Raw genomic sequence first — 104,844 nt, 5'->3', positions numbered from 1 at the left:
GACGGGGTCCTGGGGGATATTCTCTCGGACCTGTATCAGGGCATCATTGAGTTCCTGGACAGTCTGTGGCGCTACTTAGTGACACTGGATGCTCCCAGAGGTTTCCGACTGGATAGGGAACGTGGGAGCCAGTCGATGGCATCAATGTCTTTGTCATCCATGAACTGCCTACATACTCTGGCCACCTGAGGCTGGGCGTTGTCCTGTGACTGGAGGAATCCAGGGCCCACTGCACCAGTGTAATGTCTGACAATTATGTTGTATCACAAACTAGAATAAATGTCATTTAGATAGAGGTTTTCATTTTGGTTAGCTGCCTGGGGGAACTACGTTTTTTTTTTCGGTTTGGTATGGACAATGAAATGATTTTTATTGACATGAGTGGAACCTAAATTCAAAAGTAAATGTTCTACATGGAAAACATTTTGCTGATTGTGACTGCGACTTGGTTATGGCTTATGCTGGTTACAGTCAATTATAATCGCCAGTTCTAGAATTTTAGTTTCCTAATTAATTTCTCCACCACTGGAGAAAAGAATAGTTGATAAGACCAAGACTGTCAGCACTGCTCAGTTATACCGAACTTGTGTATGTTGCTGGAAACACGTCCAACGAACTAACTGATTTAAGACGACATCATCTGAGTGCACGTGCCAGACAGAAACAGCCTCTGCAAGTTCTTGTCCTTGTGGTATTTAAGGCTTAAACCCACACAATTGTGTGCAGTAGACAATGAAAGTTTAAATCTTTTAAGTTAGTCTACTAATGTCTTGTGTGTATAATTACAGGGAGATAATAATTTTTGTGATCTTAGTACTGGAGTAATGTGTTCTCTTGTCTTTATTTTGGTGAGAAAAAAATTGTCAATTTTAGTAGTCTTTTTGAGCAGGCTTGAGTAAAGAGAATTGTAGAAAATTTTTTATATAAAAATGTTAAAAATAAAGGCATGGATAAGTTTCCCCAAGAACTGCATATGCGCAGAAAAGCTCGATTGCACGTTCGATAGGTAGCTCAACTCTTCAGAATGCCAGAGGCCGCAGCCAGTAGCAAGTAGTGATGGGAATTCCGGCTCTTTTGAGAGAGCCGGCTCTTATGGCTCCCAAGTGGCTCTTCAGATTTTTTTTGGTGCTTTAACTTATTACCATAAATAATGTAAAATTATTAGTGAAATGAATTACTATGGTTGGAAATCACATGCAATCATTTTAGCCAATTCCTCATCAATTGTGTTCTGTTTGCACAAACTGTCTCATAGAGCTCTAGGTTGTAGGTCTAGGTGGTTGTGGTGCTGTACTGGATGACGGTGTAGACATTGACAAACTGGCACTTTCAACAGTTGCAGAAGACAAACTGTGACTTTCATTAGTAGCAGGTTCACTTGCTTCCCATTTTTCTTCCCACTGCACTGATGGATGTACAGTTCTCATGTGCCAATGCAGGTTGTTTGTAGAACCTGTTCAATATGAGATTTTAACCTTGCAAGCTCTACACTCTGCCTTAGTATTACCAATGCAATTGAAATGTATCCAAATTTTACTCCGTTTCCTGCAGTCACTCATTTTGTCGCGCACATCTCCTTCCTTCATGTTTCTCTCTCTGTGCGTGTGATTGCTGTATTTGTCTATGGGTGCGTTCGACTTCCCGCAGCCATTTGCATCGCTGGCTTAAAGCAGCATTCTAGTAGCATTCTAGTCCCAACGCAATGCATCATGTTTAGATATTTTTGTCCGACTTCAGCCGGCGCTGCAAAACGTTACCATCCGTGACCATGTCACATGGTACAAAAACATCACGAGAGCAAGACGACTTAAGACTTAAAGCCCAAGTCGAACGCACCCTGTAGCACCGCCCCCTCCTGCTCAGCGCAGACACGCATCGGGTGGGAAAAAAAGCGGCTCTGACTCCGGCTCACAGGCAGGAGCCGGCTCCGATCGTTCACTTCAAAGAGCCGGCTCCGAGAGCCGTTTCGTTCGCGACCGACACATCACTACCGTCTGTTCTGCGTATCTAAAGCTATACTAAATAATCGTACAACTATATTAAATATTGGTAAATATCATGAAGGAAATCATATTGACTTTTCTCTCTGTTTTAACCTCACGTTTTTGTGCTTCTTTCACGGATTACGAACCCAGACTCATCTTGCATCAAGGTATGTAGTAAATTGCAAGCATATCTGACGTTTAAGGCTGTCGGATATTTGTCAGTAGTTTTAAAAACTAATCCGGTTATCTTTATTAGTTTTCTAACCAGCTTAATTATCTCATTGTAAATATATCCTTCATCTACGTATTATACAGAACTATGTTATTTAAGACATGCCGTTTTTGAGTTTGACCGGGGAATATATTTTAAGTAAAGAATATTTTAAAAAGAACATTTAATTTTACCATAAGCAGATCTCGAAATACGCCACAGATATGGCTGGCACCTCCTGTAGTGAAGACCATGTACAGTAAAATATGAATTTTAAAAATTGACGTGATAGAAATTATGGATGTTTTCTTTCTACAGCCAGTGCTGACAGACTGCAATACCATGGAACACAGAACAACACAGTATTATTTCATAAGGAGGGACGTGATGATATATATATCGGAGTAAAGGATGCGGTTTTAAGGATAAGCTTAGAGCAGAAGCGCATTATGCAGGTGATTATTACGACAGTTTCTTATAACAGTTTCTTAGGTAATCACCGACGCTGATATTTAAATGATCTTCATATAATTTTTTCCTGACCAAATGCACAATTACTACCAAGACAAATTGTCGTAAACACTTTCTTTGACTCTCTTTTTGTTGTGGGGCCACAGGAAAATATGCATTTATTGGACCTGTTTACCTAACAATGAAGTTTTTTTTCCATCCACTCCATTGTGTTGCTAGAGTCTCATTTAGAATCACTCAGCACCACGGCAACAGGTGTGATACCCGAGCTTTATAAATGTTTCAGACAGATGTTTTCATTGACGTACAAACCTGCAACCGCAGTAGCTGGCAAATGCAATGTCCTTGCGTGGCATCTCTGCGCAATAAGATATTTATAAATACTTTAAAGATGCATGTATGTTCTGTTTTGTTAATCCGGTTTATGTTACTTCTACAGTCCTTTTCACTTTGCCCAAGGAAAGGACAAAATTGGAATGAGGTACGATTTTCCTGCAGTATTGCTGTGTGATAAGGAGTAAGAGTAAAACAGCCAAATGAAACTGTTTTCTCGATATTCCAGAAATGCATCTGACTGAAATGATGACTTACTACTTTCTTCCAGACTTCTTGCGGCTACATAACTACCGTAATCCAGCAGTTCGAGGATAGCCTGTTTGTATGTGGCACTGATGGACACAAGCCTCAATGTTGGAAGCTGGTTAGTCAAGATATTTTCAGTGTGGGCTACTAACTGTGTTTACTTGAAGTAATCAATAGTTGTGTCGGGTCTTAAGACACACTTTAATAACGACAAAGTGCGCAGCTGAAAGTCATCCATAAAAGAACTATATTTTTGCAGTTTCTTTTTTATTATTAAGTTGCATTTTTCACCACAGACATCATATTTAAAAACGTGGGCTACATGGTTTTTACCACGGACACATTTGTCCATGTATGGAGAGGTTAACCTTCTCATGGCGTTTGGGTCGACACCGACCCGTTTTTAAGTTTAAAATGCATAAAAGCACCACATAAATTTGTGTATTGCATCAAGGCTTTTTTATTTTGTCAGGAATCTCTATTTAAACAAAATTAAATAAAACAAAATCAAGGCAAGGCATGCATGTAAAGCAAGATAAGACCAACTCGGTTTATTTATATAATTCTCTTGAGGTTTATTTTACCATAATTTTTTTATTGAAAACGAGAGGTCTAACAAGGTAACGAAGAGGTAAGAAACAAACTAGATGACAAATAATTGTTTTGAGGGTATTTTATGACGGATTTAAGACATAAGGGACAGGAACAGAAAACTAACACAATCTGAAGGTAACTATTAACACTTTGTTTTGTTTGTTAGTTGCACTGTTGTTTGACTCTTTGGCAAGTGCTTTGGGCTAGTGATCTTGGGAAGACACATTATTAAAATAATAATTAATTATGATTATTAAAATAGATACATTATATCGTAAAAGTGTGTTTTTAAACTTTCAAAATGTGTCCAACACTATAATTGATCAAATATGCTTCTTTGTTAACATGTAAGTTTCTGTTTGGCTTTTTTTCAGTACCTTCCTGCAGAAAATCAAACTAGCGGTATTTCTGCGAGTTTCAGTGGCAGAGGGATTTCACCATATTCCGGGTCTCAAAACTTCCTAACACTCGTAGTCGGTATGTCACCCAAGGGTAGCATACATCCCATCCATCCATTTTACAAACCGCTTATCCTACTGGGTCGCGGGGGGTCCGGAGCCTATCCCGGAAGCAATGGGCACGAGGCAGGGAACAACCCAGGATGGGGGGCCAGCCCATCGCAGGGCACACTCACACACCATGCACTCTCACGGGCAATTCAGCAACTCCAATTAGCCTCAGCATGTTTTTGGACTGTGGGGGGAAACCGGAGTATCCGGAGGAAACCCCACGACAACATGGGGAGAACATGCAAACTCCACGCACATGTGACCCAGGCGGAGGCTCGAACCCGGGTCCCAGAGGTGTGAGGCAACAGTGCTAACCACTACACCACCATACCGCCCCAGGGTAGCATACATTGCTACAGTTTACAATATCATTGTCAAAAAAACTTCCCTACTTTACTGCTGATTGAGACATTCTATCAAAACCTTCTTTACCAGATGGTGACCTGTATGCTGCAGCACCTCTGAACAGGGATGGCAGCCTCTTACAGTTCCGTAGAAACCGTGGAAAAAGGAAAAACACCTGGATGCATGACAAATGGGTGCTGGGTGAGTTAAAACCTAAACCCCCCATTCCCAAAGAGATGTCTTGTTTTGTCTGGGACATCGTGCGGTTTAAATATATTCTGTTTCATTACTGAAACCAAGGTTGTTTTGCAGAGATACCAAATTTGCCTGCATTTTCATCATTTTTTTTTACTGAGTGCACGCTTCTCTGATTGCTAAGCAGAATTTAAGGTCTGCTGAACGTGGCATGTTAGAAACGCTGATGTGTAAGGGCAGCAGAAAGTCTGAATCGGCTGATTCATCGGCGTGGTTTTGCAACACAGCTACCCCACATAATTTCTCTGGAACAGGGTTGACAGTAGGAGAAAAGTCTGTTCATTCACCTCGGCCTAAACATAAATAATATAAAAGAGACTTTCTTGTCTCTCAGCCTCACACTGCCTGCTCTTCCTGTTTCTACTATCTGATCCATGAACCTAAATTAACTCCCCATCCCATCCTTCCAGTCCATTTCCACCTGTGTCTGTTTTCCCTCTTTACTGCATCAAGTAAAGATTAACGTCATATGCACTTAAGTACAATTATCCTTCCGTAAACTGGAAGAAAAATGTAAAAGATTTTTTTAATAATGATGACAAATGACCTAAGAAACAGGTTAAAAAAGTGAGATACATTCAGGTCTGTACTGAGGAACACTTTTGTTGCATATGTGACTAAACAATCAATGTGTGTACATCACAGTAATTTTTAGGCAGGTTAAAACTAGTATTCCCAGCAAGCACCAATCTGCTAAATGACCCAGTAGTGAGTGTTCAAAACAAGGTAAGTAACTGGTGCTCATGTTCACCGTAACTACCGCAGTGACATAAACACTGCGTAATGTTTTCCTGAACATTTAAATGGCTGAAGTCTACCAGTAACCGCATATTGACAGTAGGTAACGAAAAATAAAACTGATTACTCATTGGGGCTGGACAATATCTATTTTAATTTACGAACTTGAGGATAAACGATAATATGCTAATATACCATCATCTACTCCACCCCACCCCAAAACGCAATATGATAAATGATTGTTTTAGATCAGTAGTCACAGCTCTATACTAAATTAGGCATTTCCATTTTTTTTATATCCGAACAAAATGTACAAATGTGATGAATTGGGAAGGTGTACAAAAATACAGGACAAATCGTGTATTTTTGTGTATCGAACATTTAAAAATAGTTCTTCTAAATATTGCCAGTGTTGTTTTTTTTATCTCAGGTTTTGGCGTTAGTCTGTGAAGGCCACCCCCTCCTACTAACGAAAGAACCCTTCAAGGCTGTCAGCAGTATCCTTATCTTATAGGGAATTAACAATGAAGAGCTCTTCTCTTGTTCGACCTTCCACATAAGTCAACAACCTTGAAATTCCCACCAGGAAGTTGCTCTTGAACACCTGTCATTCCAGCGGCTATTTTTTTTTGGTTCCCATGCACAAGTGGAAATTCACTTCATCATCCCAGTCCCCAAAAAGCCATTGATTTACAGTCTAAATGACTGTAGACCAGTTGCCCTCATACCCATTGTCACCAAGTGCCTCGAGAGACTGGTCTTGAGGCACATCAAAAATAGCCTCTCTTCTACTTTTGACGACCATCAATTTGCTTACAAGGAGAACAGGTCCAGGGAGGATGCCATCATTATTGCATTACATACTGCACTGCAGCATCTGGAGCAGAGAGGGTCCTGTGTGCGGATGCTATTTGTGGATTACAGCTCCACTTAACAGTTTAATAACAGCCACTCTCATTGGAAAGCTGCTGGAGGTAGATCTCTCCTCTCACCTCCACCTGGATCACAGACTTCCTCTCCAATTGCTCCCAGGCTGTCGCACTGGGCTCCCACATCTCCTCCATTGTCGTACTCATCTCCGGTTCACCTCAGGGCTGTGTGCTGAGCCCCCTCTTCTACTCACTATATAGCCATGACTGTTCACCAGTATTTCCCAGTAACCGCATCACTAAGTAGGCTGGTGACGTCACTGTGGGACTTATCTCAGCTGAAGACTACAGGGAGGAGGTGTGGAAAATGTCAGAGTGGTGTTCAGTTACAACCTGATACTGAACACCACAAAAACAAATCTCATTATAGATTTCCGAAAACATAGTGCTTGCTGCCAAATGTTTTTGTGTACCTCACACTTTTAACTTAATAGCACGTGTACTACTTGTTAAAATGGCAGAACCTGGGACACATTATCATGACCGCCGAAGTCAAATTCTCTGATAATGCTTGTTTCATTTCTCATTTCTTTACTTAGCCTTTGGCTTCTGGCTTTTCTTTACTTAGCCTTAGCCGTGAGATACATCTGCATTCTTGAAACATGGACAGCATGGTGAAATCGTACAGGGAGCAATGTCCGCCCTTAGTAAAGTGGGGGTGGGGTCAGTAAGGGGTTCATCCATCCATATTGCGCTGGACAAGCATGTAAACTCAGGCACTAAGCCTGGAGCAAGGACTACGGCGCTAAACACTGAACCTCCATGCCACTCAGAAAAGTGGTGTCATACTTAACACAGTTCATTTCAACTTTTCCAAATACACAGTACCAGCACCTGCTTCTCTAACAGTCCTGACAGAGTTTGCACATGGTTTGGGCACAGGTTGGCTACCTTGCTATTACTCTTACCCAAATCATCCCAAACCAGCTGTATAGGGTTGTTGTCGGAGGAATTGTGGGCCATGTCCCTCAGCATTCCATCTCTGTCCTTGTTCACAAGATAATACAGTCTGTACATAACCTGAAACTTCAGTAAGTGCGTCCTGACTTTGACTGGTATTGTATTTCCATTTCATTTTCATTTTAGAACCTACTTTTATATCTGCTGCCTGGATTAAGCGCAAGGATGACCCAGAAAATGAGAAGATATACATTTTCTTCCGTGAGAAGAACTCTGACAGCAACCCAGAAGCTGACCCATGGATCTCGAGAATTGCTCAAGTGTGCAAGGTAACTAAGTAAGACATTTGCGGCATTTCCAGTCTATCATGGAGAGACAAACAGGCTTTTAGTTTTGTGTACTTTAGTTTTGTAGTATAACCTCCCTGATCTCCTAAGCCCAGCTACCATTTCTCCTTCCTCCCTTATACTTTCACTTTCCACATATTGTTTGTTCTAAAAAAAAAGTTATATAGACACACAAAATACTGGGGCTACAGCAAATGTTGATCTCTGATGATGGAAAGTGCAAGATAATTCCACCCACTGTTGGTTACATTTACATTGTATTTAGCAGGCACTTCACCTCACTGCAACAATCAATAGATATTCAATGTTTCAAACTTGATTTGTTTTTAACTAATATTACAGTGACACTTCGGCAGTCATTAACTAATATCTTTATATTGTATATAGTATTCTCATTAGTACTTGAAGTGATAAAGTAACAAATGAGTATCTTGACTCTGCACTCTTTGTTAGGCTTCATTGAGTTAAAGACTCTTCCTGGGACAGAATTTTTTGACTGAATCCAAGCTGTTAATTTAATTTTATACCCATGAACACCTCTTATTGGCCTGGGAGGCTTTCATGGGTATTACCCAGCAATAGGTCTTGACGATGTTTTTATTCACAAATGGCTTAGCGTTAAATATCTGTTGGTCTTCCTCAAAAGGTGGATGAAGGTGGGCCAAAGAGGTTCTTTCAGAACACTTGGACATCATTCCTTAAGGCCCGGCTCATCTGTGGGATCCCAGAGGAATCACTGTATTTCAACCGTCTGCAGGACATTTTTCTACAAGAGGCTGATGACTGGAGGGACAGCAGGGTTTTTGTACTGTTCACAAGCAGTTGGTGAGAGAACAGTGTGGTGCAAGTCAGTGCAGGATTGATGCATAACTGTTTTGAATGTTCGTTGTGGCCTGTTCATGATGTTGATGGCATTCAACCTTGCTGTTTGCTAGAGCCATTTAAGTCATTTGATCGGTGTGCATCATTCTGTTGTAGGAACTCCTCTGCTGTTTGTATATATTCACTATTTGACATCGCCAGAGTCTTTCAGAATTCCAGTTTCAAAGACTTTCATGAAAACATTCCGAATCCAAGACCAGGAATGGTAAAGAAATATGAATGTTTCACTACTACTACTCTTAAAACAATCTACTCATTCATCTATATTCAGATTATCAGTTTCATGTTTTGTTCAGATTATTCACTGCTAGCCAGGATCTTTTTTAGAATATTTGTAGGCAAACCAGTGACAGCAACTTTTTGTATCTCTTGCTGCCAGTGTGTGGCAGACAGCAGGCAGCTTCCAGGGGAAACCCTCAGTGTTGTTAAAAATCATGCGGAGATGGATGAGTGGATCCAGCCAATCAACAAGCAAAGGCCCTTTTACATCAGCAGCCTGAAGTATATAAAGATTGCTGTAGACAGAGTCATGGGGGCAAACAGTGAACTGTACAACGTGCTGTTCCTCGTCACTGGTGGGTTTATCTTGTTATGGGTGCAGTGCATGCAACGCAACATGCATGATTAGCATCTTCTCTTTATCTTAGAAGAAACCATAAACCGCTAAGAATGTTTCAAAATAAAAACATGCCTGGTTGCCACTCCCCCCGCCCCCCCGCCATACTGTTTAGTTTAATAGAGCAAGAAAATTAGGAAACCTGATGGAAACAGATGATTTAATGGTCTTGCAGTTTGTTCGGGTTTGCATTGGGTAAACCTGTTGTCCTTACATAAAATATTCTGGTCTTAAAATACTCGTGGATTGGATTGTCAGTTAGTTCATCCATTAATGTTCTAGCTGTATATACACTATAGGGTTTCACAGTGGCTAGGGTCTAATTGTATGTATGTCGATAAAAATTAGTTTATATGATGCTTTATTAATGTTATCTCCAAGAGAAGCAGTATTAGGTTTCAGGGGCTTTTCAAGAAGTGTTCTATCATAAACAAAAGTCCCAAAAGTTCTAACAGATACATTCTTTTCCCTGCAGAAAACAGTATTCGGAAAGTCTTAGAGCATAACTCCAAACCCTTTATAATCTCAGAAACTTTTCTTCCAAACCACGTGGGACATATTCAGACTATACAACTTGATTCTAAGAAGGTTAGTTCTACCTTTTTGTTTTACTTGCTGTCACGCCGGATGGGTAGAGATGACAGGAGACCCAAATGCAGGAGACCAGGGCGTTTGTTAGGGAGCTCAGGCAAACAGAAACAGAATTAACAGTGAATTAAGTTTTGATGAAAGTGGAACTTCACCCCTAAGAATCCATGCTTTTCTTTTGCACATATGTGTCTCGCTGCCATTTTTATAAAACAGAACATGTTAAAAGTTAACCTGAATGTGTCTGCATGCGCTGGAGTCTAACTGGGACGTATGTGGTTATCCAGAGGAAACTCTTGGTAGGGGTACTGGACGAGCTGGTGCTGGTGGACCTGCAGAGTTGTCAGAATTACAACCAGTCTTGTGAAGACTGTGTTTTGGCTCGGGACCCGTACTGCGCATGGACGAAGGCTGGGTGCATTCCTGTAGACAACACTGAACGGTAAGGGGGGGCGGCGGATGCACATGCAGGCTGCTGATATACCTGTGCACATTAACTGTAATAAAATGAGGATTAGGCTCCTTTAAGGGTACAAATTGCTAACTAAAAACGTTGAAACACAAGATATTTAAAGACGATTCCAGTTCAGGCCCCTGTGCCTGTCACACACCTTGGCACTATCACGCTGAATATTTCCTAACCCCTTCACTTTCCATTTTTTTTGTAGGGGAAACATTCAGGATGTTGCTGGTGGTATAACAGAAATCTGTCACAGTAAAGGTAAGTCTGGCTGAGAGCTTTCAGTTTAATGAAACGAATTGTTTGGATAAACATTTTGGAGGCTCCGTGTAATATTAATACGTATTTTTTTTCAGGTTCAAAGACACATCGAAAGAAACGTGACACGCTGGAGATGCCATCGTGTGACGTACCCCAGGCCACTTACGCCGTTCCGCTGCATTTGCCCTTTTACCTCTCCTGCCCCATACACTCTCATCATGCTACATACATCTGGGAGCACAACAACCAGAGCGGCCAGTGCCAACAGGCTCAGTCTGCCTGCTTGCAGCTTATTGCCGCTGTGAAGGAAGATAGTTATGGAACATATGAGTGTTATTCTAAGGAACGGGATTATACCCGATGTGTAAAAGCCTATAAGTTAGTCCCCAAATTAGACAACACAGCCACGTCCGTTTCAGCACAGGGGGCTGCCATGACTTTCACTGTTTCATTAATTTTTGCGCTCTGCCTCTAAAGATGATTTCTTATCACGGTTAGATGCAACCCCAGGCAAATTGCAAGCATCTCCTCCCTTGTTCCTAAGACTTTTTACTCAGGTCATGTTCTAGTCTCAAACAGCAAAACCGTGGGTGATTAAGCATTAATTCCACAGGCCTTGGCTTGGCTGTGAACCATATTATCACTCAAACTGATAAGAACTCTCAAACCATACAGCTAACCCACTTTCTTTACTTCTGTGCTGTGCCTATTGATAATGATCGATATTATTATTCCAGCGGCGCATGTCCGCTTCTTAAAAGGCGCATATCAGTGACTGAACTGGGGAGCTCAAGACAGGGAGGCACTATCGCTGATGAGGGAGAGGACAAGAGGTAACTGGGGTGATCTACACAAGGGATGTAACGAGAGGCAAGATTAAACAAGTAAACAGGTGTGGCTCATTAGCACCACACAATGGAGGGAACAAGGGGGAAGGAATGCAGGGTTTGACAGTACCCCCTCAATGCATGCACTGTGGGCATGCTAGGCAGATCGGAGAGGGGGCCTCCAGGGACCGAGCAGATCAAGGGACCGAAGGGTCCCAGCACCAAGGTAAACGACAGATAAAGCACTATAACACCAAACATGATAGGGGTAGAGACCCAGGGACCGACATGTGATGAAATAGGACCCAGGACAGACAAGACAAGACCACAAAGGAGTAGGAGAACAGGTCACAATTGGGTAAGGGAGAACAAGGACCGGGACTAAAACACAACTGAACACCATTGAGACACACAGGGCACATACCAGGGCAAACATGACACTCAGACAGTAAAAGTACTGTCAGGCACAAACAAGAACCAAACACGGGCAAGAAACCAGACAAGATGGGGAACGCGGGACATGACTGACACACAAACCAACACAGGGCAGTCAAGTAAAGGGTCACCAGAGCCAGGGACAGACCAACAAGGGGGAACCATGAGCTCGGGAGGAGACAAGGCAGGATAGGGGACTGAGGCAGGAACTGAGGCAGGGCAGGGCGAGGGAATCAACACGGGGAACTAATAATGGGAATGGGCCTTGGGAGAATAAAGGCAGGACAGGACCTTAGGGCAAAAACTTAACCGAAGCGTAAGGGGACAGGACTGAGCTAGCGGTTCAACCCAGGGCTGGCAGAGATTGGCAGGCGCATCTCTGGAGACGGGTGGAGATCGGACAGGGCCTCAGGAGGAAGAGAGGGCTTGGAAAGGATCTGGGGAGGCAGGCCAAGCTCAGACACCTCAGGAGTCAGGCAGAGCTCTACCACCTCTGGGCACAGGCAGGGAACTTCGGGGAACTGGTGGAGAATTTCAGGAGATGGATGAAGTTTCAATCCCTCATGAGACAGGTGGAGCTCAGGCACCTCAGGACATGGACTGGGAACCGTAGGAAAAAAGCAAGGCTCAACTGGGTCTCCTGGGCAGGGCACCGGCTCCGCTCTTGTCCTCAGTCTCCACTTTCTGTGACGGCATCTAACAGAGGACTTCGGAGAACCAACAGGCAGATTGGCGGCCAGCCACGGAGACAAGGGGAACTCAGCATGCACCTCAGGGGACAGGCAGAGCTCCTCAGTGAACTGGTGGAGCTCAAACACCTCAGGGGACAGGCAGAGCGACTCTGGAGGAACGTAGGACACGGTGGGGATTTCAGGAGAAAGGTGGAGCTCCCACGCCCCTGGAGTTGGGCGGAGCTCATTGCGGCTCTCAGACGGGCGAGGGCAAGGAGTCAGCATCCAGGAGGTCTGTGCTGGTCAGCAGAGCCGGGGATTTGGCAGCGGGGATACCACTCAGAACGGGAATGTTAGGCTCAGCAACTGTTTGTAGTACTTCTCTGCCAGGGTCTGCGAGGACAAAACAGTACTGTTGGAGGAGTAGCATGCCACAGTCCTCGAACCCCGGTCTTCAGTAGGCATATCCAATACGGGCAGGAATCACACAATGCGAAGTTATCCAGGATCAGATGGCGAATGAAGGCAGGGGCATCCAGTGGGCTGGGGAGCTGCCAGGGCTTTGTTTGCAGAGTCCAGTCATCCTGTCACGTCACAGGTATGGATGGAAGCAGAGGAAGGCGCGGGGAAATCCAAAAAAAATAACTAATACAGTCAGGACAAAAGGAATCAAAACATGGTAGGGAGGATACACCAAGAACACGGGGCACACTGGGGAACGCATGCAGGCAGCAACATAAGTGACTGGACTGGGGAGTTTAAGACAGGGAGCCACTATATACAGAACTGATAAGGGAGCAGACGAGAGGCACCTGGGGTGATCCACACAAGGGCTGTATGTTATGGGTATGTCGGCTCATTAGAGCTGCACAATGGAGAGAACGAAGGGGAGGGGATGCAGGGTGTGACAGTATAATGGCTCTGAATAGGCACTGAAGGAAGTCATGTACAGAATGCTGCTCAAGAAGAGCTTTGCCTGCATATATAGCCACAAAATTAACCTAAACATATTGCTTTGTGGTGGTCTTCTTAATAGGCCTATATGCAAACAGCATGAAAACAATGCAGTAGTCCAATGAATGATGTTTATGAGGAAATTCCATCAGCACAGAGCTTTAACCCCATGAAACAGTTATAAACAGGATAAGGTGGGATTTTCCCTAAGGAAGCCTGTTACTAATTTAGTTTTTCATCTCACCGAAAATAAGTTGTTCCTAAGAATTTCAAACAGAGGCGAACTTATCTTAAGGCAAGTGTAGCAGCGATTATGTAGCTAAGCGCCAAGTTGCTGCTCGTCCCATTGGTGGCAACGCAAGGGTGTGACGATTCTAGGATGCCAAATAGTGGTGGCAAGTAGATTAGCAAAAGGGACAGAGCTAATCATGAAAGCAAAGCAGAGACTGGACGGAGAAGATGTATTACAGGGATCGATTCCCTGTCTTGAAAGAATATGAGGCAGGCAGAATAAGGACGGTGGATATAAAAAGTGTGCCGTTCACCCCGTGTTAAAATGCCAGATTTTTGTTGAAGCACCTTTTGATTTAATTACAGCATTCGGCCTTTTTGAGTAGGAGTCTATCAGCTTGCCACATCTTGAATTTATTTGCCCACTCTTCCTTGTAAACGTGCTCCAAGTACCTCAGATTGCGAGGGCATCTCTTCTGCAGAGCTCTCTTTAGCTCACCCCAAAGATTTCTGCATTGTATCTATTTTATATTTTTCCCTCTGTGGTCTATACTTTTTTCACATCACATATACCTGGTATTTTAACAGGGGCTGTATTATAGCATATTATAATATAGGGGATATATACTTATTTATATATGCTTTACTTTTGATTATTGATTACTTCTGTTTTGAAAGGTTTTGGAGAAGAGGGAGCTGAGCCGGAAGGCAAAGCTATCGGTCTATGTTCCTACCCACGCCTGCAGTCTCGAGCTCTGGGTAGTGACCGAAAGAATGTTATTGCAGATACAAGCGGCCTAAAATGGCCTTCCTGTGCAGGGTGGCTGGGCTGACTGGAAAATGGATGGATATTTTTTATTAAGTATTTATTATTTTAAATGTATCTTTTTAAAAAATAAATTAATTTAGATTTTATCTGCTTACTCAGGTTCCTTTCCACAGTTGTAAAATATAATAAAAAATATATATATATGTAAATATATATGTAAATAAAAATATATTTGTGTGTGTGTGTGTGTGTGTGTGTGTGTGTGTGTGTGTTCTGTGACACTCTGGCTTCCCTGCGCCCTGCATTTTTTCTGCAGTGGATCGGCAATTAATATGTACATGTATGCAAAGTATCTGTCTATAATAAAATAAACATTGTGAACATTCACAAAGTTAGGATGCGATTCTCGTCTTATGTGCTAATAGTCAGATGATGTTTTAAATTCTTTTGATCAGCTCTTCAGAAAAAAAATATGCGTTTGACATCACAAATGGGATATCAACTTGCCGGTAGGATCGCCATAGGTAGTTATGTAGTTATGTGTGACCAGTGTCAGTCAATTAAAATGCAAACAAATAACACTGACATGTATGAAAAAGACAATTTCGTGTAACAAAAGTTACTTGCTGGGACAGCATTGCAAGCGCAGCACCACACAATTATTATTATTGTTAATAATACAAAAGAGGAAAGGTGCATAATTCATTGCAGGTGGAGGACTGAAATAATGAGTGATTGTGCCCTACAAGCTGTGTGGGGCTGTGATGTGGAGAACAGAAAGACTGAACCAGTGACTGGCGGCAGGGAAGATCTGAAGCTGCGCATTGTGAGGAGATTTGCCTGCAGTTCAAAGTGTTATTCAGCTCTATCATTAAGGGGATGATGGTGAAAACTCACAGCTTGGTACAAACCTTGGTTTGGGATCATGGCTCAGTACAATCATCATAATATCACAAATGTAACAATCCATAATGAAGTAAACGCTACGTTCTCTATCACTCAGCATGGTCATATATCTCACGCGATAAATAATAAAGCAAAAAGCCCCTATAGCTGTAAAGAATTTGCTTTTGGCCTGGTCTGCATTTCCAGGGCATAAGCACCTTAAATGACAGGGGGCGACTAATTTGCAAAGGATGTTTCTGTTATAAAAATAGTTACTTCCTTCATCCCCATGGGCCGATTCCCTTTGTACCTCCTACAACTTGCGCTCTGTAAGAATGAGCAAGCTGAGTATAAATAACTAACAAAGGCTAAATGCGAGGAAACACAGGAAACACAAGCAAGACACAACAAAACTGGTCAACATCTGTAGACTCTACAATGCACAGTGATCAAGAGAGGAACTTGGTAAGGGCAGGTATATATATCCTCAAGTAACGAGGCGTCACGATCAAGCGCGAGCAAAGCGGTGATCGTGAGGGTAGGCGAGCAACGAACAGGCAAACAGGTCAAAGTCGGGGCAAAACTTTATGTTTTAATGGGATCAGGGAGCAGGAAACACTAGATGGGAGATACAGACACCTAGCCACAGAAGATCCACAATGACGGACCAGGGGAACAGGTCAGATCAGGACTTAAATACACAAAGACTAATCAAAGTAAGCGGACAAAGCTGGAGACGATCAGGGAAGCACACGTGGGTAATCAGGGGGCGTGGCACACACGAGGAGCGGACGAGCCGGGCATGACACAAGGACTAGACAAAGAACAGGTATTGGGCCGTTAATTAACCAAACATTAGGAACTAGGAGTAACGAGAAACTGATGAGGGTAACTAAAAATTATTGCATACTGTAACACTAGAAGAGGTTGCAAAGAAGGGTTGCAGAAAATTATTACAAACTTTCCAATTACAACCCCAAATCAGAAAAAGTTGGGACAGGGTGGAAAATGTGAATAAAAAAATAAAGCAGTAATTCACAAATGTCCCTTAACTTTTATTTCATTGCAGACAGTATGAACACAAGATAACCAAAAAATACATGAATTAACTTCATTTGATTTGTAAATAAACATCCATTCTTGCCATTCAGGCTTGCAACACATTCCAAAAAAAGTTGGGACAGTACAGCATTTACCACTTTGTACAGTTCCCCTGTCTTTTAACAACACTTAAAAGACGTTTAGGCATTGAAGAAATCAAGTGACTAAGTGTTGCAGGTGTTAGTTTGTCCCATTCTTCCTGCAAACAATGTTTTAGGTGCGCAACAATACGGGGTCTTTGACGCAATTTTCGTTTCAAAATGCGCCAAACATTCTCTATTGGAAACAAATCAGGGCTGCAGGCCGGCCAGTCAAGCATCCGCACCCTCTTCTTACGCAGCCATGCCTTTGTTATGCGCGCAGTATGTGGTTTGGCATTGTCTTGCTGAAATAAGCATGGGCGTCCCTGGAAAAGACGTCGTCTTGAAGGCAGCATTTGTTCCTCCAAAACTGAGATATACTTCTCAGCATTGATGGTGCCATCGCAGAAGTGCAAGTTACCTTTGCTGAAGGCACTGACACAACCCCATACCATGACAGATCCTGGCTTTTGGACTTGTATCTGGTAACAGTCTGGATGGTCCTTTTCCTCTTTGGTCCGCAGCACACGGCGTCCATTTCTTCCAAAAAAGATGTGAAAAACCGATTCGTCTGACCACAATACACGTTTCCACTGCACAATGGACCATCCCAGATGCCTTCGAACCCAGAGAAGTCGACGGCGCTTCTGGATGCTATTTATGTAGGGCTTCCTTTTGGCACAGTACAGTTTTAGCTGGCATTTCCTAATGTAGCTACGTACTGTAGTGCTTGAGAGTGACTTCCTGAAGTAGTCCTGAGCCCACGCAGTTATCATCGATATCATTTATTGATGAATGACGGTTTTTAATGCAGTGCCGTCTGAGGGCTCGGAGATCACGGCCATTCAGTTTAGGCTTGCACCCTTGGCCTTTGCGCACGGTGATTTCTCCAGATTCCCTGATTCTTTTCACTATGTTATGCACTGTAGAGGGAGGAATGCCCAAATCTCTTCCTATCTTTCTTTGAGAAATGTTTTTCTTCATCATTTCAAAGATTTTTGCCTTCACTTGATGGCAAACTGGCGATCCTCTGCCCATCTTTGCACCTGAAGGAGTAGGCCTTTACTTGATGCTGCTATTGTACCGAATCATGATTGCAATCACCTGTTAACATCACCAGTTTCAAATCACATCATTATTTAGTTATTATGCCTCATTACTACCCCTGAATTGTCCCCGTCCCAACTTTTTTTGGAATGTGTTGCAAGCCTGAATGGCAAGAATGGATGTTTATTTACAAATCAGATGATGTTGACCAAAAAATACATGAATTATCTTGTGTTCATACTGTCTGCAATGAAATAAAAGTTAAGGGACATTTGTGAATTACTGCTTTATTTTTTTATTCACATTTTCCACCCTGTCCCAACTTTTTCTGATTTGGGGTTGTAATTCTGAAAAACACTATATAAACTTCATCCATGTTTTCTGGGTACTAGCTTAGTTTGGTTTGGTTTAGTCTGAGGGTGGTACATATTTCATATTTCTAAGCGGGTCAAATCACTTTCACTCGGTCAGTGTTTAGTTTGCATGTACTCCCCAAGTTGCACAAAAGTACTAGTAAAAGTACTAAAAGAATTGTTAAAGTAACAATGAAAATATTGATGATAAATAACAATTAGTATATTGAAAAACTAATGTAGAACAATTTCTTCAGTGTTATGTTCCACTGTATAGTACTTCTTGCTCTGGAATTTCACTCGGGATCCTTTTCATCAGTTCAGCTTCATATCCTACAGTATGCAGGCATTCATTTGTCCATCATCCAACTATTTACTGCTGTGTGGATGCCAGTCCATCACGGAGAAAACACACAAACTCACATATAATTCGCAGTCTGGATAATGCAAGGGGTAATAACAAAGAAATTGTTACATTCAATGTATTTACCTAATAGTGTAAAACTGAAATGTGATCAAGTGCTTGCAAAACTTGCAAAAAAGGAAAGCTAATGCTACTGTTGCAGGAGCACGTAAATCTGGAAAAAATGTTTGTGGGAGATATCAATATATATATTGAGTCTAGAAAACTTGATCAGCAAGTCTTAGATTGGCTGCAACAAAATGAGGAAATGAAGGGCGCACCCTTTCACGCAAGCGGAGCAGGACCTCGTGATAGAAGGATGTGAAGAATTTCAAGAACAAATATGCACAAGGGGTAACACGGCAAAAGCAGCCCAAACCAGAAAAGGCGGCTGGCAAGAAGTTACTGAATATCAATTTTCAAATCCGCACGACCGATGGTACTTAAAACTCTACTTTCGCCATGATTTTCTCGCCATCTTGTGGAAAAATTACGGAAATGCAGGTTAAATAAATATTTGTATTTTCTATCCAAAACAGCTACATTTTGATTTGGCTTGGATCAGAAGATATTTTTATGCACAGGAAATTATGGGAAAGCGCGAAAAGGATACTGAAAAACACTAATATATCAGTAAATATAGAAGAAATAAAATGATTTTCTCTCTCCAAAAGGACATAATTAGTTTTTCACAGTGCTTAACAACGAAAACGTCACTACGGTCACATTGACTATAGAAATGAAGCTGAAAGATGACGTTCAGCATCTGCATTTAAAGCTTGGGTTAAATTGGCCATTGTAGTTCTGGGCAATGAATTTACTTAATCAGTGAACTCAGGTTCCACTCAGATGGCCTGGAAAAGTAATAGAGCCACTGAAGATACATTTGGCTGAATAGGTAAGTGTCCAGCCACCCTAGATTCACTACGATAGCATTGTAGGGATGCTGGTCTGGGGCTAGCAGACCATAAACCAAGCCTAGTCTTCTAGAGATAATTAGTATCGGCCACACACAGCACCATACAGACAGCACACTCTACAAATCCCCACCAACATCTGCATTAGCATGGCCCAACATGCCATTGATGGTACTGAAGCCCAAGTTAGCACTAGCATGCTAATTTTTGTTAGCATGTTTGGATTGGGCTCAAACTTTTTCAACTGGAAGTCGATTTTGCTGGTATCTCAAAATTTGCATTTTAGCATATGTTAGTATTTAAATTCAGATGTTAGCTTTATCTTGACCTAGGAAGGTCATTGAGACTCGGACAAAGTCACACAGATTTCAAATGGGCACGTTCAAAAAAAGTTTTTCTTTTTTAATATTTCAAATGGAAAGTATGAAAGTGTGAATATAGAGGCCACACCCAGGCCGGGCCAAGGGGAGCAAACCCGCCCCTACCCCCCAGTGCAAGGCTACCCTAACCCTAATATAAATCAGAGTAAATGTAAATTCCGCTACATGTTCTTAATATGATCCAAAGCAACATGATATGAATTTAAGTATGTGGAAAAAGTCAAAGCAAAAGAAAACTCAATAACTTCTAACAAACTGTGACGTTTTAAATTCTGCAGGAAGTAAGCAATTCCACAAATTCAAATTAAAGAAAATGCACAAATTGTTAGACAAAATCTTTTATCATAGATGTTGAGGTAAGTAATCAGCAAGTATAGAGGCTTCAAATGAACCTTTTGTTTTGTAAAGTTATATTTTGCACCTGTCCTTCGAGTACTAGTACGTGATTTATTCTACTCGACTCCTTGATTTAGGAACTTACACTTAAGTGTCCGTCAGGATGAAAAGATAAGGGTAGTTTGTTTATTTGCATATCAAAAATACAATGAGGAAAGAATCACCGTTTGTTTTCTTGGGAGCCGAGTGAAAAAAAGTGAGTGAGACTAAACTCACTGTCCCTTATTTACTGACAAGCGTGTTCAGCACTCGGAGGTCATGATATTATTCCACCATGGTCTTTGTGAAGGATGACGCCTCACCAAGTGTCACCTGCTCTTTAGTGGAGCTGTTAATAGAATCTTAGCAGGGTTGTGGTACCTAATTACAGAAGCTGAAGCACATTATCTCTGCAAGATCAGGCCTCGCTTCGATGAAGGAAGCAAACAGGGCTTCATGTTGCTTGCTGTTCAGTTGCATGTGGTCGTTGATGTTCCGGTATGAATATGAACAGACAAGGATTCATCTTTCTGTTTTGCATTTTATTGATACACTACCAGTTAAGAGCCTAAACTGCAATTTTTTCTTTCAACGTTTCTGAATGACACAGCATTACAAAACATTAAAATACATAAATGCACATAATACAAGGCCTTGTAAACATTAAACCTGTGTTTCCCTTTAATTTATTTTTTTTTTAACAAAGTTTCTTATTTTCCTTAAATCTTTAGGAATGACATCCATCTAGAGTATCAAAAATAGTCCAGAGTTTGTTTGACCAGTAAGTAGTGTGAATAGACCGTTCCATCTTTGGTTCAGGACAAAAACAGCAGCGACACACAGTAAGCTGCTCGTGTTGTCTGCACAGGTCTGAATACATCCAAACCAGCATCTGCAGCACTGCCTTGCCCTTTGTGCTTTCTGAAGCATTCTGCTATACAATGAGCACTCCGAATGAAGTCAAATGAAGTCTTAGAGTACCGAAGAGTGCTGTTAAAATTTCACAAACTGGAGTTTGAAACTAGTCCAACGGATCAATCACATATTCAACCTTATTGTGCGTTAAACTACTAAAATCATCTTTGTACATTTTAATGGAGTGAATTTTATGTTGTTTTACAATCTTAGCTTGCATAATAATCATCTATTGATGTTTTCTTTATCGAAATACAAAAATACTAACAGTCTTAAACCCACCCCACCAGAATAAGACCCATATAACTGAATCCTTTTTGAAAGCAACATAAACCAAAACAAACGAAAAACATTTTAATTGTTCACAGGGAATCAAGTCTCCTACTTATCAGAAAATTCATTAAAGCATCTAGAAATGGTCTTATTCAGGCATCTAAGTTTGTTTGAAAGGCATCAGACAGGATTTAGTGCATAGCAGGTTGTGTCTTAATTGCAGTTCTGCACAACATCCGCACACCTCTACAGTGCTGTGTCAAAAGTCTCAAAAGTTCCACCAAATGCATCCCTAAAAGAGATGCACTAGGTTTTAAATACAATTATACACATGCAAGAATATTACTATCACATCAGGTAAGAATCTTAAGGCAAAGAGTATATGAAATGGTGCATAGATGCATTTATGCAGTATCCCCTGAACACATGTGGCATGAAACTAACAGGAAAGCTACACACAATTCTGCAATAAAGGGTCACTCGTGTCAAGCTGCATGCAAATCTTTCAGAAAATGGTTCCAGCAAACGTTCCACTATTCGCCCTCATTGGCTTTTAATTAGCTTTTTCCTTTTTTTATTATTAAATTGCTTTTCCTCAAAGGTACTATTCTACTAACATTGAAATAAAAATACAACACGGCAAAATTAAATAGGATTCAGTAAGATCTGACATGAATTTAAAGTTTCATCATTTATCGATCTCTGTTACACCACGATCTACATTATCATGGTCAAATTTTTATGCAAATTTAATCAGAGTTTAATTGCTTTCAAAGAAATCATGCGGAATGGAAAGGCGGCTTGGCTAATTCAGTAGGAAACATGAGCAAATTTGTTCTGTGCTGCTACGGGTCCATAACCCACAGTGTGCGGCTCTGTGGGTCCAGACTCGGTGCCCATGATCAGAAGGTGGTCGCTTTAAATCCTGCGGCTGGCAGAGTGATGTTAACATCGGGCCTTTGAGACAGACCCTTATCCCCTATTCTCCAGGGACACTAGCTGTACTTTGGACAAAAGTGCCTCTTAAATAAGTAAATTTAACTTTTTCCCATCAGAAATCAATCATTTTCAGAATTCAAGTCTGTGATGTTTCGAAATTATAATAAATGCATCATACATTCTAGCTGTTGTAATTTGTGTCTCTCCATAGATTCACCTGGAAGGCACGCAGGAGCAGTCCTGCAAAAGAAATATTGCCTAGGTAAGCTGTAATGCTTATCAGCAACCAGCAGAGGGCTCTGTCTCACCAATTTTCCCCCCAATTTCCAGCTTTGTCAAATCGACCAATACTCACAGCCACATGTTGACATTCTATTTCAAACGGCTCTTTAAAAATTCAGCAAATATCCATAAAAAAAGCAAGTAACACCAAACGTGGTGAGCACTACAAAGCCTCCACAATATTTACAAATAGCTTAAAATATTTTAAATATCTTTTTTTATAACGTTTACAATAACTTTCAGAGTCAACTATATAAAATTTTTTTACAATTAAAAGCTTTTAACATCTTTCAAAGCAACAAAATGTTTATAAGGCAATTGTGCAACCTGAAGTGAGGAAAAAATATGAAGTCATCCATTTTAAAGTTCAAAAAAAGGATGGAATGTTGCATATTATAAACCCACTAGGAACTCCAAGGTGGAATGATTCACGATTGACCTTTGTCTTCTAGAACCAGTGCTGGTTGTAAAATTCCACTAGCTAGACGAGCCGTCTTTGCTCCAGGGGTGCAGCAGTACGTGTGGCCTGATGGGGGCGCTGTTCTGTAAGTCCTTGGCTTCTCTGGAGAGAGTCCCACAGCAGAAGTCGTGTGTTCCCAGTGGAGAGGATCCCTGTTCCAGGTGCGGCACTAGCTACGACTGGCTGTGACTTGCAGCTGGAGCCTGTGACATGTCACGGCCAATGATCTCATTCACTACAGGAGAAGGACAGAGACAATCAGTACAGATTCACCTATGAAGTGGAAGGTGTACTACTTTTGATGGCTATTCCGCATATAAAGGAGAATCAATCAATCAATCTGTCCGTCCGTCCATCCATTTATGCATCCATCCATCCATTTTCTGTAACCTCTTGTCCTATTCAGGGTCACTGGGGTCTGGAGCCTATCTTGGAGGCTACGGGCACAAGGCAGGGAACAACTCAGGATGGGGCACCAACCCATCACAGGGCACACTCACCATTCCCCAACACGTGCACACCTATGGGCAACTTGGCAACTCCAATTAACCTCAGGATGTTTTTGGACACTGCGCCACCATGCTGCCCCTTACAAAGGGACATTCAAAGGCTAATGCTGCATTCCGTTTACCTTGGAGGTCGGAAGTCAGAGCTGGGAATGACGTCGCACTCAAGTTAACTTTGTTTTACTAAAACAAGTCAGAAAGCCAGTTAGCAATAGCAGGGCACTGTTTTAAAATGCTGGATTTCCTGCTTAGCCGGATAACTGGTCAGGTTTAAGGTACTCCAATTTAAGTGGCCTTAAATCTGATGATTTATCCAGCTAAGTAAGAAATCCTGCTTTCTGAAACAGGCCCCAGTTTTAGCTTGGTTCATTATTAGCCGTTGTTAGCAATTTCAGTTGATAATGCATTACAGGGTTTATTCTGTACATACAAACACCATAGTAACACATCCACAGATAACGATCGGACTGTACTGTACTGTGTGCAAGCCACAAATAAGGCATACATGGTAATAAACAGTAACGAACTACAGCGTTAATTTCTGTCGATGAAGGCACAACCATTTTGAATTCTGAAATTGTGGTTGCAAAGGTTCTTCTGACTTTCCGAGTTGGAATCCTGACTTCAGGGGGTGTTCCAGCTGAGATTTCAGCTGGGGCACAGCATAAGCTCTTCTCGCCATGGCCCTTTTTAACCCCTCTGGGGTCATATCACAACACTAGCCGTGGAGACAGACGCTCCAGATTTTGCGCTCTATTCATTCTCATACTCAATAAGCAAGGAAGACAGAGACCTTAATGTGGAAATGTGCCTAACTTACAAGATCAGCTGTAGCAACAAGTGGAAAAAAAGTGTTCTGCTGTGCAGTGTGGGTCTGCAGTGTGGGTCTGCGGTCACAGAGCTTTCCTGGTAAGATGTGACCTTCGATAGCTTCCCGCACATTATGCCGGTGAGGACGCAATGGAGATCTTTCAGTCACTGCAAGTGGTCCATGACTCAGGCAGATGAAAACATGAGGATCATGGCAAGATTTAACAGAATAAGAACACACTGAACTGATCTTCTTGTCAGAAAATTGTTTTAAAATGTTTGAAAAAGCACTGAGTAAATCTACTGTATGATAACATTCATAACTATAACAATATTAACAACAATAATAATAATCTGTGAGCACTGTATACTGTTTGGTGACCAGGATAACTGAAGACATCTCTCATCTATTGTATGCTATTCACAGAAACACCAGACCATAGACGCACAGAGATATGCAGACACGCAAAGTAGGGCATGGACACGCTGTGTTTATATTTTACAACAAAAGTAAAAACTAAATTCAGGCTTCACTTATACATATATAGTATTTAGCAATAGCTCCAAATGTATCTCAACTACAATATGAAGGAGGACTCAGTAATCAGACTTACGTTTGCAGAGAAATGGTGACCAGGTAACCATATCTTCTGAACGTATGAGCTTTAATTTGTTTGTTTCTTCCATAAAATATGAGAGATCTTTAGTCACACGTGACCTCCATCGTTCTGATGACAGCAACAGGCATCGGCACGTGTTGCAACTGAAAGAGCCGCATCAACTTTCTACACCAGAAATTTACTACAACTGTTGAATGTCAATGACTCTTTTTTTGTAGTCTCTTTGCGGCTATATTAGTTACACAGCATAAGTACGCAGAGACTGTTAAGTTTGTAAGAAACTGATATATTTCTACTAATTGAAAGCTAGAGATGTTATAAATGGAACGCAACTGCATTAAATTACTCATCATTTTGTTCATTTTCATTAATGTTTTCCCCTCATGGTTTGCCGTCTTCATTAAGCAAGTCAACACTGACACTGTCCAGAATGGTACCAACCACTCGTATAAAGCCCAAAATGTGGGATGGAAGGCAGTTAAATGCAGTTCTGTCACTTTAAGCCAGTAACATCTGCCTGCTGAGTTGATCACTTCCTGTTCATTCCTGGTCTCTCGTCGTGCTCGTGTATTGCTCAGTAGGCCAATGGGCCTGATATGTAGGAGACATTTGATCAGACAGACTCACTGCCAGTCATGTGATGAAACCTGAACCCAAATGAAGAGCGCCAGTATACTGTTGCCGCTTTGTTTACATAAGCTGGGGAGGGGAAAGGTGTGGGGGTTGAGCTGGCACAGCTGGTGTGCATCAAAACAATATTAAGTCAGGAAGCTCACTGGAAGACCTGCCTCGTGTCAAAGATCAGTAAGTATTAGTTGGTATGTGAGACATCGAATGACCCGACACCAAAGGGGTTAAAGCAAATGAGTTACTTGTGAATTTATTCCAAAGTGAATAAAAAACAAAATGCAGAAAACAAGAGAGGATTCATGGACACGATTCATGGGAACAGAATTAATGTTGTGCTGCTGCCTCATTCTGACATATGGCTGCTGGGGTAGAAATGAACCACCTTTAGTGCTGCTGGCGGCGGAGCGCCCCCTGGGGGCGGCCCCTCCCCTAGCGCGACTCAGCTAATCACCACGGAGACCATACTGTTTGCGTGGAGTGCTGCGTGTGACAGAGCACAGAAGGCCCGCTCTATTATTAACCCTGGCCAGTGCTGCAGCTCACGGCTGGAGAACCAACCAAAACAGGGGCATATGGCAGATGCACGCGGGATGCGGCCTGCGCAGACATATGCAGACAGCGCAGACGCGCCGTCCTGTACAAGGTGATTCATTAAAAGACCCAAGAAGCCTGTGATCATTTACGGCTGCGACGGGTGTAATTATCTTGACGAGAGCGTGACTGCGGCCCCTGGTGACATTTAGAGACGCCCCGAGTGCAGAAGCAGCTGGGCCCACAGGAGCGTGGATCAGCACACACTGTCACACTGCTGATGTCACACTGCGTTACTGAGCCTGGGGGCCACTGCTATGGATTTGCACCTCATACATCACAGCACAAGGCACTGCTGCCACTTCTTGTTCAGTGTATGCAAACTATAACATACAAAACATCGCAGAAGTTCTGTGGTTTGATTAGAAACAGCAGTTTAAAAAAAAAAGGCATAATCCAAAACAGTCAAATTAGAGGCCAAACGTACCAGAGAACCTATGTATTTTAATGCTGAGGATAGCACAGAATTAGAAATAGTTCACCAGTTAATTACAATAAGCCACGCTTTACTCAACAGAACATTTCTAGTAGCTATGCTACCAGGCACCACATTGTCGAGCCTGGCTTCCATCCATGCGGCCATCACTGACCTGCTAAAAATAAACGAATCTACCTCTTTATGCTGAGATGCCTGACAGGATGCCCACGGAGCCAGAATGTTACAGTTACTATTTATACGCCGGCACTTTGGGGAGTTTAATCCCACACGCGACATCCAAGCCAAAGTCCAAAATTCCCGTCCGCAAAGAGCTATGCCGCGGCAGCACTGACGAGCACGCTCCGGCCTCTGCCACATGGTGGCGCCGCAGGGATCCTGAGCCTTGCAGGTGACAGTGCCCTGCACGCCTGTCACACCTGAACCCGGCTCATTTCTGCTTACAGACGCATTTCATGAAAAGCCGCCTGTTTATGGCAACCAGGGCCAGAGCCTAGAAGCTCCCCAGGCCAAAATCACATAAGCAAAGTCCTTAATGTGCTTTATAAATGGACTAAACATTAAAATAAACACCTGAAAACAACTATAGCATTAACGATCATACAGACAAAACAGATCGGAGTGCTGTGTCACTCTGCAAGTTAGAACTTTGAGCCTCTGATCGTAAGGTTGCCGGTTTGAATCCCAGGGCCAGCGGACTCCTGCCACCATTGGCCCCTTAGGGCTCGTTCCCACTATACGACTTGCGTTGCGCTTTTCATCAACGCGCGTGTTCTGCAATTTTGAAAATGCACTGTTGCATGCATTCTCCTGCACTGCGCACTCCCATTGATGACAGTGAAAAATGGATACAAATGTATTTCAAAGTGTTTGTATGCGTTCTCTCCCCCCCCCCACCCCAAACACCAGGGACAATCATATACAATCATAGAAATGACTAATACAATGCAACGTTAAAAATCTATAAAGACGCAAAAGAACGTGGACAAACGCAGGATGAAACGCATTAGAACACATGCGGAAATTTTTTTTAAACACACAGTACGAGGCCATGTGCTTTTTATTGCGCTTTCTGGCTTCGCTACTGTTAACATACCCTGAACCGCAACTGCTGGAAGATTGCTAGTCACCAGCCAACCCCGTGCTGTGACCCTCGTGTCGATCTCATCTGTACGTGTTTCATGTAGAGCAAAGATGACACAGGCAAAGACAATTTCCCCAGGGGAAAGAGAAAAGTGCTGCGATTCTACACACTGACCTAATACACCATATAGGCCAGTATAGGCAATATATTAAAGTGACATAATACCATTTCGTGCCAAACTACTAGTAAATTTTCCAAGCCATGGAAAATTCGTAAGTTTAAACAACTACAAGAGAAACACGTACGTGCACGATAGGCTCAGTGTCCAGGATTTCCCGCAGGCATGCATGTCATATGTATATTACACGCAATTCCTCTACAGATTCAGACAAAATCAGCCGTGAGTGCATATTAAGGCTACACGATATTAGAAATATTTCAAATATTGCAAAGTGATTTTATTTTTATTGTGATATTTATAAAGAGAAAATAGAAGAGACAAATAGAACTTAGTCAGTCAAAGAAGTGTCGCAGTGAACTGTGCTGAGTTGTGCTCAATAGCATGTAATATATGTACATACGATGGGCGGCTAATGTCTTTGGGTGGGCAGATATTGTTCATTTTTCTTCTCCTTACTCGTTTTTGTTATATTTCTCACAAAGGAATCACACAGTCTATGAGTGAGTCTGACAGCAAGGGCTAAAAGCTGCTATGACTGGCCAGGAAAGCGTGATGATTAAAATTGCAAAGCTTGCTAAGTTTTGTTTCCTATGGCAGAATACAAATGTTTTAGCGAAACATATTGATGATCTATTAGGCGGATCTTACTGTGGAATTCCACCCACCTCACCCAATGAATTTTATTGCCAAGATATCAAAATACCGGAACCGTACTGCAAAATAATGTCACTTCTGAAAATACAAGTAAACCACGTTATGAAAAATTAGATACCTCCCAAACCTAATCTGAACCCAGCTGATCATCGCAATCTTTGTGACGTGACAATTGAATGTGCATAACATGCAATGTCGATATTAACGTTGCACATCGCCCAGCCCTAGGACATAGATAAACTGTTTGCTGGCCATATCATCTGCCAGACGTGAAAGATGCAGAAAATTTAACTAATTTTTAAAAGGAAAAATGCATTAACATGACATTTTATATGATCCCTCACCATCATCCAGCGTAATGTCCTGCAAGCCGATAGCATTGAAGGCGAGTTCCTTGTCCTCGGGCTCTTGCTTGATGTTCATCCTCTCCCCCTGGGGGGCCAGGGAGCACAACTGTCTTCCTACAATGGGACTGGCTGCTTGAGCCGGGGGTTGGCCTGAATGCCGAAAGTGCATCAGGGGGCTGCCGGAGGTAGGTGAAGGGGAGGACGCCGAGCCGGGGGTGGGGGATTGATATGGGAGCGACTGGAGCTGGGGTGAAGATGGCCCCGAGTGAGGCGAGGACCCCATGGATAGGGGGGCCGTGTTGGAAGAGGGGAACGAAGCAGAGCCCTGGCTGGGCGGGCAGTAGCCCAAGGGGTGCTGCAGCTGCAACGGAGGCGGCTCAACCGGGAGTGGAGGGGAAGACACCGGCGCTGGGGTGGGGCAGGGAAAGCCCAGAGAATTAAACTGTGAGGAGGCAGGGATCGGGGGCGGCCCGGGAGCCGAAGGCGAAGCAGGGATCAGGGGCCGGCCGGGGACTGAAGGGGAAGCAGGGATCAGGGGCCGGCCGGGGACTGAAGGGGAAGCAGGGATCAGGGGCCGGCCAGGGACTGTAGGGGAAGTGGAGCCGGAAATCGTGGCTGAGGAGGTGAAGCCTGTGCCAAGTGCCAGGGGCTGAGAGGCCGAAGACTCGGTTTGTAAGGAGTGCTGCTGGAAGGCCGGGGCAGGGGCTGTGCTCAGGGGAACACTGGGCTGACAGCTATTCATCAGGCTGTGTGGGAGGGCCTGGTATGGAGGCCTCTGCTGTGGCCCTGGGGGAGCCGGGAACGCCAAGGGCGGTCTGATCAGTGGACAGTCAGGACCTGGGGGAAGCCCACGGCATGGCGGCTGAGCCAGGAGCTGGAATGAGCAAGAGCTCATCTGAGAGTACAGAGCCTGGAGGGAGGGCTTGCCAGGCAGCAGGCCCCGGGGTAGGCCGCCATGCTGGGGCACCGGGTCTGGTGGCAGCAGAAGAGTCCTGGCTGGGTGGAGCCCGGGAACGCTGGTGGGCTGGGCCAGGGACAAGGAGGTAGACGGCAAATCCGCTTCATCTTTATGTTCCTGTTTCACTGACACTAAGCAGGAGAGAGACAGATGAAGGTCATCATCCTGTCACCGTGTCATTCTGCATTTGCTAAAGACACATATTCCGAAGACAAATGCACAAAAATGGAGTGAAGGCGTGCGCCGAAGAACGCGAGACAGAGACAATGACAGCGATGATTTTTAGGGATCGGCAGCAGTAAGTTATCACTGCAAAACTGTCAGACAGGAATCGCACAGCGACGGATTCCTTCTGCAGGTGCTCAGCTGCGTTCTGGTCCCTTCAGGGATCCAGCTGCTTTCTACAGTCAGGGGCATCGTATTGCACACTGGCATCATCAAATTGCCCATAGTCTATGTGCCTTGTAATGAACTGGCATCCTGTCAGGCTGTTCCCCTGCCCTGTGCCCTATAATACTGGATGGAATGGTACTGAATAAGCTGTTGGAAAATGCCTGAATTTCTTTATATCCATCTATCCATTTCTTGTACCCGCTTGTCCTATTCAGAGTTGCAGAGGTCCAAAGCCTATTCCAGAAGATACGGGAACACAGGGAATATCCCACCGCAAGGCACAGGATTTTTTTTCCCCCTCTTATATAAATGGTTATTACAGAATGCATTGTGTTTATCGTATAACAACTTCTGATGAATTCCACGTTATTCCAATTTATTGAATAATAAAGTAATACTAAGTCTCAGTGGCTGAAAGGTGCCATAATCTCCCCATAAGCCCTTCACACATAGCTGCAGAGCTGAAGGGAACGTGCTGCAGGAGGAGAGAGGAGGCGAGAGGAGGCGTGGGCAGACCGAGGGCGCTGCCGGGGCGGGCGGTACCTGGCAGGTAGGTGAAGCGCTGAGTCTGGCTCCGCTTTCGCTTCCCATTGCAGGCGTAGAACTGCACCTGAACGGCGGAGGTGGCAGCCTTGCTGTGGTACGGGGGAACCTCCACCACAATGTTACACTACAGACGAAGCAGGAATTCAGTCCATTCCAGTGCATTAAAGCGGCTCGTTTAAACAGAAAGGATTTCACATCTCCGATTATGTTCGTACCAGATGGAGCATTCCATCGTCTAATGCTACGCGACATTATTTAATGCATTGACACACATACACTTGAGTGTTTTTTTCCCCTCACCCCTTGACTTCTCTCTCGTATCACTCTTGCTTCAACTTCCCACTGAGCACGTCCATCTGTAAGAGGGGAGAAAGGAGCAATATGCTTTACGCCCAGCAGAGTGGACCAATGAAACACATGACTTGTGAATTATTATAAACACATTATAAATACTATTAGATCTGACACAGGAATCTTTTGAGCATCACTGATACACCACTTCGCAGAGGGAGTCTGTCTTTTGTCTGTTTTTTTCATGCACAACCTATACAGGACTAACTGTGGAAATTGGACTTTAATATTCCCCTTAAGCGAAATAAAAATAATTTTGGGACCGGTCTGCTGCTACTGATAGCACAATAACTCAAAAGGAATTTGCCAGACATTTTTCAAACTTTGCAGACACAATGGGTGAAGATCTGTAACTTAAAGTATTTGATAGATCTTATTACTAAAATGGAAATTTATATTTGATTTAATTTAGGGACACTTTAAGAGAACCAGCACAACTGACAAACGTTAACATTTCCTAAAAAAAAAAAAATGAGAGGGAGAGCAAAAGATCAGGATAGAGAAACATCACCTGGCCCCTTCTCCAGGAAGATGACTTTGGTCTCTGGAAAGAAGTTGGAGCCGGTGATGAGCATCTCCTCCCCTCCGTCAACAGAGCAGCTGTTCGGGCTGCTCTTCTCCACATGGGGTAGTTCCTGTGCAGAGCGCTGGGCTACAGCACAAGCCAGTTACACGGGACACCAGACATGAGATGAGGGATTTAAACAGGCATAGAGGGACACGAGGAGATGGAGAGATGAGGGATTTAAACAGGCATAGAGGGACACGACGACATGGAGAGATGAGGGATTTAAACAGGCATAGAGGGACACGAGGAGATGGAGAGATGAGGGATTTAAACAGGCACAGAGGGACACGAGGAGATGGAGAGATGAGGGATTTAAACAGGCATAGAGGGACACGAGGAGATGGAGAGATGAGGGATTTAAACAGGCATAGAGGTACACGACGAGATGGAGAGATGAGGGATTTAAACAGGCATAGAGGGACACGACGAGATGGAGAGATGAGGGATTTAAACCAGAATTTTGTATTATTGGGAAAAATTTGTATGCAGTGTTGCATGTGAAAGGGAGAATCTCCAATAAAACTAGAGATGTACATACTTATTTAATTTTAAAAAGTGCTTATTTCATGTGCTTGACATTTCCAGACTGAAATCTCAATTCATTACATAAAATCTGGGCAGCTCTATACAGGAACATTTATCAACAAATCTGCAAAAGCAGATGAGAACCATTTACCATCGTCACACCTTTCATTGCAGGAACACATGTACCCAGGCAATCAAAAGAACATGCATTTGTTAACACAACCAGAGACACCAGTGACCCATTTCTGTGTATAACAAACATATCTGCAGTTTAATTCAATAGAGCACCTGCATTTTGGAGATTCAAGGATGGAGGCATCAATCAATTGATACAGTGGCATTGTTATGTGGTCTTATCTGGTGTATCAGTATCGGCGGATGAATGGTGCACCTGGATGTCTGCAATTGTATGCACAGCTTCTGCAGTTCTATTGTCTTGACAGCATGCGTCACACAGATGAGAATGAGGCTACTGGTCTGACCCTAATGTCACTGCTCTGTTGACCACAGGATTTAAAACAGTGACTTTCATAACCCAAAGTGCGACACACGGCGCCTGGCATACTGGTGTGTGCGCGTGTACGGACTGGGGGGCGGCTTCAGGACACTCTCAGCACTCGACGGGGACAGAGGCGGCCTGGCATACTGGTGTGTGTGCGTGTGTACGGACTGGGGGGCGGCTTCAGGACACTCACAGCACTCGACGGGGACAGAGGCGGCCTGCAAAGACAGCACTTTTCCTGCTGGCTGCGGGATATGAACCCGGAACACCACCCGGACTCGCGTGTTCTTACGCCCGATGTCGGTCTCCCCCTTCCTCAGCTCGATGTCGGAATTGCGCAGCTTCAAAATCCCAGCACAGTCAATGCTGTGGTAGGAAGGGCACACAGGGCGCAGAAATCAACATTAAGGAAAACACACTCAGCACTGCACAGGTCGTGAATGTAAAATGAAATGAAGGGAAATTATGCTTTGGACTCGGGGACCCAACAGTGAAAATAAGTATTCAATTAACGAAGGAAGATACATTTATACTAGGAATGTAACTGAACACGTACTTGTACCGAACATTTTCGGTTTAGTACATGCATGGACCGAATAAATGCAGCGTGTGTGTGTGTGTTTCCCAGGAGGATGCAGCATGATGCATGCGCGACTACGTCCTAATGTGAAGCTGGAAGCTGTTAATGTAAATACAAGTACAGCACAGGTATTGTTTTAAATGCTGCACCATAATATTTTTGTTATGCTTTGTGTTTTCTGAGACATATTCGTGTTGTATAGTTTAAATACGAAGCTGAAAGCTGCTAATGTGAATGCAGTACAGATCAGGTACAGTTCAGTTCTAAATATGCACTGTAATGTATACTTTATTTTTATCTACTTGAATGCATATTTATTTTGATTTACTCTTAAATACATTTCAGTTTTGTATTAGTAGGTTGCATCAGTATTGACAGATACTTTTATTTAAGACAGTCATGCTTTGTTCAGTAAACTACTGTTTAATAAAGAAAAAAATAAGCAATTTATGTTTTGTTTTACCCCCTCTGCACCGGAAATGTACTGAAGCGTGACTTCAAAACCGAGGTACGTGCTGAACTGCGATTTCTGTGTACGACACAAGCCTAATTTACACATACATTTATAATTAATGGTTTGGGCAGCTGTTTTATACCATCACCGTGCGCACTGACATTCTGGCAAATACCTGGCTGACATATTATTTTCTGGAAGCAGAGGGATTTCGAGAACTTTAGTGCTGGAGATGATGATCTCCTGGCTTGCGGTGGCGACCGTCTTCCCGGTGATTCTGTGCACCTGATAGAAGGCATGCGGTCGAAGGTAACGGTCGTCAGCCGTGCCGATGAACATTTGCAGACTGACTGGCTTTTCATTGTAGCCCATAAGCTGCAACAGAAAAAGAGGATGAAGATCAGTGCGAGCGGCATCCATCCACGTCCACCTGCAGGCCACCTTAACCGTGCAAGAACCTAGCTGTACGTAAAGCACTGTGAGACAATGTAATGTTCTGAAAATGCGCTACACAAAATAAAACTGACAGATGGATTGATTGCTGCAGAGCTGAGACGGTTCATTAAAAAAGTACAAGTTAACAATATACCATTAAACCAAACACCTGGGACAAAATGGAGACAGAACATTATGCATGAACAATTAGATGTAGTACATCATATGCTACAGGCTCAAAGACAACACTACTCATTTACATTCATTTAGAAGAGACTTTTGTTTAAAGAAAAGTACAAGCAAGGCAGACAGTACATTATAATCACACATTATTCCAGCGACAGCACAATACTCAATACATTGCAGCCAGATGTTCTAACTGTGTATCAAGACAGAAGCCAGGCCCAGAACTGCACATGTGAGGTGAAAGGGGGAGAGTAGCAGGCCTTCACTGCCACGACCACCCCGAAAACTGCTGCTGTTGCAAATGAGAAAACACGACCCCCGTCGACTGGAACCTGGCATACAGAGCAGTAAGTTGTACTAACAGCACATGCTGCCAGATTTCTCCACTGGTGGCACAGTGTTACAGACAGAGCCCAGGCCCAGCACAGCCTTCGAAGGCTCACAGCTCGCAGGCCTGCATTCTGTGTCGCAGGATAATGAGACAGTGAGACTCTGTCATTTACCTACTGGGCCGAGGTCTGAGCATGTATGTAATTTTTTTCCAAGATTCGCAAATTTGACATTTGTGGCTTCGGTTATTCGAGAGTTGGCCGTGAACAATTAAATGAGAGTATTTTTGGAGCGTGCCGAAAGATTACGGCTATAAAAAGATGACCCGTAAGCCCAGAAATAGCTAGGCTGGACCCACAATACTGAAAATGATTTGGATCACATAATATAAATACTAACATTATTTAACATCTGTCAGTGCAAGTGCATACTATAAGTCATTTATAGTATCTTTATCTTGGCAACCAGCCTCCCTCACGTTTTAGCTGTGTCTGTGACTGCGGACTCTCACAGCTCTTACTTTTCAGAGTCGTTAATTTTGCCTTTTTTCACGATGGACCGAAAAAACTATTCTCAAATTTTCACATTCGACGGGATCTTACTCCCCTACATATGCGGCTGAGTGTACAGCTAAATTGGAAAGAGAAATGTTCCACGCTTATTTCAGTTTACTGAAAGATCTTTAGCGTAAAGGCAATGTTACCTGGCAAAAGAGATTATTGCCACATGAGTTTCAGATGAAACTATCACGCAAGACCATATCTAGCTGGGACAGAACTGCTTCCATCAGCGAGGAAATCATACGGATTTCCATCTAAATGGAAATGGGAATGAGAGGAAGGGGAAAATAATAAAACAATGACCGTAAATTAGACAGTGCCACAACGTCAGCACTGCCCAAGCCAACTCTGCAGTGTCTCCCAAGTCAGCAGTGGCCCCTCTTCGCATCTCCCAGAAACAGAACATGCACCATTCTCATTTCATGGAATTGTGAAGCTAATGTTTCAAAGGTATATGGAAATTTTTTAATACAGTAAAATCCATTTATAACGGACTTCCGTTATATCCAGAGTTGCTGTATGGCCAGAACACAACTACAGGACACCATTTACTCATGCCACACCCCAGCAGACACACCTGTGGTATAGATTATTATATTGTACATGTAGTAATCCAACTTCACCTGAGCAGATGCGATGACTATTAATTATCCCGACTCCATATCTGCGTTGGATATCACCGGCACGCCACACGCTTGTAGGCGGAGCCTGCATGTCCGTTATAGCCGAACAAAACTACAGCTAAAAGCGACCCTGGGGACCAAATTGTTTGTCCGCTTTAAGCGAAATTCCATTATATGCCAGTCCGCTATATTCGATACTTTTTCTGCATGTTCGTAACGGTGCACGGCCGGGAACAGCATCCACTATATAATCCACCATAACGGAATTTCACTGTAGATTATGTACAAAAAAGCAGGTGAAAATATGAGTGACCTCTGGAGGGAAGGTTAGGGTCAGGAGGTACGTTTTCATAATAAGGAAATGGTGTCACAGCCTTGATATTGCAGGCAGCGTGAGCCCAGAGGCAGAGGGGCACTACAGCAAAACCACTTTCAGATAAAACCTGATGCAAATAAGCACAAAAAATGCATAAAGAAAATAAAGCATGTCTAGTTGGAAGACGTAATGATACAATCACACCAGACTTATTCTATCACAAACAGAAACCCAGAATGCAATCCAGATAACACCTAAAACCAGTTATTAAAAACGTAGCATAATTATTCATAACTTAGCATAATTATTCATAAAGGATGCAACTAAACTGAGAGGGTACATTCAGAGAATTTAGCAGTGCAAACTTAGCTTCAATATTGGGAGTAAAATTCACAAGCATTATGAAGGGTGTCACTGAAAAATCTCAACATATCTGAAACCTCATTAAAACTGGGTCATATTATTATTTCACTTCCCAGTCGCCCAGAAGAGGCAAAATAAAAGCTTAATGTGACAGCGACTGAACCCAGGGGCCCTGGGGCCTCACAGTGGGGCCTCACAGTGTCCATGAATGGCCAGGGCACTGAGCACAGTAACAGCCTCATTATTTTGACACTTGAGGGCACTGGTAGCTGGCTTCTCATTGGCTCTAGCAGTGAAACAGCTGAGGAGCATTTTCAGTGACTGACAGAGAGACTCTTCATACTGAGGAGGCTGCAGGGGGCGCCACACACAGGAGAGTCCAAAAACGAAACTACAGCCTGATACGTACTGCAGCAATGCTAAGTCAGGGCGCACAGTTCAAGGCTTGTGACAGATGCAAATACTCCAGGCATAACCCCATCGATATGGCTGTGCAGGCTGTGTAATTTGGACCTTACTGGCAAGTAAATCTTAATTTAACACGTTAAAGACAGTGACCAAAAACCATGGCAACTCTATATATTTGTGGCTAGAACATAAATATTTGATATATATTAGATTGATTTTTGACAAATATACCCATCCTGTCTCAAGTAGGACAAGTGGGAGAATTGGAAAGACCTGGTAGCTACTCCCACGTGTCGAACAATCCATTACACATATCGTATGTACATAAACACTTGAGAATAATAATATTGCTGCAACACTGACAGTAACCGCAAGCAAAATGATAACGTGATGGATCTAAGACAGAAATAGGTCTGCAACAGCTAATCAATAACGCAGATGGTCATGGTCGGCACATGCGTGCATGATTTACCCCTTGGGCAGCGTAGCCGTAATACCATATACCTCGGTAATTTGAAATCAAAATAAGCTGGAAATCCTGGGGCTCGGTGAATTTCAATCGGCAAGACTGCAGAAATACTGAAATAACGTTGCTTTTGAAAATACCATCAAAATACAGTATTCCGCAGTATGAAGCGCTATCACTGGAAAACTAAATATGGCAGACAAAACAGATCTTTGTTTCTACGCTACTTTTGTCACTTTAATCAAAGATGATTTTCTATACAAAGTAAAGCTTTCCTTAAAACTGACATACACCTAAATGAAGCTTTTCCACTTGCCTTTAAACCCTGTGTTTTGGCCCAACTAATTGATTGGTTGATAACTTTTTTGCAGCCCTAGATGGAAGACCAAGCAAACAAATAAGAGACAAAGGGAACTGATCACGGCAGAGCATAGAGGAGAAACACCTGTCACCAGTATATTAGGACAGTAGATGGAGTCATCATTGCCTTTTAAAATGCTTTGAAAACATGATCGCAGCAGATGGAGGGGAAGAGCTGATGAATCTGCAGTTATATTAAACTGGTGACATTAATACCAGTCAGGCAAAACAGTTGCATGGCCTAAAGGCTAGAATAGTAAACTCAAACTAAAATAAAAGTGTTGGATAATATTACATATGTGGCTCTATATAAAGCCGGCTTGCATCTGTCGCACAGAGCCAGAAATAGGCCTAAGTGACTCACTGAAGAATAGCAGTGATTTCAATGTCTGATGTTTACTGAATAAGAACAAAGGCCCCAAATGCAAGCTCCCCAACCTAACCCCCCCCCAACCCCTCCACACCAGAACACAGCACAGGGCTAGCATGTGCATTGTCAGAGCATGTGCTAACCATTCCCCTTTACTCACAGGCACATGGTGATTGACGCAGGAAACCTGCCTGGCTGTGTCTGTGTTTTGCCACTGTTGCCATGGCGAGGGTCAGTGCATGCGCAAGTGAAAATTCCAGCCACTGGGCCAGAGACTCAAGGTCACGGGCAAATGCAGCTGCTTTCCTGGGCCCCTGCACTCCCAGGTACCATTACTGCATGTCAGCGGTGCAGTATTTTAACTGGAAGGAGGTTTGAACAAGGTCAACACAGAGGAGCGCAAGGATCTGCGGTCAAACTCATCAGGGTGCAGGGCTTCTTCGCAGGAAAAGGCTGCCTCGCCTCCGAAGCTGACATGCCCTTTAAAGACATATCAGTTTTATGTTTGATTCCAGCAAATCATAACTTGATTATATAAGGAATGATAAAGTAAGATCCATAACCTCAAAATGACCTCAAACATGAACACGAACTTCGCAAACATTTAAACTGAGAAGCATGCAACTGCCGAACAGCAGCGGATTTTTAGATGAACAACAGTGATAAAAAGACTAGCTGTTATGAGAACTCACTCAGGACTAATATTCACTGTTGCATTATGTTCTATTTTAGGATTTAAATATTGTCATCGTCTTCTATTCATATGCTCTATTCTATTTACATACATTTTGTTTATTATGCTGCCTTGCGAAAGTGGCAGAAACAAAATTGTTGTTTAATTACAATATCCATCCATCCATCCATCCATCCATCCCATTCGATCCCATCAAAGGATGTGTAAAGATGCATTGATACAACATGATGAACCGATTATTAAAATAGCGATTCATTACGTCAATATGATATGGTCAAAGCAGATTTTTTTTTGGGGAATAACAAAGGATACGTTCACGTGCTGTGGGTAGATGCACAGAGTAGCAGTGCAGGCCCACAAATTTCCAAAACATAAAGTACGCACTGCCTGATGATCTTAGTGCTAAGACATTGTTGGGAAAATCCCCTGATTTGTAGCACAGAACACTTTCTCTAATGGTAATCTTTGCACTACAATACTTTTCAGGAAGCACCAGTGTTTTGTAGTGTAGGCCAAAATATATTTATAATTAATTATAAATCTGGCAACAGATTTTTTGTTTTTCACAGAATAAAAAATGACATCATTCATCATCATGACATCCTCCAATCAGTATAGTAGATGGGCTTTGTTTTAAACTGGCATGTGACCCCTGTTTAATGTTAACAATAAATAGACAGATAAAATAAATAGATTCTACTTTCTAAGCATTGCATTAACGGTAATTCCCATAGTAACGTTAATAATTTTTTTCAGTGAAATTATTAAGATTTGAATTTAGGTTATCAAAACTGAATATTCGGTGGAATTGAATCATGACAGAAATTAAAAGATATATTCCCAAATTTGTTCCCTCAATAATCGTGATTAATTGGAACTGCCTTGGGGTTGGCGATTCACACCCATAATACGTACCGATTATTAGATTGTACAGGAAACGGCTCGCGTTTAAAGTCTTAAGCGTGACATGACGCAGTGCGGACAGCCCACATGACAGACGGGGGACACATGATACCGGTGTGTTAGCGGGTGGGACGGCACCAGATGCTACACGCTCCACAGACATGAAGGGATCATACTTACAGAAAAAAAAAAAAACATATTAATTACGCCAAAAGGATACTCCTGCTAGACAGGACATGGGCTTACAAGTCTTCTAGTCACAGATGTGACGCAAGAGGCTGTCCTGTGTATATTCACCCGAGTCTGGCTCTCCAGTTTGCTCTGAGCAACATTCTGCATGTGACCTACAAGCAGGACGCGGCAAATGTATGCAGCTGTAGAGCTTGTGTCCACCGACTGACTTCCTGGTATGGCTTTAATAAGATGGATATAAACTGTACATCTGCAAACTACACTTCTTTATGATCCTTATGATTATGGTTTTAACACAGATCACACAAGACTTGCATTGTAAGACGAAGGTCAATGCTGAAGGGGGCATATGTATTGTATAACTCACCATATATCACTGACAACCAAGTAAGATGAGATGAATGTGTATGGAGCACTAAGAGAATTCAAGGAGTTCTCTTTTCCAGGTAAGCTTCTTCATCTTAAAACTTTAAGTGTTCTATATCATTTCAGGCTTTCCAGGTCAAAACTACTAAAGAAACACACGTGTACTGTAGGCAACATCAGACTGGAAAGCATCTCACTCTGAGACTGGCCTCAACCCCCATATCAGTGTGAGGACGTCGGCCAAACACCGGCAGCACCTTTGAGCGACAGGCGCTCACTCAGACACGGGCCTTCATGCAGCAGCAGCTGAAATGATAAGCAAAGGAACTCCTGCCCAAGTACACTGCAGCAACAACGGGACAAAGAGCGGAGCGCACGGCATCAATAATGCACTTCACCCACCCACGGGGGTGTCTTACACTTTCATCGGGACAACAGCACCCTTCCAAATTTCAGCTTCAGCGGGATTCAACCAATAACAGCAACACGCCAACCTGCATGCTGTTCACCCGATACCAAGGCCGAACACAGGCCAGCCCGAGAGAGTGACATCACACATGTGATACCTCAGGCTTGCCAGCGTGGGACACCGAAGAGGACAAACAGACTGCTATGGCTTTTGGGATATCTGTACATCACAGAATAACCATCCCAGACCTGTGATAAAACAGCCACATTATACAGGAGGGGAGATCCACCAAAGTTAGAGTGTCTCAATGTGCATGAAGCTCACGTGTGATCATGCAGGACTTTGTCCCACAGTGTTCAGACTACGTGCACACAGTTACGCCCAAGACTAAAACATCCAACTGGCTCTCCAAGCCTGAGCAGACCGCACCAGGAGGTGGTCCAGAGCCGCTCACCTTGACCACTGGGTGCCCCCCCGTAGCTGCCTTGACGGCTCCCCGGCTCCCCTCCGTTTCATAGTGGGCCCTGTGGTGGGCCTTGGGGTGCACCTCGATCTTCAGCTCATACTGGCCAAACTGGCTGGGTAGGGGCCAATCCAGGGGGGGCAGCGAGGACGCCCTGTAAGGGAAACACACAGTCGCTGGCTCAGGGGATTCAAAGTGCAATACCGAGGAGTGGTGTGCAAAATCCAGTGTGTAAAACACCGCTAAATACCTCGCTGACGCCTACAGTGCATGCTCTCTATAAGCACTACCACTCACGTTAACTAGCCACTTTACAGGACAGAACATTAGCACAGTGTGCTATCGGGGTCTGACCCCCACATGCACTGCTGCAGTAAAAAGGTAGGGAGAGACTCCCAGCTGGGTCTGGCACCGTTGCCACGCAGGTGTGTTCCTGGTCTATTTACAGCCCGGAACAGCCGCTTCCCGTCACGCTGCAGCAGCAATATGGCACAGGAACATAATGGCTATTACACAAAGCCTGCCGACACATCCAGCTTGGTCCGCAAGCAAACAAAAATCTGTTTAAAGAGGAAAATGCCACAACTGCTTGGTTGGTTTTGTTTACAGTTTTTCAATGATTGCAAGTTAATAATAATAATAATAATAATAATAATAAACGATACTTTATTGATCCCCGTAGGGAAATTGTCTTTACGCCTCCCACAACTTGCTCTTTTTCATAGAGTAAGTTGTCTGTGAAGGGCTGCCACCAGTAGCGGCGCCCAGGGAGCTGGGGGTTAAGGGCCTCGCTCAAGGACCCACAGGATGAGGCTGGGTTTGAACCTGCGACCTTCTGATTACAGGCACACAGGCTTAGCCCACAGAGCCACACGCTGCCCCCCAATGTAAAATAATAAAATAAAAATGCCCTGCTCCCATTTAAGGAGATATGGCTTCTACTGTGATCTATCAGGCTTATCGTCCAGACCCTTGTGTGTTTAAAGACCACCAGACTGAATAGCATTTTTTACACAGAAACACATATATAGTTTGTCACTGGATTTCTAGAGCCGAAAATCTCATCAACCACAGCAAAGCTGCCAGGCAGACTGCCCCGGGACAAACAGGAGTCCGAACCTGTTATTAGACGCGGGACGGCTGAGAAAAGTGTACAGACAGCAGTTACGGATTTTCAGGTGGGAGAAGCGGTATTCGGAATGCTACTCTTTCGATTGTACTAATTTTTTAGGGACTGAAACTTTGGCAAGCTGGAGAAAAGTCTGAACTTCAATTTCCACAGAGAGACAATCTGCATTTTCGCAGCTAAAGAAAATGTTAATTATAAATATACCTGCTAACGAAAATCCTATCAACGTCCCAAAGAAACCAAAAATGGGAGATGCTGGTGGAGACCTTGGGCCAGGACGTTTCCTCACAGGTTCTCCAGCCCAAGAAACGTGTTTCAGATTTTGGGCCGGACTGTGTCATTGAAATGTTTGTTTCTGCTGCTTATTTGAGATATAAATGTTTGTTAACACGATGATGTCACCACCATGAAGTGAAGGTTTGATTAATACCATAAGTTAAATATAAATAAAAAAATATATTTATCAACCTATGAAATATAAGAAGTTCCAGCACAAACCTATTTTGCACATTTTAATGAAAGCAGTAACAAGTAGTTAAGTGAAATACATAGACAAAATATATACATGTAGCTGTGGTCATTTCCGTTTTAATCAAGACAAGTGTGCCCCCACAAAACACGTTGCAAAAAGTTTTTTTAAGTAATAAAATGATGATAGTAGTAACAAAAAAAATGGACAAATGACAGGCTATACTTAAAATGCAAATGGGTGATGGCAGCTGGGAATTCGAATTTCCTGAGCGCAATCCTAAAATGGGGTATCGGCTCGGGGCTGAATGGGTCCATAGCATTGTCAAGAAGGCATCGGACATTCCACCTTTTGTTCATGCGAGGAGTGCATGAGCACTACGCAACGATCTTTTGATGGCATAAACCAAAAGGCAAAACTCAAATTACAAGCACAAACATTTATAAGCGGCACAAACGCAGCACAAACGATAGAGACCCGTTTAGCCCAAACCGGAAACTGACGTGGCGCCAACTCGTGATGGTGACATCATCATGTAAACAAAAATGAAAAATCTCAGAAATTAAAGCAGCACAAATGAAAATTTCAATGGATCATAGCACAAATGTTTGGGAGCCGTTCGGTTCAAATTGAACAGAGATTGGGGGAGGGGGGGCAGATTCACAGTAGTATGATGTAACCATGTAAACAAACATTTGTATCTCAGAAATGGAAGCAGCACAAATGAAAATCTGAACGGAACAAACATACCACAAACGATTGGGACTAGTCTGGTTCAAATCAGACACAAGTAGGGGGGGCAATTTCAGGGTGGATTGGAGGTCACACGTGTCATGAGAGCAGACAGATTTAATGGTGCCTGATGTCTGATTATGGCTGATATGCGTGCACATGCTCACGAGGAGCACAGTTCATCATGACATCATCAATGACGTGCCTGATGAGCACATGCTCAGAGAGAGCACTGCACATAATGACGTGATCAAAGACGTAGGGTACCTGAAGATGGGAGTGTGGCCTGGCTTGGGTTTGCTCCATGTGAAATGTGAGGGGACAGACAGGAAGTGCTCCCCGGAGACATCCTTCTTCAAGCCATGAATTACATCCTCAACTGGCGAATCCAGCGAGGGGGACACACAGCAGGCGTCCTCTAGGCCTGAGTCAGCGAGCAGCGCTGTCTGGTCCTGGGATGTTTTTCTCGTCTTGGAAGGAATATCTAGTTCAGAAGGGCAGCACTGGAAAGGGGAGCCCCCTAGCGAGGTAGAGCCAGCCCAGGTATCCTCCGTCACACTGCCCCTGGGGGAGTGGCCAGGTGTCGGGGTGGGTGAGTGGTGAGGAGAGGCAGAACCGGGATAACAGATGTCAGCGCTGGAGTGGCGCCTCTTTCCGCAGGGGGACGTGGGCCGGGAGGAGGGCCGGGAGGATGGCCGCGGGCTTAGCCAGTTCTCATCTGTCACGCTGGTGCGGGGAGAGTGGCAGGGGGACTGGCGGGGCGACGGTGGGGGGGGGAAGCTGGCAAGGTGCAGCTGCCAGGGCTCCTCTGCCGGGCCGGCCTGCGGGGAGCAGCGGGGGGAGGCGAGCGGCGAGGCAAGGGGGGAGCCCAGTGTGAAGCGAGCCGTCGCCTCATTGAGCTCAGAGTCTACGTCATCGTAGACGTGGGAGAAGGATTCGCAGGAGGAGGCGTCGGAAAACCAGCTCCGGGAGGAGATGCTGCTGCAGGGGCTGGGGCTCAGGGAGGTGTCCCGGTACGAGTGCTCGACGGGCAGGTATAGCTGGTCCCGGCCCGAGGGACCGTCGCGGCAGCCAGCCTTTGGCCCTTTGACCTGCAGGCCATCATCATTAGCCTCGAAGTCCTGTTGGAAGTTGGGGGAGATGGACGTGATCTGGATGCTGGGGCACTCAAAGGCCTTGGGGCTCGTGGCTGAGCTGTACTTGCAGGTCTGGACTCCATAGCCAAGGTCACAGGTCCTGGGCCCATGTAGTTGAGGAGCTGCAGAAGCGACTGGCAAGGACGTCTGTGCACCTTGGCATGCAATTCCAGGGGGCAGGTTGCCCGCAGAAGTCGGATGGCCAACGCTGAGGATGTAGAAAGGGGTGCTGTCATCAGGTTCAAGATCTGGGGGACAAAAAAAATATGTTCAGTACGAAGTATATTATACATTGTTTGCCTCACACAGACCCAATTAATTTATGTACACTACACTGACTACTGTGAGCTGCCACTAAAAGGCTGAGAGGAAAACTTATGGGCGATCGATACAAAGGCCACTTTATTAGGCACCTCTGCCTCACGTGATGCAAGTAGTATTGTGGTGCTTGTGTCTCAGGGGCAACCAGGCACCTGGAAATCACAAACTGCAGCATACAGAGATTATGAAAAGGGGGTATGAGAAACTAAAATCCAAAAAGGCTGTCGTTCTGAAGTTACAATCAGGATTACATTAAGTAAGAGGAAAACAGCCATACTCTGTAATGCTAACAGGAAGGGCACAGGTGCAAAGGCTTACATGACAGATCCGTACAGCCATGAGGCACAGAAAATCTGCAAACACACAAGCTGACCAACTCCCAATTGATTCTGGGGTCACCAAACAAGAAAACACACAGGAAAAGGCAACCACAAAAAAACGCTTATGGCCCCTCCAGGGCTCAGGGTACAGACTCCAGGTCCTCTTTATCTCAAACATCCACTTCAAGGCACAAAGACTCACCTGGAAATGTCTGCATTTACTTACCCACTTATAATATTAATGCAGGAGGAAGTTTCTAAGTTTCTGTGATTACTCAAGGGAAATTACAGATCAAGTTCGGGCACATTGATTCATTAAACCCCCTTAATTATACTGAGTGAATAAATTTCAGCGACTGAAAATGTCCATGTTGTGTCTGAGCATAGGATCACAGGTCATTCAGAGCTCTCTGGTGCATTTTATTTGTCAGGTTATAAGCCTTTGCTCTAGGGCCCAACAGCAAAGTGACTATTCTGCAAAATGCCTTTAAACGGTGCCGGAAATCAGGCAATTCAGATTCCGGGTATTGAGTGGCTCGGTGGATGTGATCGGAAACTGACAGGTTCAAATCCCAAGGATGGCCGGCCATACCTTGTCCTTGTGAAAGGCCCTTAATCCCTTAAAAAAAATGTTTAAATGTTGGCGCTGGATGAATGGCTGACCCTGCACTCGGATCCCAAGCTTCACTCTCACTTCTATACGAGTGTGTCTTTAAAAAAGGGAAAAAAAAAAAAAAGTAAAGATACTTGGGCTGTGCTACCACATTCCAGTGCAGCTGTACTCATACTTTTATAAATTGCAAACAAAAGCAGAAACAGGCCTAAGCCTCCTCTCTGTTCTGCTTGTAACATCATGACTGACACTCTTATGCGCATACCTCTAGCACTGTTTAAAAAGCAAAGTGTTGTGTTTTAATAATTATTGAATAATGTTTATTAGTGTAAATGTTATGACTTGTTAACTTTGGATGTCAAAGGAGAGTACTGCGGTGGGGGGGAGGGGGTGTACCCCAAGGAATATATGTTGCATCTCTCTAAAGCCAGATTAGCCTGATATTTGAGATCAGCGCTGCGCCAAGTGGGAAAGCACCCTGTCACAGCCAGAGCAAGAGCACCTGTTCCAAGGGGTCAGAGGCGCGTGTGGGCCGGCCGTCGCGGGCCCTCAGTCACAGTTCCGAGAGGTCAAGGGCCGACCCTCAGTCACAGTTCCGAGAGGTCAAGGGCCGACCCTCAGTCACAGTTCCGAGAGGTCTAGGCGATACCAATCATTTATTTCACACCTGACTTCACATTTACATTTCACAGGGTGAAGATCCTAAAATCCAAATTTAACAGCATTTCTAACAGCTCAGTAGTTTGAGGACTGGTCTAATAAACTGGGGTTTGTGTGTTCAGTCCCCCCTGGGGCCTACAAGGCATGCATTTGGACCATAATTTGTGATCGGAAAGTCAATATGTGGCGGCGCAGTGGTGCAGTGGTTAGCCCTGCTGCCTCACAGCAAGAAGGTCCTGGGTTCGGTCCTGGGTCTTTTCTGTGTGGAGCTCGCATGCTCTCCCTGTGTCCGCATGGGTTTTCACTGGGGGCTTTCAGTGGTTGATTGGCCTGTCTAAATTAGCCCTGTAGTTGTGCGGGTGCGTGTGAGTGAGTGCGACTGCCCAGGATTGGTTCCCGCCTGCGCCCACTGTTCCCAGGATAGGCTCCGGTCCCCCCCGCGACCCCAGTAGGGATTGAGCGGTTTCAGAAAATGGATGGATGGTTTCCGAAAACAGCAGAAGACACTTTGCTGTTGGGCCCTTGATCAATAGGCACATAACCTGACAAAAAAATGGACCAGGGTGCTGGTCATGTGCTCAGACTCAGTTGAAGCAGGATGGGATATGAGAAAGCAGCATGTTAACATACCTTTTCTAAAAATAGGGGTTAAAAAAAAAATAATTGCGATATGAACCAATAGTTCCGAAAAATAAGGATTTCCTAAAACATCATGGGGGGGGGGGGGGGGATCAGCAACAACAGGAGGAAAGACTTAATGCATAATCACTGCAAAACCTGGCCAGACTATCATTTGGTATTGAAAGGCAAGCTCAGTGAAGCCATCCAGTTAGAGGGCTGCCTGTAAGAGGCTCTCCCATCCACAGGCTAATAATAACCACACACCGTCTGAGGATTCCAGTGCTCATGGATAGAAGCCTGTTTGAATCACAGCCTGGGGAAATCAACCCCCACACGGGGATTCCAACGACATCAGGGCTGGGAATTAGCCCCGACTTTACAATTCAATCTGACTTCAATTCATAAGTGCCCGATTTAATTTCATTTTGCCAAGTCTTTCTCATTAGAACAATTCTTTGAGAATAAGTTCATTGCGTAAAATAATGTCAATCATTAACAATTATTTTTATTTAACTAACAAACAAAATAGCGTCCTGTAGCTATCATATTATGTCCATGAGTAAAGTAAAACAATTAACCAGACAAGGCTGTGGGTTGAACTTTTTCTTAATATCTTTGAAATGTTAAGGCGCTTTGATTAAGACAACCTTAAAACTATGTGATGGATTTTTTTCAAATGTTGAATAGGCATTATATGGTTGACAAACTGGTTACATTTTTTCAAATGAGAAATTCATTAATTAACAAAAAAAAAACTACCCAATATGAAAATATGTAATATTTAATGTAATAAAAACACAACAGTGTAGAAGAGAATGAATTTGAAATGAGACATATTACCCATGCAATTTGATAAAGATATGGGCTCAGAGATGCATGCATAAATGGGCTTTACTAAGCACACCATTAAGATTTACATTATGACACCAAATATCTGCTATTGAGCCTTTGTTTGGACAAGTGCCAGGTGTAGCAGAATATGACCAATTTAGACTGACAGACATTGTGCATTATTTCGAAGATTTGTAAATTTAATACCATTGAGCCCATAGTATTTACACACTTCACTCCAGCTTCTGACTTGACTAAAAGTAAATGTGACCGCCAAGAACATAAAATCATTCTGTAGCATTTAATTAAACTAAAAATGAATTCAAGAGCTCCAAATTGAGAGTACAAAAAGTTAAATTGTGAGCACATTTTATCGGTTACATGAGCTAAATTTTATATTAAAAAACTGTTCATAACCCCTCCAGGGCTCTGTGTGTAGACTTCAGATCCTTTTAATTATTTTTGAAAGTTTTTAAATCCAAAAAGCTCTCATACATCCACCTGAAGGCCTAAAAGTTCTGCTTTCAGGGAGCTACCTTCCACCATTGTTGTTAAGAAAGAGTGGCTGACTTTAAGGTATTTATCTTAGTTAGGAAAACAGTACAAACTATAAGGCTGACAGAAAATGGCACCGCCTATATGGGAAGAGGACCAATACAAGTAAAATGTTGTTTTCACAGGTACGGGAAAACTGCATATTTTAACAAGACTGATCTTGGGATTTTGTGAGCTGATATTGAACAGTCAAAATTGAAATTGATCATAAAATTGAGATTTTTCCCCCACCTCTAATGGGTGTGACAGGCCTGTGTCCCCAGTGGTGTCACACTCTCAACCAAAGCACCTGGAAGACTCACATCACCTTATATAGCCTGTTATAACTGACACATATACGCACAAATCTGCTCACAGCATAAACAAGGACAGAATCAAAGGCTCAGGCTGATCTACTGTCGAAATGGGGCAGCGCACACTGCGGCTGATTGAGACACATCTCTGACCATAGACAAATATCCTTCTGACAACGAAATGACATTCTATTGCAGATAAAGCAAAATATACCGAATGCTGCCTTTTTGAAATACTTCAATTATTATGAAACACATAACAGGGTATTGTTAGCAAGGGTCTGCCTGGTGAGGAACGGGATGCTGCCGGGGGGGGATATAGTGCCGGACAGAACCTGACACTGCGGGAAACTCTGAAGGCTTTATGAAGCGCACATGCTGGGTGACATTTAGACAATCTGTCGCAGCCTAATGAACAGCTCCGATACAGGGCAGGAAATGAGCAGGGCAAGAGCAGCCTGCGAGATGCAAAAATTACGATGAAGTAACCGAGGGTAATATTTACTACTGTTGTACAGTAAGTGGACACCGTGTGCCACGGTGTAGATGGACAATCTTAGATCTTAATTAAGACGGAAGCATGAAGTGTTTTAAAAAGCCACGTCTATGGTTTACTGCAGAAAAGACTAACGTAAAATCCCACACTGAAAGGCATTTGAAAAGTGAGTTTAAAAGTGGCCAGTCAAGAGACGAGTCCCGTGTTGTGAACTCATAGACCTGCTACCTCAAAGTGCTAAAAAATGAAAGCCAAATTTTCAGGCAACAGTAGTTACTTTCCTACAGATTTCAGACTACCTAGCAGGCCTGCACGGTTTGCAGCATTTGCATCGATTCTTTATGTTACGCGCATGCAGTTGTCAAATCACAAGTACCGTTAACATCAGCTGGACTGAGATTAAACGTGGGTGGTGTCTAATTTTTCATGCCGCCCAGATCTTATACTGTAGTAAACAGTATTTTGATGGTATTTCAAAAATAACACAATTCCGGTATTTTGAAATCTAAAATTAGCTGGGGTTCCCCCACAATAAAATACAGCCAAGCCATAGTCTACCCAGAATACCGCACTTTACCATATTAACATAATACCACCCAAGCCTGAGATCAGTTTTGCCAAAACATTTTTACTGTCATAGAAAATGAAACTTAGCAAGCATTGCAATTTTAAAGACGGTTTCAAGATTAAGTAGTATATGTTTAATCAAAAAATCAGGGTAAAGTTGACTGCCACTGCATGAACTCTGCATGAGCTCGCCAAGCCAATCAATCTATTTTGTCCTTGCTTTCTGACTCGCTCAATGTGGTGCAGTAATGCAAAAATTTAACAAAATGATTAAGGAGGAGAAAAGTGAGCAAGAAATGTCAGCAATACTCTTTAGCCTTTTTCTGTGTGGAAATGTCTTGGATTCCAGAGACAATATTGGCAAAAGCAAGTGACTTGTCAGCACTATGGCAACAATACCAATGTATCTGTTAAATGGTCACAGACAATGGACAATTCTCAATATTTTACAAATGTAGGAATACAACAACGCGTATGAAATAATAATGATCTAGCTCAACAATCTGAACCTATGCGGAACCTTCAAAAGGCTAATTCTAAAGCACTCTCTCTCACTTTAGGGTCACGAAACGATTTTCACAGTCTCCACGCCCTTTGGGTCGTGACGTACCGACCAAGGAATAGTATAGACCCTGACTGCTCATTAAAATGTATCTAATATGGTACACAGAAGAAAGCATAAGGATGCCCTCTTCTGAAGGGAGGTGCGTCCTACTGGAAGCCCACAGCTGGTCTGTGACCCATCACATCAAGCAGGGCAGCATCCTCCCAGAGAAAAGAAGGGTAAAGGCAAATGGAACCTCCACAGAGCACCTGAGGTCGTGCTGTCCAGTCATTTGCCAGCCTTATGATGTAGCACAGCTAACAGTGGTTTCAATTACCCTAAATTTAAACTAGATAAATGCCAGACATAGCTGTGTGTCCTCCAGCCAGCTAACCAATGCTCTATTACTCTCTCGTGCCGGGTGAAGCACAAGAGCTGCCTTCTTCCTGAACAGCGCAGTGCCCAGAGGAGAGGCAGTTAACTCAAAGAGCAATGAGCGTACAGTTTCATAAATGAGAAAAACTAAATTCATGGACAGGAGGCAAAGCACCGGATAAGAACCCAGCTTTTCAAAGGCATTCATGGTCAAGTCCCAAGAGGCACCAGCAGACCTGCTTCAGAAAACACCCACCTATTCAAAGCTAAACAACTTGGCTGAAAGGAGTGTGTCTGCAACAATGAATATTAAAATAAAATTAGCCTGGACACAGAATCAGCCTAAATATTCAATCACTGATGCGGGGAGCCTGACGATTTTCAGTTCTCTGCTATACAGCCACACGGCCTGACTGGGTTAATAATTAATAGAATACAAGAGCACCAACTTCACTACCAAGCAAGTGAGAGGTCCGCTCAGTGCATGGGAGTGAAAAATCGGCAACACCAGAACCGCTGAGGGAACCGAGCATTTCCCTTTACAAAATATTTTATTGAAGCAATGAAGACCCATTTAAACTGTGCATTTTAACTGCTTTGCAACTGGCCCAGCTATACAGATATAAAGTGCATAAAGACAAAGATCAAAGCCCAAGTTGGTGTTTTTGAGCTGAGGGAGGGAGAGGTGAGACAGAGGAGGAGGAGGGCAGCACTCACCTGCTGATGTGGCACAAAGCATTCTGCAACCTCTTCTGTTAACAGCTTCCTCAACAACGAATCGCGAGGAACTCCAGAACTCCTTTTCTGACAAAAGCGTAAAAGTTGCCGTCTCCCTTATGGTACTCTAGCTAAGAGCTCAAAATAGTTCACCATGAGAGCGATGTAATTTCAGTCTTTCCCATGACTGGCGAGCAAAGAAATGGACAGTCAGGTGTCCAGACACACACACTTCACTGAAAGTCAAGGACTTGCTCCAAAGTTCGTTTCCCTCACTTTTATTAAATATGATCGATTACTATGCATAAAACTAATTTCCTTAGCCAAAAGTAACCTATGAGTAACTAACAAAAAATTTAAAAAAAATCTTACACTGAAGAATTTGTTTAAGCTTGATCAGTCTACCTTGCGTAAAAATGAGTCTTTCACATTCCAGACAGTGAAAAAGGAACCTCGTGTCTCTAAACTACAGCTATGGCTCACACATGATCAGACAGGTTGCAGAAGGCAGACAGGCAAATGTGAGTGAAAAGCGCTGGAGGAAAGTAGAGGGTGTGAATGGGGGAGAGAGAGAGAGAGTGAGCGAGAGAGAGAGAGTGAGCGAGAGAGAGAGAGTGAGCGAGAGAGAGCCAGAGAGAGAGAGAGAGAGTGCACACTCCAGCATTTCTCCTGCTCCAGCACCACAGGAGAAGAGCCACCAACTCCCAACTGCCTAAATTCCAGCAGGATCCGAGTGGTACATGACGTGCCCGAGCAAATCTAACTGCGAGAATGTTATTTAGCAGCTGAGTCTCTGACCCAGGTAGTGCTGCTTACCATGGCTGGACCTAGCAGGACCACGTTCCTGAACATTCCTCCCTTACAATGCACCCCAGGCCTGAACGTGAAACCTACAACTTCCAGAGGGTAACATGCAGACCCGATCTACCAAAAAATCTCAAAGGCCACATTAATTCAAACAGGCACATTTTTTTCACATTATGACATTTCGATCCATTTCTTAAAGCATAGTAAAGAAAAACTAAATGTATAGAGTCAATACTTTAAGATGATCCTTTACATACAACTCATTTACCTGACAGTTTTATCCGGTAGCAATTAACATTAGGAGAGGTTACCGTTCTTTAAAAACATTTTTGCTACCTAGGATACGAGCTCACAGCCTTCATATTGTTAGTGCAACATTCTACTAGTTGAGCTACTTCAACCTTACTCCTGCTCATACTAAAAAACCTGCTGGGTTTACCCCATTTTTCAATCAGCAGGTTACAGTCGGAGGCAAAGATTACCTTGAAATGACTTACTATCATGATAAGCATGCGATTCACAGCTATATAAATGGAGCACTGGATAAATGAAATTACCCTTTATCTGCAATTTTTACAAGTACAGGTACGCTGGAATGAAAATTGACGTTAACTTAATGGAATACTGCTAAACTAGAGGATAATGTGAGAACATTTGAAGTTATGCCTTCATATTAAGCAACCAGACATTTTATACAGTGTATCTTAATAAATCAGATAAAAACATACAACCAAAGACAGTTAATACAGTAGATTGTTTGGATAAACTGTTTATCGGGCTCTTGCAGGGTGATGCTTTGGTTAGTGGTCAATTATCCCAGTTGAAACACATGCAAGTAACACAGATGGTTTAATTATGAACCAATACACCTGCATAATTTGTACGTAGCTTATGGTACAAAAACTACAGTATTCAAATAAAATTACCAGAAGCCAAGCAATAACAAAACATAATTCTTGATTTTGTGCCATTTCTTCCAGATCAACAATCAATCAGGAAATCTATCAATCTCCACCCCCCACCCCTATCTTCAGTAAAGCATTTAGGTACACCTTTTATAAGTATCCCCATATCAGGGATGGATTACCCACCCAGGGCATGAGGGAGATGTGTTGCTAAGGTAACTGCTGATAAATTTAGAGGTTATTGGCTAGAGGAGAATAGAATTTTTGTCAACTCAGAAGAATCAACATATCATCATTAAACGTAGAATATAATAGGTTCAACTTCACTGTCATTGAACAAAGTACAAGTACGATTACATTACAAGTATGTTCTGAGTGATAACCAGACATAAGCTCAGCATTCATCACCACTATACTTCATATGGCTTTTCCTAATGAGGGTTGAAGCAGCACGGTGAGCAGCTCAGGCCAGACTTCTTTCTCCATGACTACAGATTACTGCTCATCCCAGGAGATCCCAAGTTCCCAAGTTTCCTGGGGTCCTCCACCGATGGCTGACCTGCTAGCGTCCTTATAAAATGCCCTGACCTCCTCCTCTGATTCCTCTCGACCTGAAGCATCTTCACTGTGTCTTTTTTTTCTGGGCATCTGTACATTCGAACCTGTCATGTTACATAGTACCTAACTTCCTGCAACCCAAACCCTAAACATAATGAAGTACTGCTACTCATGTCAATCACCTTGAAAAGTTACCTTAAAACACAGGATGACGAGCGTTTGGAAGATATTCATCCCCTCAAAAATATGTATGCACATCATATGGGGTCGTTTATAAACAAGAACTAATATAACAAGCAGAAAAGGGCTTTCAATTAACATGCGTTAATTACGACGTAATAATTCATTTGCGAAATATTTACTTTTTTATAATTAACCCTTCGGCTACAAATCCCAACATTATCCAGACACAAAAACAAGATTTTACTGAGCCCGCAAGTATGAAACCAGCAAATTAACAACATGAATGCATTGTGCAACCTAGATTGATCCAAGCTGCTCAAAAGAGATTAAATCTCACCGTGCTACCGATGAGTGACAAGGCCGAGCAGACTTTTTTTAACTTCCCAGCCCTTGGCGGCACAAGGACCGGGACGGCGAACACCAGAGTACCGGAACAGGGACACCTCCTACCGCGAAATCGGGACACTGACCTGCGGGGCGCAGCGTCTGCTGCTGGCCGTCATCCCCGAAGAGCAGCCTGAAGTCCAGGTCCTCGCCAGCGCGACAGTCGGCGGCGGTCATCGGCCCGGATACCCGGGCTCAGCCCGTCACTCAGCGGCAACGGCGGCTCCGGGAAACACGCCTCTACATTCAGCTTTAAAGCTCCACTTTCTGCTTATATCGTGGCGGTATGTCAAAGAGCCAGTCCACAACCGAGTCCTGCTTGTCTTATAACACTCAGACCTCTGCGTCCCACACAGACGTGTCACATTAGCCGGCCCATAGCCGCCATCCTCCGACTGTCCATCCGTTTACTACGGCTCCTTCTGGAGCTCCAGTCCCAACTTTTTGACCGCTCCGGAAGTGACGACACGGTGGACATGCTTGCTGGGAGCTGAAGTTCCTTTGATGTACAATACTTTGTAGATGCCGCCCCCCAAAATGTTTCATATATGTAAAGTATTTACGCCGCGTATTTATGGGGGGGCATGGTGACCCCTGGCCAAACCTTAAATTCGCCCCTGCTCTACATAGGAGAACTAGGTACAAAGAATGGATGGACACATTTACATTTATTTTATTTATAAAACACTTCTGCCCTCACTTGTACATCTTCAGTGATGTACAAGTGAGGTAAATGGCACAATACACCTTAATGAAAGTTATAATTATTGCTAGATTTTAATCTCTTTACATTTCTAGCATTTCATTTCTTTTTCCCCATAGCTGACAACTATGTGGTTGAGTGCTAAAAGAAGAGAATCTTTTCCTGAAACTTTTTACGTCTTAAACGATAAAAGCATCCTATGACCTTGATCTGGAAGATCGATATGAACGGTAAAACCAGAAACATGACAACTTAACACCTTCAGAGAAATTTTCATATTTGTCCAATGATCCAGTGGTTTTCCTCTGGATATTCCAATATTTTGATGTCTAAAGACATATAATTAGGCAAACCGGTGTCTTTAAATTGCCTGATTTTGTGCCATGTGATGGACTGGCTTCCAGTCCAGGTAGGGCGCTGCCTTATACCCTACGCTTGGGGTTCCCAAGCTGTTGATGTCCATGGACGCGAACTGAACATGTGAACATGAGGAGTTGTAAGAAACGGAAGATAAACAGATTATATTTGGAAATTAACCAACTCCTCCACAAAACCTCCAGCGTTCTGCAGTCCCCTGGAATACTGGCCACAGACCAGTGTCTGAGATCTCCTACCCCATGCTACTTTGGAAAGGCTTTGGCGGTGTCTTTGTTGAATACCATCATAAAGTGCAGATGCTATACCTTGGTTTTAGGCATTTTGACAGTACTTTCAAAAGCAATGCTACTCTGTTATTTTGAAACCTTTGCAATTAAATTTGCCAAGTGCGGATGTCTCCATCATAAAATTTGAGATCTGTGTTTTTTTCTGAGGGGCACCCTGCCCCGCAGCTAATCTTGTCGCCAAGATTATGACACTCCTCGGCACTCTGTACTGGAAAAGTCAAAATGGAAAATGGATGGATACTGTGACAGGCAGACTGTTAAGATCAAATAAGGATGAATCACACAAGATGAAACGTAACTAATATCATAACAGTTGCTAAACTAACAAAGCACCATTCCACAATTGAAGAAAATGTTCAAATTAAGCATTTATATCAGAATAGCACTAAAATTCAACACAAAAAGCTAATACAGTGTACCCAGCACACAAGGATATTATGACAATAATTTTTACTCTGTTTTAAAAAACGTCTCATCTAGGACATAACTTTAAGAGACATAACTTTCTTTGCTTGTTATTTTGTGGACAGCTCCCACTACTGGCAGAAATTTTAACTGCTAATCAACGCTTTGATTTAGTCACATTAAGCAGAACGCACAGACAGTATTTTCTGGTAATTTAATACCAGACAAACTAGACTGCAAACGTAATATTTTTAACATTTTATAAAAAAAAAATATGAAAGTATAAAAAAAATTCAATTACAAAATGAAACCAAATCTTTAATGTCACTGTAGGCTTATGAAATTACAGACAAGTAAGTCCAGCTGAATGGGTGACAAATATTTGACCCACACACACACAAACACTATATATATATATATATATATATATATATATATATATATATATATATATATATCTCCAGAATCTCCAGGTCAAAAGAAGATTCCTTTATTATCACCGTACAAATATCAATTAGAGCAAGCCTGTAGACGGCAAGTTAAAAAATTGATATACAGTACTGTGAAACAACTTAGGTTGTCAAAGACAATGACGTTTAACTTATCTTCCTGTTGGTGCAAACCTATGCTATTATTGTTAAAGTCGGTGTCATTTCAAAACCTATTTCCAGCAACCACACAATACACCCATGTGGTTTTTGACTTGAGCACTAGCTCACCTCGTATCAATCAATATATCACTAATGTTTTTAACTAATCAAGTTAATTAATTAAGTGAGCTGGTGGTTAAATTTAATGAACACGTGGAATGGTGCCCTTGACCAGAAGTTTGGTAACTGAAGCAGTCTTCATACAGCCATTCAACCAGATAACGGCAACTTTTTGGAGAGCAGAAGAATGTTTTACTTGATTTTATTGTATTACTCTTAATATGCATCTCTTAATGTTAAATTGTCTTTGTTGCTCTGAGCAAACGTACACTTACTACCCTGATAAATGGCTTCAAACATTTCTTTTGCCTGCCTAAGACTTTTGCGTAGTACTGTACTGTACAAGAAGCATAAAAATGAAATATGCTGGCATTGGAATCGAAACTCACAGGTGCACAACATTAACTGGAGGGAAGAAACAAACACAGAATTTTCATTGGGGGAGGGGGTAAAATAGATAGCTATTGTATTGGGGAGAGGGGAGGGAAATAAAGGAGCAGTCACAGTGGTTGAGATGCAGTTGGTTAGGGGGATAGTACATTATAAAACAGTCATGGTGGGTATACATTTAATGCCATTAAACAGATTACACATAGTTATCAGAGAGAGAGGGGGTGCTGTGTGGTCAAAAATATCATGGTCCGGGGTAGAAGCAGATTTTCAGCCTGGTTTTACAGACAAACAAGACTCTGTAGCACTGTGGTCTGCAGAGTGATATCACAGTTGAGGCACTAATATCAATTATATGTTGTGTTACATAAAAGTGTCGTTAAATAATTAAATGTGCTATATGCAGAATTACAGTTAGACGTACAAAACTGGCGACACAGTATTATCTGGCTTCCTAAAGTACGCCAGCTTACACGTGGCTGGGAACCCCTTTCCTGCAACGTTATTGCGCCACCAGGGGGTGTTCTACAGACACCTGTGTTTTACAGCGCAAATAATAACATTTAATTAATTTGAAAAAATATCAGTATTACCCAGCCTAAGTCACACCGGCTTACTGATGTTCTATTTGCGACATGTGTTTCATTATTATGTTATGTATCCTAACTGGAATCATGGAGTAAGTCTATTTCCAATTGCATGAGTCATTAGGTTAGTCGTTTCTTCGTCACACAGCTCTGGAGAGACGTATCAACTTAAGAGAGTTTCTATTTGATGTGATCTACTTCCAGCCGTAAAAGCCCCATTTGCCCCTGTATATGGCTGAGGGTGACTTTCACCATTAAGCGAGTGATCTGCTCTCCTTGGTCAGAAACATGGCTTTGACATGCCGAGTTCAATATCTGGACGATGCAGACCCTTTCTTGTACGGAAACTTCCCCGAGCCGAGAAGACCAATACCTTATGATGTCCAAGAAAACATCGCACTGAGTGAGCAAATCGCCGGGATTCATAAAGTGTTGCTGGCTCCACTAAAGGTTCGTATTTGTGTGTTTATGTATGTGTACACGTGCACTTTTGCTTTATATTTTCAACCTTTTTTTTTTAAACAGGGTCAGTTTCACCCTTGATATTGATGAATGTTCTTACATCTTTGAATTACAATAATAGGAGATGCAGTCATTTAATATTTTTGCTGTAGAGCAGAGGTTCTCTAATTTTTCATCAGCGGCACAAAGGCAGTTTGTAAATGGGGGGGGGGGGTTCTCTCTCATTCGGTAGATTTCGAGGACGTGGGGGGTCGGGATCGATTGCGCGGTCCGGATTACATTGTCTTTCGGTTTGAATATTAGTTCCCTTTCGGTACATGCCAATAGGCTGTCTGTTTGACGGTAATGATTTTGCTATTTAAACGATTAACATTTGCACATTTAAGGTGCAAATTCGACGCTTTTACACGTGTCGAGTTAATGCCATTTTAAAGTTTATTATGAAGAATAAGTGCTTGCATTAGCAGAGGTGGAAAATTTAGGCCCAGAAAGTACAAATCCTGACCAAGGTTTTATTTCAACCAACCTGTTGAATATAGAGAGGCACAGTCACAGAGTACTCAACTGGTTGGTTGAAACAAAATCATGGTGTGGATTTGTACTTTCTGGACGTTTCTACACTTTACTTGAGGGGGCACAAATAATGTAGCAATACATTCCCATTTACTGTATTAATGTAAAAAACCCAACGACTAAGTGATAGTCACATACTGATACCATGTTCATTTATCATTAATCAATCATAAAGTTACTATATTTGTTTATGATTTATACTTGAGTAGTAACTATGCTACTAATTTACTTGTGCCTCCTCAAGTAAAGTGTTATTAATAGACCCACTTGCTGTATAAGTATATATTTTGTTCTGGTCGCTTATATTCAGACTTTATTATTGTTTTAGTCTTGACAACAGCAGACCACTATATCCCACCTTTTGATGTATACCATGTTCCAGCTTATTTATAGCGTTTTCATAGTCTGCATTGTTGTTTGGGTGAAAGCTGACTCGCCCCTTTTATATGATCCTGTCTAGTTGGAAGACTGTACTCTTCAGCTGGCTTCCAATGGAAACTACTTGGATTTGGAGTTAACCCTGGATGAACAGCGGGAAGACCTGGAAGCATTTTATGATGATATCGAGTAAGAACGGGAAATCGCTGATCCCTGTGCATAACTGTCGTAACCAAGGGAGAGGTCAAGATGTGTAGGATTCGATTATTTAATGTGCTATTTAATGTGCGATGTAATTGTCACAGCCAAGTCATGTGCAGTCATTGTCGGTTTGTTTATTTTTCCCGTACATGAATATCAGTGCCCCTGCGACCCAGTAGGATAAGCGGTTTGGAAAATGGATGGATGGATGAATTTCAGTGTTGAATGTGTGCTGCTGTAGAGCTGAGTGTGTCTGCAGAACATCACATTAATACTAGTGTACCAATGAGGTCAGACCAAGACAGGAATAAAAGTGTTTAAGATACTACATCTTTATATCTATTTTAATGTTGATAGTGTTCCGCAGTAAGGATGTTTCTTTTTCTCATTTTTTCAACAGCAAGGGAAAGAAGCCCATCCTGATTCTGAGAACACATCTGTCCGTGCGAGTCCATTTCATTCTAGGTAATAATTAGTATGATGTGAAATTGCTGTACTTTTCATGTCCTTTATGATTGTAAACAGACCGCCTTTGTGTGATTACCTAAGATGCTAAACAGCAGCTGGCCATGCATCCGTACCACTTGATTTTTTACACGCAACTTTTTCAAAAGTACTCTTCATTGTGAGAGTTCAAAACAATCACAATAATACAATACTTTGTTCATGTTGTGAGGAAAGGTGATTTTAAAAATGTTGCAGATGTCATGAGAATGTAGCTGCAATTTGGCTCTTCTCTATAAGTAGAGTTGTATCACGTTACGAGGGACGATGGACTCGAGGGCAGGTGTTGCGAAAAGATCAAAGGGATTTTATTCGACTCAAAGAGCAAAACTGGAAATTAACAAGATTGCGAGGGGTCAAAACGGGAAGGATAGTGTGGGGAAGGAAACGGACAGACAAGAGACTGGAGCAGGAGAGGTGTCCACGTGCACTAGCAAGTATAAGACAAACAGGTACGTAAAAACACAGTGTAAAGCCGGAAACAAGCATCAGGTGCGGCCCATCAGGGCCACATGTGGGTGGAGACAGGAGGGTCAGGCGGATGTGGTGGCTGGGATGTGGCAGGTTGCCGTACTTAATTTGATGAAGGTGGAACAGACACCACAAAGGACACCAGATTAATTAAAAAGGCAAAAACTCTGTGGTGGAAATGAAGAACCCAGATGAAATGCAGACAAAACAAACTTTATGCACATTTGACTTGCAGTGCTATGGACAAGCAGGGATTTTAATAAGCTATCCATAGACCTTTGGAATTAACTGCATTTAGCTAAAGTTAATGTGTTTTTGTTGGACATTTAAATGGTGTTAAATAAAAAGCCTGGCAACCTTAAGCCTCTTTTCATGCTAAGGCTTTTGTAATGTGATGTAAAACTTTAGTTTGACTAATAGAATACAACACAATGCAATACAACACCATAGAACAATGAAACTCCATAATCCGCGGTTTTAATACTACAGTCCAGGGCCAGTCACTCCTATAGGTGACACAGGCAGCTGCCCAGGGTGCCAATTTCTGAGGGGGCGCCCAATTTGACTGGGGGCCCCGGCAGTGATGCCCACCGGGGTGCCAGCAGTGATGCCTACCGGGGGCGCCACATCAGCTAGGACTGGTACAGCTACAGTCTGGTGTCTGTAAAATGAAAATCTTACCATGAACCCATCTGCTTTTCTGCAGTGGGTGTATTAGTCATTCTCGATAATTATATCAGTGTATAAATCTGAAACACTTAAGTCGTTTCCCCAACATTTCTACTGTGATCTTTGTCGCTGCATGTTTCATTGTCAGTATCCTGCTTCTCCATACCTACAAAAGTATGTTATAACTTGTTGCTGTACTTAGTTGGCTGGGTAGCAGCACTGAAATAAGGCCAAGAGGTGGAGCCTGTTTTCCCTTACAGATATGTCAGGGAATGCTGGGATGGTCTGAAAAATGCTGTGTTAACAAGGTCCACTTTGTTAGTTAGATAATGGTTGTACATGTCATCTATTAATAGATGGCGAGCAGATTTAATTTACAGAAAAAAAGAATTTTTAAAAGTTAATTACTTTTTAAATTAATTTGAGACATATTCAGCTACATATCCAGTACTAGTCAAATGTTTGGACACACCAAGCTGCCTATAAAGGGGAGCGATAGAGTGACTTGACACACGACTTGGCCACCTGACCAACACAGGAGAGATGGTTTTGGGGGAGCCTGGCCAGATGGTGAAGGAAAGTGAGTGCTAAGCATATATGGCCAGTGAGTGCTCAGCATATATGGCCAGTGAGTGCTCAGCATATATGGGACCTCCTTCAGGACAGCTGGAAATGAATCCCTGGGAGCTGCCTCATGAAACTGGCATAGAGGAGACTGCAGGGTCAGCCAGTCCCTGGGGCAAATGGGGTTAAGGGCCTCACTCAAGGGCCCAGTGGTGGCATCACTCTACTGATCACGGGATTTTAATCCGTCCCAACCCACAGAGCTGCCCCACCCCCCCCAACAATTTGTTTCTTTTTTGCTTAGTGCTTTACTTGTTCATTGCATAATTGCATATATGTTATTTCATATACTCGTCTTTATAACTATTCTTAAATGCAGAGAATGGTACAAATAAACCTTTCTATGGGTTAGTGTGTCCAAACTTATGATTGGTACAGTGTGTGTGTGTGTGTGTGTGTGTGTGTGTGTGTGTGTGTGTGTGTGTGTGTATAAAGTTTACATTTTTATTTGTGACATATGAAATTATACACTGTACCACTGTGCGGCGAAATGTCTTTCCACCTTCTCCTGGATTGTGTGTGTCCAGGTATATCACACAATTCATCATTCAATTGTGAAATAGTTCATGATTTCACAATTTCATCAATAACTAGTTGTCAGCTGCCAGTCATGTAAAGTCGGGGTAATTATTTGCAGTTCTATAATCCTATTGAGACTGGAGAGAATGCCTGTGAGGCTGAATTTTTGATCTTTCATGACTAATTGCTTGTATTTGCTGTATAACTGAAATGTAATTTAGGCGGTCCTGAAACTCGTATTTTCATCTATTCCCCCATCCTCAATAAGCATTTTTCCAGTACAGGATTATCGTGAGCCGAGGCAGCATATTCTAATAAGCACAGAGCACTTCATAATTAAAATTTGATACTTGTGATGCCTTTTCTAATGTTCCTGGATCTTGGCCATCAGTAGGATTAACAATGTGGATGATATTATCTTCCTTGTGTCAGAAAAACTGAACAGCACTCCTGGACCTGAGTTTAAGAAATCCTTATTTTCTCTGAAGCGGATCTTTGAGGTAAACTCCTAATAATAGCAGTCAGCTTAATTTACACACAAGCACCACTGTACACAAGAAGTTACCTAACCTAAGTGTTCTCAACCTAACATATTTCATCATTTGAATGAACTACATATAATAGGGATTGTAGTACAAATTCTTAATTTTACACATATATAGACATGGAAATGCCTTTATAAGTCTTTATATATTGAATTAGATTTCCCAGATTATAGAGTTTACAATTAAGGGTCCAATAAATTTGTAATTTCAGCGTGAAAATCACCAGCTTCTGCTAGACATTTATGGGTTTTTTTTTCAGGATGACAAAGATCTGGTACCAGAGTTTGTAAATTGCAGTGGACTAACATGCTTCCTCAGTATTGGAGCAGAAGCAGATCAGAAATATCAGAACTACATTCTAAAAGGTAGGAGCGTCTGTGGGTCAAATCTCCTTCTGGATGCCAGAATGTTTTATGTGGCAGTCTGTGGGTTGCAAAATATTATCAAAGAATAAAAAAAGCTGATGGAGTTAAAAGCTGTCTTATTCTTGCCAGCTCTAAGCCAGATAATGCTGTTTGTTGATGGAATGAACGGCATCATTGCTCACAATGAAACTCTGCAGTGGTTATATGCCCTGAGTGGTAGCGTGGTAAGTTTCCTATTGCTACATTTTAAAAGTTAAAGAAAAAGTGTATTACTTTTATGCTTTATTTAAGATAGTCCAAATGAATTGTCCCGTCTTAAACATTTTACGCATATTAAGCTCAATAACTGCGGGGAAAGTCTTTCCAGTGTAGAAGAAGAGTATAGCAGCATCTTGCAGAGACCAGTTGCATTGATTGCATTGATTGACTTTGCCCTGACATTTTCCATCTGCTACTTTCAAGTCAAGACTGCTGGCAAAAACAGCTCTCAAGATGCTCATAGTGTTCGTGGAGTACATCGAGTCAAATGCCCAACTGTTCATTCAAGCTGTCAACACCATCGATCACAAACGGGGTAGGTGACTGACTTCTCTTATGCACAGAAATGCAAGGATATCATAGGCTGTGTGTGTGGACATCACTCTATATGCATTTCTGTGTACATTCCAAGGGGTGAAGCCCTGGTCTTATCTGACTGAAATCCTGGAAGATAGGAATGGAACAAACAGTGAGCTCCTGGTCTATGCCATGTCCCTCATCAATAAGGTAACCTGTCTAATGTGAGCCTGGGATTATGGACTACAATGTGACGTCAAGCACACTGGAGTTTGTAAAGTGAATGTTAAATGGTATTAGAGTATTGGGATCTGAAGGAATCTGCTGGTGTTGCTCCACCTTAATTCCTGCATCAAAATAATAAGTCAAGTCATCTAGTTAAGTCTGCTGCTAAGTACTTAATTCATAGCAGCTACAGCTCAGGACAGTGATTCTTCTCCAGTTCTTGTCCAACCTTTGTGACAGAGCATTTTGTAATGCTTGGATTGGTTTTACAGCACATCTGATAGAAGTTCATTATAGGTTTTCAGGATAGTTAATATCTGTAGATAGGGTGACCAGATAATCCATGTCAGGGAGGATACTTTGATGTAGGACACAATTTAAGCTGCCATTTCATTCATATTCATATGTTCATGTGTTGAATATGTGTAGTAATAGGGTCATTAAGTCAATGCTTTTCACTCTGTTAAGGCAGCCCTGTTACCGGTAGACCTTCTGTCCATTTTTAGACCTTGGCAGCACTTCCAGACCAGGACTCCTTTTATGATGTCACAGACTGCCTGGAGGAGCAAGGGATGGAGAGCATTGTGCAGATGCACATGGGCAGCAAGGAGACAGACGATGAGCTCAAGCAACAATTATCTATATATGAGGTGGAAATTAAGGCACAATACATGAGTATGAGAAACAGCTCAACACATTAGTTGAAAATGTCAAAATGTCTATGTTTTGACCTACAGAATGCTTTGAAGTATGAGGATGGAGAGATGGAAGAGCCTGTGGCACACATTAGGAAGGAGCGCAGGAGGGCCACGCCTTCGGTGGAGGAAGAAACCAAGAAGGAGACATTTCCCTGGCAGCCCCCTGCAGAGCTGGCACGGTCCCCGAGCAACTCGCCGTGCCCCCCCTCACCTCTATGCCCACCTTCTGAGCAATTAAGCCCAGAATCAGAAGACCTTACCACCTCCTCAGAGTATGAATCTCAAATAAATTCACCCATAAATTCCCCAGAGGACACCACCTCAATACTGTAAGTACAAGGGAGAACTGTATGTGTGTGTGTGTGTGTGTGTGTGTGTGGGTTTGCATATTTGGGGACCAAACTTCCCACAGTAAAACCTGAAACTTCCTTACTTTTGGGGACTTCTTCAGGGCCCCATTTGGATAATCTCAGTTTTTAAAAAAAAAAATCTGTGAATGCAATCAAAAAAGGAGAAGTTTTGTCATTGTATTTTGGTTGGTTACTTATGGTTAAGGTTAGGGCTGGGTAGGGGGTTGGGGTGTCGTGATTGAGATTAGGGTTATTCCCATAGTAATGAATGAACGGTCCCCATTTAAATAGGTAGACCAACTAGTGTGTGTGTGTGTGTAACATATATGAAGTATATAACTATAAGTAAGTTGATATTAACTCCTGGTAACAACATTGACAACACTCGTCTATAATGTTCTTTTAATTCTTGTTGCTGTCTTTTTCTTGTTTACCGTAAACCCAATCATTATGGTCTCCTCCAGTTAACAAATATGCCCCAAATAAGACTCTACAACCTCAGTTCAGGATAACTTCGGTCTTGACATTTTTTGCTTCGAGAGAAGGTTCTGCTAGTTCCGCAGGTTCTTTCTGCACATGCTCACACATTCCCGTTGGTTTGACTGTAATGTTTGCACCCTGCGTTGGACTGGCATTCCAGCTAAGGTGTGTCCTGTCCTGGGCTTCCTGCGGTAGGTGCTGCTGGATAAGTGGCGAATGGATGATGGGTTGATGTACAGTACTCCTTTGTTTCTGGAAATTACTTGTAGATTTGTTGCACACGTCTTTACTAATGTATCCTGTGCTGTCTCTTTGTTCACTAGTGGGCAGACGTTTGTCAGCCAGTATTATTCTCCAGTGGAAATTTCCAGAAGTCCAGTTACTGGAGGACAATTGGCAGATTCGTGCAGGTCAGTGCAGTGTTTATATGCATTGTGTTTGTAGATTTGATGACCCCAGCAAAACCAATGTCAAGGTTTAAGACATTTTATCGTCATGCGTTCTATGATGCAGTCATACTACGATTTTATGTCTGCCAGTATGTTCTAAACCAGTATTTTCTGTTATTGTGCAACATATTTTTGTTCAGTAATGATTAATATGCCTTGTTTGGCTAGTCAATGCATCATCATGTTTAATAACTGATTAAGTGAGCTAGTGGCAAAATTTAACAAATACATTGAATGGCTGGGGTGCTCCTGTGGAGAGATCTGGGAACCTAAGCTATGTTTTAGCCAAAGGGCAAAAATGCTCCAAGAAATCTCAGAATGCCCCTAAAAACAGAAGGAATTGCTCCACAGATTTTCGGTGGGTGGGAGGATGAATGGATGGATGGATGGATGGATGGATGGATTCTTGAGTGTTCCCTGCCTCGTGCCCATTGCTTCCGGGATGGGCTCCGGACCCCCCGCGACCCAATAGGATAAGCGGTTTGGACAATGGATGGATGGATGGATTCTAGAGTTTTTATTTGTAGTTTTATCATTAGGTATGTATTTATTCAGGTTTAGATAGGCAATCATTTGGGGATCTGGAATGGATTAACCCAATTTACATTATTTCTTACGGGAAAAAATGCTTTGCTTTTCAACCAAATCAGTTTTCAAACAGTCTTCTGGAAAGGATTAAGTTTGAGAACTGAGGTTCCACTGTGCAGTAGGTGAATTTTTAGTCTAGATTTAAAACAATCAGTGGAGGGTGCTGCTCGAACATGTAGCGGCTGCTTGTTCCACAATTTTGACTCCACCACAGAAAAAGCACATTTCTCCTTTTCGTCGCAAACGACATTTTGGGACAAAAAGCAGAAGCTTGTGAGGAGACCTTAATGCTCCACTTGGACAGTATGAGGGATAAGCTCACTCAAAAACTCTGATATTCACTGGCAGCCAGTGCATTGAAGCTAAAACTGGAGTAATTTGACTTATTGGATCCAGTTACAGTATTAAACGTGCTGCAGCATTTTGCACCAGCTGGAGATGAAACATGAAAAATGAAGATTGACCGACCCCTCAATAAAGTGCATTACAATAATCTCGAGGTGATGAACTAAAAGCATGGATTATGGTCTTGAAATCACTGAGGGAAAACTTAGCCCAGTCCTACCTTAAGACTCTAAGACGATAGACTTAACACCAGAATTTATTTGCTTATCAAACTTGAGACCAGAGTGAAATACAACACCAAGATTCTGATAGATAGATAGATAGATAGATAGATAGATAGATAGATAGATAGATAGATAGATAGATAGATAGATAGATAGATAGATAGATAGACATTTCTGAGCTCTATAATTCACATGTCAAATTCCATCAAAATCAAAAATGGTAATGCAAAGGCCATTTGTTTAATAAAAATGGAATGGTTCGGGAATGAGTGGATTTTTTGTGTCAAAACAACATCATTCATGCATCGTTTATGGAATTTCATGACACCTGTGGTATAATTGTCCATATCAGACAAACGATGAAATCTAGAATGTAAGAGCTCCACTTCTGGAACAGTCTAGTGCAGCTGATCACTGTTAGCATGTCTCCTGTTTGCAGCTCATCGTCTACGGAACCTGTTCCCTTGGAGAACCCAAGCCAGCTGCTCCCAGACCAGCTGCCCAGTGCCAAATCCAGAAACATTTTAAAGTAAGTATTAAGCATTTGGGGGGTCAAAGGGAGAAGTTTGGGCATTTGTTGGGGTTAATGATAGAATTCCAGCTTACTGGCCAATTGGCACCTTAAAACAATGTAAGACGAAACTTTCAATGTCACTCAATGGGCAGTATGAGCACAAGTATTATGTTTGACACTGTGTGTGGAGAGTGACATAGAGTGTAGTACGGTGGCACTGAAAGCCCCCAACACATCAACATTAACACAATGGAAAAACATTAAGAAGACACAAAACCATAAAGGTGAAACAAAAACAAATTTCATTTTTAGTGCCTTCTTAATATGTTGTTTTCTTAATGTGTTGTAGTTTTCAAAATGGAAGTGGTCCGTGCCACAGGGGGCAGTATTTCAACTCTCAATGTCGTCCCTCTGGCACAGATATCGATGGTACTCGGTTAGTGTTAATTCGCTGCTAATTCAGAAAACACTTCCCTGCGTGTTAAATAGGTTTTAGATTTAGATTGTTTGTGAGCTGATAAAAACCTTCACGTTATTTTGAGAGCAGTGTCACAAACAGACAGAAGAATGAGTCTTTTGATGGACATAGTTGAGTGAAACACTTTTATATCTTGGCCGCATTATTTAACCCATGCAACAGATACAGACATATGTCGACTTTTGTGTTTATTTTCAGGCTTGTGTTCAGAATAAAGAATTATTGTTGTATAATTAAGGGGGAAGGAAGCCCACACACAATTGTTTGTTTTATCTCACATGTGGTTTTTGGTTTTTATTTAAAGTGGAAATCTTAGCACACTTTACAGAAAATATTGTGTACTGTATGGCTATTCTGCTTGAAAATACAGATATGATTTTTGGTCCATATCACCCAGCCCTTCGTAACATACAGAGGAGGAACATGCAGTTTCTCAGTCAAGAAATTAGTGCATTTTTTTGTGTGTTAGCTGACTGACTGTTTCCTTGCAACCCGATTAAGGCGTTTACATGTGTTTTTAATAACAGGATTACTGCGTTTACATGACTAGCTCTATCACCGGTGCACTAAAAACACATCACACCACATGGAATCTAACATTGCGCAAAATTTGACTAATCTTAATGTTTTGATGTTTTTGCGTCTTCTTAATATTACCGTTTTGCATTAATGCTGATGTGTGCTAGGCTTTCAGGCCCACCGTGGTATAGTACTCTGTAAGATGAAACATTTATTGGTACTGGATGGACAGAATGAGCGTGAGTATTGAGAGAATGCCACAGTGTCATTCAGTGTAGGAACATGTCACATAAAGAAAACAGTGTTAACATGCCTTTAGAGGTTTTAAATGCATTCACAAAACAGGCCAATATGTGATTTATATTTAAGAAATCACTTACACAATTAAAGCGATGAACCAGCAATGCTTTCGAATTTTTGCTTTTCATCTTGACTTGCAGCGACACACATGCATAGCAGCCCCCTCACTTTCCCCTTATGTATCATATATTAACCTTCATAAACTCGATTTTCAGTCATTCTATTTTTTTTCTCCTCTCATACTGTTTGGCTAATCTCTTTCTGCACCATGCTGTTGTGTGTCTTTGCTGCCGCCTTCAAATCCTCCACCTGACAGATTGCACCAAAGTGATATTGTCAGGTAAGTGCTGTGACTGCAACCACAGACTGTTTGAAAGACTTCATTTGAGGGCTGGACAATATGACAAAATATTTTATCAGAGTAATATTTTTTTAAATAGCTAGCATTGAGAATTACCATAATATAATTCATAATTTTTCTTGCCCTGCGATGGGCTGGCCCCCCATCCTGGGTTGTTCCCTGCCTCCTGCCTATAGCTTCCGGGATCGGCTCCGGACCCCCCGCGACCCAGAAGGATAAGTTTCATGGGTGGCCCATACATGAACATATCATCCATAAACACTGCCATGCCCTCTAGGTCCTGTAACGTTGGGGAACATTAGATTCCAAAAGGAAGCCGTTGACAACAATAGTGAGAGAAGGGTGTGATGAGTCTTGTTAGCTTGCTGCTCCCTGGGTGTAGAGGTGTTTGCCAGAACGTGTTTGTGGCATCAAGAGAAGAGAAAACACTGTAGCTCCACTTAGCATTGGGATGATCTCCTCTTTGGTTGGCAGGATAAGCCTTTACAGCCAGGTTCAGTCATTTCAAGTCCACAGAGATTAGAACTGTGTTGTTCTTCCTTAAGACTGCCACCACTGGTACACACTAGTCGGTGGGCTGTGTCACCTTCTCTATGATGCCATCAGCCTTCATTCTGCATAGCTCTTCTTTGACTCTCTGGAGTAATGGCAGAGGAACCCTTTATGCTGTGTACATGGCATAGGGCTGTTCATATACAAACTATGTCATGTCTGGCTTATTCCTGAAAAGTCTTATGAATCTCCTCAATCCTCCTTATTAGCCCAATTTCAGCTGCCGTAGAGTGACTCCCTAAATTATTCACAGTGTGTCATGTAGCTGCCCACCTGGACTGCACAAGGAAATAGTGAACAGCTTTAGTCTTCTCTCTGAATGAGCTGGTTTTACATTTTGATACCTAAATCGGAGAATAGCGTGAGCAGAGATTTTTAATAGACATATGATATTTCCTGGTTGTGAAGTTAAACAGAACCCCAGAATTCACAGCTAATATCAAAGCATTCAGCAAATCATGGGGAAGGTGATAGAGAGTGAGGAAACATAGTTACAGACTTACAGTCTATGTAACGTACAAGAATTTGCACCTGCACCAATATTAAAAGTAACGTGAATAATGTCTGTATACTTACAACTTACTTAAAACATATTTTATGATGCTAATAAATTAAAGCAATTAAAATGTATAAAATAGACAGCCTATCAAGTCCATTTGCAAGGACAGGTAATGGGTGCTGTGCAGGAAGTCAGGCACACGCAAAAGAGGAACGTGAGAGTAAAACGGCAGTAGGAGAAGCCAAAAGACAGATATTTTGTTGGAATTGAAACTAAATGTGGCTAGAAATGGGAAACCCCAACACAAGAGTAATAAATATTGTCGTGCAAAGTAGACTAGCTGCAACGAATTCTAGAAAATGGGTCACTGGGCTAAAGCACGTCACAATAACAGGGGCAGAACCACGAACGAGGTGAAGGAACAGTAAGAGCAACAGGCTCCATACTTTTTGGGGGCTGTGTGTAGAGCAGACAGTGAAGAGGAACAGTGGATGGTGCAGCTTCCTATGGGTGCCATATTAGTACAATTCAAGATTGAATTCTGGGGTTCTGTGTGACATCACAACCCAGAAATATCATGTCTCTATTAGAAATCTTTGCTCACACTATTCTCCCAGGTATCAAAATACTGCATGCGTTAATGCGATTAAAGACACAGTAAAGCATTATGATTTAAAAATTAACGGCATCTGTTAACCCATTAACTGTCCCAGCACTAAAATAAACCATACAAACATAAACTTTCATGTTGTTATGTTGATAAGTTGATACGTTGTTCCTATCTCCCAGCCACATTTCATATTTAATCATTTTGAATGTTCCTGCTTGGCCAGACTGCTTAGCTAAAGATCATATAGTGGTCATCTACTGCAAAGAATCCCTTTGTAAAAATGGGTTCTAAAGTGGTTTGACTCAAAAACAACTTTGCTGAAGACATTGTCCATTTACTGCCTTGAGATGTCTGCTTATGATGGATTTCTCCTCCATTGTTTCTTAGTGAAACTTGCAGTGGCTTCATGGATTAAATACTTCTCATGCTTTATCTTGACTCTATTGCCCGTGCACCTCAAGTGTTTCTCTGAAGAGTAAACAAGGCTTAATTTATACCGACTGCTGGGTTTCTCCTCATGTCTCCTCCTTTCTCCAGCCCAGAGATGTGTAATGTAACTATGGACAAGCCGGTTCTGAAGAAATTCACGTAAGTATGAAGCTGTGAAAGTGGCCGTGGATGCTGCATGCATAAATCAATGAGTTGCACAGGAATACTTCCTGCATGAATGTGAAAGGCATTAGTCCCATTTGTTGTGATGCATGCGGTCTGGAAGAACCCTGGTGTCTAAAGAACACTGATGTCTCACATATTGCCAAATTAAGCTCCGCATTACCAACAATTCTCTAACAAGTCAGCTTCAAGTCGTAATATACAACTACAATGCATCATTAAAATCAGACCCTAAACTGTTGAAAATATTACTCTTGAAACTGATGCCTAAAAACAGATACTTTGAAAATCACATAATTTTAAACAACAAAATGTGGTTTACTGGAAAGTATATTTCGTATTACACTGGCTCCTCCGTATCCACAGTTTCAGTTACCTGTGGTTTATGACCAAAAAATAGCAAGTTTCATAAATAAACAGTTTGAGTTCCAAACCACACGCCAAGTGAGAACAGGCTGTAACACGATGGAATCTGCCAGCCCAGTCAGGCCCAGTACATCTGCATTTGTCCCCACACCCAGGCTTCCCCGCAGAACTTTTATCCGTTCTGCCTCCAGCGTTCTCGCTGATCACGCTCGTTGCTTGCTATAAAAAGCTTTGCTCCAACATCCCTTGATGCAGAATTCTTTTTCATCGCCCTGTTGTTTCTTAAGAATTAGGCTAAGATGTTGGAATCCCTTTCTTTTGAGGGAGTGTACAGTAATGTATAATAATGCACGATGTAGTTTATTACTGTATTTAATGTTGGAAATATCTTACTTTGCGTAATTTATCAGTGAAACTTTGTCTCGATAGGGCACAGGAACGGAGTGACGATCCCTAAGGCATTGTTCAGACACCAAGACTTAAGGGGATTTCATTTCCAAACTTAACACACGCTACACCCAATACAAAAGGACCACAAGGGGTCAGAAACAAAGGCAGACAGAGCATCAAGAAATATCAAGAGCTAGAACTAACACTCAAGGAAATACTGATAATAAAGACAATAATAAAGAAAAATAACTGGAGCTAAAAACATAGGAAATGCTTAAAAACCACAAGCAGGTACAAATGCACAGCAAATACAATGACCAACAGAGAAACAAGGCAAGAGTAGGTACATAGATATGCAGATAAACACCAGAGGAGAGACAGGTTCAAAAACTAAAGAACCATGGGGAAAAAACTGGACGGCCAGTGACATCTGCTGACCAAATGGGGACATGGCAGGGACAGATTCTGACCGGTTTGACTAGAGTTAAGTTTGGTTTCTGGTGGCCCCATGGTAAATTTTGCAGAGCGATACGTTTTTCTTATCGGGGAGTCACTCAATACATTTTGCTGACCCACATGCCTAATGCCCTACTGGAAAAATGCCTGGTATGCAAGTTGACCAGTACAGTCTGGGTTAAGATTAAGGTTAGAATTAAGCTGGTGAAATATGACTACCGTGCAGTAATGTGCTGTAACAGAGATTGCATTACAGGCTCTGGGCGTGAATGTTTAGACCTAGATCTTAGACCTGCAAGATTGTATTACATATTGTTGCCTTGTGAAAAGTATGTATAGACAAATTCCATTATTATTTTGAAAATTTTATTACATGATAAAAAGTAACGTATCAGGGTCTAATAGCTATTTGCACCCTGTTCTACCTTGCAGAGATGCATTCCTGCTGAGCCTGAATAAATCACAGAACAGGAAAAGGCAGGACATGGAAAGTGATCTGCTCAAGGAACCTGCATTCAAGGAGGACGGCATCCTTCCTGACCCAGACACATCCCACTTTCCCATAGATTCTAGCTTCAGCACCAAAGCAGAAGGTAGTGCCACATGTTGGCCTGTGACTTAATTTTAACTTCAGTTACGATTTTGACTTCCAACGATTATCATAACAAAATAATCGAGATAAAATGATTATTGTGCCACATTTCATTTTGCAGTAATGCTACCGTTTTGCCTTATGTTATAAATCCAGCACTCTCCTTTCTGGGCCCTAATTTTTTTGTTTCTCAGTTGAATCACATTTAGAGAGGTCATCCATTGTTAAAAAGAAAAAGAAAATTCAAGAAATGCATGATTCGTCCAGAGCCAATTGTGTTAACCATTGACCATTTCATCCATCCATTTTCCAAACTGCTTATCCTACTGGGTCGCAGGGGGTCCGGAGCCTATCCTGGAAGCAATGGGCACAACCCAGGATGGGGGGCCAGCCCATCGCAGGGCACACTCACACACCATTCACTCTCACATGCACTCCTATGGGCAATTTAGCAAGTCCGATTAGCCTCAGCATGTTCTTGGACTGTGGGGGGACCCGGGTCCCAGAGGTATGAGCCGACAGTGCTAACCACTGCACCACCTTGGCCATTTCAATACCAACCAAAAATGATTGTGATCATGATTTTTGCCATAATGGAGCAGCCTTAATGTCCAGGATCTTTATCTCCCTGCTCTCTGGATTGTACTCAAAAGACTTAATATGAAGAAAGATTATATAAAAACAAAAAAAAAATGTGTTGGTCATGTCAGGTCTTTCGTGATGTAGATACCCAGGTACACTACCAGTCACATTTTTACCACTTTTCCACTTATTTCATAAACTGTACATTTTTATTCTTTTAAGCATTTGAAGGTTGAGTGAACAACTATAAATGAAAATGTAAGTCAAGTAAAACAAGTTTCCTTTGTAACATGGAAAGGGTATGTAACAGTGCATGTCTGACAACCTACTCAAATTCTAGGCTGTCCTTTAAATATAAATGCGCTTAAATGCGTCTTTTATGAACGGACAATCTCTAGCAAGCGCACGGCAAGGTTGATTCACTTAGCGGAGCACATGACATGCTACTGTTTTGAAGAAACACATGAGTCATGGAAGAGATGAGCTCTCCCTCAGAGGAAACGTCAAGTGTTGGTGAAGACGGCGATAGCCTCCACAGCATCTTTACAAATGGATATTAAGGAGAAAATCCGCTAAAAAACACATACGGGACACCCTTTTATGTGTTACTATGGGACAGGTGACAACTCTACCAGCAATGTCAAAACCATCCATTCAATTTGTGGCCATTTTTCATTTTCTGAATGTGCTTAAGGGGAATTCCATGGGAATTTTAAGCAATAATGGAACCAAGAAGTAAGCAAATATTAACTTGAATTATATAACGATAATTACCAGTTTCGACCAATATGTAAAAAAAGCATCATGGTTAGATGTTTTGCCATATTGTGCAGCCCTAATTCCACCTAACACTTTCAAAGACTGTGGCCGGACAAATGTAAGCTGTAACATCTCTCTCTTGTATCTCTCTCTTGTTCACAAGTGGAATCTTGCGGTGTAATGATGTTCTTAGTGTTTCATTAAGGTGGATAGTTCCGGTCCAGAAAGTAAAAATCCAGATCAGGATTTTGTTTCAGCCAACGATTTGTGTATCAAGAGTCAGAATCACAAATTACTCAACTGCTTGGTTGAAATGAAATCCTGGTTTGGATTTTTCCTTTTTGGACCGGGACTAGTCACCTATGGTTTTTAAGCCTTGTGAAATACATGTGGGAGAATATGTGATGTTTCCAACTTCTCCATTACAGGTGAAGCAGTTCAGCATCAGGAGAATGCAGAAGAGAAGCGTGCAGCCTTCAGTGAGAACAGGCTGAAGGTGGACATGCTGTGTGACAGCAACAAAACAAAGAGTTTGAACGAGGCAAAAGACAAGATCCAAGATGACAGTGGGCTGAAGGCTGGTGACACATTGATGGGAGACTCAAAGGACGTGGGTTTAGGTCAGGATAGCATTGACTCACAGTCCCAAGTGCAGCCAGCAGAGAAACAGTCAGTGTGTGCAGAACCTGCACAGCTCGCACGAGAGAAGTACAGACGTTTGCATTCACAGCACAGCATTGATGTGGAGACACACTACAGGGATCTGGAGAACACCCTGATGACACCAATGACCAGGGAGTGCCAGGACTCCTTTGATGGGGGACATCCAACTTCTATACTCAAAGTCAAAGAATTGGATTTCTCTGATCTCTTAGAGGAGGAAGACATTGATGTCCTGGATATAGACTCTTTTGACCTTGGTATGTCCCCAGGGTGTCTGACCCCCATCCCACCTCTCCCACCACCTGGCTTTGGAATCCCACCCCCACCTCCCCTTCCTTTTGGGAGTGTGGACATGGGATCTCCTCCTCCACTCCCATTCCACGTAGGTGGCACTAACACGGGACCTCCACCCGCTCCACCACCACCAGGCATGCCCCCGGCTCCCGCTATACAAAATCTGGAACCTGGTTTTGCCAAAAAGAAGAAAACAGTCAGATTGTTCTGGAAGGAGCTTAAGCAAATAGACAGCCCCAGAAAATCCAGATTTGGAGATGGTACATTGTGGGTTGGCTTACAAAAAATATCTGTGGACACAGCTAAGCTAGAGAACTTGTTTGAGTCAAAGGCCAAAGAGCTTTCTGCTCCCCGGGTAAGTATATCTCCTCATCTGATGCCTCATGCTTTTTCAGTAGTTATCCATTGTTCATCCTTCTGCATACTATATTCATACAGTACAAAACTGTGCAGACAGTACATGTGTATGTTTTACAGTATTTCCCTGCTGTGTTATTTCCCTGTCATGTTATTTGCCTGATGTATTATTACCCTATTGTGTTACTTCTCTGTTATCTTATTTCTCTTTCATATCATTTGCCTGACATGTTATTACCCTGCTGTGTTATGTCCCTGTTGTCTTATTTCACTTCCATGTTATTTCCCTGTTGTCCTATTTCACTTCCATGTTATTTCCCTGTCACTTTATGTATTATTACCCTGCTGTTATTTCCCTGTTGTCTTATTTCTCTTTCATGTCATTTGCCTGACATGTTATTACCCTGCTGTGTTATTTCCCTGTTGTCTTATTTCACTTCCATGTTATTTCCCTGTCATGATATTCGCCAGCTGTGCTAATTCCCTTTTTGTGTTATTTCTCTGTTATAATATTTGCCTGACATGTTATTACACTGTTGTCTTATTTCCCTGTTGTCTTATTTCCCTGTCGTCTTATTTCCCTGTTGTCTTATTTCACTGCTGTGTTATTTCCCTGTTGTCTTATTTCACTGCTGTGTTATTTCCCTGTTGTCTTATTTCACTGCTGTGTTATTTCCCTGTCGTCTTATTTCCCTGCTGTGTTATTTCCCTGTTGTCTTATTTCACTGCTGTGTTATTTCCCTGTCGTCTTATTTCACTGCTGTGTTATTTCCCTGTCGTCTTATTTCACTGCTGTGTTATTTCCCTGTTGTCTTATTTCACTGCTGTGTTATTTCCCTGTTGTCTTATTTCCCTGCTGTGTTATTTCCCTGTTGTCTTATTTCACTGCTGTGTTATTTCCCTGTTGTCTTATTTCACTGCTGTGTTATTTCCCTGTTGTCTTATTTCACTTCCGTGTTATTTCCCTGTCATGATATTCGCCAGCTGTGCTAATTCCCTTTTTGTGTTATTTCTCTGTTATAATATTTGCCTGACATGTTATTACACTGTTGTCTTATTTCCCGGTTGTCTTATTTCCCTGTTGTCTTATTTCCCTGTCGTCTTATTTCCCTGTTGTCTTATTTCACTGCTGTGTTATTTCCCTGTTGTCTTATTTCACTGCTGTGTTATTTCCCTGTTGTCTTATTTCACTGCTGTGTTATTTCCCTGTCGTCTTATTTCCCTGCCAAGCTTTTTTCCTGCTATGATATTTTCCTGCTTTGTTGCTACAGAAGGCAGCTGAAGGGAAAAAATCTGAGATACACGTCCTGGATGCCAAGAGGAGTAATGCAATCAACATCGGAATGACTGTCTTACCTGCCATCCATGTCATTAAGAGTGCCATACTTAATTTTGACGAATTTGCAATCACCAAAGATGGTATTGAGGTAGGAGTCCTGGAGTTGCTCTCCTAGACCTCTCCCTGTAAAAGCTACTGTGACTTTTTATTGGATCGTGAAGGATAAAGTATTGGTTAAAATTGTTTAACATTCTTGTCCATAGAATGCTGCCCAACACTTTGGGAAGCAATGCAAAAAACATTTAAAATACATATATTAACCATGGAACTATGAGACAAAATTAGCATTTCGGTTTCATTCTGTACATTAGATAGTTATCACACACATAGGGCCCTGTTTTGCGCCAATTTAAAGTGTGACAGAGATGTTTTGCTAGTTTCATACCAGCGCATTCCTCATTTCCACACCAAGTGTGCATGTTTTCAAAATAACGAATGATTTTGGTGTTTATTAAATGAGGTGAGTCTGGGCGCATTGTTGACATTGCGCTTTTGACCAACAAAAACCATATCTAAAGTAAATGACGTATTATTAAACGATATTCAAACAGCACGTTTTAGAACGATCCTGACACGAGTGTGCACTATTGTGCACATGGTTTTTCATTCATTTATTGTATATCATTTATATTAGTTTTATTACAGGGTACAACTTAGTACAACTGATATATCGAGCATCGTCGAGTTCAGAATTATGTATTGTTGATAAGCTATTTGACTAATCGACACACATGGATATTTAAACAAACTGGGTTGTGAGTGTTCAATTAGAACGTTTAGCAGAAAGTGGAGGACTTAAGTGGAACTGCGGTACTCCTGTAAATGATGTGCTCACATATTTTCACGTGTAAGACCTGGTCCATTTCCATGACCGGAAACCGATCTGGCTTTCCAAGTAAACTCACCATTATAACAGCAATCCGCTGTAGCTCATGCGCTCCTGCCTTTTAAAGGTGACGTGCCGTCCTGATTGGTTAACTGCACGTCATGCACAAAGCATACCTCTGACTAATTAACAGAGTTAGTTGGTTACTCTTTGTGTCTTGTGCTGGCGCAAAGTCTATTTTTTCCATCGTCAAAATAGCAAATGGATTTTGGACACACGCATAAATGTTACTTGCACCTTGCGCTTTATGCTTTGTGTTAGATTGTCAAAACAGAGCCCACAGATTGATTAGTCTAATATGGCGTCCTCTTTCTGCGTCAGAAAATTCTGACCATGATGCCAACTGAGGAGGAAAAGCAGAGGATCCAGGAGGCACAACTAGCCAATCCAGATGTGGCTCTAGGGACAGCAGAGCAGTTTCTCCTCAGCCTGTCCTCCATCAGCGCCCTGGCAGCCCGGCTGCACCTCTGGGCCTTCAAGCTCAACTATGAGACACTTGAGAAGGTCAGTGTCCTCCTAGGGTAACTCCTCACTGCAGAGTGGCTTCAGTGGTGCGAATGAATGTTATTCTTTTTGTTTATTATTTTCAGCTTGTTTAAGTTATTAAAACACACAATTGTGACTTCGTTAGCTTAATAGAATAACATTGCTGCAGTGGAACTACAAGTAAAAAATGGGTAAATACTGAAATCACTGGTGAGGGACTGTCACTCAGAGGGACTCCAGAACAGTCCGCGCTGGACTCCGGAATCCAGCCCAGAAAATAAACACACCTGCCAGGTCAACTTCGTCAGATTATTAAGTCCACTTGTTGAGCATCTCCTGTGATATTAGGTGAACACTGGTTGTTGGCATCTGCTCATTCTGATATTTCTCCTCGCCAGTCTGATTCTTTGTTGCCATTCCTGTTCTCATTTTTATTTAAATATGTCAAGCAGTGTAAAAGAATGCTATGTGAATGAAGAATTATGGAAGGGTCAGTCAGGCTGTCTGAAGCAGGTAAGCAGGGAAGCCTTGCGGGTTCAACCTCCATGTACTTTGTTCTCCAGGAAATTGCTGAACCCTTGTTTGACCTGAAATTGGGAATGGAACAGCTTGCTAAAAATGAAACACTAAAGTGCATTCTTGCAACCTTTTTGGCATTTGGAAACTTTCTCAACAGTTCCAATGTGAGTACATAACATTTTTTGCATAATTATTTCATTAACAACTAAAGTATTAAGTCTACGAACAGCTCTTCAGCAAGTGTTGGTGTAGATATACCCACAGGAAAGTATAGATTTATTTTCTGCTTATTCTTGGTAATCAATGTATTTTATCATTTTAGCATGTTGGCATGTTTTAGTTGAAGTTTTGTCAGTTACCTGTGTCAGCTGACTCGGAGACTGTTGTAATCAGAGATGTCAGCATGATCTACGGCGTGGATCTGTGGTATGAATAAAGCTCTCACAGTAGGCTGTGCTGCAGGCCAAAGGCTTTGATCTGAGCTACTTGGAGAAGGTAGCAGAGGTGAAGGACACGATGCATAAACAGTCTCTCCTGCACCACGTCTGCAACTTCATCACAGAGAACCACCCAGAGACATCGGATTTGTACTCTGAGATCCCCGCAGTCACAAACTTTGCTAAAGTAAGTCCAACAATCAAGCGCAAACACAGTCGCCACTGGACACGCGTCTAGCTATTCTTCATCCACGTTGGTTAATATCCTAGTTATTGATCTCGAACAATTCCCCATGATTCAGGTTGATTTTGACCAGCTTTCAGACAACCTGGTCCAACTGGAGAAGAAGTGTAAAGCATCCTGGCACAGTCTGAAGGAGGTTTCCAAGTATGAGAGCAAAGTGCTGCTGAAGAACAAGATGACGAAATTCCTGACGAACTGCACAGACAGGATTATTGTCCTCAAAGTGGTGCACAGGCGGCTGATAAACAGGTAACGTAACTACATGCCCAGGGGTGTAGGAACCGGGGGGGTCCCCAGGTCATCAGGTGAACGTTTTAAACAAATCACTGCATCTACTGTACCCCGAGCTGGATTAGTTTGATCAATTTCTTTAATGAGTTTGTAAAGTAAGAATTTTCCCTTCAGATTTCACTCTTTTCTATTGTACCTGGGTCATCCCTCCTACTCTGTCCGAGATGCAAAGGTAACCCAGTTCTTTAAGACCATCAGTGGCTTTTCTCTGGAGTATCATACAACCAGAGAAAGGGTTCTGACTCAGAAGCAAAAACGGAATGCCTTGCGGCTGAGGACCAAGACTCGAGGGAAGCTGATCACAGAGGTGAGAGGTGATATCATACGCGGAAAATAGGGGCTGATACATGCGTAACCATTTTTTATTTATACTAAGTTTGACAGCATAAATTCTTGATGTTGTCTTTATGATGTGAGATGTGAGCGGTATTGGTTGGAAGACAGCTGAGATTGTTTCACCCCCTTGTCTTCTTCCAGACTGAGAAGTTCTCCAGTGCTGTGCCTTCAGAGCCCCAAGAGAGCCCTGTTTCTGTCTCCACCACTCCGGAACCTGAAGTTGCTCAGGAAGAACATGAAAACATGAAGAATGTTTTGATTACCAACGCTGAGCCTCACATCACCCGGCGCACACGCGGAAGTAAGAAACTATCCCAGGCAGCTAAGCTCATTGATTTAAAATAACCTTTAATATTAACAACAATAGAACCTGCTTTTGCCTTTACACTTCATTCCAGCATCCACTCATCTAGTGTAACCAGATAACACAACCAAACATTCACCAATCGCATACATTTACCATATTCTATCTAATATACTAAACAAAAAATAATCGGTATACTACACCAGCACTAACTCTATAGTGGTTAAACTGGCACTGATAGGAATACGTTTCTTGGCTGAGGTATGATTGGCATGGATGTGTATGGCCTAAACTCAACACCACTTGATTAGCTATTCTGCCTCGCTTTTGTTAAGTATATTCTATATATATATATAAAGATATTCGAAAGGTAGCTTTCAATGTAAAAATTGTTGTGGCTTTTGAATCAAAATGAAAACAAGTTTCTTTTTGTCTGCTGTCAGACTTACGAAGGGTCAGTCCCTGCGATTTGTCCGGAGCCGCAGAGGACGGCACTGGTACCCAGGACGATGCCACGGATGAAATCATGGACTGCTTGGTAAAATCTGTCACTCAAAATCCAACAGACAGGCCATCCAGTACAAGACCACGACGACGGTCCAAGGACCAGAGGAAGTCCTGTAAGTATATACAGATACGCTTTCAACATCCAGCAATTATGTATTCATTTAAAATGATCCCTTTTTGATTGACTGTGTCAGTATAATAGCATGACACCTCTACTGTATGTATGTTGACTGAAAAATTGTGAACTCAGCAACCAGGAAACAGCTCCTATAGCTCAACAAGTACAGTATTATGCTTGGCTTGAAATTCCACACAAACTGTAACCCTTCCCTCTACTGTAAATAGCAGCGGATACAAGCATCACATAAATGAGCGAATCTTGAAATGTGGTAAAAGGACCGTTGCAGTTGATTCCGGCTTTATTATATCACAAATATGTGGATATCAGCAATATGTAACCAAATTAAAACCTGTGCTGTTTTTCAGTACGGAGAGCATCGGATGTTGCTAAAGCCCTTCAGCTGATGAAGAAGGTGGCACTGATAGAAGCTCACCATTGATGATCCGCCAAAACGCACAGCAAGTGCAAGGCAAAGGCCTTGAGTCTCTCTGGAGAACTAGGAAAAAGTGTGGGAAGATACCACAACACCATCACACAGATGAGTTGTGGGCTGATATCTAACAGTTATTTGCAGTACAGTGTCCTTATTTAATTTGAATTCACAGGTCCCGTTAATGCAGGGGTAGGGAACCTGATCCATGGAGAGCTGGTGCGGATTTTTGGGATGACCTCTCAGTCAGCCAATAATGAAGCAGCGATTCTCAACTCCAGTTCTTGGAATCCACTGTTATTGGCTGATTGAGAGGCCATCCCAAAAACCCGCACCGGCCCACCATGGAACAGTATCCCCACCCCTGTGTTAATGCATCCAAGAGAGTCGGACATGGCTGCAAATTCTACATTAAAGCCAGAAAGCAAATAGATACTTCAGATTTGGTAGTGGGAGAAATTTATGACTTTTGAAATAGCCTTTATCATACGTCGTGTGCGTTTAATAGTTGCACTGGTGATCAGCTACCGAAACATGCTGATGGTTTGAGTTCTAGGGTATAGTATAAGCATAGTTTAAGTTTTTGATTTGGATATTGTCTGTTTACAGTATTAGCTTTGATGCAATGAGGTTTCTTTCGCAGAGAACTCAGAAACCAGTCTACTGAAGAACAAAACAGTGACAGGCTGAAGAGCTGATACTCTGTATATTTGAGGCATATATGCTCAGGTGTTCATTGATGTGGGTTTTGTCAATAAAGCATACTTTGTTTTTGCTGGTATCAGTTTGTGGCTGAGATACGAGACAGGATGTTCCTCACCGTCAGTCTCCTGGGCCAGAAGGTAGCTCATCCAGCAGCCTCTGCAACCTCCGAATGTCTTCTCCCCAGTTTCCTCTCTGATTGCACCACTACAACATCTTCAGCCGGGGGGGGGCCTTAGGTTACCCCATGTAACCCAAAGCGGTGGGGGGGGGGGCTGTGGTACTTCCACTGCTGAACACAGTTTTCTCCTGGGCCAGTTTGCTTCCCTGCTTCCCCTCTTAGTCCATTATTTGCCTTTTGTCATTGTTATTTTTTTGTCATTGTTATTTTTTTGTCATTGTTATTTTCTTTCCCATGCGCCTTAAAACTCACAGTTTTGATTTTATACACTTACTTTTTAGTTTTCACTGGTAATTTCCAGTTACAAATTTTGCTTAACTGTTTCCACTGTCCCTTTTTTTTAATTTTATCCATTATTTTAAGATGTTTTTCACCCCCAATGTCACTAATCAGATTTGCACAAAAAATGCAAGAGAATTGAACTTGTGTTCAAATTACATGTTAAACAACATTATAAAAAGTCACACATTAAAATGGTCTGTACAATATTACATGACTTGTAAAATAATTATCCCCAGAGCAATGATGCATTTCTACTTGAATTACTCCATTACCAGTAGGTGGCAGCGGTGTTTCAAAATGACTTCTAAAGTGTAACATTTAATTTATGAGCAAGATCAGATATTCAGATATGTCCATAAATTATAACTTACTTAAAACAATTTAGCATTTTAACTTATCCTGGTCGGGGGTTGCTCGACCAAAATATTACATAAATAACGTAATGAGATGCATAATCTAATGTGTTTTCGGTGGATGGTTTTTGCATTTGAAGCATCTGGCCATTTTTAACTTCAGAATTACTTGTTTGTCCATGACCAGGGAAAGCGGCTAAAAGGCCGCTGGGCGGCTGGATCGACGGATGGATGTTTGTTTGCTAATTAATTTATCTGTCAGTAATTATCGATAGTTACTTAATTAAAACCGCTGGTGCTTTCTCCATCTTCATTTCCCCACAGTTTCATAAGAGCAAGTAAAATAGTCATAAGCCAAAGCTTATACAGGCACTGATCAAGAGGATCAGCAGGCTACTGTCATGCTTCAAAGTGTATGTGAATATCAGGGATGAGCATGAATAGTGTGATTTAGCCTGTTAGTACTATGTACGGCTATAACAGATACACGTGGTACTTACAAAGTAGGCCTAGGAAGTGTAATATCCTACATGAATAAATCGGTCTATTGCTTTTTCAAATTGCAGTTGAAGAGCTCATTTCCAAATTCACTTAGTCCTTTCTTAGATAATCATAATCATCCCTCAACTTGCTCTTTGTAAGGCAAGCTGTCCATGAAGGGCAGCCACTTGTGGCAGCTCCCAGGAAGCTGGCTCCTTATCATCCATCCATCCATCTATTTTCCAAACCGCTTTTCCTACTGGGTCGCGGGGGGGGGTCCGGAGCCTAACCCGGAAGCAATGGGCATGAGGCAGGGACAGCTGGAAAACAAGCAGGGCAGTGGGTTCCGAGGACTGAGTTTGAGAACCACTCGTCTACACTTTATATAACCTCTATACTGCAATGTCCTATTGCTTGGGTACATCATTAAATAAACTCCAAATGGTGTAGAATGCTGCAGCAAGAGTTCTACAATGAACTAGGAAACGTGGGCATGTCAGTCCTGTGTTGGCCTCACTCCACTGGCTTTGACTGGCAGGTACTACAAGCTATTGCTTGTCTATAAGGCACTGAATGACCTAGCACCATAGTATATCAGCAGTTATCTGGTTCTATATAACCCCCCCTCGTTTTACTGCTTCACTGTCACCCGGGAGGATATCTGCCGGTGCTTAGAGTGAACCGATCTTCATTTGGTTGCGGAGCATTATGTTACAGGGCTCCAAAGCTGTGCGACAGTCTACCAGTAAAAGTGTGATATTTACACTCACTCGCGATATTTAGGTCAAGGCTAAAACTCGCTCATTTAATCTAGTATTTGGTGACAAAGCTGATAGCTAGTTCTCGCCTCCAGCTGCTGTGAGAGAAATCTTGCTTCATATTTTACCCAGAATCCTGTAGTGTGTAAAGTACTTCACTTTTTACATTTCTGTTAAAAGACTAAACAAAATGAACAAAAAAAAATCATGTAACATTAGCCAAATAATAACAGGGTTAAAAGCAAAGGGTAGGCACAGTATGTATAGCGGCAGGCGCCCATGATCAGCCCTATGATATTATTTGTCTATGGCAGGGGTGGCCAATCTTACCCAGAAAGAGCCGGTGTATACAGGTCTTCGCTGCAACTCCCTAATTATATTACTAATTAGAGGACTGATTGGTTGAAGAGTCCTCACAGCTGCACACCTGGGTTTGACCAGCTGACCTGAAGGTCACCCCAAAAAGCCGCTTTCACACCGGCCCTTTGCGGATAAGATTGGCCACCCCTGGTCTACGGTATTGTTTGGTTTTATTGAGCTGAAACTTATCTTCTAAGCCTTACTTGGTAAACAGGTTTTGTGACACAGGTCCCTGGGTTCTTTGCACATGCTGGTGAGTTTTGAGAGGAGGCAGATCATAGCAGCTGGACGTGTAAGGAACTGGAATGGAACAGAAAAGGGAGAATGACAGACATGCATAAAACCCCCAAACAGCAGCATTTAGCAAATGGTAACTATTAGAATTTTATATCGAAACCATTTTTAAACATTTCTCAATGATATGTCATCTGAAAAATATTCATAGCTAACAAAACAATACATTACTAAAATAACAGATTTTTAAAAATGTATTCTTATAGAACCATTAAACATCTACTGTAAATTAACAATAAACTAATGATCACTTTTGGAAATCATGCTATACTGACTGTTGTTGCTTTCACTAGCAGAATGACATCGTTCCTAATACTGGAAAAAGGTCGGCTTTGAGCTCTTTGTGACAGCATGACAGGAGCACATCTTAATTGCTTTGCGCTCCAAAAGATCAGAAAGGAACTTAGAGTATCACACCCCAAAGACAGAGTTTAGAGGATACAATAAATAACGACCAAAGGACGTTCTTAAATAAACATCCAAATGACACACTGTCCCAGCATTGCGTCTAACGTGCACGTAATCAGACTTCCAGGAACAGCCATGGCGGTGGGTATCCTTGCCCATGCAGGGATGGTTTTGTGAGGGTCGTGAGCCACTAGAGCCAAGGGCTTCAAACTGTCATTCCTCTGCTGAGTTAAAAAATAATTCAAACAAAGACGTTTCAATGTATTTTAAACACAATGATATCAAAAGATTATGTTACTGCCCCAAACATATCCTGTTGCTGTTTAACCAGTTGCTGACCTCCCCTGAGTACTGACTGCTCCTCTTCATCCCTGTCATTACCTAACCCATATAACCAGATCATCATCGTGATTCCTCACCCCCTTATCGGTGTGTGTGTGTGTGTGTGTGTGTGTGCGTCTCCGTGGTCCCATGTCTTCATACAGTATGTGCTTGCCTTTCCCCACACCCCAAGGACAGACTTTGGCTTCTTGACTCCAGCTTGTACCTCAAACTCTCCTGATTCCGGTTCTCATTTTCTCCACACTTGGATCCCCAGAGTTTCTTTATGAAACACAGATAAAAAATACAATGTGAAACCCGCTACACAAGTATGAATGATCAATTAAAAAAATAGATGCCACTACTGTGCTTTTAGTTTTATTGGGACAAAGACAGGCATTCCAGTACTTTTTTGCTTTTAAAGCATTTCATACCTCTTTATTTATGACCCTTACCACAAAACATCTATTTTCTCAGTTAATTTCACCCTGTGGCTTCTGGGATCACTGCAGTCATATGTGGCAGTACATAAACAGCAGATTATTCACAAGGTTCAACTTAGAAATGGTGTTTATTATGCAAAGTTTGCTCTTTGTAGAGTAAGGGGTCAGCCACCCATGTTATGTTGGATGTTATATGATGGCCTGCCATCTGCAGTGGGAAACAGGAAGGGGTCAAGTAAAGACTGAGTGCTACTGTAACGCTCAGCTATTGGCCAAAGGGTAGATCTGTCTGGAGTGGCTCCTCCCTCTGCACTGTACTGCAGTATGCTCAGTCATGTATTGGTCCGTCTTCCGTAAATGTATGTTCTCTCTTTCCCTTTTTTAATTTAAATCTATATTCTTGGTCACAGAAAAACATTTAAAAAAATAATTCAGTGTTTATGAGGTTTGAACGAATTAGTTGTATTTATCCATCCATTTTCCAAACCGCTTATCCTATTGGATCGCGGGGGGTCCGGAGCCTATCCCGGAAGCAATGGGCACGAGGCAGGGAACAACCCAGGATGGGGGGCCAGCCCATCGCAGGGCACACTCACACACCATTCACTCACACATGCACACCTATGGGCAATTTAGCGACTCCAACTAGCCTCAGCATGTTTTTGGACTGTGGGGGGAAACCGGAGTACCCGGAGGAAACCCCACGACGACATGGGGAGAACATGCAAACTCCGCACACATGTGACCCAGGCGGAGACTCGAACCCGGGTCCCAGAGGTGTGAGGCAACCGTGCTAACCACTGCACCACCATGCCACCCTAGTTGTATTTACATTATTTTAAATGGGAAAAATTGACTCAGGTCGTGACCTTTTTGGGTCCTCGAACGAATTAAGTTCGTGAGCCCAGGTATGACTGTATGTGTGTGTGCTTACAGCTCGATAAGTCTACTGAATGGTTTGTTTTTTGCTTACTCCTTCCTGTCCTTGTTTTTATCTGATATTTTAGATCCATCATTAGCAATCTATTAGAGTGAGCGGTTATTCCGGAACATTTCGCTTAAAGTGGTTTATCTAAAAAAAAAACATTTGGCTGCCACAACAGCGACATCTTTGTTTTTATGTGCTGGTTTCTAGGAAATTGCAATTAGCAATTTCTCCGCAGTGATTTTTTTGTGAACCGTAATTAGACTGATGAAGATGCAGTGTTCAGCAGTGTTTTTTGGGTCTGCCTAAATACTTGTTGGCTAATTTACAGCCATGTGATTGTCATGAAACTGACATTCACGTCTTTTCATTTCTCCGTTTCTCCTGTTTCTCTGGTATTGCCTCTTCGCAGTTTGTCCTTCAGAAACCTGTTTCAGCAAAGAAATATTGCGTTAGCCTCAGTTACATAATTTTCCTAGCTTCTGGAGAGAAAGATATTTAAAATATTTTCCAAATTTAAAAAATATGACAATTAAGTGCCATAAAATCAGAAAGGATGTTTGATGTCGTCATTGTTCATTGGAAAACGAACATCCGCCCAATAAATTAGCGTTCCATGTATATTAACCAAGACAATAAGCCAAATCACAACCAAAACAATGTACCTTTTCAGGTTTGTGGGACCTTGTGAACAACGCAGGGGTTTGTGTGAGCTTTGGTGATGCAGAGCTCTCGCTAATGACCACCTACAGGAGCTGGATGGAGGTGAACTTCTTTGGAACCCTGAATGTCACCAAAACACTTCTCCCACTTTTAAGAAGAGCCAGGGGTAGGATTGTCACAATCTCCAGCCCATCAGGTACTGAACCCGCAAAGGCAGCACATGGAATAAGAGTAACTGGTGTCTGACCATCAATATTCCTCCTGTTTCATTAAAATAGAATCTTGGTGCTCAGCGTTGAATTTTTTTTGCCATTTTTGTCTTTGAAGCCACAGAAAACCAATGCGATATGATGTGTGAGCATCAGTACCAGATAGTAGCAGGATTTTCTTATTATCCAAGGGCAGATTTCCAGTAGCTCTGTAAAAAACAATCACAGTGAATACCCCTCTTTTAGATCCAGCTCTGTTAAGAAAGTATGAATCATTTATCATCAATCATTGGTAACATTTTACTTGTATGGGGCACAGATAACGTAGCAGTATATTCTTACTTACTGTATTAATTAACCAGAAACTAAGTGTTAGTTACATACTGATCCCATGTTTGTTCATCATTAATCAGTCATAACAGTACTTGTATTTCATGCAGTAACTATTTGTTCATGATTTGTACTTGAAAAGTAATTAAGTTACTAAGTTATTTGTGACCCCACAAGTAAAGTGTTACAGAATCATCATTATTTATGCTCAAACATCTTATCTTTAGTATCCAATTATAACGGACATCAAGGGACCTGGCAAAACAGTCCGTTATATCCCAAGTTCGTTATATCCAGAGTTGCTGTATGCATTTACTCATGCCACAGCCCAGCAGACACACCTGTGGTATAGATCATTATATTGTACGTGTAGTAATCCAACTTCACCTGAGCAGATGCGTGACTATTAATAATCCCGACTACGTGTCTGTGCTGGATGTCAGTGGCCTGCATGTCCGTTATAGCTGAACAAAACTACAGCTAAAAGCAGCCCTGCGGACGAAATTGTTTGTCCGTTATAAGTGAAATTCCGTTATATGCCAGTCCGCTATATCCGATGCTTTTTCTGCAGGTTCGTAACATATTTTGTTTGGTTATTCATGGTTAAGCTTAGGGCAGGGTAGAGGTTATGGTTGTCATTGCTGGGATTAGGATTTTTTTCCCCATAAAAATTAATGGAGAGTCCCCACAATGATATGAACACAAATGTGTGTGTGTGTGCTTCATATGTATATTTATACATATCCATCATTATTATAGGTGCTGTGTCTACTGTACCTGTAGGATGTGCATGACTTTTACATAGCCTATCTGGACACTGGCTGACCGCTTAGCCCATTAAGCCACACAGCAGCCAGGAGAACAGGAAAACATATTCGAGTAACACCAAAGAGATGGCCAGCGACACCTGCTGGCCAAACAAGGACAAGGCACATGGATCAGACTGGCACTGACCCTGACAACATGCCTTAATACCTAATAGAAGGAACAGCATAATGTTAGGCATTTGAATAAACCTTTACTTGAGGGGGCAAAAATAATGTAGTTATACAGTCTCACTTACTGAATTGATTAACCAGAAACTGATACGTAGTTAATCTATATTTGTTCATCAATAATCAATCAAATCTGTTCATGCATTTCATCCAACCCTCCATTTTCCAAACCGCTTATCCTACTGGGTCGCGGGGGGTCCGGAGCCTATCCCAGAAGCAATGGGCATGAGGCAGGGAACAACCCAAGATGGGGGGCCAGCCCATCGCAGGGCACACTCACACACCAGTCACTCACGCATGCACACCTATGGGTAATTTAGCAAGTCCAATTAGCCTCAGCATGTTTTTGGACTGTGGGGGGAAACCGGAGTACCCGGAGGAAACCCCACGACGACATGGGGAGAACATGCAAACTCCACACACATGTGACCCAGGCGGAGACTCGAACCCGGGTCCCAGAGGTGTGAGGCCACAGTGCTAACCACTGCACCACCATGCCGCCCCGCATGCATTTCATGCAGCTACTATATTTGTTCATGATTTGTACTTGAGTAGTAACTGAGTTACTAAGTTACTCACAGACTACAAATAAGATGGCCTGTACTTTACAGTGGTGATTGAAATGAGTTTTTCAAGCAGAAATAATACATGGGATAAAACAGCCAGTGAGCACAGAAATAGGAGGCGCTCAGAACACAGGTGAAGGAAAGGGGGGTGCTCAGTGAAAGCCAGCAGGCAAACGGGGAGGCTGCCGATTCAGGAGCGATGCTGAGATTCACCGCACAGGCGATGAGATCAGAAATGAGAGAAACTACCTGTTTTTGCTGGAGATAAATTTAGAAAGGACAGACCGAATGCTAGACTAATGAAGTTTTTACTGAACGGCAGGAAAATTCCTCTGTAATAAAACAGACAAGATAAAAGCATTTAGTATTATGTACATTGAGAAATGGACAGCAAAAGCAGAAATACTGTACAGTTGTGGCTCAGTACCCATGGACGATTAAGACACACGCATTACTCTCTACCTTTCTGACTCTGTGGCTTATTAGATAAATGCGTCAATGTTACCTTTCAGCTGCAGGCTATTAAGGGCACAAATTGAGCAGATACACGAATCAATAAGAATGATAATCTTTGGGAGAACTTCCTCCTTTCAGACTAATTTTCTAAACATTTTATGCTGTGGTGATTCATGAAAGAAAAATCATTTATTTTTCTTTTACCTGGTATATCAGCTTTTACTATTTGCCAGAAATCATTTATTATTGCCCTTTGATATTCTTGTTTATTATGGTTGTCATGACGGTTGTACATGATGAACTGCTTTAGTCGACATACTATGTGAAGCCAGTCACGCTCTTTCCATCAGCCAATGAACATCTGCTAAGTAGCTTTATGGATTTTGGTTTTCATAAGCTAATGCTAGGTGAACTTTCACAGAAAAAGCTTGAAAATATGTATATACACACACACACATAAATATATATATTTACATATTGAACATTTGCTCTGGAATTAGGGCTGCCTTGTCTAAACTGAAGTGAAACACATCGTTTTCCATATTTTTTATGAATCATTCTCTAGTACTACAAGAGAAGTATCTTCAGCACTTTCAGAAAACATTTCCCACCGTAACAGTTATGAATGAATGCATCCACTGGGACAGAGCAGACACATCCTCCTACCCACCGCTTCTCCCAGGCAGCACAGAGCACAAGGCTGGGGACACCGTGGATGGGATGCCAGTCCATCACAGGGCACTGAGCCGGGTACACCCTGGGCGGGGCGCCCGTCCACCGCAGGGCACTGAGCCGGGTACACCCTGGGCGGGACGCCCGTCCACCGCAGGGCACTGAGCCGGGTACACACAGGGCGGGACGCCTGTCCACCGCAGGGCACTGAGCCGGGTACACCCTGGGCGGGACGCCCGTCCACCGCAGGGCACTGAGCCGGGTACACCCTGGGCGGGACGCCCGTCCACCGCAGGGCACTGAGCCGGGTACTCCCTGGGTGGGACGCCCGTCCATCATATACACTATGTGCAATTTAGCGAGATCAGTTAGCCGCACTACATGTCTTTTACCTATGGGAGGTCGGCCTAAATGTAAGCCAGACGGAATCTATGTGCGTGGGAAAACCTCCTCACACACAGAGTGGGGGCGGGGGGGTTCAAAGACCCAAGCCTAGATGTGTGGAACAGAAGTCCTACTGCCGGAGCTGACATGCTGCCTAACCTTATATATACTTTGTATCCTTGTTTTAATTTGCATATTTCCTATATCAATGAAAGGACTTTCAGTTTTTACAATGACTAGTATGATTTGTAGGTTGTCAGGTGAAGATGTTGTAGTTTACACTGAATACACCCTGAGCTCTCAGACGTCACTAAAACCACACCTCCCACCCACTAATGCAGGTCATGTGTTCATTGCGTTTCTCATCCACTCGGGCCTTATAAATGAGTTCCTCTCTTTCATTCGGTCGCAGAAAGGCTTGGGCGGCATTCATAAGGACTGCAGGTAGGCTGGGATCATGCTTCCAGTGCGATTTATTTGTTTGCTTTTTTGAGCATTTTTACACCTTAAGCAGGTTTGGTAGAGCTATGTTGTAATGGGACATATGAATGCATATTTTAAGGTGTGACAGTTCGTATACTAGGTCAATGCGTATGTAAAATGTATATTTTTGTGCTTTTAAGAGTCATAAAGGTTTTAAGTGTTTTTCCATATTTAGAGTCAGTAAAGCATTTGTTCTAATAAAATATTTCAATAAGCTCTTCTGTCCTACACCTATCATTACAGTGAAAGAATCATATGAATAAGAATTTGAAAAAGTGAACTGTTACCAGTTCGATTCTTGCCTTTTTCTTTAAACTGCTATATCCAGTTGAACATCTCTTTAAAATGGAGTGAGAGAGCTTTGATTGAAGTTATTTGAGAAGTTAATTGAGAATAGCATTAAAGTGCTTCACTAACAGCTTTGTCATGGACTGTTTGTATAGACACCCAAGGCTGGTTGGGCTGTACTATAAACCGAAGCCGCCATGTGGAACTCGGTGCTGCTCTACTGGTTGGCTCTTCATGGCTTCCAGCTGGCCACTGGTGCCGTCCATGGCAGTGTCACCGCAGAAGAACATCAGCCTGGCCTTCTGAAGACAGTGAGGGAGTCTCCATTCCTGTCCGATGTAGGTCAGTGATCCTTCAAATCTCATTTCTTTGCTCAACGCCTCAATATTAGAACTGCTGATCATATTTTTCAGTAGTTGCAAGGCCTACAGTTTAATATCGACATTGCATGTCATGCAAATGCAAGAATCGCGACAGTCTGCTGGGTTGAAACCATCAATAGGTTTTTTACAGTGTGTCATAAGGAAGGAAACTTAAAAGTAAAGTTTACCTCTTCTACTTTGACATTATTGCTGAGCCAATCATAATTATTTTCATCCTTGCTGTTGGACTCAATCTTAGACAGCATGGTGCATTTGTGAGAAATTTTACAAAAATTAGTGGGGAGAAAAATGTGAACAAGACAATCGTCATCCACCACATGGAAATAATTAGATATCATAGAGACAGAACTGAAACGTGCACCAAACTTGCACGTACTTAATCAAATTTGACTAAACTTTTTGGCAAATTTTTATGTTAAAAATATTTTAGAAAAGTTTTATAAATATCATTATTTCATTGATTAAATTTTCAAATATAGCAATGCTGTTTCTTTCCAATATGGTGCAGCCCTAGCAGCAGTAAAACCTTGAGACATGGACTGTTTATCTCTCTTTTTAAAGGAATGACATGTGAATCTTCTCAGAAGCAACTTTTTTCTTAAAGCCCTTTAGCATGTTTTACAAGCTGACATAACTGGGGCTGCTTCTCATCTCATTTGCTTTCTTCTGAGATACAATTGATCTGCCAGCATTTACTTTTATATATATTTTGTTTGGCAGACATGTACAAGTGAGGCAAATAGCACATTAGTGTATAAACATATAGCTGTTAAGGAGTCGACTATTCATAAGTGCAGCTAGGCTGATCTTCCATTGAAAGCCCGGGTAAAGGGGTGAGCAATAATAAGCAAAAAGATCATTGAGATAAAGAACAACAATGTCGACTTTTCTGGTTAAAACACTCATATGTCATGAATATGTTCATAGAACATTTCTGGGTTTCAGGTAAAGGGTCATTTTCCAGATATGAGCCTGAAACCTTTGGCCCTGTAACAGATGAGGAGCTGATGGTGGACAAGGCTGGAGACTATGATGAAGAGCAGGTACGACATGTATTAAAATGTTCTGAGCAAAGATGGAAGTATGTAAAAATATTTTATATGAAAGATTTTATAAATGACCATTAATCTGCAACATCCAGTTTGTGTCACCATCGATACAATAATAACATTCTTCTTTAATAGATATTTATGGTATTTTTAACACCTGATAGTTGGCTGATATTACCAGTAAACCTAAGTAGCCTTAACTAACCGGAGCCGTGTGGCACCCTCTCCTTCGCAGGACGTGTTCGAGGCCGTTAACCTCCAGAACCGCGCCATCCGCTCTCCACGCCGTTGTTTCCGCCACCAAGAGTCCTGCTTGGGCCACCAGCTGCCCTGCTGTGACCCCTGTGACACATGCTACTGCCGCTTCTTTAATGCCATATGTTACTGCCGCAGGATCAGCCAGGCCTGCCTGCACGGACGTCACTAGCACCACCTAGTGGCGAGCGGCAGAGCAGCGTCTGAGTGTGAATCCTCACCTGTAAACGCTGCCACACGTCGACACTGTGCCTGTACGCGGGATTCCTGCTGCTAGTGTTATGAAACGTTACTCTGGCCAATAATAAAAAAGAGGTAAATGTGACATGCTGGGTCTGTCGCTTTAGCCTCAACTGTCGAAAATAACAGAGAAATATGAAATACATCATATATTAAAAACAACATATTGCGAGAGGGTCAGTATCTTTGGCCATAATAATTTTAGTCATAATGGTTAGTATTAGTACACATTCAACACAAATAAAAGCATCAAAATAGTTTAAACAAACTGCATTTTTCCATAAACCTTTATGTCATTTAGCTATAGTACATAGATAGTATCTAAACGTTTATGGAAAATGACACTAAAATAAATTCTTTTTGGTTAAACTGAAAAAAAGATATTGAACCAAAATGTCAGATCGCTGAGTGTATAGTATGAACTTTAGCGCTTTTAGCGTTTATGGAATAAACAAGGTGTGACGTTATGTGAATAATGTGTCTCCATTGTTTGTTCTACAATGTCATTAGTAAAAGTGGCTAAAAGTAAGATTTACTAACAATTACCATTAGGACAACACAAACTTTCAGTCTTCTTTATCAATGTCTGATGGTTAAAACAACAGTGGTTCAGCTGTTGAGGAGAATATGGTTCTTCATCGACAGTATATTTCATGGTTGTAGAAATGTGACTAAATTATTTCTTTTCTTTTACACACACCAAAGGTTGTTTTCGGTAATATTTTGTACATCCGAAAGAAACCCAGGTCACATGACAGCCTGACCACTGTCAGCAAAGCAACAACTGGGCCTTTATAAGATCTACTGAACCTCCCTGGGCAGTAGAAGACGGATAATCAGCTGATCTGATTACGCAAGACGAAACAGCAGAAGTCCATAGAAAACAAACCACATTTGAATTTGTGTAGCTTTGGAACAAGTTTTCTCTATGCACTTACTGAGACATCAATAGCAATGGTTGCAGCAAACAGATTACAAAGAGTCTGTTACACAGGACTGGAAAGTGCCAATGATGTGTTCTTGTGGGGAAAAGAAACATTCCTAACGTGAGAATATGTCCCCAGAGCTCTGTCTTTGTATCTATCAGTCTTTATCATCCTTCAGAAGTCTTGCTGATGGAAATCAGAGCAGATTTGTATTTCACAAGAGCTCTGTGGGAGTGGGACTGGTGAATATCTGGCTGCCTGAATTCACTTCTTGCCATTGATCTGGTTCTTCCCTGGAGAAATTTGCAATAAAATCAGCTTGGCATTCGCCAGTCCTTTCTGATATTCGATCATGCCGATCGTTGAAAAATCCAAGACACTCAAAGACTGACTGCTTTGAAAGGCACATAATTTTATTGACATCTCCTTAGAAACCAAAACCAATAAAACACAAGGGAGCGGTTTCAGTTGGCAGCGATGGTCTCGTCCATCCAGGCACGCAGCTCTGTGACGCGAGAATAGACTCCAGGGACAGAAGTCGAGCAAGTGCTGCTGCCCCAGGAAACAATGCCCACTAGGGTCCAGATACCCTCTTTCTGACAGACCAGGGGGCCACCAGAGTCACCCTGAAACACACACACAGACTCAAACTGATTACCAAGCTACTGCTAATCCCGAAAAACCATTTTACGTATCAGAAAGATATGCTTTACCAGTGCCTCCTAACCCAGTCCTCTGAGACTGCCAGACAGTCCACGATTTTGCTCCCTCCCAGCTCACGTGGATCGACGGGCAGGGAGCAAAAACATGGACCGTCTGGGGGCTCCCCGAGGACTGGGTTGGGAAACACTGCTTTACATGGTTAATGTGGGGGAAGGAAAGTAGAGGATGTATGGTTTTGTGCACTTAGATACACGTCAGGAAGTAACTGTGCCTTCATGAGGTCCTGAGAGCTTTACCATGCAGGAGGAGACGCCAGAAGCTCCAGCACAAATCATGATGTTGGTGATCTTGTTTCCCCAGTAGCTCTGGCAGTCAGTGTTGGTCAGCAGGGGCAGAGCAGCCTGCTGCAGGAGCGGAGGGGTGTCAGGAGCTGGAACCAAAGAATAAGCCAGGATGGAGCACAGAACCTCGAAAGAGTAGGCGTGGTAGCCCCATGTCCTGGCAAAAATTGCCCGCTGTGGCCCTATCAGATCCGGCTTCCGAATCATCACCTATATCTAATTGGTGCATTTTCTCCTGCCCCTTCACCACCTTAGCTACAGTGTGGTGAGCGTACTGGCACAGAATGGCTGCTACTGCATCATCCAGGTGGGTTTTACACAGTCGTGGTGGTTGAAGTGGCTCCCCGTTGGTTCTGTAAAGCGTTCTGGGTGTCTTGAAAGGTGCTATATAAATGTAACATTCATGCATTCTTTCAAGAGCAGAACCTTGACCAAATCCACTGAACCCAGATGCTAAAGTCACCCAGTGGACCTGGGCTATGGAGTCCAAGCTGGAGCCTCTATGCCTGGGGGCAGCACTTACCGTTGTAGCGGGTCAGGCCCCAGCCGGTGGTCACACATCTCATGCCACCAGGGAAGTTGTCAGTGGTTTCAGCCACACATACAGGCGACACCTGGGGCGTCATCTTAGCAGGGGTGGCCAGTTTGACCAGTGTGATGTCATTGTTGATGGTGAACGGGTTGTATTTGGGGTTCTTGAAAACCTGGAGCAAATTAGGAAACGGTCTTTGAGAAAAACGCCACAGTACCAGAAAACTATGTAAGTTATCAATATATGAACGTAACAACGGTTAAAAAGCGAGGCGCACCAAGGTTTCGTTTCAAGCAGCCAACTGAGTATAAATAGTCACAGAGTACAGAGCTAGTTGGCTGAAACAAAATCTTGGTCTGGATTTTTATTTTATGGACGTGAAATCTCCATCTCTGCAAACCGTACAGGCAGGGTGACCTTATACCCAGATTTGTCCTTGATCTAGATCTTGCCTGAAATATTTAGGATTTCACTTGGTTTCATGCCTGAATTTGCTTCTTACAGTCAGAACACCTTCCGTATGCATATTTTCTGTTGCTTTGGAGCCCCTCCTGTTGACCCACCCCCAGTGTCCTCTCTTTTGAAACCAAAATACGTTCACCCTAGGTTATGGTACCCATACCTTTGCAACAGTCATGGTCTGGATGTTCTCGCTAGGAGATGCGCGGTTGTGTTCTCCCAGGACAACACGGTGGGACACTCTACCACAGAAACAGCACAGAGTAATTATTGAAACATAAAAAATATGTATAAATGCTCATACAGAAATTGTTTGGATACAGGTAGTCCCTGGGCTAAGAACGTCTGACTTTTAGGCAATGGACTGCCATAAAGCCTATTATATAAAAAATTCAGGTTAAATATAATGGTTGATAATAACAAACACACACACTGCTTTGTGACACTTCTGAAAACTTTGATAATGAAGCAGTTCATTGGTTAATTTTATTATTACTGTACAATGATTATTATGTACTGCAATATTTTTCCGACCTACCTACAAATTCGACTTAAGACAGACTTAGGGAACAAAACTCGTTAGTAACTCGGGAACTGCCTGTATTTTAATACACTTGACATTTTCCTGTCATTCATATGTGAATATGGCTGCCTTTAGTATATATGGTGTCAGTCTCATTGACTCACTTGATGCCACAGTGAGCAGCCGTGACGACCCAGTACTCGCTGATGAGGGAGCCACCGCAGAAGTGGAAGCCAGTGGAGTCCTGCAACAGAGTCGCACTTTCCGTGATGCGTTTGAAGGACTTAAGTTGTGGCTAGTTGATGTAATATAGCAACCTGACTTATCAGAAATAAGTGAGGCTGGTGCGCCTGGACAGCAAAGCTAGCGGTTAGCAGCCAGAGCTAAATATACAGGTATTGTGGAACTCGCACACTCTTGAAATGTTACCTGCAAGGACACCTGCCAGGGCCAGGAGTGGGGAACGGCCTCTTCACCGTTCACTATCCGAGAGTATCCGGTGATGACGGGGCGTATGGCTGGAACGCCGCAGCCTAATTCCAACCAGAGCGGGAAGAATTGCTTCAATACCGTCACCTATTTTCAAAACTGAAAACTGTGCATTCCTTACAATTATTTAGTGTCACTTTCCATCACACGTTCAAATTAATTGAGGCCAGCAAGGGAAGACCTGCAGTATATTTCAGTTTGAAGCTGAAACGTAATAAATAATGGACAATAAAGGCACAAATGACGCTAAAGACTTACCGTAGGCAGCACCGGCAAAGGCAAGGCAAGACAGGATCCAGAGGAAGGCCATGTTGTCAGTGTCCACAAGCGGTAAAGCTGTCAATATATACACGTAGCGGCTGGCTCAATTAGCATATTTCATGAGATTAGTAAGATTCACCTGCAGCTTTTGTGATAACGTGAATTTTTTCACACAGTACTAGTGAAGCTTTTGGACATACAGAAAATTTACCACATATGATTGAAGGAAGGATGAATGTAGATGAATCTGCTGCCATCTATCAGGGTGCGAAAGATGATAGCCCCATTAGAAATATACTTAATGAGAAAAATGTTGATGAGTTCCGTACTTATTTTCCTCACTGTACCGTTTCTCAGAGGCCAAAAACATATCTTATCCTGACTTGATATGCGAGTGAGTAAAAGCCCACTAAGAACAGGTGTGTTTTCCACAAGGCTGAAAAGAACTGCTTTCCTCCATACTGACATTGAAGGTTAGTCTATAACGTATTTCCAATGCGTGCTGCCTTGAGTATTTTGCAACAGCTAAAATAGATGACCAAGTGATTCTGTGCAATTCGTTAGTGACAATCTGTATGACTATCTATGGAAAAGTAAATATTCTCCTTTCCATGACATCTCTTCTGCCTTCATATACGTGTTCTCTGGGACATCCTAGATGCTCTACACTCTCTAAAGCAGCTCAGCTTCTGGTCCTATAATGCCTTGCTGGGCACGGAGTCAATTCATGCCTACTGTATGCATATATTGCTAATCATATTTACAGGAGTGACCTTTTGCCTTAAGGACAGTGTGGTGGTGCAGTACTTTTCACTGTCACCTCACACCTATGGGAACAGGGTTCTCTGAGTTTCGAGTCTCCACCCTGGTTCCATGTGTGTGTAGGTTGCATGCTCTCCCTGTGTCATCATGGGGTTTCCTCCAGGATCTTTCCTTTCTCCCCTCAATCCAAAAACACACGAAGATGAATTGGAGTTAATAAATTGTTCATAGGCGTGTGTGTGTGTGTGCGTACGTGTGCTGTGATAGGTTGGCACCCAACCCTGTCTGAAGATTTATACCCCCATGACCTTGAAGAGAGGAAGCGAGTGGATCTTCTCTCTTGCATTTCTGTAGCCACTGAAATCTAAAAAGCTTATTCTCAGTAAATATTATCAGTCATATCCATAAAATATAAATCTAATATACAGATTTATTTCCATCAATTCATTAAAAAAAGACTTTTTGCTCATATAAGATTATCATGCTGTTCAAAAAAAGTGCCTCAGCATGCGTTGTCCCCGCTCTGTGATTGTACATGGCCTGCCACTTTGTGGCTGAGTTTCTGTCTGTTCTACTTCCCCGGTACGCATCTGTAACATGAGCAGACTTATTGCACAGGTTGCATCCTATCTCAGTACCACGCTTCAATTCACTGAGCTCCTGAGAGCGATCCATTCTTTCGCAAATGTTTGTAGAAGCAGTCTGCATGCCTAGGTGCTTGACTTTATACATCTGTAGCTATGGAAGCGATTGGAACACCTGAATTCAGTGATGTGGAGGGGTGTCCCAATACTTTTAGAACTACAGTGTAAGTGCTTTGAAGACTCATCAGTGACATTACATTCTGATATTGGTGCAAGAATACTGGCACTCTGCTGGCACACTGCATAACTGCATAACTGCATAACTGCATAAATGGCAATTAAATGACAACAAAATCATGTACTCTGGGAATCAAAAACGAAATAATTATGTATCACTGCAATTTATGAATATATTTTAAAATCATTTTGAAAGCTTGGTCAAATGTTTTGCATGTGGTGGCCAACACAATGACCAAATACTGTACATGTGATGTTTTGGGTGTAAAATTATTACAGTGGCAAACTACATAATCTATTTTGACCAACAAAACCTAAGTAAATGAAAATTGTGCCAAATGTTGACAATTGTGCAAAACCCATCCATCCATCTATCCATTCCATCCATTTTCCAAACTGCTTATCCTACTGGGTCGCGGGGGGTTCGGAGCCTATCCCGGAAGCAATGGGCACGAGGCAGCGAACAACCATTTGCATATATGTACTAAACATTGGAAATATGTGTGAAGCAATGAGGAATGATCTTCTGCTGTGCAGAAGGGACATGATGATGTGGGGATTACGGTAACTGTTTTGCAAATGTTAATTATCATTTGAGAAATGCTTCAAAGGAATCGAGAAAAACCGTAATGCTGTTGTACAATCGCCAAGAAAAATTGTAATTTTACATCCAAAAATATATATGTAACTCATTATCATGTAAGCCCCCACACGGAAAACAGTTCACCAAACTATCAGAATTATTGAAGAAAATATTGCATAAGTTGCAGTGATTAAGAACTTGACATGCCACTGGAGGAAGCTGCAATTGGCCGAGTTCAGCTTCAAATCTGCTGTTCAAATGGTGCTGAAAATCTCTCAAGGGTTAGCCGGTGTGCCACTGGATGAATGGTAAAGAATAGTACAGAAAATATGTTTGACAGGTTATGAAAACTGGATCATCCATTTTGCATGCAATGACTTACACAATGAACTAATGCCTAGATGTTTTGTGGGGTGAGACTATTCAGCTGAGAAACAGTATATTACATTTTGATCAACGACATACACAGTTGATAATGTAGGAAATAGCACAGAAGGTATATAATCATTTGTATGAATGTACTAAAGCATTTTCAATTTGTCCAAAAGAATCCAGAAGACATTCCTTTAACGATGTGGAGGTTGGGCATGTTTTGTAAACTTCAATTCTGATCTGAGAAACGTACCAAAGCGACTGAGGAAAAAATGCAATTGAATTTAATTTTGATAACAGACCATGAGATGGCGCTATTGTACCGTAACAGGCATCAAGGAAAAACGTAATGCAGCACAAAAACTGCACCAAAACCTGAATCAGATTATTATTTAAAATGGTAGTTATTTAAGAACTTTGAGTGTCATATCGTATGGGATTCATTCTGGCAAAAATGTTTCCTTTATTAGGGAAAGAGTAAAACATTTGCAACATCGCACCACCATAAATGACTGTTGTGCCTTGAGCAAAAGTCAGATCCCATTGATGAGGTGAATTGTTTTGTTTGTTCGTTCAGACGCCTCAATACAAATAGTTACTGCATTTCAGAACAATGCAGCTCCCCCTGGGGGACGGCTGTCGAGAAAAACTGCAGTGACTGCAGTGAGTTCTAGATAGGATGCAACCTACTGGAATGTTTGTCTGTTTGTTTATCACATTTTCTATATTTGTTTCCCCGTATGGAAGTTTCTCGATTGTTTTGGCACATTTCATAAAACATACTTAATGTTTAACTATAACAGCACTTCTCAGAACGTTTCATGCATATAACACACAGTGTGGTTAAGGTGCAAAAGGCCCTAATTCACACAAAACAGTTACAGGTCTTCTTAATTGCTTTGGCTCATTTCATTAATTTGTATTGCACTGGTTTGAATCCATACTGTACTAATCTATACTGACAACTTTCTGTTTTTTTTTTATTTTTATTTTTTTTAGGCTCAAAGGTTCAATTTAGCCTATAAATGGCAGGAAATGTGCGTTACCCTAAGCTCAGCCGCTAATGTAATAACGAGAAAACCTAGAATTGCCCATATGTCCTACAGACTCAAAGCTGCTTTAGCCACTACCTCGAATTCTTATTAACTCAATTAGATACAACCATGCAGGCTACAGTAGGAGATCTGCTTCGAAATGTGATATCAAAGAGCTTATACTGTATTTCTGACATAAGGAGTACAATCCGTGTTCACTGTAGCTAAATCTTGTCACTTTCTGTATTTGTCTACAAACCAAACACTTTGATCAATTGTGATCATTGAACCATGCCAATATTTCCCAGCAATGTCAGTGAAGTCGGTCTGAGTTGTGCACATCAGCCCTGTTTCAGCAGTGTACACATCACCACCTATCAGCACTCACATCTTTCACCCTATGCATCTGACACCCACTTCCTTTCACACAGTCTTGATCGTCTCATTCTGTAAACAATTTTCTCATGACCTCACTCAAAGACATATAGATCTCACTCCAAGCATAGATCTAGGGGGCTGTAGTAGCGATATTCTTTCAGTAGAGGGCGACATGCATGTCAGGGTAGGGCCTGCAGTTTTGACAGTAGCAACAGCACTGCTCACATGAACTAGACCCTAAAACGTCCTGTTTGGACCAAGACAGTCCTGATATCAGGCTATGCCACCCCATGTCCAGAGAAATAACTGTAATATAAGTGTACGTCCCAGTTTTAACACCCACGCTAAGTTTAAGTGTGCATAGATCAGCCGACACACACATCACACCACCCATCACACTAAAGAAAAGCAACCCCGTCTATTACTTCGTGCAGCTGTCAGTAACAGCTATTACACACTCCTAGGCAGTGTCAGCATAGTCTTAGCATTTCCACCTGCCGAGAAAAAAAAATCAGAGAGAAGGATGTTAATCCGCACTGTGAATCTCACAAATTAACCACGCTGAAGAGAAAATGCGTCATTAATCAGCCACAGCCACCGTTAACCAACCGATAACGAAGCTTTATGTCCTCGTTGCGAAAGCATTTATTGATCACTCACAGAGGAGAGTCACACTGATGACCACTTGTCCACTTTCAAGTACAAAAGATGGCTCACGGCCACATCCAAGTCAGTAACTTAAGCAAAATAAACCAGGTTTGTACAGAAAACTCAATGCATATAATATTGCTTTAACACCCAGTATGGACCTTATAAAACACAGAAAATGCACTGGGTTTGTGTATAAAGCAGTAGTAAATGTTTATGCACTTTTAACTAAGAGATGTTTAAAGGAACCTAACAAAGTATAAAATTCAATTAAAAAAGCATTTAGTGAAGGTTTCTTCCTATGGAGTCGTTCCTTGCCATTGTTGCCTCTGGCTTGCTCTCTGGGGGCTTTGGGCGGGATAACTTAGAGACAATGTAATGTTGTGAAAATGAGCCATACAAATACAACTGAAATGAATTGAAAAAAAATGATGCAGAGGCACTGTATATATATTTTATTATGTGTGAATGTTTTTTCTTTGCATTGAACCCTCTCTGATAATGACGAGAAAAAGCATTATTTATATGGGGGTGGCTACTCTGCATGGGCGTGTTAACATGCACACGCACACGCATACACGCTAGTGTTCCGATTTGGAACTTTAAAGTCAGCTCGGTCACGCTACAGTAATCATGTTTCTACTTGGCTGTTGTCATCCTCCTGCTGGGTATTTGTTCCCGGCCATTACATCACTAACTCACAAGAAGTCATAGAAAGATATTTCAACATCATTTTTAGTTGAGACCGAACTGTCAAACCAGGCAGTGAATGAACTGAAAGCTCTGACAGGCCCCGGAGGTTCATTCGAAGTACAAAATATATAAAAATAACTAGTAGAAAATTATGAAGAAATATTCAAATAGTAACTTGACACACAGCAGCGACTGTATACTGTCTGGACAAAAGCACAATCACTCACCCTATAAATTCATGTGCTGACTGCTACCAATCATGCTTCTTTAATCATTACTGTATATTACCATTTTATTCTTCATTTCATGTTGGCTTTCGAATAGTACATCTGACTTACTTGCAAATCACACACACTTTGACTTTTTTGAAATAGATCGTTTCAAAAATTAATATAAACATCTGTAACGGATATTTGCTGGCAGAAACAGCTGAACAGCTGAAATGTTTTAAGCTTCACTTACTCAAAGCTTAAGGACATTTGCATGCATGTTCATGCCTAAACCGTATGTACTGAACTATGGTGCCCACTTAAATGAAGGTGTTAGGGTTAGGCTTAGCTGAAAGATACTTCCAGTTCTGCTGGACATAAGAAACACAGGAACACGGATGATTACACTGATGCTTGTATTGCTCACATCGGGTCCCTGGACATACTGAAAATTTTCTGGACTCCAGTGATGAAGACATAGTACAGTTATAACCATGCAGGACATGTGCCAAAAGACCCTGCCCGCTAATGCAGAGCAGACCCTCTCCCTGGCTAGTACTTCGCTTTAGAGCAGTGTTTCTGTTAACATATTAAGGCTGAGATAATCGAGATTATCTTCAGGATGCACTAAGGCCTTGTGTAAAATAAACGCATGTGTCCTGAATTGACCCCATCCCTTGCTTTTGCAGCTCCCAGGGCTGCCAGACGTAATAAATGTGTTCTGTGGATGATACTGTAACGCCCATTGGACAGCGCAGCATGCTGGACCGGAGCCAGTCATGTAAATAATGTAGATAGCTGTGTGTAGTCAGCGT

At 42.3% G+C, this 104,844-nt stretch overlaps 5 protein-coding genes across 9 annotated transcripts; 3 read left to right on the top strand and 2 right to left on the bottom strand.

Moving 5' to 3' along the window:
• Positions 1 to 1,832: 1,832 nt before the first annotated feature.
• Positions 1,833 to 14,951, top strand: sema7a (semaphorin 7A). Its single transcript, XM_048972833.1, has 14 exons — positions 1,833 to 2,152; positions 2,515 to 2,651; positions 3,107 to 3,148; positions 3,272 to 3,367; positions 4,218 to 4,320; positions 4,788 to 4,898; positions 7,706 to 7,848; positions 8,513 to 8,691; positions 8,845 to 8,953; positions 9,128 to 9,323; positions 9,840 to 9,952; positions 10,240 to 10,394; positions 10,621 to 10,673; positions 10,769 to 14,951. The coding sequence occupies exons 1-14, from the start codon at positions 2,059 to 2,061 to the stop codon at positions 11,146 to 11,148; spliced, it is 1,911 nt and encodes a 636-aa protein (XP_048828790.1). The 5' UTR covers positions 1,833 to 2,058; the 3' UTR covers positions 11,149 to 14,951.
• A 5,671-nt stretch (positions 14,952 to 20,622) lies between these two features.
• LOC125706865 (nuclear factor of activated T-cells, cytoplasmic 3-like) lies at positions 20,623 to 54,796 on the bottom strand. 2 transcript variants are annotated; one of them, XM_048973711.1, is made up of 10 exons: positions 54,453 to 54,796; positions 43,748 to 44,864; positions 41,142 to 41,304; positions 33,882 to 34,081; positions 32,866 to 33,038; positions 31,589 to 31,729; positions 31,027 to 31,082; positions 30,724 to 30,850; positions 28,827 to 29,918; positions 20,623 to 23,205 (listed from the first exon to the last, which is right to left on the bottom strand). In XM_048973711.1, the coding sequence occupies exons 1-10, from the start codon at positions 54,541 to 54,543 to the stop codon at positions 23,144 to 23,146; spliced, it is 3,222 nt and encodes a 1,073-aa protein (XP_048829668.1). In that variant the 5' UTR covers positions 54,544 to 54,796; the 3' UTR covers positions 20,623 to 23,143. The 2 variants fall into 2 exon arrangements, with proteins under 2 accessions (XP_048829668.1, XP_048829669.1); XM_048973712.1 differs by lacking the exon at positions 54,453 to 54,796 and adding an exon at positions 51,530 to 52,068.
• Positions 54,797 to 57,828: 3,032 nt separating this feature from the next.
• LOC125706864 (FH1/FH2 domain-containing protein 1-like) lies at positions 57,829 to 82,636 on the top strand. 3 transcript variants are annotated; one of them, XM_048973708.1, is made up of 25 exons: positions 57,829 to 58,276; positions 59,322 to 59,428; positions 59,841 to 59,905; positions 62,660 to 62,727; positions 63,032 to 63,137; positions 63,267 to 63,361; positions 63,600 to 63,711; positions 63,808 to 63,902; positions 64,424 to 64,567; positions 64,655 to 64,944; positions 65,769 to 65,855; positions 67,491 to 67,580; positions 69,179 to 69,202; positions 71,422 to 71,472; positions 73,141 to 73,301; positions 75,070 to 75,953; positions 77,227 to 77,382; positions 78,502 to 78,684; positions 79,230 to 79,349; positions 79,648 to 79,809; positions 79,925 to 80,115; positions 80,272 to 80,464; positions 80,635 to 80,794; positions 81,241 to 81,417; positions 81,791 to 82,636. In XM_048973708.1, the coding sequence occupies exons 1-25, from the start codon at positions 58,115 to 58,117 to the stop codon at positions 81,862 to 81,864; spliced, it is 3,957 nt and encodes a 1,318-aa protein (XP_048829665.1). In that variant the 5' UTR covers positions 57,829 to 58,114; the 3' UTR covers positions 81,865 to 82,636. The 3 variants fall into 3 exon arrangements, with proteins under 3 accessions (XP_048829665.1, XP_048829666.1, XP_048829667.1); XM_048973709.1 differs by lacking the exon at positions 69,179 to 69,202; XM_048973710.1 differs by lacking the exons at positions 57,829 to 58,276; positions 59,322 to 59,428; positions 59,841 to 59,905; positions 62,660 to 62,727; positions 63,032 to 63,137 and having other exon boundaries at positions 63,265 to 63,361; positions 63,605 to 63,711.
• A 9,416-nt stretch (positions 82,637 to 92,052) lies between these two features.
• Positions 92,053 to 94,659, top strand: LOC125706870 (agouti related neuropeptide). 2 transcript variants are annotated; one of them, XM_048973719.1, is made up of 4 exons: positions 92,053 to 92,081; positions 92,564 to 92,750; positions 93,788 to 93,834; positions 94,076 to 94,659. In XM_048973719.1, the coding sequence occupies exons 2-4, from the start codon at positions 92,606 to 92,608 to the stop codon at positions 94,265 to 94,267; spliced, it is 384 nt and encodes a 127-aa protein (XP_048829676.1). In that variant the 5' UTR covers positions 92,053 to 92,081; positions 92,564 to 92,605; the 3' UTR covers positions 94,268 to 94,659. The 2 variants fall into 2 exon arrangements, with proteins under 2 accessions (XP_048829676.1, XP_048829675.1); XM_048973718.1 differs by having other exon boundaries at positions 93,737 to 93,834.
• Positions 94,660 to 95,653: 994 nt separating this feature from the next.
• On the bottom strand, positions 95,654 to 98,590 carry LOC125706867 (chymotrypsin A-like). The gene is made up of 7 exons (XM_048973714.1): positions 98,527 to 98,590; positions 98,209 to 98,312; positions 97,944 to 98,023; positions 97,420 to 97,498; positions 96,789 to 96,969; positions 96,221 to 96,354; positions 95,654 to 95,887 (listed from the first exon to the last, which is right to left on the bottom strand). The coding sequence occupies exons 1-7, from the start codon at positions 98,576 to 98,578 to the stop codon at positions 95,726 to 95,728; spliced, it is 792 nt and encodes a 263-aa protein (XP_048829671.1). The 5' UTR covers positions 98,579 to 98,590; the 3' UTR covers positions 95,654 to 95,725.
• Between the last annotated feature and the right edge of the window lie 6,254 nt (positions 98,591 to 104,844).

Source organism: Brienomyrus brachyistius, chromosome 13, assembly GCF_023856365.1.
Source record: "Brienomyrus brachyistius isolate T26 chromosome 13, BBRACH_0.4, whole genome shotgun sequence".
Lineage (NCBI taxonomy): Eukaryota > Metazoa > Chordata > Actinopteri > Osteoglossiformes > Mormyridae > Brienomyrus > Brienomyrus brachyistius.
The sequence above is the reverse complement of the archived record's forward strand: the minus strand, read 5'-3'. Positions and strand labels throughout refer to the sequence as shown.

Coding starts and splice junctions, on each gene's coding strand:
- LOC125706865 (XM_048973711.1), bottom strand. CDS start 54,543: ATGACCGCCGCCGACTGTCGCGCTGGCGAGGACCTGGACTTCAGGCTG. Junction 44,865..54,452: donor GCAGACGCTGCGCCCCGCAG/GTCAGTGTCCCG, acceptor TTTGTCCCCCAG/ATCTTGAACCTGATGACAGC. Junction 31,083..31,588: donor CTTCCTGGAGAAGGGGCCAG/GTGATGTTTCTC, acceptor CCCCTCTTACAG/ATGGACGTGCTCAGTGGGAA.
- LOC125706870 (XM_048973718.1), top strand. CDS start 92,606: ATGTGGAACTCGGTGCTGCTCTACTGGTTGGCTCTTCATGGCTTCCAG. Junction 92,751..93,736: donor TCCATTCCTGTCCGATGTAG/GTCAGTGATCCT, acceptor TCTGGGTTTCAG/GTAAAGGGTCATTTTCCAGA. Junction 93,835..94,075: donor GAGACTATGATGAAGAGCAG/GTACGACATGTA, acceptor TCTCCTTCGCAG/GACGTGTTCGAGGCCGTTAA.
- sema7a (XM_048972833.1), top strand. CDS start 2,059: ATGAAGGAAATCATATTGACTTTTCTCTCTGTTTTAACCTCACGTTTT. Junction 9,324..9,839: donor CGTGCTGTTCCTCGTCACTG/GTGGGTTTATCT, acceptor TTTTCCCTGCAG/AAAACAGTATTCGGAAAGTC. Junction 10,674..10,768: donor AGAAATCTGTCACAGTAAAG/GTAAGTCTGGCT, acceptor ATTTTTTTTCAG/GTTCAAAGACACATCGAAAG.
- LOC125706864 (XM_048973708.1), top strand. CDS start 58,115: ATGGCTTTGACATGCCGAGTTCAATATCTGGACGATGCAGACCCTTTC. Junction 63,712..63,807: donor CACCATCGATCACAAACGGG/GTAGGTGACTGA, acceptor GTACATTCCAAG/GGGTGAAGCCCTGGTCTTAT. Junction 63,903..64,423: donor CCATGTCCCTCATCAATAAG/GTAACCTGTCTA, acceptor GTCCATTTTTAG/ACCTTGGCAGCACTTCCAGA.
- LOC125706867 (XM_048973714.1), bottom strand. CDS start 98,578: ATGGCCTTCCTCTGGATCCTGTCTTGCCTTGCCTTTGCCGGTGCTGCC. Junction 97,499..97,943: donor GCTGCTCACTGTGGCATCAA/GTGAGTCAATGA, acceptor TTTCTGTGGTAG/AGTGTCCCACCGTGTTGTCC. Junction 95,888..96,220: donor CTGGCGTCTCCTCCTGCATG/GTAAAGCTCTCA, acceptor TGTGTGTTTCAG/GGTGACTCTGGTGGCCCCCT.